The following is a 140,594-nucleotide window of genomic DNA, read 5'->3' on the forward strand; positions in this document are numbered from 1 at the left end:
CCTGGCAGTTGCAGACAGTGAATTACTGATAGCTAGTCTGAAATCTGTCTCTTTCTCTGAGTGACTCCATAGCTACCTTGTCTGGCTGCACTTATAAGCCATGAGAGACTTATATAAAAAAAAAGAAATTAGGTCTAACCCCAGGTCTCTAGATTCCTATGGGACTCTGAAAGGAAGCTAACTGGAAACCATTTGCTCCCTTTTCCTATTTCTTTCTTGACCTTATCCGAAAACAGCCTGCATATCTGTAAGTGGCAACTGTGGAAAATGTGCTCTGGCCACTTGGTGTGAAAGATAGGCAAGACTCCTAAAAAATCTTCTCCGCGGCTTATCACCTTTCTGCTGGCTCCACAGCAGGCTAGTGCCCCAGTGCCGAAGGAAACTGCTTGTCTGTAAGACTGGACAGGGCCTCATCAACAACTGATAAGATCCTCTGTGAACATACAGGCTCTTCAGGGCTTACTATCCTTTCAAATACCACAGAAGCTATTGCATGACACATACATACATATACACACACATATAGGACTACAGTTTTTTAAAATATTCTGGACCTCATTTTCCTTTCATACACATCAGTGTCCTTCCTCTGTCTTCAATGAAGTTACTCCTGATTTACACTACTGTAAATATATGGTCCTATAGATTGCCAATTATAAAACACTGTAGGCTAATTCAAAGGGCAATGCTTCTGCCACCATGTTACCAAAAAATAATAATAATTATTCACCTCTCCACTAAAATAATATTAAATGGAATAGATGAGAAGGAAGAATGCATCTTGGAAAAATTTTACATTACATTAAAAATTGATCTGCCAGCACAAATAAATAAATAAATAAATGTCAAGTTCTCTTAGATGAGGCTAGCAAGAGAATTGCTAAATCCTTGGCCCTGTCTCTCTTACAGTCAACACTTGTAAATACACAGATAAGCAGCACTATGGAGGATTGGTCACCAAATGGAATGTTCTCACTTTATTTGGGATTTTGTAAACGTATGACAAATTCAAAAAGAACAGATTAAAATACCTTTTATTACAATTCTAGGGAGCAGAGTGGTTGGAGCAGGAGGAAGGGGAAACAAACTATCTGGCTCCCATGCTACAGCTCAATTTATTTTATTTTTAGTACTGTAAGTAATGGATTGATTTTTTAATAATAAGAAACTCTTAAGTTCAGAAGAAAAAGGTAGCCATTGATTTGATACCACATTATATACAATATCTTTCAAGCCAGCAGTCTCATACCATGGCCCTGATCATGCAAATACTTACACAAGTGACAGAGTAGCAGCCGTGTTAGTCTGTATTCGCAAAAAGAAAAGGAGGACTTGTGTGCCACAAGTCCTCCTTTTCTTTTTACACAAGTGAGTAACTTTACATGTGAGAGTAGTCACATTGAACTCACGTGTGTGTTCGTGGGATCAGGTCCCAAGATAATTTCCAAGTATTGTATGGGATATTTAGACACACCACTCCCATTCAAAGTAAATGGAGAATGGAATGCTTAGTGCCTTCCTCTCTGGAACTTGCTTTCCCCTTCCTCTCTCTAGGATGGTGTGAAAAAGCTCAGACTCGTTTACCTTAAGAGCAAGCTGCAAGGGCCATCAACTCTCCCTGCCTTTCAAAGAAGAGGTTAATTGAAGACCGTCTGGGGGCTGGAAATTGCCAGTGCTAGTGAGTTGGGTGGGTAAAGAAGGAATATAATTGTTACTTTAATTTGTAATTGCTGTATCATAGCTGCACATTTCACATGTGCCCTAGCACAGGAACATTTTGTATATTAGTTAGAAGATAAATGGGGCTTTTATAAAGGATAAAGTGAAAATACATAGTCAGATTGACATGCTGAAAAATATTTCCAGGATTTGCAGTTTGAAGAAATTAGCTTTCATGAGGGATATAAATAGAAAGAGGCTGAGGGGAGACAAAACAGAGAATGAGCCTTTATTTATTGTTTCAGACCATGAGATGCAAATTAATGTAGGAAGAAAAATATTTTCTATTTGATTTGGAGTAATTTTTCATGGAATTTTTTTTCCCTTTAAAGTTTCAAATGATTTTCCAGCCTCCAGAAGGTGACATTCCAAATCTAATTCTAAAGATTAAAACTTTCTCCAGATTATCCCATTTCCAGCAGGTAACAAACAAAAGGCTAACAGTTCGTGACAAAGAATAGAGGTGATACAGAATGATGTGGGTAATTAGATACTGAAGAGTAAGCAACCTTGATGTCCTAATACTCACATACTACTATATATCTTGGTGGGAAACTGAAATCAAAGATTTGTTAGCCCAGATTAATTGTTGGTCTTTTCGCCTCTGCCCTTGACCATCAACATGTAACTACCTTATGATCAGGGTTAATAGATGTCTGTAAGAAACATTTGGGGAAATTTGGGACGATGGTGAAAATATGAAGGCAGGAAGGATCATTGGGTTAGAAGTCAGGAGACCTGTGTTTGTTTACCAGCTCTACCAATGATTTCCTGTGTGACCGTGGTCAAATCACATTAGGGCCTGATTTTTGCAGTGGTACAGGGCTCTGGCAGGTCCGACTGACTTCAGCTGGAGTTGTGGGTGCTCAGCACTTCTGTAAAAACAGAACCTGAATCTCTCTGTGCCTCAGTTTCTCATCTGTAAAATGAGGATAATACTACTATTGTTGTTCAACATTTGTATTAATGTCTGTGAAGCCCTCAGATAACATGTTGATGGGAGCCTTAACTCTGCCATTTTATAAACAGGTTTTCCTACTTCTCTCTTTCTTTTCTCCCATTTGGCTCCAACTCCCATCCCAATGGTCTGCTCTCTGCATGCTGAAATTATAATTGAAAGAAATATTTGGGTCAGCTGGGCAGCTTAGGGGTTATTTATTTACATATCTATTTATAACTGGACTTACTGCAGAGGTAGCTGAGTGCATTAAAAACAAACAAACACATCTGAGTCATTGTTAGAAATGGCTCAATAAAATCAATCCCTGTTAAGGGCTTGCCTGCTCTGATGGCAACTAAATCGAAATAAAACTTAATCAAAAAGTGATTAAGCCAAAAAGCCTTATAATACCGCTTGTAGGTTGCCAAACTTGGATTCTGGCAGATCGTCATGGGCAGTGAGTTTCCAGGGCAAAGGTTCTCGGCTGAGAACACTTTGCCACCAGTCCTGGAAAGCAGATCGATCTTACATGCTTTGACCAGATATAGGGAGAGAAATAGCATCTCAAATAATGTGCTGTTGCATCATGCAGGGGATCCCACCTTCATTTTAAGTACTACAGCATTCTAGGCTAATGGTTACCACTCCACTTTTTCCTTCCCAGCCTATGGCCAGGTTATGGGGATACTGGTAGAACTGTGCATATAACTGATTTTTTTGATTCACTGGCTGTACCAAAAAATTGGTGGAAAAAAAATGGTTTCGGGTATGCGCAAACCAAAAATGATGTGACATTTTTGACAAATCGAAAAGAAATTGGAAATCAAAATTATTTGGAGTTAAACAAAATATACCGTTTCTGTGGTTTTTAAACCTCCTTTTAAAAAAAAAAGAAGAAATCAAAGTACAATTCAAAACAAAAAGTCATTTTGAACTGAAAAATTGAAATATTTCAAAAATACCAAGCCAAAAAAATTTGATTTGGGGGGTGGGGGGAATTTTGTTGGTTTTTTTTTTGACCAAAACAATTTGGTGAATTCAACACAAATTCACAAAATATTTTGCTTGACCCAAACTGCATTTTTTTGGTGAAAAAAGTTTGGGCTGAAGAATTTTATCCTGCTTTAGATGCTGGGAATCTCTCCCATGGCTGCTAGTCCAGACTACTCACCACTCTGGACCAATGTTGAGTTTTGCAAAATGTTTGAAAATGGCGCTTTATATGTGGAAACTGTCCTACACCTTTAACTAGAATCATGGCTGCTGTTGCTGTTTAACAGACAATATCTTAAAGTATAATTATGTACATGGATCTGTATGTGGACAAGAAAATAGAAGGTAAGCCTATGGATAAACCATCCAACTCTGTTATAGTGCTTCACGCAGAACTACTGGAAAAGATTCCAGAAAGGAGCTGTTCTTTCTGAGAGAAGGAAATTGCTGAACCCTGATCAGTCTCTTAGCACAGAAAGTATGTATGTACACTGCTCACATAGGGTCTTAACCATCATCCACTGAAATCAAAGGAAATATTCCCATTGACTTCAGTAGTCTCTATGTCCATAGGGCCTTATCTAATGTTCATTGAAGTAAATGATTCTTTACTGCTGACTTCAGTCAGAATATCTGTGACATTCCTCTGAGGTAATAATATGTTTTCGTGGTACAAATCAAGGTGAAAAAGGAGTGCAGACCTCAATTACACCTTAACTAACACCTATAATAGCTACAGTTGGATCAGGAGAACCCAAAGAGAAAGAACAAGTGATAAGGAGCAGTGTTGATTTCTAGGCCCTGTTTATATTATTAGACTCCTCAGATGGTAAACTATTTGGAGCAGAGACCATCTTTTTATTCTGTCTATACAGTCCCTAGCACAATGGGACCTGGTCCATGACTGGGGCTCCTGGGCACCACTGCCGTACAAAGAAATAATTAATAGTAGGCTCTCCCAGGGGCATGTGGGTGCCTTGTCTCAATCTGAAGAAGAAAAGCAAAATGCAGATTCTCAGTGCTTTCCTCCTCCCCACTCCTCAGCTTTCCCTTGTTCTCTGTTCATTATCCCACTAACAAGCAGCTTAGTTATATAAACCCAGGGACTTTGACTGCTGCACATTTTCCATTTTCAGTGTTATGTGAGCATGTTTACTGATTAGCGGTTGATATTTTCCCCACCCCTTGTGGAAAAGCAGAGCTTTAAAGATAAGAAAACAAAAACCGAAGGACAGTTCTGTTAAGCTGAAGGCTTCAGTAGGCCGGGTAATGTCCGATTGCCATCTATTAATATCTCCTGTCTCTGGGAGAGGGCAGGAAGGGGTGATATAATATCACCTGGCTTTGTTTAATCACAGTGGCGTCTCTGTGATATTTGTTGGGTCGAATGATGAGTTTGGAAGGAGACCGTCGCTTTTAAGGGTGATACTGGAAATAAAAAATAAAATAAATAAATAAAAAGCAGCTGAGAGTCCTTTGCTGACAGAGGAGTGAAAGCAGCTGATTGTGGTAACTGGTATATCCTCATTTGCACATCAACACCTTTTTAAAATGGGCACTGAAGGGTAGGGAGCTGATTTTAGACTAGGATAGTGTAATGGAGACTCTGGACAGACAATCTCTTTCCCGCCCAGTAATGGTTTGCCAATACTTCCTCGGCTGTGACAAACCTCTTGTTCTAGGGTGCATGTGCTCACAGAGAGGAGGGGTAACCGACTGGGGAATCTATTCATTTGTTTTCCCCATTCAACAAACAAACATCAGGACATGCAGGTGAATGAATGACGGACACAGAGATGGATCTAAACAGCAGGCCACAACTTTATTAATTTAAACACTGTGGGGGTGTTACTGTGTTCCCCATCCCCTGCTCTCGCATACCAAGTATATAATGGTTCCCATGTGGGGTTATAGGGCTCCCACCATACAAACAATAGCTTTGGGTAGACCTGCCAAGGCCTACCCCTAGGACTTAGTTTGGTTCTGAATCCTCTCTGCTTTCCTCTGCGTGAAGGGGGAGGGGTGGACAGAGGTTACCAAGGGGCGACCTTAGTCCCTGAAAACTTCAGGACTCTCTCTCTTGTGTAGGTACAAGTTCCATCAGTGAAATCCCAGGTTCTCATTTACCGGTGGGAGCTGGCCCTTTTAGTCTTTATCCCCACTGGACAATGACCACAAGTTGCAATGAGCTAAAGTCTTACCATTTCTAATGTTAAACGTTCAAGTCCTATTGCTTACAACCCAACTGTGCTTCCATGATGCTGTGAGGAAGGCCAGAAAACCCAGCAGACTTCTGCTAATTTGGTCCACTGGGAAAAATACCTTCTTGATCCAAAACTGGCAATCGTTCAGACCTACAAACACTTTTGCTATGCTACCACAAAGGAGAAGGAAGATGGGACAGCTAGCAGGAACCAAGAGGCTTTTGAAAAGCCTGGGGGAGTTTAAATAAGCTGGGAGGGGGACCACATAGCTAGACTAGATATAGCTATACCAGTAAACCGTCCAAGGGAGATACAGCTTATACCGGCAGAAGAATTCTTTTGCTGGTATAGCTTATACCAGTTCCCCAAATGAAATAAGCTACACTGGCAAAAGGACTTGTCTACCAGTATAACAGCATCTGTTTTAGAGTTTTTGCCAGTATAGCTATGTCGGGGTCTGATCCCCCCACCATACTTAACTGACATAGTACTGCCAGCAAAACTTTTAAGTGAAGACCAGGCCTCTCTTGTATATTTAGATTGTAAGATCTACAGGACATGGACTGTTTCTTGATATCCATTTGCACAATGACTGGCACAACAGAGCCCTGCTCTCATTTGAGGCTTCTTGGCGTTTCTGTAACACAAATGATAGTTGGCACAGGGTTCAGCTTGTGTCATTTAAAGCATGTGTGTGAAGACTTTGTGAGTAGGGGTTGGGTGGGGGAGATATTGTCCTTTAAAATACTTCTTTTTAAAATAACTGACAGTTGGTGGAATCTGATGCATTCCATTTTGCTCTTCCAAAGTATTTTTATGAGGTCCGGAGATAAATCATCTCTGGAAAATGAGTCGGCCATATTCAGAGCGGGAAGTGAGCTCTATCAAGGCCAGGGTATCACCCCAATCTTCAGTTTGGTGGCAGAATAATAACAAGGTCCCTTCTGACATGTCACTATTTTTCTTCACCTCCCTTGTAGAGAAGACAAAGTGCTTGACTGTGGCATTACTGAATCTGGGGGAACATTGGGTCATCAGAATATGAATGCTGGTAATGCTGCTTAATGAGCTGCAGAGAATGTATATTTTCTTTGTTGAGCAAGAAGACACCAGTTGCTCTTGTTTTCAAACTGCTGAGTTAATCGTTAGCATGTGCACAGTGCTAGCAAACAGTTGCTGCTGTATGAGCTATTAGGGGAGTAGTAGGGATCAAATGGGGGTGGGAGGAAGGTTCCAAGTTCTTCCCACAAAACAAGTTCTGCTTACTTGACTCACCAGCACAAGATATCACTCACAGTAGACCAGGCAGATATTCAAAATAAGATTGTGTTCTCTGGGCTTTGCTGGACTCCTGGAATTTGGATTATCCTCAGTGGGGTTGAATATGCACATGGGTTCTGCTAGATTCCTTGGCCCCAATTTGGTATCTAGGCATCGCTGCACTCAGTGTTGCAAATTCTAAGTCACTGAGATCGTTTAATCACATTTTCAAAGCAAAAGCAGTCCCTTTGGTTTATATTTGTAAAATGCCAGCAGATATGCACTTCTGCTGTGTAGCCAGGGACTTCCATTAGCAGTTTCTGACTGCATCATAAGGGTGAGTGTATAATGGTAGGGGCAGCTGGGAAAGAAGCCTGTGATAGTAAAGTGTGTAAACCATTTTGGGAATGAAAGGCACGCTGGAGAGATTAGATATCTAATCTATCTAAATTTCTATACTGAGCACATCACCATGGTCTCTAGGCACTTTGCAACTTAAAAGTATAACAGGTGTCTTAATCTATCTCAAGTTTCTCCCCTTTTCTGTACCCATACAAGTTTTTTTTAATTATTTTATTTTGTCACTTACGTGAAAGCTAAGCCAAATAAGTGAGTTTTTTATATACATGTGCTCTTGCACCAGATCATGTAAATTGGCATCTCTCCATTGATTTACATCGACTGAGGATCTGGACCATTATTTAGCAGATTTTATATGAGAATATAATTTGGGAGGGATGATACCTTTGACCTTTTCCCTTTGATAGTTCTGTTGCCTGAACATGTTACAAAGCAAAATTTCTCTGGTCATTGTAGTAGAAGTTGGGATTTTTTTTTGCTGTTGTTAACCTTAGAGCTAAAAGAAAAGGAGTACTTGTGGCACCTTAGAGACTAACCAATTTATTTGAGTATAAGCTTTCGTGAGCATGAGCTGTAGCTCACGAAAGCTTATGCTCAAATAAATTAGTTAGTCTCTAAGGTGCCACAAGTACTCCTGTTCTTTTTGCGAATACAGACTAACACGGCTGCTACTCTGAAACCTTAGAGCTGTGTTCTTTCTCATATAGTATAAAATACATCTGCATCCTTTTAATTTTGGAGCAAATGGAGCCTTTATCAGACACAGTAACATGGGCTTTCCCCCTTCCTTATGTAACATACGTTTTGACATTTAAGAATTGCAAATTATATCAGTTTTGGAGAAATATGAGGCAGAATCAGTGACTGGAAGTGGAGAGTGATAGTAATAAGGAAAAGGTCTGGAACCCAACAAGATACTGTAGCTAGATAGATAGCATAATGGGATACATAAAGGTTCCCTAATGGGATATGGAATTCATGTGGGAGAAGAGCTGATAACTGAGTGTTGGAGCCACAACTGACTTGTTAATGTATGCATGAGTATTGCAGGGATACACATGCCTGTTTTGTTTTTGCTCAACAGTGAATTTTAACTTCTGACATTTTTAGTGTTCTCTAAGGCCCCATTGGCCGGGAACGGTGAACTGCGGCCACTGGGAGCCATGCCTGTGGATGGTTAACGTCAGCAAAATGTCTCGTGGCCCGCAATCAGATTACCCGGAGGGGCCGCATGCGGCCCACGGGGCGCAGGTTGCCCACCACTGCTTTAGACTGCAAATTTATCAGCTAGGGTGTCTATCTTTATCTTATGTGCAAAAGCACCATACACATATGGCACTGATTAACAATATTTATACATTTAACTTATATGAAAATATGCCCCCAAATGATACTATAACCTCAGTTATGATTTCCTCAAGTCTCCTGACTGAATTTCCTTGACTTTAGCTTGCTAACAATAATGACACACCAGAGTGTTTCTTACATACATTTAAAATTTATGCTTTTTACATTTTAAAAAAGGCAGTTTTGTCTAGTTTTACAAAAGGCACAGTTTGGTGGTTATTCCAAGAGTATAGAGAGAGCCCATGTGTTGCATATTAGGTCTCATTAGGTTAGGTCACGTCAATGCTGTTGATTCTTAAAGAGAATTCTGACATGGTGCACACTTGCTTCCAGCGTCAACCCTACCTCAAACTATACTCTGCTTCAGACTGTCACAAATATCATGAGGAAAAAGTGCTCCAGTGTGTTGAATGCTGGAGAGCTGTATATTCTAATAATGGGTGAGCTAAAATACCTAGAAACTTAGTATTCTATACTTCTCAAAACTGCTCTTGGGGTCACGACCCGTTAGTCATGCACTTTTTGTTGTTGTTGCTTGTTTGAAATGATTGATTTTTGCTGTTTGGGTTATCAGTAATGCTACATTTCTGAGACTGTATGTCTCAGGAAATGGTCTGCAGTAGCCTATCCTTAGAAAGTTGAGCAGAAAGCACAGTAAATGTAACTAGAGGGGATGGTATTTGAGGCCCTTATTCAGCAAAGCATATGCTTAATTTTAAGATCATGCTTAAGTCCATCTCCATTCAGCAAAGTGCATAAGTATAGGCTTAAACTTAACTATGTACTTATATGTTTTGTTGAATTGCCTAAACCAATAAGGACCTATCCTGCAATCACTTTATGCTCAAACCTTGATTTCAGTAATAATTTTCAATGATCTCTCACTAATGTTACTAACAGTTTTTGGCCTGTTCCTGTGAAATTATGAATCCCCTCAACTCCCATTGAAGCCAATGGGAGCTGAGGGAGTTCAACACCACTGAGGGGGCAGATGGCACCTTTTAAAATCAGGCCCTTTATTTCTAAAGGGGTCCTAACAAGTTGCAGAAGATTCTGAACAGCAATTCTTAAAGTACAGTCTAGATATCACCAAAAAAGCATCTTCATATAAAACTAGGACAAGGAACGAGAGTGGGGAAAATGGAAAGGTTATAAACAAGGAGCCAACAATGATCATGCTCTTTGAAAGAAAGCTTTAAGGTGTTTAAAAGCGTGTCTGGGTAAAATGACATGAATGTCAAGAGGGAACAAGTTTCAGAGTAACAGCCGTGTTAGTCTGTATTCGCAAAAAGAAAAGGAGTACTTGTGGCACCTTAGAGACTAACCAATTTATTTGAGCATGAGCTTTCGTGAGCTACAGCTCACTTCATTGGATGCAACAAGAGGGAACAAGTTGCCTATTGCCAAGGCACAGTTGCCTGCTGATCTAAAAGGCAACGATGAGAGCCCTTAAAAGCAGGTGGCATGAGTAAGCAATGCGTAAGCACTGCTGGTGGCCCTGCGAGCAGGGACTGACATTAATCCAAAGGCATGTTTGGATAGAAGTGCATGGTCAGAGTGATGCCAAGACTCTTCGCTTGGCTCAGCGGATGAGACTCTGTCCTGTGCCCCTTACAGGCACAGTGCAGAACTCGCAGCCCAGGGGGAGAGGTTTTAAACCACCTTTGCACCCTCCTGGGCTGCTCTGGGGGCTAGATTGGCCCCTGGAATAATTTACACAATTCTGGGAGTATGTATAAATCATGGCAGCCTCCCCAGCCTACTCTATGGGGGATAGCGCTGCTTGGAATGTCAACAGTGCCTGCTCTGATCCTGCCTCTGACAACCTTTCCACCCTGGCACACCCCAGGGCTTCCAAGGGGGTCCTTAGAAGGCACGCTTATGGCTGTCTTCCACAGGGTTTGTGCCAGAGGAATCATCCTTCAACCAGCTACAGAGCTTTCAGAGCTCCCTTATACTGGTTCTGCCCTTTTACCTGAAGTAAAGGGGCCAGAGTGGGGGCGAGAATCTCTCACTCTGCATCCAAATCCACCTCCTTATGAGACTGACACATCAAGGAGGAACAAGACTCCTTATAATACTGGACTGTACCCAGCAGAAAGATTTCTGTCTTCCCAGGGCCCTTGACAATCTTTCCAAAAATACTAAATACATAAATGAGCCTGTCCATTCCCCAGTTCAAATCAAATAACCCCATGACAATGTAAATATAATAGACATTAATCAACTCCCATGCACAATCCATACCCATCCCTGGTGCTACCCACACCCATCTCTTCATAGGCCAGAGGGAAAGGTGGTCCTGGCAGCAAGCTCTAAAAGCCAACAAACTTGGACTGTTACAGAGCTGGGACAGAAGTGTGCTCCAAAAGTCCGGGTCCCTCATGGAGGTTGCCCTGCCATCTGAACCCTTCTTTTTTTATACTGGTGTGGCTTCAGCTGAGGATCTTTGGTTGACCTACAGTGGTGGCAGTATGTCATGAGGAGAAAGGCTGTCTCCTAGATAGGTAGGTCCCAGGCCATTTCAGGGTTTATAGGTTAAAACGATCATTAAGTGAGCAGTGACTGTAGATTCAAACACTACCTTGCCTGCTTTACAATTCTATGGCATCGATTCAGAAAAGCACTGATACATGTGTAACTCTAAGCTTATGAGTAATCCCATTCACTTCAGTGGGTCTGCTCACATGCCTAAAGTTACATGCATGCTTAAGTGCTTGATGAATCTGAGTGTAAAGCTTCCAAGCGTGCAGGTAAGCAAAAGCAATCCAGTATAGGGAATCCATTTTAATTATTGTGCCATTCCTGGACTCACTACAACAAAAGGACTTTAAAAAGTTGGGGAGGACAGAGAAATGAAATGAAATGAAAGAGTTTCTTTAAGAAAAAAGAACTGTCTCAATTTTGGAATATTTTTAAAGGATTTAAGAAAGTCATCAAGGGCCAAATCCTGGCACAGGTGAAATGAATGGGAGTTTTTCTCTTGACTTCAGTGGGACCAGGATTGTGCCATAAATAAGGAAAGAAATGGTGTTCAACTCTTTAGGCAGTGAATTGATGGGACTTTGGCTGTTGCTAAAGTGCCAACAATTGTTGACTCACTTTAGAGCTTCCCCCCCATGTCTATACACCTATCTTTAATGTAATTATTTAAAATAAGTAAAAGAAAGTTTAGCTTTTTCTGTTGAGATTATTACTTCTAAATCTGTGTTAACATAATCTCACAGCTGACTGAACACTACCCTCTGACCTTTCCTTCCTTGGGGACAAACTCAGGTTTAATTGACATTTGTGTCTGCAAGCTCTGCTGAGGGGAGATTAGCAGTGGCTTAGCTAATTAGTATTTAAATGTTCACTAATGTTCCAATGGGTTTGTCAATTAAAATCTTATTAAAAATTGACTCAAAGTTTTCACAATTTAGGAAAAAGAAAAGATGTCAGAGCTGATTCAATTTCTCAGACAGATTAAAGAAAGAATCAGATCTGCTACTATGATCCTCAGTCATATTACCATGCAAGAAAAATATTTTGAATTGTAAATGGCTCACATATTTCCTTAGATGCAAATGCAGTCACACCACATTAGTTCATTGAAATATTTGCAGAAACAAAAGAACCCTAGTGTATACAAATTTTAACACTGTAATTAGTTGTATTGCTCTGCAGCCCCAGTAAAATCTTTATAGTAAAAAATATGTGAAAAAAACTCTTTATCGTTAGATCAGTTTAAAACTTCTTTTCACTCTGGGATGTCAATTCTTCTTTTTGCTGGTGTCACAAATGATGACACTTCCCAGCAGCCTAGTGACTGCCAGGTAGTAGTTTTTAAACAAGCAGTTTAATTTCCAACACACTTCACACTTCATATAGTAAATGGGGAAGGCAGTTTCTGGCTGTGGAAAATCAGTGCTGATCAAAATAGGTGAGACTTTGTTATAACTTGAAACCCTCATTCTGACTTGGTGGGCAGAGGAGGGTAACATAGTAAGATAACTTTCTTTGAACTGACCCTCTTTCATCCACTTTCCGCTAATGTATTTCAGCACACACAGCAATTAGGCAAATAGCCTCTGGCCTACATTTTGAAACTTGGGAGCTTAAAGTGAGGGTCCTAAATTCATGTATGATTCCAAAATAAAACTAGTCTGATTATCAAAAGTGCGGAGTACTGCAATTCCCACTGACTTCAGTGGGAGCTGCAAGCATTCAGAGTGATTTTCAGAGGTGCTGAACATTCACAAAGTGTGGATTTAGTAACTCACCTTTAGTTTTAAAAATGTTGGCTTATGGGCAAAATATTTAGAAAGGCCTAAGTGTCTTAGGAGCCTAAGTCCCATTGACTTTCAATCAGAGGTAGGTGCCTCCATGTCTTTGAGGATCTGGGCCCTCAGTGCCTAAGTCTCTTTTGAAAATGAGACTTAAGCAGTCATTTAGGTGCTTTCAAAAATTTTTCCCAATATGTCAAATGGGCAATGTCTCTGCTTCACTGTCCAGTTCCAACTCCATTGCACAAACAAGCTGATTGTACTTGGTGACCAGTCATTAGTAAACACAATCTCATTAAGATGCATTTTTTGGAGTATTAAAAACCTGAGATGGACCTAGAACTGAACAGTGGATCAGATCCAAACATTGCACACAATCCAACAGATTGTGATCCTGTTACTCACCCCAGGGAGCAGTTCCACACATGAGTAACCCCATTGCAGTTAGCTGGACTACTCGTGTGACTAACTGCTTTCCAGTGTGAGTAAGGGCATCACTTTCTGGCCCATCATGATTTGGGTCCATCTCTATTAATGACTGGAGGTTATTTTTTCAAACCCCAAGGGCAATAGTTTCCCAGATAAACTAAATGCACACAAATAGTGTAATAAATTGGTTAGACTAGAGTGCATGTGTACCACTGCCCTCTTCTGGATGGAATGAGAACTTCTACCCATCTAATCTAACTTCTACCCATCTAATCTTCTTTAGCTCAAGATGTACAAGCCTTTGTTTTTAGAACAGGAGGGTTTGAATTCTATTTTGAAGGTTTCATTTTATCTCAGATTTGTTACAGTACTGTTACAGTGGAAGAAATGCAACCTTTCCCTTCTGTGACAGCATCAAGCAGGCCTTCTCTGTCCCCTGCTGGAGGCATCAACACCTCAACACTCCCCTCCCAAGAAAAAGCCACTCAGACCAGGGGAGCAACAAGACAGTCCTTCAGAACCCTAGAAAGGCCAGTAGTAAATTCTGACCAATCAGGAACCAGCAGGCCCATTAAGAAGGCTTGCCTGGTTTGGCTCAGAGGTAGAGCTGGCTGAGACTGGGGCAGAAGAGCCCTTGTGCTAAGTGCTGCAACTAAACACTTGCATTTGAAGGTGTTCCCCCACACACACACACACCACACACACACACACACATACTTTATTTAAAGGCACAGACAGCTGAATCCTGAGTTGCTATTTTGTTACTTGTTTAGAGACTGATGCTAAACTTACGGCATAGGGTACCCTGATCCAAGCAAGCGGCCAAACCTTGCAACCTAAGCTGGGGAGCACCTGCAGTACCATCACAGAACAGCCCCGCCTCCCACAACATGGTGTCAGGAATCAGAGCTTGCAGCAGAGCTAGTCTCCGGGCAGTCCCACCAGCACAGCTGGCCTGCAGAAGGATGCTTGATTAGACACGCCACCTGACTGGCTGTAGGGCCCAGCAGGCTGGCTCTTAAGCTAGCAGCAGTAGCAGCTTGCTGGCTTCTTAATGCTCATGCCCACCACTGTGCCTGCTCCTGTGTTACCACTGATGACCCCAAGGTGTATCTTGCTACATTTGAATGGGTAGGCCCTGCCACTCAATGGGAGAAGACCACCAGGGCTGCATGACTGGTCCGCTTTCTGATGGGGGAAGGACAGTTGGCTTAGCAGGCCTTAGAAGATGAAGATGAAAAGGACTATGATGCCATAAAAATAGCTCTCTTCGACCGACTAGAGGTATCACCTGAGATGCTACCAATTCCAAACAGAGCCCTTCCCACTGGGGCACGATCCCAGGTTGTGGCTCAGTGGCTAAAGGACTGGCCCATCCACTGACTCTGGGTGAGATTCCGTAGTTGGTGGTACTTGAACAGTTTTGTCAACCACCATTCAAACTGGGGTACTCCAGCAGAACCCCAGCACACTGACAGGCTGAATGGCCAGGCTGAACAGCCCAGATCTTGTGAAGCTCAGCCCCAGCTTCCTGAGGAATCAACTGTGGGTACTGGAAAAGGGCCATCAGGCTCCCAGAAAAGCATTGAAATGAGGGGGAACCCAGAAGGCACCAGGCTACACCACATCAAAACCCATCACAGGGGAAATGCAGAGTCCCATGCTGGAGCAGGTTAAGCAGGTGACATGGCAGCCTCCCCTGATAGGCCAGTCATTGTTTCTGCTGTGGGAAGCCAGGGCATGTCAGCCGCTTGTGTCCCCTCATACAGTGTGACTTCATGGTGTGTGGTTTTGTAGAATGGTAGGGTCTCTCTGGCAGAACAGACAAAAGCTGTTGCTGGAAATTCGTAGGTTCAGTAGCATGCGGGGGCTGAATGGTGACACACTACTAGCCTCTGGGTGATCCCAGACCTTGGTCTGGGACACCTGGCTGGATCCAGAAGAGTTGTGAGGGGATGACCCAGTGCACATAACATGTGTCCATGGGGTTGCTCATTCCTGTCCCATGGCCTGGGTGTATTTGAATATAGTGAACCAGGCCAGAACATTTTGAGTTTGGTGTAACCTTACCTGTTGAGGGTTATCTGGTGAGCTGGAAAGGATGATTATGAAATTCACTGTCCGGACAAAAAGAAGAAACACAAGTATTTCCATGTAAATATGTTAAAACCTTGGTGAGCTCAGAAAAGTTTGTATATAGATCCCAGGGATCTCTCTGGAGACTGGGCCCCCACATACAAGAGCCAGCAGGCACTGAAGACATGCTAGTAGCAGAAAGTCTTACTCCTTGCTTACGCTGGCAAGCCAGGAACATTCTGACCCACTATGATACTGTGTTCTCCACCCAGCCAGCGTGAACACATCTAATGGAACGTCAAATCCAAACCAGCCCAGAAGTAAAGCCAGACTATGTGACTTATCACGTTCCTGAGCAGCTCTTTGAAACCATGCAGTGGGAAGTACAGGCCGTGGTGTCATGAAGGACTACAAGAACCCCTGGTGTAGCCCAGTGGTTTTGGTTCCCAAACCTCCAAAGGGACCACTCGATTTTGCATGGATCTAACATAAGAATGGCCACATTGAGTCAGACCAAAGATCCGTCTAGCCCACTATCCTGTCTTCTGATGATGGCTGGTGCCAGATATTTCAGAGGGAATGAACAGAACAGGGCAATTTATCCAGTGATCCAGCATCTGGCAATCAGAGGTTTAGGGGCACCCAGATCATGGGGTTGCATTCCTGACCATCATGGCTAATAGCCATTGATGGACCTATCCTCCATGAACTTATCTAGTTTCTTTTTAAACTCGGTTATACTTTTGGACTTCACAACATCTCCTGGCTATGAGTTCCACAGGTTGACCATGACTTTTGTGTGAAGAAGTACTTCCTTGTGTTTGTTTTAAACCTTCTGCCTAACAACTTAATTGCGTGTCCCCTGGTTTTTGTGTTCTGTGAAGTTGGTAAATAACACTTTTTTAATTCACTTTCTCAACACCACTCATGATTTTATAGACTTCTATCTTATTGCCCCTTAATCACCTTTTTTCTATGCTGAACAATCTCTCATATGGAAGCTGTTCCATTCCCCTACTCATTTTTGTAGCCCATCTCTGTACCTTTTTCATTTCTAATGTATCTTTTTTGAGACAGGGCAACCAGAACTTCATGCAGTATTCATGGTGTGGGTATACTATGGATTTATAAAGTGACATTATGATATTTTCTGTCTTATTATCTATTCCTTTCCTATTGATTCCTAACTTAGTTAGCTTTTTTGACTGTCACTGCACATCAAGCAGATGTTTTCAGAGATCTATCCATGATGACTCCAAGATATCTTTCTTGAGTGGTGACAGCTAATTAGTACGCCATCATTTTGTATGTGTAGATGGGATTATGTTTTCCAATGTACATTAATTTTCATTTATCAACACTGAATTTCATCTGCCATTTCAACACCCTGTTTAGGGAGATCCCTTTGTAACTCTTAGTTAAGACCGAAGTTGACTACAATCTTGAGTAATTTTGTATCATCTGCAATTTTGCCACCTCACTGTCCACCCCCTTTTCCAACTCACTTATGAATATGTTGAACAGCACCAGTTCCAGTACAGATCTTTGGGGAGTACCCTGCTATTTGGGGAGTACCCTGCTATTGGGGAGTACCCTGCTCTCTCCATTGTGAAAACTGACCATTAATTCTTCCCTTTGTTTCCTATCTTTTAACAGGTTACTGATCCTTCCCTCTTATCCCATGATTACCTACTTTGCTTAAGAGCTTTTGGTGTAGGTCCTTGTCAAAAGCCTTCGGAAAGTCCAAGTACGCTGTATCCACTGGATCCCCCTTGCAACACGTTTGTTGACACCCTCAAAGAATTCAAATGGATTGGTAAGTCATGATTTCCCTTTACCAAAGACATATTTGTGAAAGCACCCATGTATATCGTGTTTATCTATTTGTGTGATAATTCTGTTATGTACCATAGTTTCATCCTATTTGGTCTGGTACTGAATTTAGGCTCAATGTCTGCAATTTCCAGGATTGCCTCTAGAGCCTTTTATAAAAATTGACATTACATTAATGATCCTGCAGTCATCTGGTACAGAGGCTGATTTAAGCAATAGGTTACATACCACAGTTAGTAGTTCTGCAATTTCATATCTGAGTTCTTTCAGATCCTGGAGATTCCTTATTACTGTTTAATTTACCAGTTTGTTCCAAAATCTCCTGTATTGACACCTCAGTCTGGGGCAATTTGTCACCCACAAAGAATGACTCAGGGAATCTCTCTCACAGCCTCTGCAGAGAAGACCAATGCAAAGAATTCATTTCGCTTCTCTGGAATGGCCTTGTCTTCCCTGAGTGCTCCTTTAGCACCTTGGTCATCCAGTGATCCCACTGATTGTTTGACAGGCTTCCTGATTCTGATATACTTAATTTTTTTTTTTTGCTATTAGTTTTTGTGTGTCCAAATTATTTTTTGGCTTGCCTAATTATACTTTTACACTTGACTTGCCAGAGTTTATCGCCCTTTCTATTTTCCTCCATAGGATTTGACTTCCAACTTTTAAATGATGCCTTTTTGTCTCTAACAGCCTATTTTACTCTGTTGTTTTAGCCATGGTTTTTTGGTCATTTTACTATTTGTGTGTGTTTTTGATTTGGGGTATACCTTTAGGTTGAGCCTCTCTTTAGGTATTTTTTAAAAGTTTCCATGCAGCTTGCAGGCATTTCACTCTTGTGATTGTTTCTTTTAATTTCTGTTTAACTAGCTTCCTCATTTTTGTGTAGTTTCTCTTTTTGAAGTTAAATTCTACTGTGGTGGGTTTCTTTGGTATTTTCCCCTCTACAATGATGATAAACTTAATTACATTTAAAATGGCTATTACTGAGTGGTTCAGCTATTTTCACCTCCGAGACTGGATCCTGTGCTTCACTTAGGACTAAATCAGGAATTTCCTTTCGCCTTGTGGGTTCCAGGACTAGCTGCTCCAAGAAGTAGTCATTAATGGGGTCTAGAAATGTTATCTCAACATACTGTCCTGAGGTGTCTAGAAATATTATCTCAACATACAGTCAATATGGGGATAGTTGAAATCCTCCATTATTGTTAGGTATCATTTTTTTTGTATCCTCCCTAATCTCCCTGAGCATTTCACAATCATCGTCACCATCCTGGTCAGGTGGTCAGTAGCATATTACTACTATTATACACTTATTGTTCAAGCATGACATTTCTATCCATATCCAATTTTGGGATAGTGTAGTTTCATTTTTAAAAAGGCAGTAAAATTGGAATCAGTTTGATTTGTCATTACAATATTGAGTAATAGTGAGTCTGGTAAAAGATTGTTGGCCGGAATTTCTAATAGTCCTGGAAAAAATATTTCATTTGATTCTAAGATAGAAGGGGAAAAAAAGTGAGATTGGAGATGTGGTGTGTCACCTGACTACTTTATAAAATTGGCAAGGCCATAGGGCACGTTTTTCTTCCACTTAAAGAACAGAAACTGGAAGGGTCCCATATGGACCAAATTATTAAATGCTGTAATTACAGCTTGCAAAATGCCTTATGATTAAATGGGCTATAGAATAAGACTATATCAGACGAGGAGACTGATCATGTATCTCCTTGATCAGCTAGTTTAACTGACATTCCTCCAAGCATAGTGATTGATCCTGTACTATTGAAATCAGTGGAAGCTTTGCAATTGACTTCAGTGGGTGCAGAGTTGGGCCATGCTGCATATATCAGCTATCTATTCAAACAGCTACAAGACTTCACCAATGACATGAAATTAATACCCATTTGCCTCATTTGCAGAACTGAAATAAAAAAGTGAAACAATAAAGCTGTATCTTTCTTTCATTACTTTGATGAGTGAGTTTAATTTTTGACTAATATTGTGTTTATATATGAAGGCTTATATATCCATTATATCATGTATTGGTTTGTGAAGGTGGCAAGGAGTGACCAAGGATGATGATAGATGAAGGGTTGCAGAGGAACAGAAGGAGAAAGGAGATTCATAGATTTCAAGGTCAGAAGGGACCCTTGTGATCCTCTAGTATCGATTTCCATACTGTGCTGGGCCATTGATGGGGCTCATGTGCCCATAGTTTGCCCTCCTCAAGGAGCACATGAGCACATAAACCCCAGAGGGTATTACTCCATTGTCATGTAGGCCCTCGTGGACCACAGAGGCCGATTTATGAATGTCAATGCAGGCTGCACTGGAAAAATTCATGATGGCAGGTTTTCTCGCTGATCAGGAGTCTACCTTCGTGGACAGGCTGAGACACAATTCCCACCAAATGACATTGTCCTAAACAGAGTTACTGTCCCCACCATTATTTTGGGGGACACTGAGTACCCCCTTTTGCCTGGGCTTTTGAAACTGTACCCTGATCTCAGAGGCCTTGGTAAAAGAAGGTTTAATTACCGGATTGAAGGTCTACAGGCCTGTTTGGATTCCAGCATCATCAGTGCTGTGCCGCATTACTGTGGCTGTTTGTGCTCTTCACAATCTTTGTGGAGCTAAAGGTAAGCCATTTCCCCCTGAATGGACTTATGACAGCAAGGGGCTGCTGAACCGGTGCACTCAGCCAGGAAGTGCCCCTCCCACAGCTGGAGCTGGATGCACCTGGGCAACAGAAGTCAGGGATGTTTTGTGCTCCCACATTATGAATTCTCCCAATGGAAGTGGGAGAATAGTACTTCTGTGAATGTGCTTGTGTAGAGGAAGGTGTCCCAGAGCCCAGGCTCCAGCCTGAGTCTGAACAGCTAGACTGCAATTTTATAGACCCGCAGCCCAAGTGCGAGTCAGCTGACAGAGGCCAGCCATTGGTGTTTTATTGTGGTGTAGGCATTCCCTTAGTTCCCCAGCTGTAAAATTCAGAAAGTAGTATTTCAGTGGGGTGCTGGGAATAAACACACTGAAGATTGTGAAGTGCTCCTTTACCTTGCTAATAGGAGCCAGATAAGTCCCTAGATAGATATAGTTTGAATGTGTCCCTAAAGGGCTTTGCGCCCCTGAGCCATCCTGCTAGTGCAGGAGCACACTGCTTAGAGTGGAAAAAGCACTTGTTCTGTAGCACATCTGACTCTTACTGAGGTATAATTCATTGTTAAGGAAGCTCACTCCCACCATAGCTGTTATCCTGCTGTGCAGAACTTCAGGACAGGAACTCTAGAGAAAGGATGACACTGTTAGGGTTTGTCTAGATGGGGAAATCCACCTCTGGAATCATACTGCTATAGTTACATTGGTATAACTCCCCAGGGGGGTATATAGAGTGCCTTTTTCTGGTTTGGCTTATATCACTTTCAAAGTGCCAAAAGCTAAACCAGAAAAAGACGCTCTTATTCCAGAATAAGTGTATCTACCTGGAGAGTTTTATCAGTACAACTATAGCGGTATCATTATACCAGTATAATTATACTGGTAAAATTCCCCATGTAGACAAGCCCGTAGATGTTTGCTTATTTGTTGTCCGACAAGCCAACGCTGTGAGAGAGTGAGTTAGTAATATGTCATTTCTTATTATAGGTGTCTATTTGTTTTGGGCCACATCCTGCTCTTGTTTATACTGGTGTCAATCCAGAGCCTTTCGATTAATGTTGCTGGAGTTGATTCAGATTTCCAGTGGAGTAAATAGCAGCCCAATGTGGCTCATATAACTACATGAAATGTATTCATACATGTGCCACTTCAAAGAAAACATTATTTCCAGAATCTGATCTCAGGCACTATAAATAGAACATTGCTTACCTGGCTGTTGGTTGACAAGTGCCCTGTGTGCTCTGCGTCATGAACTAATTGCTGTTTACATTATCAAAGAGTAGGGACCTTATCCGATGTGGAGTTCCATTGAAACCAATGGGACTCCACACATGAGAGGGGGTGCAGGATAAGCCCTCCAGTAACCTTGGGTAAGCCAGTTCCCATCTCTGTTTTCCCCTCCCACCCTTTCTCTGTTTTATTTAAATTAGAAGCATGTTGAGGTAGGGACAGTCTCTCACTATGTTTCAGTGCCACTTTTAATGCAGTGGGCCCTGATCTTTGGTTGGGACCTGTAGGCACTACTATGTTACAAACAATAACACTGTAACTCATTAGGCAGAAAAGATAAGTGCCACTTAAGAAAACCACTGACAGATGACCGTGAAGCTCTGCACAGAATGCTATGAGCACAGAGAGAGAGGGTGTACGTGGGCCACTTCTGCTGCTCCACCTCCACGTGCTGCGTTGAGAATAAAGCTTCATGGCATAATGATGGTAGTGATGACAAGGGTAGTAATGCTCATGGTAATAAGGACAAGCAGGGATTCCATTTCCATTACAGGAATCAATCGATGCTTTTTTCTTTTTCCCTTTTTTTAAAGTAGGTCCTGCAAGGGCCAAGAGCTAGAACTCCGCAAAGGCCGTTAGAAATGAATTTGGAAGCAGCATGGAATTTTAAAATCTAATCTGTAATTTTAAAAATGAAAACTAATGTGATTTGTGTACAATACATTTCCATTAAAACTCAGAGACCACTCAGTCATTTCATCTCCGGGTAGTCAAGATTAAAAGTACAGATGCACTCCTCCCCCTACCCCTTCCACCCTCAAGGAATTTGTGTTTGAAAGAAACCGGATGTGGCTTTTGGCATGTTATAGGCTTTTCTCTGGATGGAGCATGAGATGAGCAAAAACAAAGACACCATTCAACCAAATTTAAAAAAAAAATGTTTTTAATTGATGTGTTTTAAACCACTGTTTGAATTCAATGCTTGTGAAAGGTTCTGGCTTCAGAGCCAGACAGCCAGAAGTCTTCTACTTCTCCCAGGAGGAAGATCAGCATGGGCAGCAGCAGTTCAGGCTTCCTATAACTCCCCATCAATGCACACAATTCAGATCTGGAAGTACCATCTCTATAGATTAGTTCCGTCTCTGTGTTGGTTTGGTTCCCAGCCCCTATGTTGAAACTGCTAACCAAGGTGCCCCTGTGATGGGGTTGTCCTTTCTTCACACCTAGATGGCAAGGAAAGTGTTAAAAACTTGCAGAGGACTTTCCCCACCCCATAGAAACTGCCAGGGCTGCTAATCAGGGAGGGAGAGTCCTCCAGAATGGGCCTGTTAAGTTTTAGGAATAGAGAAGAGGGAGCCATGGGCTGCTTGGTACTCATGATAGAAGCAGAATTTCTCCTCCACTTGTCCAGAAGGGAAAAGGGTTTGAAAAGCTCCTGACGCCAAGGCTCAGACAACACTGCTGGGGAAGAACTGCTGCCTGGAGCAGAGACCCTTTTTTGTGGGGACTTGGCTGAAGTAAGGTACATTTACTTTAGACTGTGCCTGAGAGAAGTTCCATTTGTATGTGTTGCAATACTTGGAAGCTTGAGAATTAAGTTTGTTTTCATACCAAAATGTCTTCCCTTCATTGTACTCACCCACTGGTCTGTCATAGGCTTGCTCAGGACTGCTGGGTGACAGGGATTATGTTTTTGTGCATGTTGTGATGTATGGCTGTTTTTAGAGAAAAGAGGAGTAAGATTGCCCCATTTTCACAAGCAGCCTCTAAAGTTGTGACCTCCAAGCTGATCATTCAAGTTTCTATTCAGACAACTTTGTGTTACAAGGTATGAATAAGTTAGTGACAATTCACTTAACTTCCCCCACTCTGCACTGAGCCCATCAGATTGTAGTGGGAACACCAAATGGTACACAGACTGGAACAAAGGCTAATTATCCTACAAGCAGGGATAGCATTAAAATAACAAACTGTAGTAGACAAGAGATTAAGTTAGGGTTTGGGGTGGGGGAACAGCAAAGCCTGTATTCCAGAGAGAACTGGAAGGAAAAGAGGGTGGTTAGCAGAAAGGACTTGAGCAGGAGAAAAAGGGATGTGGAGCAGAAAAAGTTAAGGTGTGGCAGCTGAGAGAGAAATGAATCTGAGAGCGGAGGAGGAAGAAGCTGATGATACTCTGGCAGTCAAGAGTAGGAGTTTGGCCTCTAAAAAGGAAGGCCTTACAGACCGAGAGATGGCACCCAAATAGGCCCCGAGATCACAAGCATAGATACAGAACTTTGAGCCAAAGAGCGGAGGCTTCTATGCAGAAGTGAACATGGAGGTGGGGGCTTAGAAACAAGGGAGAGAAATAGAGGGGCTATATCTCTATGCTTTGTCTGTACACACACACACACACAGTTTTGTATTGCTTTCTAAATAGGTCCTTGGGGGGGAAATGGCTCAATACTTAAAACAAAAAGTATTAAGACTAGAATTTCAAAGGAACTTAAGGAAATTAGGTCCCCAGTTCACACTGAATTTAAATGGGATTTGGGTGCCTAACTCCCTTAGGCCTCTTTGAAAATTTCAGCCTAAAGTGATTTACTTTAAAACTCTAAGCAGTTCAGAACATATTTTAAAACGCCCACCACCCCAAACTTTTGACACAGGTTCTACTTCCATCTCTGCTCAGGGTAAGCTCTGTGAAACTGTGACCTAATGCATAGCAATGGCATGTCAAAGATAGTATTACAACCCCAGTCTTGAGTGCAATGCTAAATCTCCTGTCATGCATGGAATGTAATTACCATTAAGGCTGAAAAATGAGGGAGATGAACAGTAGTGGCAGTTTTTCTCAAGTTTACATAAACACTGACTACAAGACGAAGGCAGGAACATCAGAATCAAAGGGCTCCTGTCACATCAGCGCTTTAAATCTCTAAGCAGCTCCTTGAAAATCATCTGGCCTCGGTGAGCACAAACAGCCGATAAAAGCCTTAGCTAAGGTCTGCTGTTATCTGCTAATTTCAGGGCAGTCTTGCCCTGTAGCCACTGTCCCTAGGAAAGTAGCGATTTTGGCACTTTCCCACCCCCCACCCCCCTTAACAGTTACAGTTTAAAGAATTGCTAAGGAGGCAGAAATTGCTTCCTAGGTGTTTGAAAACCAAGACACTGTAACAAATAATGAAGCACCTTTAATGAAACATCTGCATGATGTTTGTGTACAAAACGCATCTTTTTTAATATGGTATTATTTAAAGACTTAGACAACGTGAAATGCCATTACTCCTCTTGTTTGCACTAGTAACTGTGTCCTTAGCAGAATGTCTAAGTGGCTTCTGGATTTTCTGTAACGTTCTTTCTATCCCATCTGTGGGACTTACTTTTGGGTTGGGACAGGAGTTGTCCAGAGCTCAGAAGCTTCCATTTCCAAAGGTTCCAACCCCCGTGAATCCAAACAAATATTCATATGAACCTGACAAACTGAAACTGCTGGGTTCTGCACTAGAGCTAGTTGGTTGAAAAATTTCCATGGGAACATTTTTCTGCTGGAAAATGGCGATCTGTCAATATCTAAATGTGCCATGGAAAAATGTCTATTTAAACAAAGTTCAGATGGAAACCAGGTCAGTTTCCTACCAACTCACCAGACCACCTCCTCTGCAGGACCATCTGGTGGACTGCAATGGAGGCAGGACTCCCAGGGTCTCTGGCTTTGAGTTTGACCTGTCAGCTGGGCAGCTGCTCCGTGAAAAATTCCAAGATTTTATTGTTGTTGTTCCCACTCCGCTGTATTCTGCACACTTCTAGAGTGTAGGAATAGTCATGCCCAATGTGGGGATAGGGGAACAAACTACCGAACCACTAGAAACCACTTGGAAATGGTTCGGAGACTCTAAATTTACCAGTGGAACTAAATGTTTTGGAGTGCAATTCAAAAATGATTTTAAAAGCCGTTCTGCTAAGGCCAGTTAGGATGAAGAGGTTTGAATTGATTAGTGACTTTCGTAGCATAGACTCAGGCCTTATGCTGTCAGTCAACCTGTTGCTCCTATAGGATGAGCTGCATGACCGTGTAGGAGGAGAAAAGGGGAGCAATCAAATGGCATTTGTTACTGTCAGAAGCATTTTGGAAATAGTCTGGTTGAGTGTTGGCATTAGTGTGGCTGAATATGCAAGCAGTGAGGTCAGGTGGTAATGGGAAAGCCTAGGGGGCTTTGGGATGGGAAGATAAGCCCTGAAGGAGAGGGTAATCAGGAGCAAAGAGGAGGATGGGAGTCTAGCCGCTAATGAATAGTTAACAAACAGATGGACTGACACAAAAGACAAAGGAAGGATGGCCTTATGGTTACGGCACTGGCTGGGATACAGATGATCAGAGTTCACTTTCAGGAGCTGCCACCATGGGCAAGTCATTAATCTCTCTGTGCTTCAGTTTCCTAACTGTAAAATAGGATGACAATGCTACTTTCTTCAGTCACATCTATATCTACTTGGAATATAAACTCTTCAGTATGTCTCTCAGTTCCACTGGCATCTGCCACTTGATGCTACCTGGAAAGGATTGTGGGCCTGTTGCCACCTTCAGCATCCTTGGTGGGGCGGGGCGCCAGGCAGAGCCACAGCTTTCTAAAATCCTGGATGCTTTCAGGAAGAAAGGATTCGTTAGTGGACTTCCTCCCCACACACTGCAATGGAGAACAATGCATCCTTGGTGATGCTACCACTGCTAGGTTTTGAGGTTTGTTAAAAAACAAAACAAAGTCTCTGAGACTCAACATGCAAACATTCCTTTTGCGTAAAAGTGGCTTCTGCTAACCAGCCTAACTATGCGGGGCAGGCTCGGCCAATCAGGAAACTAGAAAGAAAAATCATGTAGCTGATTTGCCCAGTTGCAAATGATCTAGACAAAATGCAAAAAGGTAAAAATTTACCACAATTCTGTAGCAGTTCTTGAAGATGACAGAAATTGTCTACAAAATCATCTTGAATTTTTAAATACTTTTCTTCCTTGTCACAAAAATGGCTGTGACTTCTAAAACAAACATTGTTCATTACAAAGACTTTTTTTGTTGGAAAAGGGGCTGTTTCTCTCAAGATTTCCACCACAGTTTTGCATATTCAAGGGTTTCATATAGTACAGCTCAATGTTGAATAAACTTCTGGATTCTTGTTGCTTATCTGAGCTTGGATCTCCAGACCTTCTAGAGGTTCACCCATCACTAACGTTCAGAAATGCTTTATACTACGCGAGGATAAATGCTAGAGACTGACTGGTACTTTTTCTGGACTATCCATGGCTTATTTATGATGCTATAAAACGAACCTCTAAGTCTTTGATCCTGCAAACCCCTTGTGAGTGTGTGTCTTTACTCAGGTGAGTAGTCCCATTTAGCTCAGTGGGACAACTCACATTTGCAAAGCTGCTCATGTGTGTAAGTATTTTCACGGCTGACAGAATTTATTGTCTTAGGTCCCAAACATAGAAAGACTGTCCTAATCCTATAAATGAGTCACAGGTATTCTTGTTCCAACATGGTGGTGATCGATACGAACAACTTCATTATTTTGTTTGTAAATGATGTCTGTCTTCTGACAGAGCTTCATCTAACCCTAACCCTGAGAGGAAAAAAGATTAAATGCATTGCTTGACAGTACCTATTAAATATTTATTAACATTTTCATTGGAATAAATGTATTAATGTAAAACTGCAGTACTCAAGTGGAGTTGAAACACTCCCAGAGGCAAGTATCCTTCAGTACAAGTGAGACAAAAATTGGACTCTTTAGAAATGGTGAGAATGTTCCTGAGTGTACAATCCTTTTTGCAGTGTGACACAGCTAAGCAGGACTTTTATCAAACTGGCCTGGCGATAAAAGCCTGGGATTGCGGAAGACCAAATGGAAAAACTAAAAGCGGGAGAAGATGGTAGCTGTTAATTAAGTGTAATGTGCTGATCATTAGCTTTACTCAAGTTCTGTATGTGGCTGCAATAAGGAAACATGCCTACTGCCTCCTGTTAACAGTTTGTGCTCTTATCAGAGGTCATATTTATTCATGAGGAGCTTTCTGAAATGAAAGGATTGCAGCAGGGGATAAAAGCAGAGGCTGAGTTGGAGAACCAAACATTCCTCAGAGTATTCATCCTCCCCAGAACTCATTTTGCCTTTCATTCCACATGTGAATAGTGTGTGAAAATAAAACACCGCTCTGCTATTCCCTACAGTATCAGGGCCCAAAATGGGTTTGACCCCACTGAAAATAATGGAGTGAGATCATTCACATTTTTTCACTTCCTCTTCCAGTACCTTCTTCACTTAGCTTTTCCCTGGTTAGTTTTCTCCTCCGTTTAATGTGATCAAAACTTCAAGAACCAAATCATTTGTCTGTCTATCTCTTTAAACTCCCCACTCTTCATTTAGATCATTTTCAATACCTTTAGGGGGATATTATCAGATATAGACAGTCATCTTTTTTTAATTAATACAGAGAACCAAAATTCTGAATGACATAATAGAAGGTGCCTAAGGAAGAACTATGAGGTAAAATAACCACAACTTTTAATGGTTATTGAGACAAAAGGCCCAATGATTTGATTTCAGTGGGAATTTTCCCTAAGTAATATCTGGAGGATTGGGCCTGTATGTTAACATTTATGTTCTGTCAAATGGAATGCAAACACTTATGTGGACCACAAGGATGCATATCACTGACAGGTTCAAACTGATACAAATATTCAAAATAAGAGGGGGTCACTACGCTAGGAATACTTGTGCAGTCTTCAATATAGTAGCTCAGAAGAGTTCCATTTAGTATCTCTGACATGTAGCTTTGCTGTTTCTAGCACATGGTGAGAGAGTTCAAGAAAGCCTGTAAACATTCCCATGAAGTTTTTGAATGAATTCTCTTCTGTCATATTAAATTCCCTTCTGTGTTTGCTTTCTGTGAACACTCAGTTAATCAGATTTTACTGATACATATCTTCATAGGAAATCAAAATCATTCATATATGTATTCGTAGAAACCAATTTTTACTTGCACATTGCATGAGCCTTTGTGCCAGAACAGCTTGCATGCTTATCCAGTCAGGGAGCAGAAACAACGCCATGTGGCTTACCTGACCAAACTAACCAATACAGCTCAAATATTGAGTATCATTTTATCTCAGAGAACTGTTTGTGATCAACTCGCAGAGATAAAATCTTGGGGGGGGGGAAAGTCTGCAAATACTTTGGAATAAGAGCTATGCTGGAGGAAATTGCCAATTGCTGACAAAGACGCTAAATTTATCACATTATTTGTGATGGGTGGATGGATCTACTGTTTTCTTTTCCTCTACTAATCTGTGAGCAACTTTAACCAAAGAGTAGCCAAGGTGTGCTTGTCTATGTCACCCATGGACACAGCATCATTCTCTAAATGCCCTACCTCTCTGTAGTCCAGAATATTGCATGGCATATGTGTAACGTGGCATTTAGCACATGACCACCAGTGGGATGTTGTTTAACCAGCAGCAATCATTTCTTATAACCTATTTCCTGATGTTCTTTTTTCAAGCTAAGGTATAACATTGCATGAATGACTCCATGTTTCACACAACCAGCCGAGGACTATGATCAAGAGGTTTTACCAATGTGTATTGGGTGTGATATTTAATCTGGAAGGGATTAAAACATAAATTATATAGAAACTTGGCATGATTCCCCTCTCACACCTAGTTTACTCCAGTGTATCTCCACTGATTTCACTGGAGTTTCTCCTGGTTCTCACCAGACTGAGGAGAGAATTGGGCTCCAAACCTTTAGAAATGAGACCTAAAGCAAGCTTTTTTTGATCAACAGGCCAACAGTATTTTCAATTGACACTGTGAATTATTTAATTTTATTTAAAAGTGCCTTATTTTAAAACATGATTCTTATCTCCCCCCTACAGGAAGCACTAAGTCTATCTTCTAGAGTCATCAAGCAATGGGCATTTGGGGAACTTGGTAACACTTCCTTTCGCAGACACCTGAGCTTCATTAGCAGAATATAGATTTTAACAGATATGGCCGAAGCATCTGTCTTTTAAAAAATCAAATAAAATTGGGCAGAGGGAATTGGGAACAAGGGCCTGATCCAAAGCCCACTGAAGTCAACAGGGAGACTCTGATTTCAATGGGCCTTAGATTCAGCCCTGAAAGAATAAAGGAGTTTGCACAACATAAAATATGAAGTTAAAGGGATACTGTATGTTAATTAAGGTCATGATTTTGACCTGTACTAAAATTCCTTCTTCATTCCACAGGAGCTATCCACCCCAGGGGGATGGACAGTAAGTGAGGCAATGGCAGATGGGAGTCTAATGCTGGCCCTACCTAAGGGGATGTGCAGTAGACATGCTCCCTTTGTCTTCCAGGGCATTTCAGAGGATAAAATGCCTCCCAGAGCTAACCCATGATCAGGACAGCTTTATATCACCCCCAATCCTGGCATGTTGTTTAGCTGTGCAATCTGCCACATAATGTTAAATCTACAGCTGTCAACATATTTCATCAAAAGTTTATTTACAAAAATGGTTTTTCAAAGGAAAGGATTTTTTGGTGAAAACTTTCATTTTTTTCAAAATTTGGATTTTTTTTTTTGAGATATATAAAGAGAACTCTCATTTCCAAACAAAAACAATATTTCATTTAAGTAGAAAAAATAAATAAATCAGTGGTTTAGTTTTTCAATGAAAAACCACATATTTTCATTGAAAATTTAGGGGGAGGAGAGAAATTATCTTTTCCAACCAACTCTGGAATTTGATGTAATTTTAAAAGATGTCATTTGATTAAGTGGAACCCACCAGTGCTAAACTGGTTGCTAAGAAGGTGTCATGTATGGGTTATGTAACCTCTTTGTGTTTGATGATTACAAAATATCTTCTAATGTTAGCAAATATAAACCCTGTGGCCTGAAGCTTTAGAGGTTAAGGAGCTCTCTGCTCCCATCTGTTGGTGAACAGATGGAAGAACATCCATCTACACCAGCTATTTACCCAGAAGTCCAGATGGACAAAAGCTCCAGAAGGGGAGGAGCTCTCTTCTACATCTATTGGTGGAAGAGAGGGGGGAAGTATAGCTACAGAGAGATTCCTTTGCATAAACTCTCTACCCCAGAATTCTTCCAGTGACACTTTTTGAGAGCCACCACAACTCTACCCAAACTCAGAACTGGTTGGGAAGTGACAGTGAACTAAAAAAGTGAGAAAGTCAAGGTTAATCTGTGCAAAGGAATGCATCACCAATGGCAAGGAGTTTGCTCAGGAGCTTTATATGCTACTGGTTCTCCTCTTCTGAGAACCCTGTGTTGTTGGAACAACTCTTCAACAGAATAGGATGCAGAAAACAGTAGAGTGACAGAACTGACTAAGCCACTAAGTGAAGCTGAAATCACTACAGCTGGGTTAAGTGGTGAGTTTCAAGACAAGACCAAGTAACCCTTCCTAAGGGATTGCAGACAGGCCTGCCCAAGAGCACCTCAGGATTCTGGGACTATAATACTGGCTGATACCAAAGCATGAAGGAGTTTAGGAAATGGAGATGGGGGAAGTGATACTTACAGAGAAATTAACCTATTAGACATTCACATGGGGGAAGGGAGGAGAGAAGAGAGTTAACAATCTACTGCCAAAGTTACTGTTTTACTTATCATTCATTTAAATGTATTGTTGCGGTGTTTTCCCAAGTTGATGCTATATATATCACACAGCTGGGGAAACCATTTAAAAAATATTGCACTTAGTTTTAGTCTCATTGTAGCTACTAACTTTGGATTTAAAAGTTAAACAGAATTGTTGACAAGGCAACAAAAACATTTCTTGCATAAGTATTAAAAGAGAGGGTGACCAATATAAAAGGTAAGAGAACACGGCTGAGTTGATATATTATAGGGTTATAGAGGGTACACTGTTGTTGCTTTTTTAAAAAAAAACCCTATATTTTAAAAATCAGTTTATCCCTGTATTTTTGCCTATATTTACTCAAATAGTTTAGTTAATAATGTAATTCAGGCAGTATGCACTCTGACACTATGGACTTCAGTTTTATAGGACGACTTTTAAGCAGGCAGAAAGGGGCAATGAAGTGAAAAATTGTATATGTAGATGGATAGGGGGCATAAAGGTTTTCCTGATTCTCCTAAGCTTAAATGTTGTTTTACATTTCTACAGAAGTATACTATACCTTACCCAAGAAAATCATTTGCTCCACATACACATCTCAGGTGCGTGTGTTTGAAAGCTGAGCCTTACATGTTTACGTATGCTCAGAGTTGCAAGCCAGATTTCTGCACCTTGACTATATTATATGACTACTGATTTATATTTGGCTCCACCATGCAATGTTGTTTTTGACCTATTTTGCTGGTGATATTGGGTACTTTTATTTGTTGCTTTTAAACTATGTTTTTTTAAAAAAATTAAAAATATATAACTACAGTTTTACATTCATAAAGAAAAAGACTGTGTTGTGTTTGGAAGCAGGGGTGGCAGTGGCTGCAGGAAGGACTTGTCATTTGCTCTCGGAGTCTATGTTACCATATTATGAGGCGGGATTCTGTTCCCAATTAAATGGATGACTAAACTACCATTGTCCTTCACAGGAGATGGATTTAGGGTTGCCAACTTTCTAATGCCAGAAACCTGAACACCCTTGCCCCGCCCACTGCCCTGCCCCTTCCTGAGGCCCTGCCCCTGCTCACTCCATCCCCTTCCCTCCATCACTTAGAATCATAGAATCATAGAATATCAGGGTTGGAAGGGACCTCAGGAGGTCATCTAGTCCAACCCGCTGCTCAAAGCAGGACCAATCCCCAACTAAATCATCCCAGCCAGGGCTTTGTCAAGCCTGGCCTTAAAAATATCTAAGGAAGGAGATTCCACCACCTCCCTAGGCAACGCATTCCAGTGTTTCACCACCCTCCTAGTGAAAAAGTTTTTCCTAATATCCAACCTAAACCTCCCCCACTGCAACTTGAGACCATTACTCCTTGTTCTGTCATCAGCTACCACTGAGAACAATCTAGATCCATCCTCTTTGGAACCCCCTTTCAGGTAGTTGAAAGCAGCTATCAAATCCCCCCTCATTTTTCTCTTCTGCAGACTAAACAATCCCAGTTCCCTCAGCCTCTCCTCATAAGTCATGTGTTCCAGACCCCTAATCATTTTTGTTGCCCTCCGCTGGACATTTTCCAATTTTTCCACATCCTTCTTGTAGTGTGGGGCCCAAAACTGGACACAGTACTCCAGATGAGGCCTCACCAATGTTGAATAGAGGAGAACGATCACGTCCCTCAATCTGCTGGCAATGCCCCTACGTATACATCCCAAAATGCCATTGGCCTTCTTGGCAACAAGGGCACACTGTTGACTCATATCCAGCTTCTCGTCCACTGTAACCCCTAGGTCCTTTTCTGCAGAACTGCTGCTGAGCCATTCGGTCCCTAGTCTGTAGCGGTGCATGGGGTTCTTCTGTCCTAAGTGCAGGACTCTGCACTTGTCCTTGTTGAACCTCATCAGATTTCTTTTGGCCCAATCCTCTAATTTGTCTAGGTCCCTCTATATCCTATCCCTACCCTCCAGCGTATCTACCTCTCCTCCCAGTTTAGTGTCATCTGCAAACTTGCTGAGGGTGCAATCCACACCATCCTCCAGATCATTTATGAAGATATTGAACAAAACCGGCCTGAGGACCGACCCTTGGGGCACTCCACTTGATACCGGCTGCCAACTAGACATGGAGCCATTGATCACTACCCGTTGAGCCCGACAATTTAGCCAACTTTCTATCCACCTTATAGTCCATTCACTTGCTCTCCCCCATCCTCGCTCACATGCTCATTTTCACTGAAATGCCCAAACAGGTATATTTATTGTTCTGACAGATGTATTATGCTAATTTCAGGTTTTATTTGTTACAGGACGCTAGAGCTGGCAGCAAAATAGTCAAAAAGGGTAATTTTGGAAAAAATGAAATTTCACAAAGGTTTTCATGATTCTTTCCCTCCCCTCTTCCCATTTTTCATAACCAGCTCCATGTTTTTTGTTCACTGAAGTTATTGTAATTTTATGTGTGGAATTAGGACCACACATTATCACAGCTGCAGTGGGTCCATTAAAAGCCCACTCCTGAAGCCCAAATATAAATCCATAGAGCACAACCACAGAAATGCAAGGGTGTAAACTTGAGAATCAGTTGACAGCCCAAACATCATAGAATTTCTAGTTATCTGCTTTCTTTTTTGCTTAGAACACAAGAATCATCTCCTATTAAAATGTATATCCTGGCCTCATCTTATCTCAAAATTGTAATCCAATGTTATTTGAACTGTTTTATCCCACTTGTGCATTTCAGTATCTCAAAGAAATGGGAATGTGTCTCTCAAAGTATATATTTAAATCAATGTTCAAATACACACCAAGATCTATGAATGAATCCAAAAGGAAATTAGAACAATTTAAAATTATACACATTTCAGAATTCTGAATTTGGCCTGTTGGACAATGTATACTGGTGGTATGGGAAGACATGTTGTAATCAGACACAAATTTATGTTAACGTCTGAATATCTGAAATCTTAGGCTAAACTTTATAGGTTTTCTAGAAATGTCATGAGTATATTTGGGACTACACAATCTTCTTTTCTTTTCTTTTTTTGGAAAATACAGAGCCAAATTCTACTCTGTTACATCCATGCAAGGAGTTCCAATGACAGAATTGTTTACTTATTTTCCATCACTATAACCTTTGACCAAAATTCTCAAGTATTTCCTCTGTTGTCTGTTGAACCAACCCTAAAAGAGTTTCTAGTCTTTTTTCCCTCTACAGTGATGACCTGTATCTGTACACAAGGGACCACTTTTTCAGAAATGTTCAAGCCCCCTCAGCTGTTCTTAATGGGAGCTATTGGATGCTGAGCACTTCTGAAAAATCTGGCCCAATTGAGCCTAATTATAGTTAACAAGGGAAAATGGTAGAAACTACTTCCAAATAGGAAGAGGGGTGTGGGTGTCTGTCTGTCTGTCTCTGGCAAAAGCAGAATTAATGAGCACCGATTTCCCTTGCACAATTGAGGCTTTGCACAAAATGTGAAATATCATCTAATGTTTAGTCTAAGTCCAGCATTTTATGCAATGAAAGGAATAGTGTCTTTTGGTTTCAGGTGACCCTGTAGCCCATTTATTGAACCTGCCATGCACTCTGCCATTTTATCTCTGAACAATGAGGTTGAAGGAGAGAACTTCAGGTTGGAGATTCTACCACCCAGGTGCTCACTTCTATTGGCATGATTAAGTTAATTACTGTAGTATGGTTGCTACTACGTCAGCAAACCAAGCACTGGATTGATGTTCTCTGCAATATGAAGATCACTGTTTTCATGGGACTTGCTTCAGTAGATGTTGGAGAATGACCTTTAATCACAGCAAGGACTTCATGCTGTTCTTTTGTATTCCACATGACCTGGGTCGCACATGGATAATGCAGAACAAATTCCTTGTGTAATGATCTTGGCAAAATCTTTGATGAATGTGCATTCGAATGATGCCCCAACAACATGAACTAAGCAGTTTCTCTGAAATATTCTACTGCAATGCTTTCCTCGCATTTTGTATTTTCACATGTGAGAGATGGGGAATAAAATATCCACCTTTCATCTATCTTCATGTGGTTGTTCAATCACATTGATTACACTGAGCTCTGCTGCTTACATGCCTTTTCCTACATGTCTATAAAATAGTTTAGTCCTATTCTGTAACTATATATTAAATGGTATGATATGTGAGCAAGGTCAGAAATACAGATAAGGACATGTGGGAACAGGTTGTAAGTAAAGTTCTTTAACAGATATATAGGACATCATAGATGCCCCAGGGAAACAACAAAACCTTTTATTAAAGACAGCATTTGAGGGAGTTACAGTGACATGTAGGTCGTGATCCCAAACTCACTGAAGTCAATGGGAGTCTTTCCATTGACTTAATAGGTTTTAGATCATGTCCTTATCTTGAATAGGTTCCTGCCTTCTGGCATACTGCAAGTCTCCTGTTTATTTGTTGGCATTTGGTGAGGGAGGTGGGTAAGGGATGTGATGGCTAGATAGGGTAGGCTGGTGTTCTGGTTTGAAGGGTTATATGGTGTCAGGGAGTTGATATCAGGCATGACATTTTATACCTTTCCATTTCTGCATACTAATTTTTTAACCAGTTTCCCAATACACATTTTCCATGTAAGCCACCCCATAGGGATGTTATGTGATCACAAATGGGAGAAGAGGTAATTTGTGCCACTATGAATGGGAGGGCAGGTGTCCGTGAAACCAAAGCCCTCTATGAACATATGGTCCAGACCATATTAAAAATGGGAATTTTTTTAATTTAAATTTTAAATTTATTTAAATTATTTTATTTAAATTAAAAGCTGTCAGGATCAGTGACAACAAGGCTGTTCTGCTACTTCCATGCCAATCTCATGCCCGAAAGGTGCCGGGGGATGGTGGGTAGTGTCTATTTATGCTTGCATTGTTCTTTGCAGTTACAAGCTTGGCAGCCTGCTCCAACTAGCCATGGGATGGAATGGAATGGGGATTGTCTCATAGATTTTTATGAGAGCCCTGAAACTGCATGTTCCTTCCCTAATCTAAGAGATATTATATCTGTATGAACAGTGCCAGTACATTAAATAGTCCTGATTTCAGCCTCCATCAGGAATAACTGTGTAAGGGCAGTTACTCCAAGCATGAGTGTGAAGTAAATTCTAGACTGACAATACAACAGACAGTTTAACTTAGAGTCAGTCATACAGTGTGTTTCCATCCTGACCCTGAAAGTTCTCTCCATCCACCACATGCTCCATTTTCTGTTTTGCAGGAAATAGAAGGAAAGAGCAATCTATTTAGACTGGAAACCCCTTGGACAGGCCCTTCCTGGCCAACCCCCAACCTACCTTTCATCACTCATTCAGTGTCAAAATGTACTCCTGCGTCCAATTGGCCAATCATGCCAGCCTATATCCCCCACTTGTTAAAGAACCTCCTTCATGCTTTCTCCCATGCTGCCTCTCAGGCTTGGAAGGAGCTCCCTCTAAACATCCACAAAGATACTTCCTTATCCTCCTTCAAATCCCTCCTAAAAACTCTCCTCTGCTGTGTGGCCTGCAAAAAAACTTGACAACAGTTAGGACTTGTGTATGCCTCAGGAGCTGCAGCAGCATAGGAATGGTGCCACAGCTATGCCGCCATAACCCCATAGTGTAGACGCACACTAGAGCAACGGAAGAGGGTTGTCCATTGCCATAGTAACTCCATCTCCCCGAGTGAAGCTAGCTAGGTTGGCAGAAGCATTCTTCCATCGACCTAGTGGCGTCTGCACCATAGCTATGTCGACCTAACTTTTAAGTGTAGACTGGGCCTTATGTTGTGCTGCACCAATACCACGGCCAGTCATGCTGACCAATTCATTGTTTCCTTGTACAATCCATTGGTCTGCCTGTATCCAGACTTTCTTTTTGTTCTGTGTTTGTACAGCACCTAATACAGCGGGGTCTTGGTCCATGTCCAGGGCTCCTAGATGCTATGATAATACAAATAATATATAAAAAGAAGACAGAAACAATCTATTAGGATGACAAGCTCTTTGGCACAGTCATTGTGTCCCCCTCTGGATTTAGTTTTCATTGGCAAATGTTTGGGGGGGTTTTGTTCCTGTGAAAAAATGTCAGCGAAAAGGAAAATGTTCATTTTCACAGAAACATTTCTTCAAAAGCTTTTGGGTTTATATTGAAAATCAGAATTTTTTATTTTTTTTGCATTTTGGGCAACTGAAAAATTACAACTGAAAACTGACTTGGGGTAGTTTCACTAAAAAATCAAAAACCCCTCCATTTTTAGGGCTTGGTAAAAATTTCATCAAGTAGATGCTTCCTGTGGAAATTTCTGTTTTGACAAAAAAAACAGGGGTGCAGGCTCCAAGTGGCATTTATGTCAAGTGGCTCCCAGAAGCAGTGGCATGTCTCTTCTCCAGCTCCTATGCATGAAGTGGCCCCTGACCTGCGCCCCGGAGCAGGGCCATGCCGTGGTTTCTGAGCCGCGTGGTGCGGCCCCTGCCGAGCTGTGTGGTGTGGCCCCCAACCCGGTGTCCCGGCTGGAGCGCTGGAGTGGGGCAAGCCCCAGACCTCGCTCTCCAATGGAAGCTTGTGGGCTGGCTTAAAACGGCTCTTGGGCCGAATCCGGACTGCGGGCTGTAGTTTGCCCACCCCTGTGCTAGATATTGTACAAACATATAGTGAGAGCCACTGTCTTGAAGACCTTACTGTTTGAAGAGACAAGTAAAATAAGGGGTGGGAGAGGAACTAGAGGCTCAAAGAGGTGAAATGACTTACCCAACATCACAGGGCAGGGTAGTTGCAAAGCCAGGAATAGAACCCAAGTTTCCTTATGGTTCCCTGTACACTGAGCCACTGAATAAGCACCTTATTCTGCAAACTTTGTGCAACTCTGAGTAGTCCCACTGACTTTTGTTCTCCCTCACTATGGTGGCCACAGGAAACATATCTGCTGGCAATTTGATTAAAATGAAACTCTGAATTTTTGTTTTTGGGTTTTGGCAATAGGCTTTTTAGCTAGTTGACAGATTTCTTTTTGCACTTGGTTTTCATTTTTTTAAAAAGCCTTGGCGTAGGTCAGTGTGACTGCCCTCTTTGGGAAAGTTATTCATTTTAAAACAGTGGATAATCATGAGCAAAGGACCAAACTTCTGGGCTGAAAGCAAATTTGCTACATGTTCCAAAGATTTTTACTCAAAATCTGAGCTAGCCACAAAAATGTATGCTAGGGCTAATGAGGATGAGTGCTCTTTTGAATGGAATCCACACCCTTTAGATTGGTGTATTGCGAAAGGGTAAAAATACGTGGTCAGATTGGCTCTTTCAGTGGAAAAAAATCATGCCAGTTGGTCAGAGAGGAAGAAAACAGCAAGGTTCACTTTGTGGGATCATCCCCTCCGAGAGGGGTTTGGTGGCCCAGTGATTCAGGACACACCTCCTCTGCAACCCTGCATGGAGATGCAGAGAAGAGAAACTCATCTACACAAGGATCTCCTTTCTATACAGCAAGGCACTTTTAGGGTGAGCAGCTGTTTCACTGCACCCCCACCACCTCCTACAGGATTTCTGCATGAAAAGCTCTAGGCTCTGCAAGAGGATGCTGCTGTGGAGAGTGCCACCTTCCCATGTTAAATTTTCCAAGGTTTGAGGTCCTCTTCTATCAAACAAGTAAATGCAGCACAAAGCAGCAGCAACCCAGTGCTGCCCCCCTGCTTCAACCCTGACCCGGAGGGAGTGCCAACAGGTAATACTTGGAGGTTTGCTGTGTCTCAGGGTGCCTATATTTCCCAAGGAGAAAATGGGACACCCCCAGACACTCACCCAACAGGCCCCCCATGCTGTTGCTGGTTGTTGGAACCCTGCCCCCTTCATCACCATGCAAGAGGCTGTTGCAAGGTCGCTGGAACCCTGTGGCATCTCCGCTCGCCCCCTCCGCACTGCACCCCACTTTTTTGACAAAAATGGGATCAAGTGCAAACAGGACAAATGCCTCCTTTTGGAAAAAAAAGTCAGGACAGCCGGGACAGGGCTTAAAAAAGGGACTGTCCTGGTCAAAATGGGACGTACAGTCAGCCTACTGAGTCTCCCTGTTTATTCAGTTCTTAGCCTTACTCTTGTTGTCCGTTGCACCACGCTCAACTTATTCTGAGGCTGAGTCTTTTGTCTACATCCTCCTTCTCCTCCCATGCATTTTTCCATGCAGTAATGCAGACAGATGTACTAATTGTGCCATATCCAGAAATAAAAATATTCCACGTAATTTACTATGTAGTGGAATCAAACTGAGGCTTGGTGGACCAAGACGGTACATGTTTAAAATAGGGGCATTCCTCCTGTAGAACTATGTATAGAGAACTATGCAGCACTTAATTTGTAATGAAAGAGGTGCCGGGGTTCAAGCAATTAGGTGCTGGGGCTCAAGCGATTTTTTTTAACATTCATAATTGATGTGATAAGCCTAGAGGTGCCAGGGCTATGAACTGCCAAGCCTAGAGGTGCCAGGGCTCAGCTCTGGCATGCCCTGGCATAAATTATGCACTGGAACTGTGCAAATCTTAATGTCCACTGTGTTTGAGATTTTTCTGCTTGTTTTTAAAAATAATAAATTCAGGTCTTGTTTACCCTGTTTTACCTGGAAGGTGCAATGGGCAACTGGAAAGCTAGTAGGAGGATTCTCGAGCAAGTAAAACCCAGTTGAGAGGGTAAATGATTTTTATTCACTCTGTTTAAAAACCCTTCTGTTCTTTGTTAACACCTATTTAACTCAAATGCACTATAAACAGTGGGGCAGCAGGTCTGTTTGTCAAAGCGTCAATATGCCTACTTTTTCAGTTAGAAGCTGGGAAAGCTCAAAACACTCTTTGTCATAATGAGAGAATCCGCCATCAAAACAGGAAAGGCAAGACTTCATTTTTCCCTTTGAGATAAAAACAGGGAAGGAATTAATGTAGACCTTGGATATTCATCATAAAGAAGCAAAAAAAGGACACAGTCCCCAGGAAATATTTTGACAGCATCATGCCTTAATTATAATTTAGGTTTTAGGCATTTAGGCAAGGAAGAAGTGATTGTTTACATTAGGTTTGATGTCTCATTTATGCTTTTTTAAAGTGAATCAGATAAGAAACAGGTAATTCAGGATTGAGCCCATAGAAAGGTCCTTAACCCTCTGAAAGAGCTGTCCATTCTGGTCCTTATCTATCAAAGTACCTAGGCATGTGCTTAACTTTAAGCATCTGAGTAGTCCCATTGAAGTCGCTTAAGGTGTTTTGCTGAGCTGAGACCAGAGTGCTCAGTGTTATGTAAAATTGAGCCCTATATGTCTGATTTGATTACACTCAATCCAACTCACACACCATGAAAGCCTGTGCAAAGCCAAAAAAGCCCTATAAAATTGGTTGGTGGGCAGAGGGTAAAGGTTTGAGGGGATCTAGTTTGGAAGTTCAGTTGTAGTTTATGGACTCTGGTCCTAGATTGCCTGCAAGTTTAATGGAGAAGAAAAATAACCCAGCAACTAACTTCTGTGTGTGTTATATTCTGGTTTTTGCTCTGCTGTTTAAAAAAAAAATGTATTCACGGAAATCCAGTTAAGAAAATAAGAATTTACACTATTCTAAAAAAGAATTACAATATCTAAAATACTGCCAGTGTCAAAGTTCATTATATAAATACACCTACGTGGTTGCCCACTGAGACACACTCCTCCTGGAATTGCTCATCCGGTTGCTGCAGGAATACAAATGGCTACTTTATCTAAGTGATAACTGCAGCCTATGAAAGTGTGTTAATTGTGTTCCTGTTTTTCTATGAATAAACTCTAAAATGTGCACTCTAAGTGGAATGAACCTCTCCCTCTCTCAGTCTGTTCCTTGTCAATTCACATCAGTAGAAGGTCAGGAAAGCTAATAGGGAACAAGGCACTGCAGCATTTGAACTCAACCTTGCTTTCCTGAGGAATAAACTGACAATTAGTACAGGGATCAGCATCAAAAAAGAGCAACCCAGCATGAAGTCTGTCTAATTAGTCATATGAACTGAGGGCTTCCCCTCCACTTCCTCAAGAACACATGCCTGTCAGATCTTGTACAAAAAGACTTCTCTAACATAATACTGAAATTAGGTTGAGAACAGGTAGCCCCATTTGAATAGCTTGATTAAACAACAGCATCTATTTCTGTGCAAACACGTTTGTTTGCAAGATAATTTCCAGACACTTGTTTTGCAACTAAATTGCAGGGCATTTCCTTCTTCTCCAAATAAATTAAAAATTGGCCCTGTTCTTTTCGCTAATCTTCTCGTTTTAATAACTTTTCTTATTTAGATGGAAAAATGAGCACGATGGAAAAATTGGAGATGAAAGCTGGAGGAAATCCTTCTAATCCCAGAGAACTGTGTTCTTTCAGTGGCAGTATATTTCTACCCTCATTCTTTCTGGTTTTCTTTCTTTAATGTTACATTGGTAGCCTTTCAGACCAAAGCCTCTTATTTATCCCTACAATATGGAAAACAAGGGACATAGCAGTGAAAGCTTCCCTATTATCATTAGTATTATTATTTATTTGTTAACTTGACATCACAGTCGTGCCTAGCAACCACAGCTGAGATTGGGGCCCCATTGTGCTAGATACTGTGCAAATGCATAATAAGAGACAGTCCCTGACCCAATCTTGCAATCTAGGGCCCCAATCCTGCAATAAGGGCTTGCCCAAAACAAATGATCTGCTACTTTAACGATGGTGGTATAGTTAAAGAGAGACACCGTCCCCACACACACACACTAGTATATATGCAGTTATATTGATGATAATAAGGCATCTTCTCTACAGATACAATTTATTCTTGTAAGGGAAAAAGCTATTCCAGTATAAGGCACCTTTATACTGATATAACTGTATCCATGTTAGGAGTTGTACTGGAGAAAAAAAAAATCACACACCCAACCTGAAATAGTTCTATCAGTACAAATACTGCACGTAGATCAGGCCTCAGATCCACGCAAGCAGACTCCTGCGTCTGCCACAGAGCCCCATTGGCTTCGAAGGGGCTCCATGTGGGTTTTGGGGTCTACCTTCACCAATCTCATTAAAGAGCAGAGCCTGGAATTCACTGATCTCTCTGAGACTGCAGCCATGTTGCCCCTTGTGTTGGTTTCTATGATGCAGCTACACTACCAGACTGAGACTACTAGTTTCCTCCACACAGGCTACTAAACAACTATCAGATAACTTTTGGTCGCTCGTATCAACTTGAGATTGATTTAGTTGCATCTTTAAATGCTATCTCAGCATGTTCTGAGAATATTTATATAAATCTAAGTGTTTGTATCCTGTGAGATACATCAACTGTATACTGAGGTCCCCCTCCCCCCCCCCATCCTTGTCTAGGAGAGGTTAAAGCTTTAGCCACAGTAGCATATTAAATTTACTGCATCAGAGAAGACAACTGAGCTAAAACCTGACTGCCTTCAAAATGTGATGCTGGAATTTTTGGCTGGCATATATCCTCCTCAGCTGTGATCGGCCTTTCAAGGAGCAGTCTCTCCCTCCTCATAGTTACAAGGTGTGTGTCTCACCAGCAGCAGCATCACATACTCTGAGTGTAGGTGTGCTGATGGAAAACGCATTCTTCTATAAACTAAAGCCTAGAAATCGAATTAAAGAACTGTGACAGGCTCTGGCAGCCTCCACTGCCACCTCCGCCTCCTCATCACTATTCAGGGTGTCGCCTCCCTGATCTCCCCAGAGCTGATTCTGCCTGAGCAGCAGTCCCAGCACACTTGGCTCTATTCGGCTGGGCTTTTTCTTGTTGCAGTTTTGCCTATCAAATACTGGGGAGAGAGACAAAGGTAGAAACAATTCTTATGCATTGAGTGACACTAAGGCCATATCTACACTACAAAGTAGGGCTGTCAAGTGATTAAAAAAATTAATTGCATGATTAATCGTGCTGTTAAACAATAATGGAATACCATTTATTTAAATATTTTTGAACGTTTTCCTCATTTTCAAATATATTGGTTTCAATTACAACACAGAATACAAAGTGCTCACTTTATATTTATTTTTTATTACAAATATTTGCACTGTAAAAAACAAAAGAAATAGCATTTTTCAATTCACCTCATATGAGTACTGTAGTACAATCTCTTTATCATGAAAGTTGAATTTACAAATATAGAATTATGTACAAAAAATAACTGCATTCAAAAATGAAACAATGTAAAACTTTAGAGCCTACAAATCCACTCAGTCCTATTTCTTGTTCAGCCAGTGGCTCAGACAAACAAATTTGTTTACATTTTCAGGAGATAATGCTGCCTGCTTCTTGTTCACAACGTCACCTGAAAGTCAGAACAGGTGTTCTCATGGTACTGTTGTAGCTGGCGTTGCCAGATATTTACATGCCAAATGCACTAAAGATTCATATGTCCCTTCATGCTTCAACCATCATTCCAGGGGACATGCGTCCATGCTGATGACGGGTTCTGCTTGATAACGATTCAAAGCAGCGCAGGCTGATGCATGTTCATTTTCATCATCTGAGTCAAATGCCACTAGCAGAAGGTTGATTTTCTTTTTTGGTGGTTCGAGTTCTGTAGTTTCCGCATCGGAGTGTTGCTCTTTTAAGATTTCTGAAAGCATGCTCCGCACCTTGTCCCTCTCAGATTTTGGAAGGCACTTCAGATTCTTAAACCTTGGGTCGAGAGCTGTAGCTATCTTTAGAAATCTCACATTGGTACCTTCTTTGTGTTTTGTCAAATCTGCTGTGAAAGTGTTCTTATAATGAAGAACATGTGCTGGGTCATCATCCAAGACTACGATAACATGATATGGCAAAATGCAGGTAAAACAGAGCCAGAGACATACAATTCTCCCCCAAGGAGTTCAGTCACAAATTTAATTTATGCATTTTTTTAAAGAGCATCATCAGCATGGAAGCATGTCCTCTGGAATGGTGGCCGAAGCATGAAGGGACTTGTAAATGTTTAGCATGTCTGGCATGTAGATACCTTGCAATGACGGCTACAAAAGTCCCATGCGAATGCCTGTTCTCACGTTCTGGTGACATTGTAAATAAGAAGTGGGCAGCAGTATCTCCTGTAAATGTAAACAAAACTGTTTGTCTTAGCAATTGGCTGAATGAGAAGTAGGACTGAGTGGACTTGTAGGCTCTAAAGTTGTGCACTGTTTTGTTTTTGAGTGCAGTTATGTAACAAAAAAAATCTACATTTGTAAGTTACACATTTCCAATAAAGACATTGCATTATGGTACTTGTATGAGGTGAATTGAAAAATACTGTTTCTTTTTATAATTTTACAGTGTAAATATTTGTAATCAAAAATAATAATGTGACCAGTGTACACTTTGTATTCTCTGTTGTAATTGAAATCAATATATTTGAATATGTAGAAAAGCATCCAAAAATATGTAACACATTTCAATTGGTATTCTATTGTTTAACAGTGTGATTAATCGCAATTAATCACTGTTTTAATTTTTAAAATCACAATTAATTTTGTTGTTAATCGCGTGAATTAACTGCAATTAATTGACAGCCCTTCTACAAAGTTAAGTCGACTTTATGTAAGTTGACATTGAGCCTCTGATTTAAGCAAGTCGATCTTGCGTGTCCACACTACTCTCATTGTGTCGGTGGAGTGCATCCTCACTAGCAGGGCTTGCATTGACCCATGGAGCACTGCACTGCGGGTAGCTATCCTACAGTGCACATAGCCGAGTGGAATTTTGGGATGGGCTTGCAATGGCTTATGGCACCAAAACTTTGGCATGGGTGGTTATTGGAACATGACGTTAGCCTTCCATAATGCACCTACCCACTCCTTCCCTCCTTCCCTGAAATCAACGGCAAACAAAGCAAGCCTTTTTCATGCCCTTTTTTGTAAGCCTGGGTTACCCTCGCAGACGCCATAGCATGATAAGTATGGACCCCGCTCAGCTGTACACTGTTGTTGTTAGCATTACAAACACCTCACGCCTTATCCTTCAGTATTTACACAGCTGATACAGGAGCCACTGCACAGAACAATGTGATGCCATGCAAGCAGCCCTGCTGGAAGACATAGAGTGGAGCAATTCGCAGTTGCTGGTGACAGTCACACACCACCTTGACACGGTTAAGTGCCATTTCTGGGCCCAGGAAACAAGCACTGACTGGTGCGACCGGATCGTTATGCAGCTATGGGGTGACAAGCAATGGCTGCAGAACTTTTGAATGTGTAAGGCCACTTTCCAGGAACTGTGTGAGGAGCTTTCCCTAGCCCTGAAGTGCAGCAATACTAAAGTGGTGATAGCCGTGTGGAAGCTTGCAATGCCAGACTGCTACCGGTCAGTGGGGCATCAGTTTGGAGTGGGTAAATCTACCCTGGGATCTGTTGTGATCCAAGTTTTCAGGGCCGTTAACAGACTTCTGCTAAGAAGGGTAGTGACGCTGGGCAACATGCAGGACATAGTGGATGGTTTTGCCATGCTGGGGTTCCCTAACTGCGCTGGGGCAATAGACAGAATGTGTATCCCTATCTCGGCACCAGACCACCTTGCCAAAGAGTACATAAACTGAACAGGGTATGGCTCAATAGTGTTGCAAGCGCCGGTGGATCACAGGGGCCATTTCACCAACATCAGCGTGGGATGGTCAGGAAAGGTGCATGACGTGTGCATCTTTTGGAACACAGATCTGTTCAGAAAGCTGCAAGCAGGGACTTTCTTTCCAGACTGCAAAATAACCATTGGTGATATTGAAATGCCATTTGTGATCCCAGGAGACTCAGCCTACCCCTTGCTCCTACGGCTCATGAAGCTGTACGCTGGCAGCCTGGACAGCAGTAAGGAACAGTTCAACTGGCGGGGGGATAGCTCAGTGGTTTGAGCATTGGCCTGCTAAACCCAGGGCTGTGAGTTCAATCCTTGAGGGGGCCATTTAGGGATCTGACAAAAATTGGGGATTGGTCCTGTCTTTGAGCAGGGGGTTGGACTAGATGACCTCCTGAGGTCCCTTCCAATCCTGATATTCTGTGATTCATAGGCTGAGCAAGTGCAGAATGGTGGTTGAATGTGCCTTTGCACATTTAAAATTTCACTGGCATTGTTTGCTTGCTAGGTTAGACCTCAGTGAAAGCAAAAGTGTCCATTGTTATTGCTGGCTGCTGTGTGCTCTATTATATCTGTGAAACAAAGGGAGAAAAGTTTCCTCCAGGGTGGGAGGGTGAATGAATAAGGAGCCTTTTCTCCTCAATCTGGTAAATTTTATTATGCACACAAACACACAGAGACAGCAAAGACAAGTAAGATAACCTGGGCCAAAAGGGCTGATAACACTGCGGGGGGGAGAAACAAGGAAAGCTTGCTTACAGATGCACTGCCATAACAATCAAAGGTGTGGGAATGGGCGCCTTCTGGTTTTTATACCCTCACCTGGTGTTGAGTGCGAGGGATACCAAACTCCTCCCCGCTCCCCGCCCGCAGGATGTTTGGGGGAGGAGGATGTAGAAATGGGTGATGATGGCAGCCGGTTCAGCATAGGCTGTAGAGGGACTTTAGCGTCCAGCTGCCTTTCTTGAACCTCAGCCAGATACCTCAACATGTCTGATTGCTCCTTCATACTCCGCAGCATCTCCTCCTGTGTGACGCGCTCTTTTTCCCTGCATGCTGTCCTGTCCAGGTCCAGGTTCTCGGACAGTGTGATCCTCCATGCTCTGAGCTCCATCTTGTCACTCTTGGAGGAGTGCATTAACTCATTGAACATGTCCTCCAGAGTCTTCTTTTTCCACCTTCTAATCTGTCCCGGTGTTGAGAATGTGCCGACGGACAAGGTTTCAGCTGCAAGGAATGCAAAGCACAAGGGTAGCATTGACAGTGCATACATTGTTTCTGGTGCAAGGTTCATTTTTTTAAATAAAAAAACCATCCCTCAATACACTTCACTGCAAGCCACAATGTAATCACAACCGCAAGAGGCTGTTTACTGCTCCAGCTTGGTGAGTAAGGCCACGAGGCATGGGCAAGAGGTCTTGTGCTGCTGTTTTTGTGAAGACATTAGGGGGATCACAAGTTGGAACTTGAGAAAAGCCCCATTTCTCCTAGCAACCTGGGTGGTGTTTGAGGACAGGCACCAGGGTAGAGCCTCCCGAATAGTTTGCTTTTTACAAAAGCGGCACCAGGATGGGGGGAAGGGAGACAAACAGGAAGCAGCCACCACCCCCCTTTCTTTCAATGCTGCTTGCAATATATGGTGATCCCTTCCAACCACAACAACAGCATGTTTGGGAAGCGTGGTTGTGTGACCCAGATTTCACCAAATGGGGAACAGATTACTTGTTGAATTGTTTGCTGTTTAAGGGCTAGTACTGAAGACTTCCCCTGTTTCCCCTAGGTGACTCTATGCGATATCGCTCTCCTGAGGGTAACAGAGGCAGCAAGGGAGCAGATGCTGCGAGCGTCTGGGTACAGACCTGGTCCTTATGCTGCAATGCTGTGTGCTGCAACGATGCTAGCAGAGTTAATACTGGAGTGGCGCGGGAAAGTGTCCACCATGGTGGATGGAATAAGGAAGCCCTTCCCAGAAACCTGCAAAGGATTGTGGAGTATCTCTATGAAAGCTTCCTAGAGATCTCCCTGAAGGATTCCCGGTCCCTCCCCGTGCACATAAAGAGTCTTTTCTGAGAGCACCCTCTGCGTAGCTGGAGTGGCCACCAATACTCACTACGCCTACTTTTTTGTTCAGATTAAACATAAAAAATAATAGCATGTAACCCCTACAGTTTGATTAGAAATGTGGACTCACCAGAGGTGCCTTCCCCGGCATCACGCTCCGCCTCCAACTGGTCCTGTGAAGGGGTGGGCTCCAGGGTTAAAAACAGTTCTTGGCTGTCGGGGAGAATGGATCCTCCGCTTGCCTGCCTCACATTCTCCTCCTCCTCAGCAATGTCCTCCTCCTCATTGTTGCTCAGGGTTGCCTGGGGCTCCTGGGAAGTATCCCCGGAGGGTTTTGGGGTAGTGGTGGGGTCGCCGCCGAGAATCGCATGCAGCTCCTCATAAAAACAGCACGTCTGTGGGGCAGAACCAGAATGACGGTTCGCCTCCCTTGTCTTCTGGTACACGTGCTGAAGCTCGTTTATTTTCACACGGCACTGCTGCGTGTCCCTGGTGTAGCCCTTCTCCCCCATGCCCTATACAAGGTTGGCATAGATGTCAGCATTTTTTCTGCTGGATCGAAGCTCTTACTCTGCAGTTAGGCCCAAGAAACCCACAGTGCTTTAAAGACTGGGGTTAATATCTGTAGTCACAATAGCCTATTCTTCTTGATGTACTTCTCTGAGGTGGCAGCTAACCTCTCCCACAGGTGCAGCATTTTTCCTGTCACTGTTGCACTTGTGGATCACCTTCCTTGCTGTATTGCTCAAGCATACAGCTTACATTTTATTCCAGCAGGTAATTCAATGACATGACCTGGCTAATACAAGCAAGTCTCCTCCCCACTGAAAAAAACCTCATGGCATCATCCAAAGACCTGAGGGTATTGCCCAGAGGTTTTATCAGGGGCCAGTCTGGCAGTGCATAGTGCAGGCTGCTGCCTTCCTGCGCCTGGCTGAAGGAATGTAGGTTGAAACATTAAATCGTGCCTCCTGCACATAAAGCCTGTCCTACTTGTGGAGAGCCACAGCACCACCTCTTGCTTCATGTGGTGACTGGGGCTTTAACTGAAGCTCTGGGAACACAGTGCCCTGTGCAACACTGCATGATGTGGCTACGGATCTTAGGCCTTGTCTACACTACCGGGGTAAGTCGACCTAAGTTACTCTGTTCCTGTTACTCTCTTCCAGTTATGTGAATAACGTAGCTGGAGTCGACGTAGCTGAGGTCGACTTACTGTGGTGTCTACACTGCACTATGTTGACAGGACGCTCTGCCATCAACATACCTTACTTTTCTCATTCCGGTGGAGTACCAGAGTCGACCGGAGAGCGCTCTGCTATCAATTTAGCAGGTCTTCGATCCCCGGTAAGTGCAGACATGGCCTTAGAGGCAGCGATGAGGCGCACCACTTGCTGTCGCATTCCCTTTCTGTTAGGATCAGGCATTGCACAAAGTGAGCCTTGTGGGAAACAGCCATCATGCACTGCCTTCCTCACATCTCACCCACTGTCTGGGGCCAGGAACCTGGGCTGGGAGAGAAAGGAGAGAGTGAGCCATTCTTCTATCCCAACATGCAGTTTATCAAATATATCAATGGCAGTGTGTTGCTGCTCTAATCCGCACATGCATACAGTGATGCCTTGGTGGTTTGATCTTGGTGCTCTTGATGAGGCTGACACGATCTCGTAATCAGTTGTTCGATCAATAGGCCATTTGTCCAAGATCAGCTGTACCTTCCCTCTCACTCTCTGCTTGCTATATTGCACACATTACTTCTTGGCCATGTGCAGATCTCTAACTATGCCTTTTGGGGCGGGGAAGATAAAGAACAGCATCAGCCATTGGTTCCCAAAAGCCCTGACCCTCCCCCTGGAAGTAACAGTAAGTTAGGCACTGGCATGTTTTGCACAGCAATATTCAAGAATAAGGCTTCAACCTATATACAAGCATATTTTTTAGCCCTTAAAACTCTTGTCCAGGGTTGTTTTACACTAAATCTCCTATGGAATACTTGGGGCACACTGGTGATATTGCTGTTACTCTGACTCGCACAAGGCTTTCTTGACACACCGCACTGATCATGAGGAAAGCCATGCTGCTGCTCAACCTGGTTCTCGTTACGTATATCCCTATCTCTGTGCTTCTGCATAGATGTGGTACCCACCCAGCCGGGGTCAAGTCTGTTGCTAACCATCTGCTGACATATTAGACAAGTTGCAAGGATTTCATCACTGCTGTCAAGAGAAAAATATTCCCACACGTACAATTTCAGTGTCCGGTTTTTTTCTTGGCTGTTGGTAGAGTTAGCTGACTATATGAAGCATGACAGCCTATACCCTGGGCAGCTCCGGCACCTCTGCTGCTTCCTGTGATCTTATCCCACAAGTTGTATGGGCCTCTTCTTTCTCTCTAACTTTGAGACAATGGGAAAGTAACATGTCAGCATCCTATTTTGGACAGCTTCTTCACCAGCCTTCAGGTGCTCCATAGAGAGACCCTCATGTTTATCATGGCCCTCAGGACTCAACCGGCCTAGCACAGGGCCAGTTATCAACATCCTCCTCAACGACTCTCTCATTAGGGGGAAGTCTGCTATGAGGAGTCATCGACAGAGGGATCTTTCTCTTCAACACTGAATGCCCCTGCTAACTGCTGGTGCTGTGGATGGACAAGAACCTGTAACCCAACCCCTTTATTCTTATCCCTTCCACAGCCCCTGACTTCCTGCTTTTTCCAGTCAGTCTGTACAAACATAGACTGCTGTGTCTTTGCTTCACATAATGCAAAGCACTAGCAGAGGCGCTTGGTGGTTGTGATATTGCCATGCTGGTACTAGCCATTGTTGGACTGACCCTGTCTTCTCTGGTGAGTTTGGTTTCTTGGGGGGTGATTTTTGGGGGTGATTTTGCTCTGAGTAGACTGTATGCATATGTGTGCGTGCCAACCAGCAATGGCAGTTACACACAGGAGTGGCACATTGCTAAGCAAACACCTCATGGGGAAGACTTATGATGATTGTTTCCTAAACCCCTAAACTGAGTTTGGTTCCCCAACACAGAGATTGTTCCTGAGATCTGACCTGCCTTTCCTAGCACACTGGGCCTGATTATGTGAATATGACATTAGTGATAGGCTGTTTCAAAAAGTGAAATTCAAGTGATGCCCTAGCCCCAATAAATTAAATTGTGCTGTGTTGAATGTCCTATCATCCTACATCCAATGTGCCAATCCTTTCACTCTTCCTCCAGTCCCTGGCACTCAGACAATTAAATAGGCCAGTTGAGGGACTGGCCACAACCTTTCAAATAGGACCACATGTGTGTATGTATGCACAGTTATTTGGTATCAGTGTGGCAGATAAGTGAATGTAAAGTCTGCTAAACAGCCAATAAGTCTGGCTTCTGTCTCTCATCTTCAGTGAGAAGAGAACGCAGCTATTTTTAAATCTGGGGTCCATATGCAGAGCCCGCTATGATGTCTTTTCTTTTGTACAAAAAAGGACAGGAAAAGCTTTTAAATGTCCTAAAGTTTCTCTAGCGTCGTAATCTCTCTCTTCCCCCACTGCCTCCCCCCCGCCCCCGATCACTAGTGCTTTGGTCAGGCATGCCTCCTCTTTACAAGGAACAGACACAATAGTATATGGCTAACGTGACCCCCTAAACATTAACAAACATACTGTCTGATATGACAGTGAGAGGCATGTTATAAGAAACTAAAAAGACAGAATAACTAATAATCAAACACCCAATATAGGGATAATACCAAGAATGTCATTTGTTCAGCCACATAATTCATTAAATTAGCAGATAAAGAACAAATTTGGGGAAATCATGAATGTCTTGTGGCTAGCTTGCAAGCAGAAAAAAATGAATTGGATAGATGGCTGGTTGCATGTATTTCTTCCAGCTCTCGCTCTAATTTTTATAAGAGATTTTATTTTATGACAGTTGGAAGATAATTCAGAAAAATATTGAGTCACTTATTAAAAGTGACATTTACTTTGGTGCTGGATCCTACCTGTCCCAGCAACGTTTCCATTAGAGAGCTCATTTGAGAAGTTAAACTAAAAAAATGTAACCTTCATTAGAAAACCTCTAACAGAACCATCAGTTCAGTTGGCCCCCCCAACAAGGAAAATGTTGCAAAACGAGAGCTGTGTGAGTGCTACCGTCTCCACGACTGCTCTGGATCTGTGCTTGAGAGGGACGACGATCCTGCTGTATCTAACGCCCATGTGGTTTGGGAGACACTGGTGTTTTTAAAAAGCAGACATCAGCTTTTAGTTAGCAATGCAAAGTGAGTTATAGATGTTGAGAGCTGCAGCAGCACTTGTGAGACCAAAAGTTCTTGACTAAAAGAAAGGTCTTCTCAGTTTAAAAACATGCTTCTTGAAATGATCAATCCTCCCCTTCTCTGCCTTTGCTGCTCTGCTACATTTTATTTATGCTGCATACCCAGCCACAAGCTTGTTCGTCTCACCCACTAATCCAGCTTCAAGCCCCTTCCGTAAGCCACTGTGCCTGGTCCACCAGCCTCTAGTGACTGCACACCCTAATATTAAGAACGCATACTACAATCAACAAAAAGGTATGCCCAATTAGAACAAGCTGCAGGAATTTGCACTGACACTTCCACTACACACACATACAACCCCTCGGGTATAGGGTTTACTTCACATCTTTAAGAAACTCTCATGGACCCTCTTTTTAACTCAGATTTGGCCTACCCATCCTTGAGATTCTGCATCCCATCCCACAGCTTTCTTCATGAGTGAACAGGCCTCTGAGCAGAGACTTCTATAGCCACTTCTTTAGGGCTTCATCCTGCACCATCAAATCAAATAGTAGTTAGGCCATTATCTTCAATTAGAAGGGGGCATGCTGCTGAGTAATACACAGACCACTCCCATGATCCCATCCTCCCCAGCAGTGAGAATGCCACTCCCATAGCAGACCTACTCCTGCTGGCCAACAGAGCAAGAACCAGTAAACTAACCTGGGTCCTAGCCTAGTAGTAAAGAGGCCATTCTCGGACACATTTGATACTGTCTGTTCATGTCGTTAGTGAGGAAAATCAGTAAGAGCAAGAACCAAGACTGTTGGTCTCGCTCTTTTGACTTTAGCAGTCTGCATCCCTTCAATCCTCCTGTGTTTGGGTCAGACATTAGAGGGGAATAAGTCCCTAAAGTTTTATCTATGTGACCTAAATTAATGGTAGCGGCACTAAAGAAATACTCTTTCTCCTGCAGCGGTCAGTGGCTATTCTAAATCCATTTCCAAATTCAGTTGTTGCTTAGTTAATTCTCATTCTCTTACGGCATATTGTAGTACTGGACTGCTGCCTCAGCTGGTCTTTGAATCCTCTGTAGTGAAGAGGTCAGAAAAACTTCTTCAGTCTTCAGCAGAAATCTACTGAAAACATCAGTTGTAGAAAGCTGATGGCAAGTTGTTTGACAGATACTAAGTAGTGAGCCATATTATGCTACTGGGCATGGTTATTTGTGGGCATAATCTACATTGACAAATTGAAGAAAAGGATGCCATGCAAATATTAAGTGACAGATTTCAGATGGCCTTGATTATTGTTGGAAATACCATAGGTATTGTTCTCTGGTGTACATATAGCCTTTCCTCTCACTCCTTAGAAACAACTGAGGGTAAAGGGCTCAGGCCACTTTACAAACAGAGTTTAAGAAAAGGCTGAAGGAGGGGAGCTTTGATTAGACATATTAAAAAATATGATTAATCTTTTAAATTAGGTATAAATGAATGTGTTGGACTCTTCAGCCCTTAATGAGTGGCAACACCAGATTTAAGAACAGAAGTGTGGCTGTTTTGTTTACCACAAACCAGGCAAAGTCTACAGCTTGGTATATTTTCCAAACTTCCTGTTTTGCAAGTATTATCATAATAATAAATGCCTAGCTCTTATCATCAATACATTTCAAAATGCTTTACAAAGAAGGTCAATATCATCAGCCCCATTTTACAGACGGGAAATCGGAGGCACTGGAAGGTGAAATAACTTGCCCAAGGTCACCCAGATGCAGGAATAGAATCCAGGTTTCCTGAGTCCCAGTCTAGTGTTCTCTTCACTAGTCCCTGCTGACTCAAAGCAAATGTGGGGTTCCTACAGAAGGAATGACGATTCGGTAATTACAGTTATAATTTTTCATCTCACTGAAACTATTTTGCCCTGCTAACACGCAGTCCTATTGCTGAGATTTAGCATCAAATCCTATTGGCTCTCTTACAGTCCCTTTGTCTTCAATGTTTAGCTTTTGTTCTCACTTTTCTTTCCATTATTGGGGACGTGTCAAATATCCCTGTTTCTGTGGTCAAAAATAACAGTGTGTTTCTGTTTTTGCTGTAAAATAGTTGCTGTAAAATGCTCGCTAATTGGGTGCATGCCTCCCCATCGTAGAGTCTGGTTAAAACTGTTTTCTTTCTTTCTTTTAAAATGCCAGCCTCACTTTTACTATGTGCTTAGTAAATCCACATAATTTATTCTAGTAGGGCTAAATGGATTTTCATTTTCAATTCTCATTTCCTCTGGGCCCTTTTAAGCTAGTAGTGCTGATCATGGGGAACATTTAGTATTTGGTGAAACATACAGGCTAATGTCACTTTCCATAGGACTATTTATGCTTCCCACAATATTTTAGGGTAAATGGTTATTTTGGAAAGCACCAGCCCCATAGTATTATTTATAGTCTATAAAAAGCTTCAGTATTAGAAAAATATCCCACATATACATCAGTTGGCTTTAGAAATAAAAGATGTGGGGCAAAAATCTGCTGTCCGTGGTCACACAAGGAGTCCCAAGGAAGCTTACGAAAAACCTCAAACAGCATAAAGAAAACGAGGACTAGTGGCACCTTAGAGACTAACCAATTTATCTGAGCATAAGCTTTCGTGAGCTACAGCTCACTTCATCGGATGCATTCCTACGCACTTCATCGGATGCATTCCTATGCACTTCTAAGGTGCCACTAGTCCTCCTTTCCTTTTGGGGATACAGACTAACACGGCTGCTACTCTGAAACCTCAAACAGCATGATGCTCTTGATAAAATTGTGAGACCAGGTCACCCTGAAGAAACTGCTTCTGTGTGGGGGTGGGCAACAACTGAAGGCGGTTACGTACTGGGGTGCCGCCTGAGAGTAGGAATACAGCTGGTTGAAATACTTTTGACAAAACTGTTTCCGGTCTAATCCAAAACGTTTTGCAGAAACATAGCAGTCCCAGGAACAATTTCCTCAGGAAGCATTCCTGAGCTAGACTGTAGACTGTAGCCTAGTGGTTCGGGTGCTAGCTTAGGAAGCAGAGGATCCAGGTTGAAGGCCCTGACTTGGGCACACACTAGGCCAGTGCCCTAACCAGCAGGCTATAGAGTCTTTGGATATGTCTTCAAAGCAAAAAAAAAAAAAAAAAAATCCCCTGCATGCTCCCAATTTAGGTTAAAATAGTAGCTGACAGCAAGGTAACGAGTTAGCAGCTTGAATTGGAACCTGGGGTTGAACCTGAACTGGTAACCTGACATAAAGCCTTAGTTGCCTTGTTTTCATTATGGTTTAACCCGAGTTAAGAACAGGATTTGGGGGTTTGGTTTGTTTTTTTCCCAGCGAAGACCTCCACTCCCCATTTTGCAAAATCTTTCAAAAAGGCATTTTGGTTCCGCATCAGAACAAAAACATATTTCAAAACCTCAAATGGTTTCATGAAATGGAATGGTTGCTTTCCATTAGGTGGAAGACTCCTGAGAACTGCTGCTTTAAAAATTCTGCCCCAAAATGGAAGCGTTGGGGTGACTTTTCTGTCTCTGGAGTTCATTCCCTCTCTGGGTACTTCCAACTCCTCTCTTCTACTGAGGACTAATCCCTGTGGCTCATAAAGTACTTCTGAAGAGCAAATATTTTTGCCCTTGGAATGGTTAAGCTTTACAGGTACATCATCTATTTAATTTGCTTCATTGCCCAATGTATAAATATGAGAACTGACTTTTTATTATACGTTTTGTTCGTTTGGAAATGACAGTGGACAGGAAGTACATAGCATGTACGGTTGTCTTCAGACCACTGAAATGAAAGCACTGTTTTTGCAGTGCCGATCTGCCTTATCCCAAATGTTATTTATGAGCAAGCTATTTAAAATAAGCCTTTTTTCCTCCTTAAGTGCTTAGAAATTTGCCAGATAAGTCAACAATACATTGTGTTAAGGGTATTGAAACATGTTCATGTAGACCTAAATCTGAATACTTTCAAAATCTTAAGCCTTAACGCCACATATGGGGAAAAATCCTCTTCATGGCAGTAATCGCCAACCCTTTCCCTCATCCTGTTAAAATAAGCAAAAGCTGATGCCTCTCTTCGTACCCTGGTGTGGGAATGCTGCTTATTGAGTGCCCATGCTGAGGGAACGAGCTGGGGGGCTGTGGGACTCCTCCATGCCATGTCCAATTGGTCCTCCAACTCACCTCTGTATTGTGCTCATCACTGTAACACTTCAGACAGTGGAAGGCTGCTGGGGTAGTTTCCTGGTGGCAGCAGCAGTGACTTTCCTAGACCATATAACATACTTAATTACAAAGTGTTCTGTATGATCAGGGAAAGTTGTAAATCATAATGCTTTTTTTCACTCTATTGTCTCTAGGCCAGGAACTCCTTCATTCTGAGTTCGTATAATGGTTCTCTGGTTTTTAATTAATATATGTTCATCCCGGAAAACTATCATTTTCCTTTCCCTCTACCAGGAGAGATTGTGGAAGGCAGGGGAGAGTGGGGGAAAGAGGTATGAAAACAGAACAGAACCTTTTCTCTCAATCCCTTAGGAAAAATTAAAAGATTAGATGTCATTGAAGCTCCTCAAAACTGGCTGGTTGTTTTATGTAATACTTTCTACAGCTGCCTTCAAAGCAAAATAAACTGCACTGTCTTTGGGACTTGTCCTGCTGCATCATACTTATGGGGAGGGAAACACTGGCCAAGGAACCTTGGAACTTTCAAGGGATCTCTAATTTTAGGTGTTCAGTTTGAGACATTTGGGGACAGATTTTCAGAAGTGCTGAGCACCCATCATTCCATCATCACTGAAAATCAGAGGTATCTCAAGTTAGACACCCAAAATCAGAGGCCCCTTTTGAACATCTGTTTTAGTGCGTGTCCAGGGAGTATTTCTTTAGCTTTCTGGCAATTGCGGGCCCTTGTTTTAAAAAGGCTGATGATTGAATCCTTGGGGAGGGACACCAGCCCGCCAGCATCATCCTATTTCTAATACCCTCATTAGTCATCATTGTATCTTTTTTGCAGGGGCAGCACAAACTTCTATTGGGTCTGCCCCAAGGCCCACTGAAGTCAACAGGAAGACCTCTGACATAGACTTCAGTGGGCACAAGCTCAGACCCTACACAAGTGTGCTGGATGAAACTTTAAGAACAATTTTACAATCAAATACCACTTGATTTTTTTTAAAGGTTTTCTGAACTAACTTTGAAAAATTTCTCAATTTGTGGTTTGTCACTTATTTTTATATAAAGAATTGCAAACATCATTTTTAAAATTTTGAAATACTTTTTTAAAATCCCACAATATGCCCAAACTAGCAAAATTGTACTTTGAAAATGGAAAATGATGAAAACTAAATAAGTGACAAATTTCAAGAAACCTTGAGGGGAAAATTCAACTAAAACAATTCCACACAAAGAAATCAAACATTTCTAATATAAAAATATATGAAAATCATTCCAAAATTGTTTACACATTTTCTAACCAGCCCTACTGTGCAACGCTATGACCCAGTAGCAGAGATTTACTTCAACCACCTGATAGTCCCAGGGGCAGCTCTTCTGGCAGCTGCTTAAACAAACTCCTAGAAATGCCCAGGAATCTGATCAGAGAAGGAAAGAACATAACCCTGCAAAAAGGAGCTGCTTTTCTGACTTATTGTGTTAAAAAACAATTGGTAGCCCAATCCTGAAAAACACGGTGAGAAGGGGCATACACATATGCCTGCCCAGACATGAGAGAGTGAGCCCTCCAAAACTCATAAATGAGATGAGATTTTTAAGTCTCATTGAAATACTCCAGCAAACAGCTTCTGCACCAGAGACAAGTACTTTAAAATTTATCCAAACATAAATACGTATCCTTTTCTCAGATGAATGAGATTTGGTAGAGCGCCAAGCTAGACTGGAGGAAATAAACCAGGAAGAGGAAAAAATCTTAAGAAAGGGACAAAACATTTACAATTAGGCCCTTTGGTTTTAATTACTCTGTCTACATTGTTATAAATCTAAAGATATAAAATAGATGCGACAATACTGAGGTCTGTTTCTAGCTGGGTACATACACATTTGAAGTTGAATTATTCTCTCACCAACACAGTAGTATACAATTGTATACCATTTTTCATCCAGGAGGATCCCAGAGTGCTTTGTAAACTGATATATAAATATTACAGAGGGATCGCTTTACCCATCACTGAAATGCAACCACCTCTAGCTATTTAACAGTATTCAAGAGTTTGGGACAGGAAGTGAACAATACTGTATCCCGCTATTTTTGTAAGGAACTTGAAAAGAGAAATAACATCCAGACCTACCTATTCCATCCAAATGCTAGCCCCTTCCTGAACAGTCCTTTCAATGTTTTTATTCTGTACCCCCAGGAGGAAGGGCTCCAGGAACCACTGTCTGCCAACCAGCCCTCTACCCAACTGAATGGGTGTGTTGGTGTGGGGGTAAAATGTGGTTAGAGCTGGTTCTGTTTTCCAAACTCAGATTACCTGACAAAACATTAGTTAAAAATACCGCTTTTATTTATTCCCCCCTTTTCTCTTTGTTGCACAATTTTCAACCAATTCTAGTGGTTACCTAACTGGGAATTTGACCAGGCCCCTATCTAACATGCCGCCAATTACAAAAAGTGCCAGGGGCTCTTTAATGAGTCCAAGGGGTCAGGCCCTTGATCCGCAAGTGCCATCCCTTAGCCTAGGCCAGGAGTTCTCAAACTTTTTTTGCTAGGACCCCCTTTAAAAATATTTCAGGCTGCCACGACCCCTCCACCCCCCGAAAAAAGTAATACCCCCCTCATACACACACACACACTGCCACCCTTATTTCTGGGCTGCTGCTGGTGGCTGGGTGCCCAGCCAACAGCCAGGGCTCTGGAGACCCCCCGATATTAGTCTTGTGCCCCCCTGTTGGGTTGGGGACCCCCCCCACACACACACACTTCGAGAAGCACTGGCCTAGGCTCTGGTGGCCTTGCGGTGTTAGGAACAGCGCAGTCTTGATCTCTAGCGCCCCCTGTATCCCTCGCTCGTGGGAGAGGCCCATGTGCCATAGAAGCCCCACGGCTCCTGGCGCATGGCCCCGCCGTGCCGTGCCGTGCCGTGCCGTGGGGGGTTCTCCTGCCACCGGGCAGGGGACGGAAGGACACCGCAGCGCTCCTAACCTGCTCGGGCAGCAGGAGGCGAGCGGTGGCTGGTTGGCGGTGGACGGCGCTGGGCCGGCGGCTGGGTTCTTCCTCCGCCCGCGAGCTCGGCTAAGGGGCGGGGCGGGGCGGGACGGGACGGGGAGGGCCGCCCGGAGGTGCCTGCTGCCGCAGCCGCTTTCCTGCCGCCAGGGCGGCCGGGGGAGGGGGCCACCCGCCGCTGGGCACATCAAAGGCGGCGGGGCTGGGAGCATGAGCTGCCAAAGAGGCTTCCCCCGCGCAAGCCGGGTGGTCGCCGCAGCGGCTCGGCTGCAGAGAGGGAAGCCAAGGCTGGTGCATGGCACATCCCTGGGCCGCAGGAGAAGCGGGGGCGGGCGGGGGCCTGGCACGGATTTGCTAATCCCGGGCCGGGTTTGCCTGTCAGAAACGCAGGGGCCGAGGCGGCCGCACGCCAGGGGCGCTTGGTTGTAACCCGGGGAATTAGGATCCGCTCACGGGGGCTGCTCGTGGTGACATCCCATCGGTGTTACAACGTAGCAGGCCCGATCCGTCTGTCCTCAGCCTGGCAAAGCTCCCCCGGAAGTCAATGGGAATGTTGCTGGAGTGGAAAAAAAACAAACAAACAAAACCGGGCGGTATTGGGCCTTGTGTTAGCATCCTCCATCCTCTTACCTAGCTCTGCTTTCGTGCTCTTAGGCCTGGTTACCGAGACCGGGGGTTCATGGATGTTGTAAATTACAAGGAGAGCAGGGAATTGAAACGACAGCCCAAGTCTAAACCAGTTTGGGTGGTGACGTTAATGGCTTTGTTGCTTCGCTTGTCGCTTTCTTTCTGTTGTAGCCTCAATATAAGAGTTAGGCAGAGGAAAGTCACGTTATATAATAAAACTTGGCTTGGTCGTGCATGCTGGTAATGCACTTCTCCGACGAGTCTAATGGACACACCACACGCACGCTTTCTTTCGCAACACTTTGTAGCACACATAAAAGCAACGGTTTAAGTGCTGTGACTTTTTGACAGAAAGGTAAATTGCTGGGGGGGATTTTAAAACGTGGCATGTAACTTACCTTTCATTTTGAGCGAGTTGACTGATCGGAGATATCCGAAACTGGTAGATGAACAGACAGATTATTAAACACCTGTCAAACCTAGTCTTGCCACAAAATGGACACAAGATACACAAGACTCACTTGTTTAACTAACTTAAGGACATGATTATCAGTCATACAATATTACTCAGTCCAAAGTTATCTAAAATGAAGAAAGAGATTTTTATTTAAATGTGTATTATAAAAAGCCTTAAAACTGTCTATACTTCAAACAGTTAATAATAATATTAATTCATGGTCATATTCCTTTGAAGCTCTCACTATATTTAGGCACCTTATCCTGCAGTCCTTGTTCAGCGGAATCTCCCCTTGAAGTAGTCGAGAGTAAAATGTACTCTATTCAAGGTCTTGCATTTGTTCCTGACAAATTCATTAATCTTAGGAAAAATGCTCTATTATTTAATTAAGAATATTCTGTAGTTGTGGGACATTTCACGATGAATTTCAGATGCCATTTTTGAACATGTGATTCCTACCAAACCAAGTTAGCCAAACTCAAATTTGAAGTTTAAATTATGTTAATGGCTTTCTCTTATCAGTCAGCAATACCGTCCTCTAGCTGAAATAAGTACTAACGGGGTGGATGTGACTACATTTTAACTCTGATGTAAAAAGGTATATTTCGGTATGATCAGTTATTTAGTATTGTAATGTTTTTTTAAACCAGCAAATCTCCAAAAGTTTTAATTGTTAGTATCTGTGATTAAATCTTGGATTTTGCTTTATTTCTAGTGTTGTCTAACACAGCCCTTACAGACAGAAACATTGTAATCCTAATGCTATTTTGGTTGTATAGCGTGTATTCATTGATTGCGTTATATAAAACACATATCACTGGCGATCGTACAGTTTATATTTTGCAGAGCTGTCAATGCTTTCAAAAAAACATTTCAACTGTTTAAAAATTTGTAGAAAGGGAAAACAACTTCCTCTAGGTAAAAAAACTGTACCTATAGTCTGTACTTAGTAAGATCATATTTTATAGGTCCTTCGCAGCCTTTCAAATAATTACTCTTAAACCAAAACAAAAATCCTAATATTTATATTAAACTTTCACTCGAAATCTTAGCACGTTTAATTATATAGTGAAACAGAGAAATCCAAGAACACGGCTTTGATATATATTGAATCATCTGCAGTGACTGTTTCAAAACAGAGCCGATTTTATAGTGGCAAAAGCTGGATTGTATTTAAATAGCTTTATAAAAATGTCATCGCTTCAATGTTAGATGTAAACCTTATATAAAATATACAAACAATGGAGCTACACAAGAAGGAGCATTAAACCGTACATTATCCATTCTGTCTCCATGTGTGTACACATATACTGTATACGTGTTTGAGCACACATGAGCATATACATATTTATATATGTGTATGTGTATAGATACAAATAATTATAAGTACATGCACAGCGCATGTGGATGTATATACATATATGATTATAGACAAACATACATCATATATACATTTGCTTTATTGCTTTTTGGTATATGTTTAATGAATTGTGTGTGTGTGAGAGAGAGAGAGAGAGACTATGATGGTTGGCTGTCCACGGTCTCCATAGACAAAGACGTCTCCTGTGTAGGAGTGCAGTAGCCTGCAAAGTGTGAATAATTTTCAGTAAGGAGTTACACTAAGCGGGAAAGCTTTTAGCACATTATCCACTGGCAATTGGGCTATAATCTAATTGTCAACCCTCGGGTCTTAATAGAGCCTTTCTCTTTCCACCATTAGATTTGCATCTGGGAGATACCTAATGGGTTTAAAACGCCTAGCATTTTGCTCCAATAAGCCACCTTCTCGGTGTAGGTGACATTGAGGTGTTTTTGTTGTGAAATTGGATATAGGTTTGCTGGGTTTCTGAAGAGCTGGCGCAGCCCTTTCTGCTACACGATGTGTGATCGGTGGACTGGAAATGCTGTGTCAATTTCAGAAACAGATTTCAGCCTGGTTTTGTTTCGAAACCCAACAATCTAGTAGGATGATAAATCCGGAAGACAGAGCTGTATATATAATTAAGAACATCGAGGGGGAAAAGATGAGGCTTGAGTCGAGAGCGAGCTGACGAGATTAGATTACTCCAGATACGGAAGAACAGAGTTGTAGCGATTTACGATGTCTTCTCGTGACATTTTTATTCTAAAGTGGCAATCCATGTAGCAGACACGAACGTTCTCCATTGTGTCCGTGTCAGGACACATCAAAACCAGGGTTTCGGTTATAACCCATCAAACGATACATTATTTTGATCTTGAAAAATACGCTTGTCTCCCATCTCTGCCTATGAACACCTCACAAAAAAGCGGCAGACACAGGATACTTTGCAGCTGATAATATAGACTGGACCTGAAAACCAGAGAAGTGTAATTCCAGCTCATGGGAAGATTTTGGGACTTGGAATTATGATCGGCAGGTTTAACAGACAAGATTTCACAAGTCAATGGCACCCGAATTCTGCAGCAGTAGTTTTGGCAGGCAGGCTATAGTGTATCACACTAATGGGTGATTATTCTGTCTGTAGGCACATGCTAATCGCTTAAAGGCGACCAGAAAACACAAGCAAAGCAGGGCGGGGGAGGGATCAGACTCAAATCCCAAGTTATCTCGGGGGTAGGTTGAGGGAGAATATCATGTTAGCACAACTGTATGATTTCAAGGGAAATGACAGATGTTGCTTGTTTCGACGTATGTCGTGTTGGAAACTCATTGGCCGAGTAAGGACAAATTTGCCTCTGCGTAACTGACAATGAACTATGAGTGGCAACATTACTTTCAAAAGTAAGAAGAAAAAATATTTTGACTGTGTCTTAAAATAATAAAACAATTTCTTAAATGGTAAGTGTCCCTAGCGTGCAGCGGAGAAGTCATCAACTAAGCGCCCGATCCTGCAAACCCAGACGACTAGTGGTAGGGACTACTCACATCAGCCTTTGTAGAATCGGGCCCTAAATCTAAGAAAAGCAAAACTAACCCTTTTAAGAAACATTCTTATTGTATTGTAGGATTCCAGTTTTCTTCCTAGATTTTATTGTATTGCAGAGCCAATTTAAATGTTGTAACATTCGCAAGTTAGGAGCTAATTAATATTTTTCCCCACTGGGATTATAACTAGTGTAGAAAATTATTGCGATAAACTAGATAAAGTAAGTATATAAATTATTCAAAGTCACAGGGTGGAATCCTGGCTTCATTGAAATCAATGGGAGTTTTGTTACTAACTGCAAGGAGACCCGGCTTTCACCCACAGTCTTCCCTGATGAGAGAATTTACGATTGGGAACAAAGGCTTCTGATTTTAAATTGCACAGGGAAAACTGGTCCCTGAAGCGAACAGGTCCATGGAGTATGCACCATTTTGCCACTTCGCTTTTGGAATCGCAAAAGACTTGTAACTGGTCTTGTAACTACAGAGGAGAAATGAAGCTATATTGCAAAGTCAGAGAAAGCTCCGGGACAGCTGCACCGTGCACGGATCTGACTAAAATGCCAGTCCTAAAACTATCGTTAGTAACAAACGTCTGCATGTGCTTGGATAGCCAGGAAAGCTTCAGGGGCCAAACTGAGATCGGGGGTGGGGGAATTTTCCACTCCCAATCCCTCTCCGTCACCGCTCCGCAGATTGCTGGGAAATGCACATTCTGTGTGCAGGGCGCAGGGCAGCAGATGAAGGATTTGATTAAGCAGGGTAATAAAAGGCCAAGCTCCTGCGCTCGGCCAGCACATTTCTAACGTGTCCATTAGAGAGAGGGACGTTGGCTTTTCATTCTGCACTAGTCCTAGATTGGCGGGGAGGGTGGGGGGAATATTTTATATAAGAAATAGCAGAGAAAGCACGAAGGAGCAATGCAGTGCCCAAGAGGATGGGTTTCCAACGAGGTGTCTGTCTGCAAAATGACCAGCCTTGTAGTGATAGCTTGAAGGAGGGGGAGGTGGACTCTTTCTTCTCATGATCCACCCTGGGAGAAGCTTCCATAATGGCTGGCAGATCCTCTCTGATTCGCACTAGCAATTCAATGAAACGCACGCACTGAGGTCACGGATAAACTTCCTTGCAAATTCCACTATGGGGGTACAAACCCGTAATGTATGAATACTACGGGTCAAGTCCTGGAGTCCTTACTCTGGCAAAAGCCCGGCGCTGGGCTTCAGTGGGCCTTGTGCCTGAGTGAGGACTGCAGGAATTGGCCTGACGGTAGTTTCCTGGCTCTGGCTCTCTTCCTTTCAGGGGAAACCGAAATCGAGGAAACCGGGGTTGGCTTTGAGAGGGGAATTCCCCCAAGGGATAGGATCGGATCGAGACAAGGATAGGGCAACAGTTTAAACGCCTATCTTCAGCCCTCAGAGTACACCCCCGAGTTTACCCCGCCCGTTCAGACGGCCAGCGGGCCCCGTGTGCACTGCTGCAGGCTGGGCTGAGACGGGACCGAAGCCTGATCAAACTCAGCTCCGCTCTCTTCGTTTGCTGCCCGCCTTGGCAGTGGGGTTCCCCGAATCGTGTGTCTCCAGGACCCTGCCTTTGTCTGGGAGCTCGCCGAAGGAAGCCATAGTGAGAAATTGGCCGCTGGAGCCGAAACTCATTAATTACACAAGGCCCAAAGCTCGGGGGGAGGAGGGGAGAGTGCTCGAGGTGTCTAGACAAGACTCATTTCCTTATCGGAGGCGGAGCGAGCCGCAAAACTAAGAAAAATAAAGATTCTGGTGGGATATAACGAAAGCGCAGCTGATTAAATATAGCAAACAAGCCTCGGTTTATCTCGCATGTGTGCAGCTGTTTCTTTAACTGTGCCCCTGGCTTTCCCCTACCAAGTTTCCAGCCAGATTTAGATGTTGGGTCCCATTTTTATTTCCAGATCTTTACCAGGCTGGCTGGTGGCTTGCCCATAGTGTTAATAGCCTCCAAAGTATCCCTGCAACAATTTATAGTGTGAGGGGGGCCACTTGAAAGACAGTCACTATTAGGCACACGAGCTACGTTCCCGGTGGAATCAAGTCACTTTTTTTTTTTTTTTTTTAAAGAAAAGCTTAGAAGCTAACTGTTGAGGAAGGGAAATGTGCTTAACATCTCTTCCTCACCTCCGAAAACGTGCTCGGTTGTGATCCGAAGGATCTTTCTCCAGGCAAGTCAGAAGGCGCATACAGAACAGCCCCGCCAGCCTCCCCCAGTCTAGAGATAGGTCACACCATTGCCAGTGAGTCCTGGTTGGTATTTTTGCCCTGCAAGGAAGACGACTGAAGTAAAAAATCCCACCGCTTTAGATTTATTTGAGCATAAGCTTTCGTGAGCTACAGCTCATTTCATCCGATGAAGTGAGCTGTAGCCCACGAAAGCTCATGCTCAAATAAATTGGTTAGTCTCTAAGGTGCCACAAGTCCTCCTTTTCTTTTTGCGGATCCAGACTAACACGGCTGCTACTCCGAAACCCACCGCTATAGAGCTTCACTTTGGGAACCCCTGCTTTACCGGAGTCGCACTAAATCGAAGCAAAACGTTAACCACAGACAGTTACAGCGGAAAGCGAGGAAAGGTTTGAGGGACGCAGCAGCGCGCGTTGAAATCCGCTGTTTAAGTGGGCGGAGGGGATCCGCATTCTTCGAAAAGACACATTGGTCAAAATAATACCCGCTGTCAGTCGTCCCCGTCCACCCATCCGATGAGCGTCCCCAGAATCGAGTGCAAGAGCGCTACTGGACCGGACACCCCGAACCAGCATCAATTACAAACTGGAAGAGCCACCAAGTCCTGTCCAAAGCAGGGAGTGTCTGACCCCACCCCAAAGTCCGACCACTTCCTCCCAGTTCCCGAGACTGGCTGGACTCAGAGCGAATCCAGCGACACCACTGCTGAGGCCGGCCGGCCACCCCCCCGCCGCCCGAGTGACTGTCCGGCTACCTGGGCGCGGTTGTTTCCCGGGGCAGGTATGTTACCGCCCCGCTGGCTGCATGGTCGTGGATCGAAACATGCCGATTTTGAAAAGCGCTTCGAGCTTACTTCTGCCAGTGGTTTCTGTTCAGAAATAATAATAATAATAATAATTAATAATAATTAATAATAATTAATAACAACAACAAAGAGCAAGGCATTTAGGGTATGAGGCTAATTATTGTTCAAGTTGTCTTTATCCGCCTAGGTCTTTTACAGGTCAGAATATAGTTGCTTATATGTAAAATTTTACAAGCACTGCAACTCATGTAGTGGTCCACCCTGAAAACGTCCTCGCTGCTCCACAAAGGCCCGGTTCTGTTTCCACTGAAGTCAGGGTGAATTCAGCCGCTGATTTCAGTGGGAAAAGGCTAGTCTCCCTTTAATACTTTAGGTATAGTGTGGTCTAGCACAGGTAAGAGGCATTTAAACACAATTAACTGCTTTCCTTCTGTCACCGAAGGAAGACATGTAAAGCCAAAATGTAGCAAAGAGGGATATGCTAAAGGCAAACCAAAGAGTTGAAAAGCAGGGAGCTCGGACAGGAGTTGTCTACAATTTATGTTGTAAGATTTGCTTAGCTCATTTTGTACGTCCTGAAAGAAAAATATTAATTAAGGAACCGATCTTGCACTCCTGGCTCAGGCTAAACTCCCATTGGACAAGACTGGGTCCCAAATTGTTGATGAACCACACTAAAATCCTCAATAAAGATTACTAAACTTAACGGGCGGCCTGAAATATTTGTTATATTCAAATTAATTAACTAAAAGGGCATTTAATCTTAGACGATTGTTTTAGGTGAATGTAAATTGAAATGATGACACCAAGAAATAAATGACGACACGAATAGCTGTCGCTCATTGCAAAGCCCTAAGGCACTAGTTTTTGTAGTTTTATTGCATTAAAAATGATACTGCGATTGTTTCAACAGTGTCGAGATGGTGCATAATTGTGGTGGGACCCAAGAAATATTCATGGATAATACCACCAGCAACATCTCTCTAATTACACTATTGCAGAGCCCCTGTGATTCTGTTCACTTTTTATGTAGAAATTAGCCATAGTTGCCTCTTTAGCTATAACTCCTTCTCTGTGTTTCAGTGTACATTTACCTATGTGGATAGATCATAGTTAAAAGAATAATATTTAAGAATAGTATTTAACAGCTTTATTTGCCTATATTTAAACAATGTCTCTTACAAAAGTTTGTGATTAGGTCATCAAGATGATAATAAAACACAGCAGATGTTCTCTGCTTGATTCACCTGATCAACATCAACTTGTTTTAGTGGAGTTAATGAATCCAGGTTAGTTGAAATGATTATAGGCATGATTCTGTCATTCTTATTGGGGCGATGACTTCAATCGGAGTTTGTCTGAGTCAGAAATACAGCAGGATGGGACTATGGTCCCAACTTACTAGAACTCATGGGAGTGAGTACACCTGATTCTGATATCCTCCAATCAAATAATATTTTGGGACTAGTGTAGAAAGACCGGGACCAATAGCATGTCTAAACTGAACTAACCAATCCCATCCATACATATAAACAATCAACAAAGAGGACAAAATGACAAAGCAGCTGCTCCATGAAGTTAGAATGACAGTGGACCAAATCCTGCTCGCTTTATTCCCACAAATATTCTGTTCACTGGGGTTTTTATTGGGGCGTGGGTAATAAAAATACATAAATAAATGAGAAAATATTCTATATAGTGTAACGTACACGAGGGTGTATGTGTGATAACTCGCAGCTGCACCACTCATGAAATACATATCTAAATGGCATATCAAACTCACGCCGTGTGTGTGTGTGTTTGCATAGAGCTATCTTTGATATAAAATCAAAGAGCTGAAGGGTGGTGGCAGTTCAGGAAATCCAGCGTGAAGATTGTCATTCACTCTCCATCCGTGGCTGGAGAAAAGAAACCACAGAGCTCAGGATGGATGTCAGGCTTAACACGGATTTTCTCTGCTTTTGTAAATTTCTGTAATAAATGTAACACTATCTGATCAATTCTTCGAGTTTTTAATTTCTTACCAGGACTTCCAGTTTTTAGGAAAAAATAAAGCAAAAGAATGTACTAATTTGTGAAACTAATTTGTCTTATTTATAGAAGACACTATTCCATTGTTTAAATTACAAACCAAGACACCTAGGGAACCATTTTTCATGGTATTTAGGAATTTTTAAAAAAATATTGTATATGCACACTAAATCAAAGAGGCTCTTTTGAAACTTTTCAGTAGAGTAAACACACACACACACACACACTACTGTGTATGTATATACACTAGCCTAGCACTCGTTTTTGTTTTCTTATGATCTGCCATGTAAACCATATGTTTAACCTTCGTATCACAACACCACATGAAAAAAAATCTTATAAATAAGAATCTTATGAAAAGTAAATGTTGAGTTGGAAAAGCCACCTTTATTTTTATCACCTTTATTTCCAAAATGAAAACAAAGTTTGGTATGGATTAGGTCCTCTCCAAATGAATGAATGAATTTTCAGGTAGGTGCATTTGTCAGCTGTTGGAAATGGTTGTGTATTGTAGCTATCATTTTGAAAGAACCAAGCTCCTTGTCTATTTGTATCTGGTACAGAAAAGTGTGTAGTGCATTGCAATTGGGCATGACAAGTTTCAGGCTGGAATCTGTTCCCAGGTAATTAATGAATCCCATCCGGGTATAAGAACGCCTTTCTTACGTTTTCGGCTGGAGAGTGCAATGTAGCGAAAGTAAAACCGGGCCAGGAGGCCACTACAGTATATGCAGGGTCAGGGGTATCTGAAACATACAGTCTTCCACAGACTGGTGAGCGACCATCCCAGCTGTGGAAAATGCATCTCTGCCCATGGGCAAAGCCTGGGCTGGATCGCGCGGCGGTCCCCTGAAATCCACCCTCCCTGGTTGTCCTTCCAAGCTGCGGTTGCTCGGAATAGCTCGTGTGTGTGACCCGCTGCAGTCTATCGGCTCGCCCTGCGCCGCTCCTGCCTTTCCTCTTGGCTAGAGACATAAGGAAGGCAGGGAGGGGAGTTTAAAGAGCTCAGCGCTCCCTCCTCCCACGTCCTATCAAGAGGATCAGAAAGCCCTTGACGTGGCCCGGAGCCGATTGGCCAGCAGCCGATAGGATCTCTGCGGCCAGCAAATTAAGGCGGAGGAAAGTGTGCGACTGATCGCAGTGTCCACCCTTCTGCCCTCTGAGCCACTCCGGGCTCCGGCTCCCACCAGCAGAGAGTCGCCGCCGGAGCCAACTCGCTTCTCTCACACGCAGCGAGCCATCTAGCGCAGCGCCCGGGAGAGGATGGTGACAGTTTAACCTAATCCTGTCCGGGGCCTTAGATCCGACCCCGCGGGCGTTGTGAAATCCTAGTTATTCTCCACACACACAAAGTGGTGGGCCCCGCAGTGTCTCCTTGCCTCCCCCGGCCCCGCAAGCTCTCCTAAGTTTGGTTCCCGGGCCGAGTAGCCGGCTCTGTGTTCTCTCGGGTGGCTCCGCTGCTTAGTTTTGTAGGATTTTTATTTGTTATTGGCTGGAAGCTGGGGATCAATTTAAGACCTTCTTGCTTGGTGTGTGTAGGATTTACTCTGTGATCATGGAGTACACAGCATCCCCCAAACCTCAGCTCTCCTCCAGAGCCAACGCGTTCTCCATTGCTGCTCTCATGTCAAGTGGAAGCTCGAAAGAAAAGGAAAGTGCAGAGAGCACCATCAAACCGCTGGGTAAGTTGTATTCCTGGGCCGTGCTGTCTCAGCCGCGGGACTGGATCCTGTGTCGGTCCTGCCCAAACGGATCTCTGGTCCGTTCCAGGAAGCAGGTAGCTAGAGAGGAATGAAGTCAAATATCTGTTGGGAGGGAGGGGCGTTGCGTGTCACTTAATGCTTTGAAAGTCAGAACACAGTGTCGCGAAGCCAACAGATACGAAGCAAAGAAAGTAAAGGAAATTGTTTAAATGCTACGCGGCAGATGTGTGAGGAATCCAGGCTGAGTTTGGTCCATGTTCTGGCTTTCTCTGTGTGTTCTTTTTAGTCTGGTCAAAGAAATACTAACGCATTTGAGTATTGTCTGTCCATTTTCCTGTATTTTAAATTGGTTCCTTGTGGCATTGATTACTGTTTTAAGGCGAGGCTTTCCCTCAGAATAACACCAAAACTCAACGCAACCAGTCCAGATGTCGCTGAAACCTGAGGTTTGGAGGCAGTAATAGTTGCAAAGGGTATACATAAAAGGGCAAGTTAGCCAAGCTGGGATCCAATTTTAGCAAATTATAAAGCTAGATTGCATGATATACACGTTCATATTTTCATTCGCGTACTTGCATTTAATGGGAGAACATGAGTAATTTTAATAAATAACTAGCACCAGCAAGAGAATTTTAAAATTGCTGTTTAATTGCGAAATTCGCTAGACTGCGGCACAAGTCACAGAATAACTTTTGTATCTTCTGTTTTAAGTTCTTATATTTATTTTCCTTACGGAAGCTAAAACTTTATCACAAAGCCATCTTTTTTTTATTCCTGCCGTCATTTTCAGTCGAGGTAGTTTAGAACATTAACCAGTAACCGTTTTCCAAATTAGTCCACTTTTAGTGACACTGTTTATTTAACAACCTTTACCATTTATAGAAAATTTCAGTCTGTGAGGAAGAAGGCAGATACGTTTCTCTCCACTCATGTGAATGATGCAAGAGACACTACTTTAAATTGTTATGTAAATTACCTGTACTTTAAGAAGTACAACAAACAAAACCCGAAAACAATTATTACGCTATTGTTTGCAGGTTAACAAGCGCTAATGAAATTATGTAAACCGTTCTGAAAGTTTTTGTTTCTTACCCTTTGATTACTTAGCCTATGCACCCTGTGAGAAGCAAAAATCAAATTATTTATGTTTAATACATAATCATTCTGAATAATAAGTCATTGTGAGTTTCAACAAATGCGTTCGCTTACAATTATTTAAACCCTTTAGTGAATGTGATTCAAGACTACCGAGTTGAACGTCCAGATTTTTTTATGCCTATATCCAGAAACTCGCAGAAAATTACCAAAAATAAAAGACAAAAAAAAAAAAAAAAAGACTTTCTCCAGAATGGTAGGGTCTAGATTAATAGTATTAAACCAAAATTGGACGGAGTAAGTATTGCCAGATCGCTTGATATCTGCTACATCTAATAAAGTTATACACTGGCTGATCTACAAAATCTTTCTTCTGTTTTAAATATTCTTTTTGTTTTCTAATTTTTGGTTTATGATGGGATGTAGGCCGGATACGTTATAAAATGTATGCTTGACACAGAATGCAGTATTTAACTTCCCTTTTGGATTATTTACTGCTTTTGTCTATGTCTACTGGAAACACTTCTTCAAGTCATATTCGATTTCTTCTCATGTTCCAAAACACATTAAAAATAATCTAGTACACCAAATATCCTAATTCGATATTTGTATTTTGAGGATGTGGGGGAGAAATCGCTGCTTTGTGATTTTAACAGCCTATTTGTTCAAGTAAAGTTCGCTTGAGTCTGGAGATTCAAATAATATGACAAGCATATTGCTGTATTTTTGATCCAAGATCGTATAAAATGAAACCAGGACAGTGGAATTCGTTAACGTTCTAACATAACACGGAAGAGATTATTCTAATAATAATCTCTCTTTGAATTGGTTTCGTTTCAGATGAAAATTAAGTTAAACTATTAAATGTACTTTACAAAACTTGTATGTTTCTTTGAAGTAAGAAAATAATAGTCTGAAGTGTTTGCACATACATTTATCCTAGACAAAATATTAATAGCATTGTCTCTGTATTATCCATAATTTACTGATGGGCAAAATATCCCAACGCCAGATATAGATTATTTTTAAAACCTCTTTTGAGGACGCCAGTTTCCAAACAACACATGTACATCCTTTGTTTAATAATCATGTATTCTGGTAAATATACTGACTGCTTTCAAAATGTGTTAGCTGTATTTTTCTTCTCTTTCATTTACTGTAAGCGCAGTCGTTTAAAAGATTTAAGGCGAAGTGTTTGGTCAACCTTGTTAGGATACCTGCAAAACTGTAATTATAACAAAGGGGAGAGGGGAAAGAACAAGAATGAGTCTCTGCAAAGACTTCAGAATCGCCTCTTACTGTGTTGGCTTCTGTTTTATAGTTATATCCACGCCGCCCACAAAACACTTTCTACCCACAAAATATATCTCCTGCATCACACTCAAGAAGTTTCTTTTTAAGGGTTATGATAATGGAAACAATTAGAAAACTCTCCTGCATTCAATCACACTGACTTGCGCAGTCTGCCCTTATCAAAACTGGAGCCGAATGCTCCTGTTTTAATGAGAATTAGTCATCCTGTGGTCAGTGGCAAAGTGACCTTTCCACTGAAATCCCCTATTAGCAGGAGATATTGGACAATCAGCTTTCCTGTGTGTTTGAAGTGCCCTCCGCACAAGGATCTCTGGTCACACGAGGGTAGAAAACCAGTGCAAATATACAGTCAAGTCTCTTCCCCTGTTGATCATTTTCTTCTGAAACTTTTAACTTAATCCGGTTCTGTTGATTTCTTCGGAAGCACCAGGCACCAAGACAGTATACTGGGCTAGATGGACCATTGGTCTGACCCTATGTGGCCGTTCTTATGTTCTTCTCTGAACACTCAGTTCTGGAAATGCTTTCTGGGTTCGGGGAAGTGGGGGAAACGTCACTGTATATAAATGATCGACATTCTTGAGATTCAGATGTAGGGAAAGCCGGGGGTTTCTCTCCTCCGGTCCTGAGTCCCTTTGAGGGAGAAATTTCCCAGCTTCCTATTTTTGCGACCTCCTGTCATTTGAGATGCGAGAATGTCCATGATCCTGAAAGGGCTGCATTTGTTCCTCCATTGGAAATACTACAGCAGAAAGCAGTTCATGTCCAGTCTCTCCAGTAGGTAATATTCCCAGGGACCAAGCTTCCCCCCCCTACCCCCCCACCCCCAAGCTAGTTTAAGGGATTCAGTGTCCGTGTGACACCTGGATAGCAGTCCCTTTAAGAGGGACTCTGAGAATCAGGCCCATTTTAAGGCGTCTCAAGTTACACTCCCAAAAATCTTTAGTGACTTTGGAAAGACTTGGCCCTGTACAGTGGTTTAGATTTAGACAGGAGCCCATTGCACTACTGGCTCCTGATGGAGTCCTTGTCTACACGGCTCAGAACCTAAATGCCTTATATTTCAGAGCAAGGATCGTCTCTCCTCATTGTCATCTCCCTCTCTCTCTCTCTCCTCTTTCAGAACAATTTGTTGAGAAATCCTCCTGCGCTCAGCCCCTGAGTGACTTGTCCAGCCTGGATCCCCACGGGGAGTTCAGCGCCAGCCCGGCCGCCCTCTGCACCGAGCCCCTCATCCCCACCACCCCCATCATCCCTAGTGAGGAAATGGCTAAGATCTCCTGCAGCCTGGAGACCAAGGAGCTGTGGGACAAGTTCCACGAGCTGGGCACCGAGATGATCATCACCAAGTCTGGCAGGTAAGGCTGGAGAGCAGCATGGGGAGCGGGGGAATGAATGGGGGGGGCGGTGTACTCGCCCCGTTTTCTGTGCTGCCGGCCTGTTACAAGGGACTTGTAAAGAAAACCCCAGGGAATTACAAAAAAAAAAAAAAAAAAAAAAAAAATGCGGCCAGCTGCTGTAGGGCTGGGTGGGACTCGCCCTACACCCGGCAAGGTGGAGGGGAGGCAGAACAGCTGCGAGCGCTGGCTCATCGGTGATGGAGGGGAGCAGCCCGCAGGCGCCGAAGGGCCCTGGGACTCGCTGGGGCCACCAGGCAGCGCCCGGTGCTAAGGGGGGGGGGGCGGGCGTGGGCTCTGCTTGCAAAGCACAAGCTTATTCTTATCCCCCTGTGCGTCTGAGCTGGGAAGAGAGGTGTCCAGCCCGCGGGATGGGTCGCTTCCCCGGGCCTCTGAGCAATGCTCACCCCCAGGATCATCCTCCCAAGTTGCACCGTCTGCACCCCGTGCTAAACTATTGCATGCATTTCCCGCTCCCAACCGCTACATGGTTTAAAACACTATTCTACATTCGCTTTTAGAATGACAAGTTTGACCCCGAACTCCCAAAAGAAACAAGTATTTTTTTTTAAAATCCCATTTATTTTAAAATTGTTTGCCCTGGGTTTACTATAGAGTCCCTTAGCGCCCCCTGCAGGCCCTATGCCAGCACTATGCCTGTCATGGTCAGAGAGAGAGAGGTCCAGCTGGTTCTTTGTCACACAGACACCATGGAGCTTCCTGGAGAGGAAAGCTCCTGGTGCAATCCGCTGACCAATCAACATCTGCTGGTGTTACCAGATTGTGCTGGAGGTGCTGCAAGTATCCTACTCAGAGCTCCTGGGAAGCGGAGTAGCTGTTGGGAAGGGTGCATCATTCAGTTTCCTCCCACCCACTGATCCTCTTAGCTCTTGTACAGGAGAGTCTGGCCTTTCAACTTTGGAGAGGCATGCTTCCCATGCCATTAGCATTGAGCGCTTGTTGGTTCTGACCCTTTGAGTAGAGGTTGCTCCCAAACATTGACCCAGATAGACAGGCTCAAAAGCACTGAGAGAGGTACAATGAATTAGATCCTAATAGGCAATTTGTAAATGCAGGAAAGAACTTCAGATGCATTTGGATTCTTGTGGAGACCTTAAAAGCCTGAGCTTCCAATGTCCCTTTTGCAGATTTAAGGAAGATGCTTTTCACTTTGCTTTGTCTCCTTTCCTTTATAATTTAAGAAGTAACCCCCTCCAGCCCCATCAAAGGCTTCTAGAGATTTCACTGGGTTTTGGATTTGGGGCCCTACTGATTTAGGGGACATCTCTCTGCTTGGGAAAGTGCCTGTAGAGTGTAGACTATGCACATCACAGAGTCTGTTCTATGGTTGTGCTGCTCCTGATCCCACTGAAATTAATTGCATGACTTCCCAATGATTCAGTGGCTAGGTTCAAACCCTTTGTTGACAATTGGGCAGGATCTAGGCAAAAGCTTCTGAAATAACAAGAGATAAGCCATAATGACCATAGACTTCAGTGGAAGCAGAATTGGGCCCTTTATTAGTTGTAAACCAGAGCAACATAGACAGGTGATCTTTGTGAATTTATATAGTTTTTATATAGTTTTGTGACATTATGTTATATAGTTTTTTAAAATTTTTACTTTGTGTTATAACTTTGTAGCTGTGTATTTGTGCACACACAGAGAGAGTCCTGGAGAAATAAATCATAATATAAATTTGACAAATGTCTCCTTTTTAGGGTCACAACTCATGTGCAACTCCCCCATACTTATTTTAAGTTACTCATAAATTCCTCCAGTAAAAATCTGTTGGTTTTTAGGTCAGTCAAAAACAGTTTTGAAAATTCACAATTTGTGTTATGTTTGGTAGCTGTGTAAGTCACTTAGTAGTAGTTTAATTCCCTGATTATATGATTTTTGTAAGTATCAAATAGCAATGCATGTTTTGTGTTGTAACATCAGGTGTAACATTTGCAATTGGAAGTGCTCGTTTTTATTACTTAAGCAATTTGAAATGCCATTTTTGGTAAATATTGGAGTGTTTAGTCTTAACATTAATTTTTCACCAAAGTTCTTGTAAAGAAAGCGCATTTGCTGGAATACTTCTGGAAAACATTAACAGAGTAAAAGAAAATAAGTTCAACATTTGCAGAAATACTAATGAAAATAGTTTTTGCAATATTTTCTCAGCTCCAATATATATATGTATATTTGTGAAAAAAATCACACTGTGTCTATACGAATGAAACTCTGAAATTAGAATAATTATACTTTAACTCCTAGGCAGAAAATATATACCATATAAAAATTTATATTTCCTCCTATTTCAAAAAATTACTCTAATATCAGGGTATCCATTCTATGTGTATTTTATAGGGGTACAGATGGTTTAAATGCCCATCAAATTGAAATATAAATATTTTGAAATTTTTTTCTTCCTGGTGACTTGAATGTAATTTTTTTTTTTTTAAATTTGGAGCAACATTTCAAAAGCTCCTTTTTCTGCTGCCTTTTCATATGTTTATTTTCTAATTTCCTTCTATTTCAGGAGGATGTTTCCTACTATTAGGGTTTCCTTTTCGGGAGTGGATCCTGAGGCCAGGTACATAGTGCTAATGGATATAGTTCCAGTGGACAATAAGAGATATAGATACGCTTACCACAGATCTTCCTGGTTGGTAGCTGGAAAAGCTGACCCTCCGCTTCCTGCAAGGTTTGTTCATTTCATAGTTGATCTCTCTCTCTCTCTCTCTTTTTTTTTTTTTAAAGAAAATGCTGAAAAAGTACCTTTGAATGATCGTTCAAAGCTGTTTGCAAACAGTGCTCTAAGAGCCTTAGTCTTTGTCCACTGGAGCTGATGGCAACGCTCCCATTAATTTCAGTGGTGCACTGTCAAGTCCTGTATCCATACATGAGCCAAATATTTGACTTATGCTAGAGGTTCCAAAGGCAAGCAGGATTTGGCCTGAGGATCAGTTACAAAAAATGGTTCTGACAATCAAAAGAGAAGGAAACTTTAAAAAAGACATTTATTTTCCTCTTGTTATGACTTTTTTCCTTTGGGCCTCCTTTTTAAAGCAATCCAGGTGCCTTCAGCTCAATGCCAGTAGAAATATTAAATTACAGCTTTGATACCATTTAAAGTAGAATTTCCAGATTATTTACTAACCACTGACCAATGTTTTCCAATTAATGAGTTTACTACTATACTATACTCATCTCTTATGTCACCTAGTGTGCATGTATCAAATATAAAAACACACACACAAGGGTCATTTTTTCAGGAAATGTAGGATTTCTGAAACTTTGGAATAATAAATAAAGTTAAACAAGTTAACCCCTTTTTCACAATGACCAAAACAGACAGTTCACTTCTAAAACGATTGCCTCACAGCAATTGGTGCGACATGGTTGTGAACTCATTGTGGAACATGTGGGCAGGCAGGTTGCCTCAGCTTCGGTACAGAGCTAGCTAAGCTTCAGCACGTAGGTCTCAATTTATCAGAACATGTAAGCGTGTCCTTACGTCTGTGCTGAACAAGGTTGGAGTTAAGGACCTACTCAAGCACCACCGACTTAATTAAGACTTAAGCAGATGCCTTGCTGATTTTTCTGAATTGGAGCGTTAGGCTTCTGTCGCGTTTTGGGCTGCAGCCCAGGCCAGTGAGTGGTTGTGTCATTGCTTGTCCTGTAACCCTGCGTGTCTTAAAAGGAGCTGCTGCTGTAGCTTCCTGTCTGGATGTTCTCAGCCAGCATACAAGCATGCACTGAGTATCTGTGTGGTAAGCCCTGGTTCAGCAACTCTGACTCCAGCAGCCTGCTTGTTACACCACAGCCACACTCTGATCTCCACCAGTCTTGGTTATCTCTAAGCCAAGAGACCCCAACATATCCCCAGTCCCGAATTTCCCCCAAACCATCTGCCCTGAAATGTCCAGCCCTCTCCTGGACCACTCAGAGACATAATAAGGTTTGTTTGCTCCCTTAAAGAATCCGTACCCAGCACCTTGCCACATTAACTGGAGTAAGCAACTACTTCACTTCAAACACAGTACTGGGTTAGTTTAGATTAAAATAAAACAAGTTTATTAACAACTTGACATAGGTTAAATGATGCCAAATAAAAGAAATAAAGGCAGATATGGTACAAGCAAATAAAAGTGAAAATGCATCTAAAAGTCTAAAACTTAATCTAGCAAGGTACAGTCTTTGTTTAAGATGGTTTCTCTCACCAATTATTTGTTGTCCTGCACGGCCGACTGTCTCTCTGTCAGGACCTTTCTCATTCCCAAAGAATTGTCTTTGTTCTCAAACTCAGGAAGGCCTTCTGGGGATTCAGTCTCCTGTGTCTGCCTGGGGGGCAGGAGTCATGTCAGTTCTCTGTCTCTCAAGTTCAGGCTCAAGACAACCCCACTGGTTTAGCTTGATAGCTTTGTTTATGGTTAGTATGTAAATTGAGGTAAACCAATGTTCCTTCTAGGACATACCTGTTTATCACCTTTACTTAGGCTACTCTCTTTGTCTTAAACATGCTCTAGTAACATTATACAGAGGGAATACATAACTTCACTTGTAAGGTTAACCCATGCATTTTACAATGACATTAATGACCAGTGTGTTATTAGTTTTGAAATGATACCTTACAAGGCATATTTTGTACAAACATCATTGCAACCATGTGTAGAGTCTGAATACAGGGGTGCTTAGGGTCACAGTCCCAATCCTGCACTGAGAACCATATGGGCGGACTCCTGTGTCCACAAGGAACCTCTTTGAATTCAATGGGGCTCTGCGTGTGCACTGGGGCCCACCTGCAGAGTTCTAAATGCAGAGCCAGGGCCTTGGACGCTATAAAGACAGGCACATGAGAAATACCTAAGATAGGTAGGAAAAAATGGAAGCATTTTCTTGTGTGCAAATATGGGGCCAAATGCGAGCAATCCTACAGAACACATGACATCTCACAGACTGCTGATCTCTGGTAGGCAGTTCAGGTTTTGTATCAGTGAAAAAATGTCTATGCTCAGATGACAAAGGTACATCAGATTCAGCAAGTTAGCAGTTGTGTTTGCTTTCAGGGAAAACAATAATTTACTTTTCCCTTTCCCTTTTCTTTTTCTTTTCTTCTTTATTCATTAATTTGTATGTGGTAGCACATAAGAGCTTCAGTTGGATCAGGATCCCATTTTGCTAGGTGCTGTACAAACACAGACCAAAAAAGATGGTTCCTGCCCCAAAGAGTTTACAGTCAAAATAACATCAATAATAATAATAATTCAGGAAAGTACACAAATGGCCTTAGGATGGGATTCTTGGTTTCTTGCATCCAGTGCATTTTGGATCCCTTTAGATATGCTAATAATCCATATGTTGGTTTTGTAGCTAGCTAATATAGATCATCTCAATAAAAAAATTCAGAGTAATATATTATGTGGACATGAAGAGGCTGATCTCACGCCAGCTGAACTCGTACTGACTTTGACGGGACCACGGTCAAGCTCTATATGATTTTATTAGTAGTATTGTTTAAAGTTTGTATTGTGGCAGTACTTAGAGGTCCCAATCAGGTACAGTATCTGTACAAACATATGGCAAATGACAGTCCCTGCTTCATTTTCACCATGTTTAACCAAAACAATATGGATCATAAACCAGGCTATAGGTTGTTCTTTTAGCCCTTCTGTTAACATAATAATTTGCTGCTTACTCACAGTTTTATTTCTTATTGAAAAATATAATATTTCCTTGTGGAAGAAGGAAGGTAATATCTGTAAAGGATGGCAGGATTTGGGGAGCTCTGGTGTATTTGTGTTACACTGATCTGTTGCTGGTTTTGGCATGTCAGTGCTAACATTTTATCAAATAAGATCTGTTTAAATGTATTGCTGCAAGTAAGTAATTGATAACTGCTATTTTTTTAAAGTGGTGTTTACCTATCTGTGTCTTTTTTGATTTCTTGCACCCTTCTCTTTGCTCTCTTAAATCTGAATAATCTGACTGCAGTGTTGTGAGCTAAAAACTGCTGAATCCCTTGGGTACTTTCTGAGATGCTGTGGGGTCTTGCAGGATTTTATGATAACTGTATATCAACTGTACACAACACTTTGTAGATGTGTAGTGGGAATTCCCACAACTTGGGTAGGTTTGTCATAAATCTCGGCTGCTGACAACAGAGATAAACAAATGACCCTTTCTTTTTTATATTTTTGTGCTGGGTGCATATGATATAAAATTATTTTTAAAACCAATATTTTAATACTGTTTTATTTATTTATTTTAATAAAGTTTCAGGGCCTGATCCTGCTCAAATTGAAATTAAAGGTAAAACTCCTATTGACTTAAATTTGAGTTCAGTTCTGCTCCCAGTATCAGGTCAGTGGTTACATTTTCACCTAAATGATTTCTAAGATCCTAAGCCTGCAAACACACCTGGGCTTTAACTTTAGTAACATGAGACATATAATTGGGGCTACTCCATGTGCTTAAGTGTTTGCAGGATCAGACAGAACCTATGGCATTAAGATGCTGATCCTTCAAAGATATACGTACATGTATAACTCTACCAATATGAATAGTCTCAGTGATGTCAATGAGATTATTCATGGGAGTACAGTTATGCAGATGTGTAAATTGCTTCAGGATTAGGGCCTTAAGGTTTTTCTTTATTTTACTATAAAAGTAGCTTTCAACACTAGAACAACAACGGTACTTGAAATTAATAAGTACTATATGATGCCACTGGGAAGATGATCCCTTCCTGGATCTTCACTATAAATAACAATTACATCCTTTTCTTCCTGCTGTCAACATTTAAATCGAGTTTATGTGACTTGAATAAAAACACTTTTCAGAAAATCCTTGTAAAGCTTTTAAAGTGCTTCCAGGGATAGATTTTTTTCTTTCTGTCTGTCTTACAAGCTACAGAGAATGTTGGAAAGAAATACCAGTCTTAAAAATTCCTGCATGTACCTTTATACTGTACCCTCCCTCTTTCCTCTCCCTTTTTGCATTGAGAAATGTTTTTGCTTCATTGACTTGGCTAGCCTAACAGACCCATAATGGTCTGGGGATTGAATGTGTATTATTTATGCATTTGTAACAGACAGTAGCAAAGAAACTTTTTTTATTACATTTTCAAACTTGAAATTTGAGCCCGATTCTGCCAACTTTCTGTCTGTACAAAGTACAAATTAAGTCAGTTAAAAGTCATAGGCCTGGAGGGCTTCCAGGATCAGGCCCAATATTAACAAACTGAACAAAAGGTAAATGTAATGAATACACTAGAAGGAACCTAAAGTAATCAGCTTAAACCTTGACTACTGTTGCAGGTAATGTAAAATAACTTACAGTAAACCATACATTTATATCAAAATGTGGCTCCTAAAATCTTTGTAAATGGAACTGAACCTCTCATAGCAAAGTGCTCACTAACTTCACTGGGAGTACTGTGTATTCCAATGGAATGCCTGTGTTTATTTCTCTAATCTATTTGTTCATCAGTTCTCTGTGCACCAGCCGCCCACTATATCTAATTTTGAATCATCCTGCGTTTGGTTTACCAGATATGGTTATGGGAGAAGTCTGTAGATCGGTACAGTTCAAACATGTGGGACCATATATTTCTGTATGATGCAAGGCACATGCAAATGTGTAAAGAGAAAATTACTTGGGACTAACCAGTGAGTTAAAATCCAAAAGAGTGGTTGAGATCTATGGTGCCACAGGCAAAATCTCTGAAGAAAAATCCTCATGGCCAACAGTGCACATTAATATGTGCAAGCAACCATGGGTAGGACACGGGGGATGACCTCCCTCTGTGACTTTCCCATCAAGGTAACTGTTAGTATTCAACCAATGTATAGGCCCCCATTGCTGTGGCAAGAGTTAACTGTGTGTGTTTGGTTTAAGGTAACTGTGCCCAGCAGGTAAACACAGAATGGTCTCTACTCACTCTCCAAACATACATCTGAAATAGTTTGGCTCTTTGATCCTAGTTAGTCATATCTTGGTAAGATTGATTCTCTGTGAAAATGGTGTGCAGTATTGCCAAACCCAACCATTCAGAATCATGAGTCAGGCTCCCAAAAATCACAAGACTGGCTTACAAATCATGAGGTTTAAAAACAATACATCTTGGGTTCTTTTTTATTTACCTTCTGGCTTTTGAGCCAGTAGGGTTAACATTTTTTATCTCTTATCCACAACCATGAGGGCTAAAGACCTTTTTTTAAAATGAAAGCTGAGGTGCTCATGAAATAACATAACTCCAAGAGCTGGGGGTTTAAGATAAACTCCATTTATTACAAGTCTCATGATAAAACCATGAGAGTCAACAACACTGAGTATGGCGCACTGTTTTTCCCATCCCACACCCTCTTTCAGATACGAGGGACCTACCGCTCAATGATGTACATCTAGCACTCTTTTTGGGGCAAAGAATCATCTGGAGAAGCAATCGTGCATTGAAAGAGATAACTTGTAATTTCTATCATGGGTCTCAGACCTGGCCACAGACGTAATGAGAGGATTCCAAGATTGGGCCAAATAAGTCAGTTGAAGAGAATGGGCCAGATCCTCAGATGGTGTTAATTGACATTGACTTAAATGGAATAACTCCAGTTTACACCAGCTGAGGATCTGGGACAACTTCCTTTCATTAAAAGTCACAAACAAATAATAGTATTAAATCATTTTCAGTTACATACAAGTTATATATGCTAAAGAGCCCAGCACTTGTAATTGTTCTGGTCACAACATAAGCGTCTCACACATCCTCTGTGCTTCCTTTCATCCTGCCAGCTTTCCCAAGTAGCAGCTTGTTAACTACATAGAGGCAATGATTTTTTTTTTCATGTCAAACCACTGTATCTGACTGCAACCTTTATCTTCTTATTAATGTTATCACAACTAAAGTGACCCAGTGCAGGTGAATATAATTACCAAGCTTCACGTTAATAATAAGAAAAAATACAACTTATCTGGGTTCCCTGACTAGTTCTCTCACTGCAGTATGCCTTTTTCTTTGAGCTGGAGTCATTGTCATTTTAAGCGCTTATTAGTACAGCTGCTGGAAGACATGATCATTTTTTCTTTTGGAAAAAAGACATAACAGTGAAATAATGTCTCTATTTTAGATTATTTTTATCCACTGCTTAGTTTTAGAATTAGAATTAGTTATGCTTATAAAAGAATAATATGCTTAGTGAATGAGAAAGTCTTTAAAAAGATGGATTCTTCATTATATTCCAGTGGGTGAAGAACTCAGTCATGTCTTCTATAATTTTTCATTAGTAGTTATGGTATTTCATGGATGCAGCTTAAGGGAATCCTATATTTCTTGCTTTGCTGGTAGATCAGTGTGGTTCTAAGATTTGAGAAAATACATCTTGGTGAGGCCATTGGATATCGTGAAGGCATAAGACTTATTTTAATTTTGTGTGGATACATGTTTATAAAGTCAGTACCATTTACACAAATCTGACTGTAAGACCTCTATGTTTGTTTGTTTTTTTAGGTTGTATGTGCACCCTGATTCTCCATTTACAGGGGAACAATTATTAAAGCAGATGGTGTCCTTTGAAAAAGTGAAACTGACGAACAATGAACTGGATCAACATGGGCATGTGAGTAACCTACTCTGTGGTAAGGAGTGGAAAAAAAAAACCAGCACAAATTAGCTATGAGTCTGTTACAGTATGACATTAATTGGCACACTTCTTGGCACTCTGATCCCAATGGCAAAAGTTCAAATGGGCTTTGAGACTGACCTACCCTTCCACCTTTACAAGTGGTCCCTTCATGTCAGTGGCAGTGCAATGGCAGAGGCTTGTGGGAAAGTTTGTACTCATCGGTTTGCCCTCTGCTGGAGATGATCAGATGACTTCAGACTCCCTGGCTTGTCAATTCAACACTTTTCATCAGTGTCACATTTACCTTTTGTGGGAGATGTGTGGCATTACCCATTGCAGTCCAGGGCCATAGACAGCTTGTAAAAAAAGAACTATCTTTAGCTTCCATGATTTATCATTTGTATATTAATTTATTAACGGGATGGATGGGGTAAAGCCCAGATCATCATAGTGTTCTGATCCCATTTCCACTGCTATCAAAGGGGCAGAATCCAGACCTAAATCAGGGGCAACATCCAGTGTCAAAGAGAAGAGAAAAGAGACACACATGGTTTTGTCTAATATGTTTCCATCTCTCTTTTGCTTTGACTTGCCCCACTGGATAGTGCTCTGATCTCTTAGACGCTACCAAGTGCCTTGTCATGTATACTTGCAAATCCTGCTCTGTTGAATTTGGTGTCAGTGCACTAAGCAATCTACATGGGAGGGGTTCAACAGGGGCATGTCTTTTACTTGCTGACCCAAAGTGGACTGGGCTTGGTGTCAGTAATGTAGTCCTGACACACCAGGAAGGGTTAATCCAACACTGAAACAAAGGATGTAAAATTAAAAAGACAAAGTTGCTCCAAAGTCAATTGTGTTGGCTATAGAAACACTCAACCTTTACATAAATTAAACACAGGGCGTCATGGGGTGAACTCGGGCCTTTAAGGGGTTTAAGTCCCCACTGTGATCTGTGCCAGGTTTTCCTCCTAAGTTAACGGGCTTGGAAAAGAGAAAGCAGGTGGCTGGGAGCAGGTGGCTGGGAGCCTGACCTGGTGGGGGAGGATCAGCAGTGGCTCTCTGCTGGGAAACCTTTTCATGGGAAGGCTCAAGACCTTGTGAATTGTCTAACTTGGTGGGAAGAAGTCCTGAGGGAACCCAAGCCTGAAGAGTAGGCTCCGGATGGGAGGGTTTCCTGTACAAGATTTAGACTATGTAAATTAGTGTTAATAAGTGAGACCCCAGGAAGGGAGAGCTGGTTTTGAAAGATAAATTATGGAGGGAGGAGGCATGTAAGATACGAACTAAGGAAACTGAGGCATGGGGATATCAGACATTGGAGACCCCCTCCTCCTACAGTGGGTTATTTACTGCTTTTTCAGAGTGTTTGATAAAGCAGGTTGCTGTTTGAATTGTCCAGTAGGAATATTTCCAGTATGAATGAGAGTTTTAAGGACAGCAGTGTTGAGCCAAAGCATTTTCATGGGCAATACCTCCTGAAAGCAAAAAAAGAAAAGAACAGATGCCAACACACTATTCTTTTCTAAAGAGCTGTAGGTATATTTTTCTTAAATCCTCTCCCCACACACTTTTCTGGCTAGCATGTTTTTGTTTTTGTTTTTTGCTCTTGTTCCATAAGAGATCTCTAGAAGCAAAGCCGGTTTTTTGTTTTTGTTTTGTTTCAATGAGCGTAGGATCATGCCCTAAGATCTTGATGCAATGAGATCTGTGTGGCTGAATGTTGTGCATGCAAAGGCCACTGACATCAGTGAGGCTCCAGGTGGGTAAAGGGATGCCCTTGTGTAGAATTCATTGTAGGAGTGAAGCATTTATTTTCTTAAACGATCTAAGACATTTTTATATATGTATATAAAATCTGACAGTCTACATGCTGTAACAAATATATTTTTTGTAAACGCAAGGCAGTTCATTTTAAAAAAATCACTTTCCTGAGCTAATGCTGCAAACGATCACTTTATAGTGAAACCCACTTCTGTGAATACCACACAAGGGGACAATCCTGCACAAAGAACACACACTGGCGTAGCAAATAGTCCGATAGAATGGCTACGAGTGCTGCTGATGTCATCTCCTTATGCAATTATTAAGGGCCAGATTGCGACTTTCAAAGCAACAGCAACATGTTTGGGAGGGGCGTGGATGTGCCCTGAATTTGGCTTTGTCTCCACTAGCACTTTTGTCCATCAGGTGTGTGGGAGAAAAACCCCACACCACTGACTGACATAAGTTTCATTACTGCTGCTTGTTGAGCGTGGTTTAATTATGCCACCAGGAGACTCTCTCCCGTTGGCATAGACCAGCTACACGGGACATGTTACAGCGGCAGAGTAGTGTGGACATAGCCTTAGTGGAAGTGGCTGCAGCCACTCTACCTGAGGAGAGTCAGGCAGTGAGAATGCCTCTGGTGGTGTTGGAGACAGCACCTCCACCTCCTTTTTGGAGGTGCAGTCTATGTTCTCCCCCTCATTTGGTTAACTAAAGCATGTAGCAGGATGGAAGGGCCTGTCCATACCCTCACCCACGCCTACCCTTTTTGCGGTATGTGGTAACACGGCTAGTACTATGACTCCCTCAAATCTTGCATCAAGGAATACAACCACTTGGATCATGACTACCCCCTGCACAGGTGGAGAATCAGAGAAACAAGGCAGAGAACTTTCCTCTTTTCTTGCTCACGTGTGCAGGGAGCCATTAGAGTCTGATCCTAAATCTGCTGGGCACCAATGTACCATAAGATGATGGCATTTCCATAAAGGAAGATCTCACCAAAGACAAAGGACCTGACAGTGCATCCCGGTTGCATGCAACACTCCTGTTTACATCCAGTGCCACACAAGGACTATAGTACCAGGTCCAAACGCTGTGGGAAGAACATATTGGTCTATGTATTTATTTTAGAACACTCTCCATTTAATTTTTGTGTCCTTTTATGTTGGAGTAGTTGTCAATATGTAAATACCATCACCAGATACTGTATAGACCTATGAAACAAATTCATTCTATGAAGCCTTTGAAACAGATGGTTCTTTGAATTATGGCAATGATATTTTTGAGTTAAGCAGCTTTGATTTTTAGGCCTTCTGAAATGGCACCTTTGAATTTAAAAAGCTCCTTTTCTCTGACTGGTTCTCTTATTTGGCCTATTAAAATGTTCATTGCATTTGACGAGCCATATTGGCTCATGAGGGAGTCTTAATGGCCTTAAAATGCCTTAATATTTTCGGTTTTCAGATACAAAAGTTGAAACTATGCTAACCCCTGTTTTTTATGGTCACTTGTTCTTTCCATCCCCTGAAAGACACTTCTGGTTGTTGTTACAGGATGTAAAGTGGTGAGGTGTTCTATTTATAGAAGGGTTCTTTTTCTGAAACAAAATCCACCTGAAGTGAAGAAATGTTCTTTTTTAATTTTAAGCTTAGCATTTGTTTTTCTTCTCTTATTCTGAGACTTCTGGACTTGTATCCTTAATATACATAACAACAGTGATGGCACTATTTGTATTCAGTCTATGCACTGGGCAGTAGTCTTTTCATTGTGTGCATGACATAAAGTTTGTTGCAAGGAAACACACAGTAAAACTCTGCATTTGTATGTGTCTCTGGTTTACATCTTAGAACTAAGAGTAATTATAGAAATAATATGTTGAACACTTTTGTCTTTCTTTCTATTTATGGAACATTTGTGAATGATTTTTCTCAAATGTATTTTAAAAGGCTGGTAAAATTTTTCACAAATTTCATATACTTTATGGCTTGCTACTTATGCCTTGCTGTGATTGGTTACATATATCACATGGTATTATTTCCATTCCCTGATTAGACCAGCTCTGAGTATAACTCTTGCATGGCATTTGTGCTAGAGAAACTTGATTGCATGCGTGTTCCCAGAAAATGCACACACAGGGTATCAACATGGCTTATGAGTAATCATTCCATCTGGGATTTTCAAAGTAGCCTATGGGAGTTAGACACTAACTTTCTTCAATGGACAATGGGTGCCTAAATCACTTAAGCTACGTTGAAAATCTCAACCTATAAATGTGAATAAATATTAGTGGACACTTATTTGCAGTATTCACCCAGCTCTAATATTTACGAGCCTTGCCACATTCACTGTTCATCTAATACATACATGAGTAGACTTATCTCTGTCTGGCATACACAGAGTAGTATACATGTGCACCTAAGGTATATGCACTTGTGTGGTGGCAGTACGGGGGAGGAGGGGAAGAGGTGTAAACAACTACAGACACAAAGAAGGGGGGTGAGATCAAATAAACTTGAGAACTACTGACTTAAACTATCATTCATATAACTTTTGAATTGGGCGCAGAGTACAGCGTTTCTTTATGGCTGATGCGCTTCATGAACCAGGTTGTTTATGAAAGTTTTGTATGCAAGAAGAGAAAGGGGCACTGAAATGCACTATCTGGAGGGCTAAGAGTGACACACAGTTGGGAGTGGATAAAGAAGACAAAAGAGCAGTGAGGTGAAAAACTCTGGAGCAGCCTAGGGGATGGAAGGGGAAGTGGGAGAAGGGCAGAGAAGTAGATGAGGTGATGTTTTGTGCAGTGTCTTGAAGGTGAGAGCAAGGAGCTTGAAATCAATGCAGAAATAGAGTGCAAGCCAGAGTCAGGAAGAATACTGAAATGGTAAACGTTTGCTTACTACACAAAGCACTAAAACGATGTCTCATTCTCATGATGATTGTAATGCACTGAATTCTGCTCTCCATTGCACATGTGCATCCCCACTGAAATCAGAGTACAAGTCAGAGCAGTACTTGGCCCAATGGGAGGAGAAAAAGGTACAGTAGGAATCGACTGATGTAACAAAGCTGATGCAAGAGCACAGCTGTAATGCAATAGGTAACCTGCATTATTTACTGAGTTATCAAGAAAGACTGTGTTTCTCCTGTTGACTTTCAGTTTAACACTTTTCTTTGAATGTAGATCGGCTATTCCAGATGATGTACTGAATTTCCTGTGAGCTCCTTGCAGCCCTGTAAAATGGAACTACCTACCCAATCCCACTGCCAGTTTAGTCTCAAAGCTGTGATTATATCTAGAATGAAAAATGGTGCAAACCTAACTCTACATTTCATTTTTATATTCTAGTATTGTGATTAGAAACTGGGCAAATAGAACTCAGCCCGATGCCAACGGAAGTGAATGGGTGTCTTTCCTATGGTTTCAGTGGGCACTGAAGTCAGTTAATTGGAGGATTAGACAAGAATGGATTTTTTTCCACAAGCAAATGTTAATGAAGAAAAACGGCAAAATTTGCAACAAATATTCCCTTTGATGCGTTACTCATGGTCCTCCTCTGCTTTTTGATTTCTGTTAGTTTAGCAGTCAGATTTGAGTATATAGGACAAGCTGCTTTAAAAGCCAGGTTTGCACCATAAGCACCTGATTTATTTTTCCAAAGGAGCCACAAGCTGGCATCATTTTGTATGTGTTCACAACTTTGTAGTTGCCCACTCCTGTGTGTACACTTTTCAAGCACTCAAACTTGCCTAGGCAGTTAATAACTTCAAACACCTTTGCACATAAGTGATAGAATGTGCACATGTCAAACCTAGCTCCTGGATGAACAAGTGTTAATTCTTGGAGAGAGTGTGCTCAGGAATTTTGTGCACGCATAAAAGGAGGCCATTTTCTGAAATTTATGCCTTAATGGCCTGGTTATCAGAAGTGAGCACCCATTGAAGTCAAAGGAAGCGGAGGTGCTCAGCATCTCTGACAGTCAGCTCCTATGTATCTACATTACTGCTGCCATGGTGTAGCCCTGTAACTTTAATGTGCGCTGGCTTTTTACAGTCATGTTCTGTTCAAGTTGTCTTAATCTTAAACTCAGGACAACCTTTTGTAACTCTTTGCTTCAGATCATTTTGAACTCCATGCACAAGTACCAGCCCAGGGTGCACATCATTAAGAAGAAAGATCACACTGCCTCCTTGCTAAATCTGAAATCTGAAGAGTTCAGGACGTTTATCTTTCCAGAAACAGTTTTCACAGCAGTCACTGCCTACCAGAATCAGTTGGTGAGTGTGATGCTAGATCATTTTTAGAACTCTCATTAACTTGTCTAAAGTTCTCTGTGTTAATAAATTCCCCCTTTTAATTCAGCATAGACGTCTCTCTGATGTTAGAGAGCTCGCAAGGACTTTTTTCCTCTCTTTGGGCCTGATCCTGCTCGCTTTCCATTCAAGAGTAATTCGTATATACATGTGTACTTCTAATAACCACAGGTGCTGGAAGTAGGGGTGCGGCCCAGCTTGACGTGGTTTCCATTAAATCCAGTTTGATTCAATGGCTCTCAGCACCTCCACTATACAAACGGTTCCAGCACCCCTGTTAATAACGTCAATGGATTAATAGAACAACAGCTACTCAGAGAACAATAAGAATTATTCACAGGTAAAGGTTACAGAAACAAGCCTTTTAGTTTGAATCTTTATTTCTACGTGGATAAAGCTGTGGCCCATTATTGTTTAGTACTTTTCAAATTAACCCTATCAGTTCACCTTGGGGCTGTTCCAACTTCCAATGATCCTATGTCAGAGAGCTTTTGGCTGAGCTATATCCTGGCTTGGATATATTGACTGACTGGACTTTAAAAATTGACTAATTAAGCTACAAGGGTAACATGTAAGGGAAACAACCCAGAAATAGGCCTTTCTCACTCTGGCTAAATAATACCAGTTATACATTTGAATATCAAACTGGTACGCCAATGAATAACATCCACAAAATGGACTAGGATCATAACAATGGAACCTGCTTTTAACATTGGATGTAATAAGTAAATTTAGAAAGGTTGTAAACAATGGAATGAAAACACTTCAGTGGGAATTGGATAAGGCCTTTAATATTGAAGTCAATAGAAAGACTCCTACTGACTTCTCTGGGCGTTGGATCACATCCTAAAAGAGAATAGCTAACGCACTAGCTAACTTTCTTGCCTACATTAAAAACGTTTAGATTAGTAATGTGCCAAATACCTTCCCAGATGTTCGGACTGTATGATCACAGACTCAGAGTACTCTGTCTAAAATGTACAACATTTCCTAACAGAAAACAAAGCTTCCAGTTGCGGTAAATGGAATGAAGCTACTGTGTGTTGTAGAGAATAAGCAATGTAAATAAATATTGTACTGTACCTTAGGCACCTCTTTAGATCATATTCATAGAGTGTAAGGCCAGAAGGGATCACTAGCTCATGTAGTCTGACCTACTATTTTAAAAATTCTTTCTCTAAGGATATGACTTGGAGTTCCTACAGTTATGACATACACCAAACCTAGCTTAATATCTGCCCCAGAGCTCAAAATGTTTCCATTTAAACTCACATTTATAACTGAATGCAAAAGAAAATTAGTCATGCAGTAATCTAGATAGTACACCAGCAAGAAATTTGTTTAGAAAAGGGCGTTCAGTTGACTTTCTGTAGAAATCAGCCAAATTTTAAAAATCCAATTTAAAACTGGAATTTACTTCTGTACAATAGATTGGTGCTTATCGCTGACATTTAGATCATGGCCATTTCTAAACAAAACTTCCCTAAGTACATACAATGAATACTACAAAATTTCTCAATGGAACATCTCTGGAACCCCTAGAGATTGATGCTGTCATTCTATTTATGACTAATGAAAATGGAACATTTTTTCATTTCTGCCATTTCTTTCCTTGCTGTTTTAAGGGGGGCTGATTACATTTCTGCAGGTTATTAGATAAAAGCTAAATACATTACACTTTCAACAAACTATCTCATATTTTAAGATTTAAAGGGCATACATTTGTTTAACAGTCAAACCACTGCTACAGAGTTGAATTGTAGGTCAAATTTCATTTTTAAATGCTTTCTAGCAGATGTTCTTCTGATTGTTTGTGAGACAGTCTCTGAGGATAAATGTTATTTCTATGTGAGATCAGAAATGGTTGTGAGTCTCATGTGGAATGGTTTCAGAGTAACAGCCGTGTTAGTCTGTATCCGCAAAAAGAAAAGGAGGACTTGTGGCACCTTAGAGACTAACCAATTTATTTGAGCATAAGCTTTTGTGAGCTACAGCTCACTTCATCGGATAGGACAAGTTTCACTCGGGGGATGTCATACCAAGTCATTAGTATTAGAGAAATGGCAATCTGATTAGCACAAAAATAGATTTAAGTCGGTTTCCCTCAAGATTCCTGGATTCATAGATTCCAAAGCCAGAAGGGACCACTGTGATCCTCAAGCTGCCCTTCTGTAGAACACAGGCCATAGAACTTCCCCCGAAGAATTCCTTTAGCAGATCTTTTAGACAAACATCCAATCTTGATTTAAAAATTGTCAGTGATGGAGAATCCACCGCGATCCTGAGGAAGTTGTTCCTATGGTTGACATGATTTGCCCAAACCTACACAATGTGTCAGTGTCAGAACTAGTGGTTTCGGGAGGAGTCCTATCCCAAATCGGTCTGAAAAATCTAAATCTCAAAATTTTTCATGAGCCTGGTTTGGATTAATTGAAACATGTTGTTCTGATTTTGACCTTTTTAAAAAAAATATAACCTCCCCCCTAAAATTTCAAAACAAAAAGTAGCTTTGAACCAAATTATTAAACTTTTCATATCAGAAATGTCAAAACGGGACATTTTGACAAATTTGAACTTTATTGCAAACCTGTTTTTGAATTGGGAGATTTGTCGAGATCAACCCTTTTCTATGCACCGTTTCAGTTTTGAAAATCAGCATTTTCCAAAGGGAAAAAACATCAGAACATTCCCAACCAGCACTAGTGATGAACATTTATTTGCATTATGGGAATGCCTAATAGCCCCAGCTGAGATTGGGGCCCCATTGTGCTTGAATAATCCATACTAACACACTATAACTCCTGGTCCTCATAAACCCGCATAGTAAGAGTCAGTCCCTGCCCCCAAAAGCTTGAACTCTAAATAGACAAGGCAAGGAGTAAGAGAGGAAACAACAGCACAGAGAGTTGAAGTGACTTGCTCAAGGTCACACAGCAGGTCAGTGACAGAGGGTGAAATCCAGACCACACTGAAGTCAATGGGAGTTTTGCCATGGCCATCAATGGAGCCAAGATTTCACCCCAAGTCTCCTGACTGCAGTCCAGTGCACTATCTACTAGACGAGGCTGCCTATATATTTGTAGTTCCTAGTTCCCAGACTTGTTGTAGTCAGATCACTAGACCACACCTTGCATTTGTATAATATAGATAGCAACTTGAAAAAAACCCATCAGTCCTCCTTTGCTTTCCCTAGTTTTCATAAACCTTCCCTCCCACTCCTCGGACTTCCTGCCCGGAAGAGTGGTCTCTCAGAATGAAGAGTCAGATTTGGCTGTAATCTTCTCTGGTTTCAGATGGGTCACCCAGCACTAATATATCCTTGCTCTATGAAAGCATGTGAACATTCAGGGAGTTGGAATTGCTTGTTTTAATTTCTGAATCTTCAAGGCCCATTTTTAAGCAACGTGGTGACCAATATACCACAGGCCTTTTACGGGGAGGCCAGGATGAAATTGGTGATGATTCTTCAGTGGTGCTAATCTCTGTTAACACAGGAGATTCTGAGTTCCCTGGACTCTCATTGGCTTCAACTGGAGCTGATGGCACTCACAGCTTTGTGAGAGATGATCAGGCTTCAAACCCTTGCTTCCAGTAGCCTTTTAATTCCATCAGGGCAAAATATATTTGGCAAACCTAATTTTTGTTGCATCCTTCCAAATTTTAAGCACAGAATCTGCCTATTGAAAGCAAAAGTACAGATTTGATCAATTTTATCACAAAACCAATTGAAACCACCAATGACAATTTTGGGTAGATGGGTACACAAAGAATTCTTTACAATGACTCAACAGGCAGTATGACAGCAGGGGACAAAATTTACTGGACAGTATAACTCAAATAAATCACAGGAAGGCAAATCCATCCCCGGTGTAAGCCAAAGCAACTCTATTGGTTTCTCAGGATGACTGCAGTTTTTCCTTTAAAGTTTTGAAGAGCCAGGGATATCTTGGCCAAAAGAGCATCTCTCCTTATCCTGTTCCTCCCCCTTACCACACTCTTACACCCATATGTTACACGACTATATAAATGGATTTGGATGGAGCATTATTGGCAGAAAATGGCACCTGCATCTGCTTGCATAACATAATTTTGCTATAAGATCAATACATATTTAAAGAGCTCCTAGACAAGTTTTAATCACATTAAATGGCAACGAACACAAATTCTATCTTTTTTCCCCACAGTTGCTTCTGGAACAAAGCTCCTGCCTATTATGTTCTGTTGGTTGCATTTTCTGGTTTCTCTGTCTTCTCTGATAATGCCTATAAGGTCCATAGGGGTGTTTATGTTTTATACATATACAGGGCCCAATCCTGAGAGGTGTGGAAGACATTCAGCAGCTCTGAGGATCAGGCCAGGAAGGCTTGGGGTTCTCAAAGGAAGCTTTCTTGCACATCTCTTTTGAAAATGAGAGGCTGTTGCTGTTTAAGCCAATAGCTGAATTTGAAGAAGGGGAGAAAGTTTTTGGTTAAGATAGCCAATCTCGTAAGACTGTAATTGTTTTAGTAGGGTCACTCTTTTAACTCAGCCTTACCAAATCTGGTTTTAACTGTGACATTTTCCCCCGCCTCTGTACAAAACAGTGCCAGTGTCTCTGTGTGTGGTTTATTAGGCTCAGCTTGGACCAGTTATATTAAAGTCAAAATTGTCGGGGCTGCTTGAGACAATGCTTTAAAATCAGCAGGGCCAGCAGATTGTGGGCCCCTCCCCCTCCAAAGTAGGTTGCAATACCAATGTAGTGTTTACTGCTCTTGTTTCAGTGCTGCATGTATGACCTGTTTTGGGCTGATGGAGATTGTTTTGGAGACAATAGCTTGAGACTCCTGTAGAATCAAAATATTTCCCTCTTTACCATAGCCACATATGGGGCACCTCACAGGCTTCCCCTGCTTCTGTTTAAATCTACTATTCCCCTAACTTCCTCCATCAATACACACAACTCTTTTGGACCCATGACCTAGCCCTGCCTTGTCAGTTATCATGACACTGGACTTTGGGACAGATGCCAGAAAGGAAGCCTGATTTGTCCTCTCACTTACATCAGTTTTACACCAGTGTAATGCCATTGACTTCAGTGGAGCGACTCCTGATTTATCCTGGTATGAGAGGAGACTCAACCTTTGAATCCTGAGCTTTGATGCTGGTGGTGCCAATTCAGTGGCTTCACAGAAGCCCCCATGTTTGCTTGATCCAGTCCAGAGAGTAGTCATAAAAGAAATGGGAATGTGGATACACGTAGCTGTGAGGTCATGAGGATGGATTGGTAAAAACTTTGAACACTGCAATACCTTGGTCCCACAATCATGTTGTGTTGCTCTTTTCTGTGTTTCCAGATAACCAAGCTGAAAATTGACAGCAACCCTTTTGCTAAAGGATTCCGGGACTCTTCCAGACTCACTGATATCGAGAGGTAATGGGGACTTTCTGTTTACTTTCTATGCAGATAAGATAAAGAGAAGAGAGAGTTTGTAGGAAAAAGCATCCTTTCAACTCCTGAGAAGCTGTGCATTTTAACGTTATCTTGTTGCATATAGTAAGTCTCCTCCACCTCCTTTAAAAATGCTTATAAAACTTATGAAGACAGAGCTGTTTTGAGCCTTGACAGCTGCTCCAGCTGAGTCTGATCTATTCCTCTCTCTGATGCTGCTTCTTAAAGGGGTCACTTTTATGGCTTCCATTTTTCTTAAACTGCAGAATGCAAAGCATCCTTCTTATCATGCCATTCAGTCCTATTGAAGGTGATGAGCTGGGCCTCCGGGAAATGTGATCTATGGTACTGTAAAAAAAAAAGCCCTTGTATTGTCCACTGTTCCCCAAAAGGAAAAAGAAAATGAGTGCTTTCCAAAATATACTGTTAAAACTGCATTAACATTTCTGCCCCTTTGGTCCTAGCACTTGGTGTAGCTTTCATGTGACCCGTTTTAGAAGTTCCAGATACGGAAGTCAGCAAGTGCTGCTGTCCGGACAAATCCATAACCCTCATTTTGATGGCAGAGATACCACTTTTGTTTAATTTGAGATTGTAATGCAAGCTTCATTCTGGGGGAGAATGTGTCTGGAGACTGCTATGAAGTTTGTGTCTATGAGTTGCCTCTAGTCAGTGGATACTTAGCCTTGTCATGTGATGAGGGCATTAATACAGACCCATGTTGGGTGCGAAGGACTAGGAAATAAAGATCAGTTCCTTATCAGTGCTCCTTTAGGTCATGCCTTTACTAGACAGAGCCATATGTAAACTAAAATTTTGGCAAAAATGGATCAAATTAAGCCACCAGACTCCTTCAGTCTGGAAGAGGATCTTACCGAGAACTGAAGGAGGTGGTTACAGCACTTTCAAAATTTCCTAGTAGCAAGTGATACTGGGAAAAGACTGAGAGAATGAAATCCTCTAGAGTCTACACTCCTATGTGTGGCTGGCCCAGAAGCACTGATGATCTACAGCAGTGTTTTCCAACGACTGGTCCATGGACCGCCGTCGGTCCCTAAGATCTCCCTGATGCAGTTTAGGAAGGCAGCAACCTGGTATCAAAAAGATTGAGTAACATTGATCTATAGTTCATCCCTGTGTGAGCCTGAAGGGGATTGCAAAGTGCTGTCTGAAATCATTACAAAATGTCAGGAATGCTTTGATCCCAGCAAGAATATTACTTGGGGAAAGGCACATGTATTGTCTAAGAAACTGGCTGTCAGGCAAGATCATTGACTAGTAGCTTTATTACATAGGTATGTAATGTAAGTTATGTGACTTTAAACAGTTAGACGGGTGAATTAGAGGTTGAATTATGTGTGGTATAATGGATAATTAGGGCAAAGAACAGTTACTGTGATAAATGGTATTTGCATAACACAGGAAATATGTGCAGGGCTAGTGAAAACTGCTTTCCAAATGAAAGTCTTAGTAAGCAGTGAACAAACTGAAGTGCATCTAATTAAAAAAGCATACCGTGGCATAATGACAGCAGACTAGGGTAAACAAATTGCAGTGACCGGATTTGTTTGACAAGTGATAGTAGGAAGAGCAGAGGACTACCACATGATCCCTTTCCAACACGAAATGTGATCCTCTCAAACAGGGAACCCAAAAGGCCCAACAAGAGCATGAGAGAGTAATTCTGAATAGGCAGCCAACAGAGAATGCTTAGGCGCCTCCAGGCATATAAACGGATTGGGACTATAGTGAGGAAATTGCTGGCTGTGATGGGAGTTTTTACAAAGGACATCCAAAAATAACAGCACATGGCATGTAGTCAGGGAAGTCAAGCATAATCCACGGTGCCATTTTGATTATTGAGAAGTGTGAGAACAGAGCCCGAGACAGCCTATCCTGGTCAGGCATGAATGCTGCCATCAAAGATAAGGTATCCAATTGTAATACCACGTGTAATACAAGAAATGGATTGTGAAAACCTTGAAGCCACAGGAGATTCCTGATTTTCCTTTAGTCCATGGCAGGCTCACATCTATTTTTCAATTAAATGGGAAAGAGTCCATCTTATTAGTGGTCTATGGCATTTTAAAAATTACACTGTTGCACAACACATCAAGTAGCAAAGTAGTAAAAGTGTGACACACAAGAGTGCTGATAAAAGACTGGTTGAGGTTTTTTATTTATTTCCTATCCTTATTCTAATAGATCAGAACTGTAAAAGGTTTTTTTCTGTTCATAGACATTAAAATACCCCAGCATGTTACAATAGGAAATGTAATGTCTATAAGTGTTACTTCTGTAAGCTGCACATCTGCAATCATAGTATAGTATGTTTTTATAAGAGCCAATGATAGCACCATCAAAAGCAGGGGTAGTCTATTTTTTGTCAAGGTCCAACTTTCTTGGTCAAGGTATAGTCAATGTCCAGACTCCAGGGAAAATAATAATGATAAAATACTAAGTAAATAAAAAGATTTTGGGGTCTGTTCAAAAGCACCTGGTGGTCCGGATTTGGCCTCTGGTCCACCTATTGACTACCCCTGGCCTAAAATGACAGCTAAATAAGCTAGACAGAAAGAAAAAGAAATAGGAAAAATAAGATCTAGCGATCCCATGCGATGGAGAATAAGGCAGTATAATTTTTTTCATATTTGACACCCATTAAAAGTCATGCATTACAATATTTTAGGCAATAGATTGAATGATGCAATTTGAGTTTTGTCTTGCTATAATAATAAATAGCTTCAACACGGCCACCACTTGAAATAAACAATATTGTTATTGTATTTCTATGTCCGGGAGAAGAATATGCAAGATAAATACACATTCACACATCTCTTTATAGTTGAAAATTTGACTAGATGTTGCAAGTAGATTTTCCAGTCAATGCATGGGCTTCCCAAAGCAGATATGCATACAGTGCATGCATGAATAAATTGAAATGTTGCACAGTGATCTTAATGATCTCCAATCTGTGAAGCATCCCATGATGTAAGGGCCAAAAGAGCACTCATTCATCATCAGCTGCAAGATTTTAGGATGACCTAAGTAGTGTGAAAGTGGACAAAGCTTTGGATTTCATTTCCAGGTATTTAAGTCTGCTTTTTCCTAAACAGCCTGTGGGGAGGGACACAAATCAGATCAATTGATCTTTAGAGACCTGAAGAAATTAAATTAGTCTGGAGTCAGTTACTGCACTAAACCATCTAGTAATTGGATTGCTCCTTGTTACTGATTGAAAACAGCCCCTATCTGTAACAATATAGGGAGCTTTTCTTTATAGTAGATCTGAGAAAAAAACACATCTTTTTATGACATGATGACAGAAATTGCACTTTTCTAACCTAATTGAATACGATTTTATAAATATGTGACTTTAACGATTTGAAGTTTCCTGTTCCAGATTTACGATCACTATGTAGGAAATCCAAACTGAAAATGCCTTTAGGATTGAATCTGTTTGCATTGTACATATTGAAGTTACAACAATATAAATAAGGACAATGGAGTGTGCAAAATGGTATAGACTTTGGGCACCTGTAACTATTGATATTAGTATACTTGCTCTCATTTCTATTCAAATAACTGAACATAGTCTTCTTTTCCTGGTAGCTTTCCATTCATAACTTTTATCGAGTAAAAATGTTCGGTGGCTGGGGTATATTTCAAATTTACACATTTAGGTTGTGAGATTCCTTTGTAATCATTAGAAGTGAACAAAGAGACTCTATTCTCTTTCCACAAATTACTTTTTCTGGCAATCTATCTACGCTCACTCTGGGCAGACTTTATCCAGAGGCACTGTGTCTTAGAAAAATCACTGACTCACCCACGGACACTGGCCCTTTTTATTTATTTTTTTGTCTTCAATACTTGCTCTGTTGTAGGTTGGTTCCTTCAGCCAGTGCCTTTAAAAAGTTAAATTTAACGACAAGTATCACACTGTGGTATATGACATACCATGGTGTCAACCATAGTATATCAGGCACTGTGGTGTGGTCACGGTTGGTGAATGCCAGGGGTCAAAGTAACTTAACGGACTTACTGGTACACAGGGTAGCTGGGGTCCTGGGCAAGGGCGGGGGGAGGGCGGGGGAGGCTCTGGGCCCCCGGAAGGTGCGGAAGGGGTGGGGCTGGGGCCAGACTCCCCCAGCCAGCCCTGCAGCGCTGCTGGCTCGTGCCACCTGGGGCTCTGGTGGCGATTTAAAGGGCCCAGGGCGCCAGCTGCTGGCACGGTAGCGGTAGCAGTGGCTGGGAACTTCAGGCTCTTTAAATCACCGTCAGAGCCCTGGGCCCTTTAAATCGCCCCTGGAGCCCCCTGGTAGAGGCGGCGGCCGGGAGCCCCAGGGCTCCGGCAGTGATTTAAAGGGCCAGGGGCTCTGGCCGCTGCCGGGAGCCCCGGGGCCTTTTAAATTGCCAGACCCTTTTGCCCTGCCCCCCTGCATTAGCGGCCCTCCCGGTACGGTCGGCTGTATACCAGCTTTCTGACTGGTACGCCGGACCGGACCAAACCAGCTTACTTTCACCTCTGATGAATGCTGATTTTTTTAAAATAACTATTGTTAAAAAGGCTATTAAATAGCTTGAGAATAAGCAAACGTCACTGGCAACATGTATGACGTGAGCCTCTTTATACTTCTGCCGAACAAGAGCCCAAAGGCTATAAGAACTGTCAAATCGCAAGGCCAGTAGGTTCACTTTTTGCTGTGTGTGTGTCTGAAGGCCTCCTTGGGGCTTGTGGTGAAGAATTAGCCTTGGGAATAATATCATGTACACCAGCCAGCAAGAAATTCAATCCCTTTAAAGTATGGGAGTCAACAGAACTACTGAACCATAAACTAATGTTCAGAGTGCGATCGACGGATCATACTTTTATTCTGGACTTTTTTTTTGTTTTAGTGCATGTGAGGAAAGCTCAGGAATGGACTGGTGACTGTATTAAAGGGAACTGAGCGGGTGTCCTCTCTTGCATACCTCTAATAAACACTCGCTGAAGTCAGAGAGATGCATCAAGAGGAGATAGCTCTTAATGCAGAAGTGTGGCCTGACCACCAAAACAATACTTAGCATCAGAGAGAGAGAGAGAGTAAAAAGGAGATGTGCGGGGAAGCCCCAACTCAGCATTTCATATTGGTTTCCTTGGTAATCAGGGTCAACATTTTCCTACATTGGGCAGTCTCTGCCTAAAATACAGAAGTATATTGTATAAAGGCATAAACAGAATGTGAAATGTGCTTGAACTCTCAAATATGGGCATAGCCCCATCTACATTGCAGTCACACCGTGAGCTTAGTTAGGTGATATCAGTGGTAAACTTGACTGGGGTCAGTACCTCTTTTGCTTTCCAACCCAATGCAGGACCCCTTCCTTTTACCTAGCATCTATCAAAAGAGACCTCTTCCTATCCCCTTTTAGCCCCCTCCAGGGGCCAGAAAGCACGCATGCCCTCTAAACTGGCAGAGAGGCATATGCTGCTTGATAGTGCCACTGGCCCCCACAGGCACCAACTCCGTCGGTGCTCTGGGGCTGGAGCACCCATGGGGGGAAAATGGTGGGTGCTGAGCAGCCACTGCAGCCCCATTATCAGTTCCCACCCAGCGCCTCCCACCTGCCCGCAGACCTCATGGATCAGAGCCTCCCCCTCCCTCCCCACGCCTCCTGCCTGCTGTGATCAGCTGTTTTGCGGCATGCAGGAGGCTCTGGGGGGAAGGGGGGAGGAGCAAGGACATGGTCGCTGGGAGGAGGGGGCGAAACTGGGCAGGAACAGGCAGGGTGGGGGTGGAGCAGGGATGGGAAGAGGCGGGTAGGGGTGGGGCCTTGGGGAAAGGGGTGAAGTGGGGACAGAGCCTGGGGCAGAGCTGGGGGTCGAGCACCCTCTGGCACTTTGGACAGTCGGCACCTGTGCTGGTCCCACCCCCATTTCCAAAGCAATTTATAACTCTGTGCTAATTCTTCTCCAATATGGATCAAAGACCCACCTCCCCTGCTTGTTTTTCCTCTGGAGGAGTTGTCAGAAACCAGCATTGGGAAGAGATAAGTCCTATCAGAAGCACAGGTTGGGGGCTGGACAAGGGTGCTAGGCATAGGGGAGCCCCCAGTCTGGTTTCTTACAAGCTTTCCTTCCCAACCCTGCCTCCTGGTGGCCAGGAGCCAACCTTTCCTCCTTTCCAGCCCAGCAATAGCCCAGCTGAAACCTTGGAATCTGTCTACTTCCCAATATTTTAAACACCTGGAACCCAGATTAGTCTCCTAATGGGCCTGATTTGCTGTTGCCCTGCCCCATGTGTAGTCAATTGCACTAGTGCAAAGTGGGTACAAAACACTAACATGCTGATTTGGTAGCCTCTTGCTCACTTTTCCACTCACTGTGCACTGGTGTGAATGACTACAGAAGGGGCAGAGTAATTTAGAATCAAGCACATCATTTCCACTGCTAAGGAGATTCTCTATGTGGATTTCTCTTATCCTGCATGAGAGTGAACATCAGTCACCTCCAGGACACTGCTCTCATCTCACTTCCCTGACCTTAAAAAAAAAAAAAAAAAAAAAAGCTCTCTGCTCCCCCGGGGTTAAATCTGACCCAATGGAGTAAAGCTAGGGATGAGCATAATCCCATATGTCATTAGTTTAAGAAACAAATCACATAAATACCTCTAGTGAACTTTCACGTGAGTTTGCGACTTGACAAATCAGGGGAGAGGAATATAAAGTAAACATTTTACTTTTCTGATTTGCTGCATATCGCCCTTTTCCCTTTTTTGGGGTGGGGGTGTATATGAGGTGGAAGGGGGAAGGGCTATTTAATATCCTCGTGCTTTAATTCCATATTTTCTACTATTTTTTTCCATATAGTGGTCTAAATCTTGCTATTTTACCTTAATGCAAAGTATAAGGCTTATCACAGCTCTTCCAAAGTTAAAATTAGTGGCTGGTATGTGTGTTGTGATATGCCATCATCTCAGGAAGTGTCATTTCTGAGATAAACCCTGCCTGTACCCTACTGTTTTCCAAACCCAGGTTTTTCCAAATACCAGCAAATATTTTATTTTGATTTGTCTTCTTTTAAAGACTCTTTGCTTTTTGTGTGTTGTATTTATCCAGGTCTAGCATGTTAGTTTTGAATTCTGTGGCTAATTTTGGCTCCCTAGCACACTTTGGGCCAGATTCTATTTTCACTTTAACCCATTCAACGCCATTTAATTTGATGGGCCCAAAACCTCAGCTGGTGTCGACTGGCCTAGCTCTGCCAAACTATGTCAATTTTAACAAGATGAGGATTTGGCCTGATGAGTGTAACTAAGAGCTGGATTATGTTCAGAAAGCCAGCATGCAATATCAGCATATCAGCATAATTTGTTGGAAGTGCTATATATGTTGTTAATCGTGTGTTGTGTGTATGCAGTAAGCATTGTGGCTGGACGATTCCTGAACAGGTTTGCAGATAAATGTTTGTTATTCACTTCACTCTGTTCCCCCTTCAGTAAAAGGGCACTTGTTCCTCCCCTGCTTTTTTTTTAAAAGGACTCCTTTTCACCACTTGAGTCATGGACAAATTAGTCGTCTTTTCCTTTAAAAAAAAAAAGTTCTACTAGAGTGAGACTTCCAGCAAGTTTTTTGTTTTTTTTTTTTTTTTGCCTTCTGAACCCATTTATTCTGTCTGTCTTCACATCACCTCACTTCTGATGTCTTCTGTTATCTGGGCTCTCTTCCAAATGTACTAACCGGCAGCTACAAAAAAGGGAAACCTTTGAAATCCAGAACTAAAGAAGTTATTCAATCTGTAAACTGATAATTCATACACTCTGTATCCTGTTTGGTATTTTTCTTTGTGTTGCACTGAATGGCCAAGCAAAACACAGTTGTCAGCTTTATTATTTTCCTCCTATTAATCCATTGTACATTGCATTTTCTTAAAAAAGGAAAGCAGCAAAAGACGTGGGGAGTGGATTAGGATGGATCCTTATTGTTTTGCTTATCCCCCAGATTGATAGTGAGGGAGCTCCTGAAAAATGGAGAAAACATGGACAGGTTGGTCTGCGTGGCTCATAATGTCTGTAGCTATTTTAGGTATTCCTGACAGCATCTCCTCAAGGAACTACAGGTGCAGAGGGTTTTTCTCTGAAGCAAAAGATGGTGAATAGTGGAATTTCTCTCTGCACTTTGTCTTCAATAGAATCAGACCAGGCCCATAGTGGAATGGTTGGATGAGCAGTATGTAGGAATCTCTGATTTTTGTATGTGTCTAAGATGGGTGCTAACCTGCACCTGCCACTGCCAGGGTGGTCCAGTTATGCATTAGCTTTGTCTGTTGCCTTGGGCTAAGACTAAAAATGTTGCCTAAAGCCTGCTCCATCCAAAGGAAGAAGGTAGAAATCTTGTCCCCATCCCATGTACACTCGCTCTCTAGCACTGATACCAACTGCAGAAAAAGACACAACTTCAAATATATGCAAGAATAGAGTGGACTTGGCATCCATGGTCCTAACCATACACTGTATTGTGCGCAGATAGGCCCCACTGACCTGATGGTGACTCCGTGGGAATTGTATGTGCCCATGCATAATACATTGCGGCATCAAAGCCCAGGTGATCAGAACACGCTATCCTGTAGGCTGCAGTGAGAGCACCACAAACAGCAAATGAGAGATTTGATGAAAAGTCTTCAAAGGAATGCCTTCTTTTGCCTACAAGGCAGCATAGCCCCTTTCATCTTGATTGAGGATCTGGCCATAGTGATCCTTGCCTTTATCATCTCCAGAGTGAATTTCTATAATTCACTTGGGTTTGACGATGGAAGGAAACAGATGTTCCAGCTTATGCAAGATATTGCCCCACTCCTCAGTTGCAAAGAACACTTAAGAGTGCTTTGTATTTTTTTTTAAAAAGGAGGACTTGTGGCACCTTAGAGACTAACCAATTTATTTGAGCATAAGCTTATATATATGCTCAAATAAATTGGTTAGTCTCTAAGGTGCCACAAGTCCTCCTTTTCTTTTTGCGAATACAGACTAACACGGCTGCTACTCTGAAACCTTGTATTTTTTACTGACTCTCAGGTCACTGCCAGTGGCATTTAAGGCCTTGGTCTGAATCTGTTAGTGGATCAGGTCCCAGCTACATCAGAGACTGCCTGTCAATTCATGGTCCTCTGAGACAGCTCTGCTGTTCCAGGACAGTGCCGCTAACAAGGCCTAAGATTGTCCTAGTGAAAACTGGAGGTAAAGCATTGTCAGTCAAGAGACCTCAGCTTTGGAATGAGTTACCATAGGAGGTAAGACTGAGCCATCCATCCCATAGGTCAATACATCACTGGAATTGGTGGCTTGATGTTGCAACCAAGGTGTGGAAGCTCTGATGATCCCCTGAGAGAAAAATTTTCCATGATCCGTCATTAGGTGTCACTACCCTTGATATGCAGCACGCAATGAGTGCTGCAATCACCCATGCATCATTGAAATGCTACGTCCTGTCCAGATTATTGGATTCATGGTTCAAAACCACTATGGCTTCTTTCTGATGTGGAGAAGAGAGGGACTTTATTCAATATAAATGAAGGTTGACTGACCAGTCTTGTCTCACCATGTGCTTCTATCACTCTACAGTTCTTTGAGATCCTCGTAAGTTCCCTTCCCACATTACCATTTATCCTGTTCATCCTGCCTCTTCCACCACTGCCATTATGTGTCCTCCTATTCCATGCTGGCCAACAGCAACTCAGTTTCCTGCTTGCCATCTGGTACACAGTTACTCCCCTGTTCAGACAGCTCCAGCTCCTATCTTCTCTGACCTCTTCCTCGTCTCCAGCCCATTCCATGCTGTTATTTTACACTTGTATACTTAGCAGAATTTGATCATGATATTTTATAGTACTAATGTGCGGATTTCATTCATATTAGTTTAAAAGGGGAGCTTGAAGGGTGACAAAATGTTGGGAGAGCATGCAAAATAAATTGGCCGTAAAATAACATCTTCACCTCCACTTCTCTGACAGCTCCAACCCCCTCAGTATTCAGTTACCCTAACTTTACTGCTGAATAGAAGGTGACATGGAAATCTAAGTAACTGCATAAAGTAAAAATCAGTTGAGTTAAGCATTAGGCAATAACGATCTGCAAACTGAAGACCAAAAGCTTTTCTTGGATTAAACTGAAATTACTTCATTTTTCACAAGATGCTCAGCTGATTATAGATCAAGTCTGAACATTTTCAAGGAATGCTTCTAAAAACACCAACAATCTGATTCTCAGTCTCCAGTTTTCATTTATTAAGTATTTTTATTGAACCAAATCATAATATGGCAAATATTGATTTATCGTTCAGTGATTTATAAAATTAGCTGCATACATCTTTTAAGCAATGTTGTGAGATGATCAGCCTAGTTATTAATTCCTTTCATTTGCTTAAGACCTTTTGCCCACACAAATATAAAACTATACATTTTAAATAAATGAATATTGTTCCCATTAAGTTCATTTCTATGTTTGGGGTGGGTTTTTTGAGTATTTCTCTCCCCCACCCCCAATCTCCGTATACAGATTGTCATGCTATAGGTATCCTAGATAGTGCACTTTTGTATAATCCAAATTTCAGGTAATCTGTGTCGGGGTTCGCCGGTGGGAGGGCTTACTCTTTTACTCCACCACACAGACACGTCGTGTGAATCAAAATCTAGACCTTTAAAATTAAAAATCATGAGTTGTTTTTTAATAAAACCATAAACCAGCAATGCAGTCAGACGAGATTATTTTATGTAAAATTTTGAATGTTAAACGTCAGGTGCTGAGAACAGGGCCTTGTCTGCAGGACCGGCTCTAGGCACCAGCAAAGCAAGCACGTGCTTAGGGCAGCACAATTCCAGGTGTGGCATTCTGGCCACCCTTTCTTTTTTTTTGGCTTGGGCAGTTGCGCCCTCGGAGCTTGGGATGGCAAATTTTTTGCTTGGGGTGGCAAAAATCCTAGAGCTGGCCCTGCTGGTCTGTACTCGAAAGGGTTTGCCGTTACAGCTCTAAAAGCAAATCGTCCTAGTGCAAATGCAGCTTACGCCAGCAAAAGAGTTCTTTTGTCCGTACAACTCATCCCATTTCCCCAATGAAATAAGCTATAATGAAATAACTTTTTTGCTAGTATATCAGTATCTACACTATGGTTTTTGCTGGTATAAAAATGTTGTAAAAAAATCACAGCCCTACGCGACATTTCAGTCCCGGCAGAAAAATTTGTGTAGACCTGGCCCATGGTTACAGCTCAGAACGAACACTTTTGTGTCACGAGCTGCTTTTCCTAATCTTAATTTCCTCATTCTTAATTTTTTCCTGTTTTTTAAAATACTTTTTCTTTTCACAATGAATCTGATGATTTTTGGCACAATGTCTGCAAAATAATAGTAATAATAATTCATAAAAAATCCAAACGTACTGTGCCCCACTTCCAAACTTTTCACATTCAGGGTTCACGTAAAAGTCATACCTCTTTTCCCTTTAAAAAAGACAACCACATAAGATAATACAGTTTTCTGTCTAGCAAAGTGACCCATCTGGAAAGAATTTAGTATGCAATAATTGTGGGTATTTGATTTAGTTTTAAATTCCCAAAGGGCAATTCAAAGGTAAATTTATTGGGCCAAATTTATCTGTAATGTACCTCCATTGAACCTCATAAGGTTACAGATGAATTTGGCCCATTGAACTAGAACTGGAGCCTGCATTGTTTCTGCCGTTTCACAACATTATTACATACCGTACATCAGAGTATATCATTACAAGCGGACATTTACTACTAATAAAGTCAATACAGACATATCACCTGAACGTGATTTATTTTTTTCAGAGCTTTTAAGGTTAGTTGCTGTATATCTGGCCTTCAAATGTGAAAGTGCTTACTGCTTGGCATCTACCCCACTTTGCCAAGGCAATCCCAATTCATTATTCTATGCTGGTCTCCTATTCTCCATGTTTCTTTCTTTCTTTCTTTCTTTCTTGGTAAGCAACATTTCCCAGTCTGTTTGAAAAAGAAAAGACCTAAGAGGCATTAAATACATAACATAAACAATGCCGTCTGTCTTTTTCTTTGTAAAATCTTCTTGGAGATAGCCCTGATATGCCCACTGTTTTCAATCACTTAAAAGGCAATAATTCAATTATATCATCCTCTACGTAGGAACTGCCATTGCTTTCAGTCCACTTCCAATCCTGACACAAGTAAATCACTTAGATAAGATCCCCTTTTTATTTTTTTTTTCCAGGAGACTAGCATAAGTAATGATACCAGCGATAGACCAAGGACAAAATGACTATAATAGCCTTTTTGTAGGAAAGGAAAACATGTGCCACAGTGATTTATTGTGCTATTTGGAAAATGTTTTTCCTTGGAATTTTTGCAACAGCTGAATTGCCATAATAAAATACACGTAGCAACATTATCAGATGGTAAGGCCGAAAGAAACCTGTGCCCAACAAATGTATTACCTGTGTGAAGGTATAAGGGATACCATGTCTCTGGGGTCAGAGACCTGCAGCTGGCTGGCTAGCTAATTAGCCCTGCCCTCTGCACCTGAGAAAAGAGCTGGACCTTAATGGCTGATCCATATAAAAGAGGGTAACAGGAAATGGAGAGGGGAGGCTGCAACACCCACCAGAAAGTTGAGGGGCCAGGGGCTGTGCTCCTAATGAACTGCTACTGGTGCTACTGCAGAGAGGAATTGCTCCAGAAATCAAAATGGACAGAAAGGAGATTGTGTGAAGTCCTTTATTTCTGAGGCAAGAGCCAGGAAATTTTGGGTTGCTGAAGTTACTGGTGTGAGGGGCAGAGTTGGGGAAGGGACTACTTGGCCTGTGCCGGCTTTGAGGAAGGAGTTTGTGAGGTTTGGATTTCTTTTTGTTAAGAAGCCTTAAATGAAAAACATCTACCTCTGCTGGAAAGTGCTTGCCTGGATTCTGTGAGAGAGCTCAGCCAGAATTACCCCAGGAAGTGAGCTGGCTCAGCAAAATCAAAACCTGGTTTGGTAGGAGGAAAGTTCTGTAAGATAGGCCCCAATCCTTTATAGACTGGATTTCCTGGATGAGAACAGGAATATAAAGCCACACTGGAAATGTATTAGATTCATTCTTGGTGTAATGCAACTGATTTAAATGGAAATATACCAGGGATTTGGTATATTTGGTCCTCTCCATAAATTGGCTTACTCCTCATGTAGTTATGACTTTCTTCTATTTAAAAACTGTTTGTGTGAATTCAGTGCCTGTTCAAGGTGCCAGGCTGAGAGATCTAGGCCTACCAGACTCTGCTAGTCCATAGAATAGGTACCTCATGAGAGGGAGCACAGCAGATTTCCCATACTGTATTGTTAATATGCCTACACCCTGACTGTGAGGGACTGTCCTTGCAGGTGAGCTGTGTCCATGGCCATGTCCTGATCTTGCTGACAGTTTCTGCAAGAATGGGGGCGTGCCAGCTGTGATGGTAGGATCTGTGAAGTGGACACTTGTTCATTGGGAATTGGATTGTGACCATCACTCCTGACCCAGACTTAGTTTTACTCGCACAAATGTTCACAGAACATGAATTAAAGCTTGCAATCTTCAAATACTTGGTGAGGCTGGTTTTATATTGACTGTGAAAACCCACATGCGAAACTTGGTGGTAAATTTGCTCTCATTCATTCCAGAACCAGACACAACACAATGTAAGACGTGGCCAACAATGAGTAAACAATATTTATTGAATTTGGGATTTTTAGCACAAGCCACAGAGTAACTGAAATGCATGAAACATCTTGTTTTAATGATTTTGAGAATTTGAGAAAAATATGATCTGTTGGTGTGTACTTCATGAACAGAGACAATCTGTTCATCATTTTCCCCCCTAATTTAATTATTCATTCAGCTATAGTGTCTGAGCTGATGTCAGCCATACGTCTGGTTTAGTTACAGCATAGAATGGGTTACGGGATTTATATGCTAAACAGAAGTGGTAATGCTTAGGATGCTACTGACGTACAATATTGCTTTCTTCCATAGAGAGAGTGTGGAGAGCCTTATTCAAAAGCATTCCTATGCACGCTCCCCCATCAGAACCTATGGAGGAGAAGATGATCTGGGAGATGAGAGCCAGGCAACACAAAGCAGAGGTAGGAAAATACATTAACGAGAACACATTAAGGACTAAATTCTCCACTGCATCTCAACTCTCTGCAGTGCCGGGGAGAAGGGGGACACGTCCAGTGCTGCCCAGCTCTGCAGAGTTGCTTTAACTTATGCCACCGAAGTAAGACCCCTAACTGATCCTATAGCAGTGGAGTTTAGCCTCCACCCCGTCTTTGGCATGCTTTGTATGCTGGTGGTGTGTTGAGAGGTGGTTGGTTCAGGAGAGAGTTATGCTGCCTTCATCAGCTTGATGCCACATAACATTCCTTTACACAAGAAGAACTCTCTGCTGGCCATCTCCAGCTGGAATATGGCTATGCTGCATTGCCTGAGCAGTGCCAAGGGATATGGCAGGCTGGAGAATTGGCCTTAAACTTGTAATGACCTGGGTGACTAAAGCCCCATACCTTCCTGTCATTTCACCCCCAAAGGACTTAGTTTTGTTTGTTTTACCAATTGCAAAACCAATTGCTACTCTGAATTGCCTTCCAAATGGATGCTTGCTGCACAGGTTAGATTGCCAGTCACTATGCTAGTCAAAATAGACCTATACTGCTATGGCTATAGCTTCCTGACCTTAATGTGGTGTTCCCTGCCTGGCGACTTCATGACCTGCTTCATCTGCAATAGCCACTTGAGGTAAAACAGTTCTGTCTTCCTGTAGGCTGGCAGGGCCCTTGTCTTATCCTCTGACTTCATGCAGTGTTGCTAAGACAGGAGCATTGTTCCTGTTCATAAGCTCTTTGGACATAGGGGAAAACTGTACTCGCTTTGAACCATGAGTTTCTCTTCAGCAAAGGTGTTCATTTGCACTTGCTCATGCATTTCTGTCCCTAAGAACAATGCCTTAATTTCTGGAGTTGCTGGGCCAGATCCTCAGCTGGTACGTTTGAAGTCCTTCAGTGGAGTCAGCTAGTTTACATCAGTTGAGTATATCCTTGGTGCCACTGTTATTTCCCCCCCACCCCATTACAATACATGGTGGTGTACAACTTACTGCTTCTCCAAATGAGTAATATACATCCCCGCTGCCCTCCAAAAGCATAGGACTAGCAATCTGTGACAGTCTTACTAAGGGAGACTCCCAAAAAGTATGAGGGGAAATGTAAAAATATCTCTGAAATTCTCAGCAAAATCTTTTGATAACCTCTTTAAAAACTGTCTTAAAATGGATGCATAATAAAGGAGTTGAATGAGACTTGGCAGGTGAGCAAGTGCTGCTGGCTTCAGCATATGGCAAGAGGTCTGTGGGTCCTGACCATACCTGGAATCAGCAGACCATGTCCCCAGCAGGTATTATATTTGGGACTCACTGGAGCACTGGTTGTAATCCTTCTCTGCTTCTGTACGGATGGGAAGAGGCACCCGCTTCCCCATCAAGTGCTCTCATTGTAAGGGGCACGATTTTTTTCCATGATGTATAGAAAGTGAAGAGTTTGCAATACTCATAATTTACTTCAAAACCCATTCAGTGCATTCGTTTTCAAAGTATTTGGGCACTTTGTTCTGGTCCCACTAGCCCCTAGAAGTACAGAGGCATGTAAAAATGAAGAAAAAATTGGGGGAGAAGAAAGGAGAAATGACAAACTATTTCAGGATCTCCAAAAGTTTGTTTGGGGTTTAATTCTTGCAACAGGCAAAGGTTTGCAAGGGTCCTCCCCCTACCCCTTATTGGTTTGAGCATTCTGTTTAGGCAGTCTTAGGGAGTCTCAAAGTACAATAATCAAATCTAAAATGTGATCACAAAGGCCAGCAGCTTATGCTGGTGTTTCTGAGAATCCCAGAGAACCTGGCACTTTTTCTGGAACACAAAATACCAAGCTCAAGATAACCTGAGTGTTATTGAATGTTCACTATAACATGAAGTCTGGTTACCAAAGTTATTAACAAATAGGAGGGATTTATATCCTTGCACAAAACATAACCCTCTACAATTAAAAATATACTGTATGTGTACACACAAACTCATACATGACACAGCTCAGGGTTGATAATAGAGATAGGGCCAAGCGTAAAATTCAGATTCTAATCCAGATTTGGACACAAACTTCCCCACAACTCAGATATTCAGATTCAGGGTTTATAGAAGATTTTGTTTTGGTCTATTGTAGAGAGAAGCATCTTTGCAGTTTGGGTCTAGATTCAAACTTCCCCCATGTTCAGGGATGTTCAGATTTGGTTCAAGTCCATCTCTGCTATGGATTTGACATAACTTTTATTCGAGAGCAATTCACTCTTACTGAATCACTTTTCCTGTCTAGTTATGCAGGGGAAGCATTTATCATGAATAACTTATCCAATGAATTTTGCTGTTTTTTCTGCTTTGAGGATTTGTCCATGATCAGACTGATTTTTTTTTTTAAATGTGTGACAGGGTGTGACCCCACCCAGTGTGCAGTCTGGCAGCTGTTGGAACTGCTGTGCCCCCTAACCATTCAGCTGGGCTGGCCTCTCTCACACTGGTGATTCAGCCAGTATCTCCAGGCCCTGTTATCACCCAACACAACACAGGGGGCGCCACACACCTAACTGACTTACCTGAGTGTTTTACCTAAGCCACTCATGGAGAAACAGGAGACCCCCAGCCAACTTCCCAGCTCCCCAGCCTTGTACCCCTACTGGAGTATAAACCCAGAATTATGCCGTCTTGCACTGAACAGGGATCTGTATGATGCAAACTCATTCATTAATTCACTCCCTCCTCGATGTGGGGAAGAACTGCAACAGCCTTTGTTTACAGAGCTAGGATTCCCAAACACTTCGCCCAATAGCTCACGGGTTAAGATAAAACGTAAAACAAGTTTATTAACTACAGAAAAATAGATATTAAGGGATTAGAAGTAACAGTAAACAGATCAAAGCAGGTTACCTAGCAAATAAACAAATAGGATTTGAATTAGCAATGTCTCACCCTGACTGATGATACAAGCAGTCCACCAAGTTTCCATATACAAGCTAGAAATCTCTTTAGCCTGGGACCAGCACTCCCTGCCCCCGCCCTGTTCAGTCTTTTTTCCTCAGGTGTTCTCTTGTGTGTGGAGTGAGGTTCAGTCATGTCACTTCCCCCTTATATCTTCTTCCAACTTGCTGGAAGCTCTTACTGTTACCAGGGTCAAACAGTTCCCATTGTGCAGTGCTATCTCGGAGAGGTTTCTATTGTACACAGTTCCTGGGGTAATGCTTGTGTGTATTTCCTCAATAAGCCATCAACATTGTTTGGCCCTTTTATTGTACCTGAAAGGCTGCTTGTGGATATTCTTAACTCTCAACATGTTTCAGTAGCATATACACAGCCAAACTTCATAACTTCACGTACAATGATAGCACATACCATCCAACAAGGTATTAAATGTTTAACAGAACAAGACTTTTAGAATGATGCCTCACAAGGCATACTTTGTGCGAAATGTATTATAATTATATGGCAGTGGTGAATATGGGGTGCAGAGTGTCACCAAATATATTTGTTTGAAATTCTTCTGCAAAAAATTGTTTGCCTACATGTTGCTCATGAGCTGTTTGTTATGAATGGTCAGTATTTGACATTCAAAGTGTTTTTCTTTGTCATATAGGTGTTTTCATATTTCTTTTTCATGACTGGCTAAGCATATCTCTTCCAGTCAGATTTGACGCAAATGCTACCTATTATAAATTTAAAATTCTTTCCCCATGAATATTCTGCAATATTGGCTTAAGATTGTGCATTGCCAAACCTTCTTGCCAGTGAGCTTATTTCCTAAAATATCGAGTTAGGGTGAAATTCTGGCCAATGTGAGTCTCACCATTGATTGCTTTTCTGTCCAAACCCCATCCCATTGAAAACACAAAAGACATGAATGAAGAAATAATAACCATTAATATTTTTTGCAGTATTTACACAGCTCAAAAACCCAGACAGGTGACAATTAGATGTGTATGAATAACAGTGACTGAGTGCATCATTTGCATCAGACTTTGAGAGTGAGTGACTTTCAAAAGTGAAAAACCTCTTCTGTAGTTGTAGTCCTCATCTACATGAGATTGTTAGAGGCATACCTAGGGCATTGTAACGCAGCTGCTGTAGTGTAGACGTTGCTCTAGTGTAGTTATCAAAGCAAATTATCCACAGGCATGCCAAAAAGATTGCTATCAAGTGGGCTAATTAAAACATGTTTAAATTACAAATTAGAAAAAGTCTTACTTTTTTTTCTAATTCTAAAATCCTCAAAGGAAAGACCTAGCAAATAATTGCTCTAGGGTCTGAGGTTTCAGAAAACAGCAATTTTTGGAAGTTAACAAATAATAAACCCTTTTTAGCTTAGAAAATTCCTCTTAGAGCACATGTTTAATAGAACTGCATCCAATATTCCAATATATTTTGAGAGATTTCAGTAACCAGGCAAGTCTGTCAATCCTACCACTTACGGTTACTATCTGACCACTAGAGCTCACTGAAAACTGATTAAAAAATAGGATCTTTTTGCAAATGTTTTATTTTCTTCCCTGACCCCCCCCCAAAAAGCCAATTTTGCCAAACTTTCACTGGAAAAAATCCTTTTTAAAATCAATTTTTGATGAAATTTTTATCAAACTCAAATTTTGGAAAATTTTAACCAGCCCTGGTGACCAGCTGAAATCTTAGCACAGTGTTGCAGTGAAATGAGACTTTACCTCTGTGAGCCAGATGTTTCAGTTTTGGGCACCAGTATTAACAGTGGATAGCATTTTTATATCCATCTATAGACTGACAAACTGCAGAATAAAATTCTAGGTGTATTCCTTGAGGTGCTATGTAAAATAAATGAGCAATGCTGATTTTGCTCTCCAAACAACTTCAACCCGTTTCTTAAAATGAAACTTCATCCAAGGTCTAGGTATAAAAAGAAGCAACCCTGGAATAATAACCTAAAATATTAGGGAATTCTTCTAGAGGATTTAATTTCCAGTGGCATCCCCTCTTAACATAAAAATGGCCATACTGAGTCAGATCATTGGTCCATCCAGTCTAATATCTTGTCTTCCAACAGTGGCCAATGTCAGGTCTTCAGAGTGAATGAACAGAACAGGGCAATTATCAAGTGATCCATCCCCTGTTGTCCAGTCTGAACATCTGGCAGTCAGAGCCTGAGGGACACGCAGATCGTAGGGTTGCATCCCTACCCATTTTAGCTAATAGCCATTGATGGACCTATCCTCCATACGTGCCTGAGCTAGAGATGCAGGGGGTGCTGCCGCACCCTCTGGCTTGAAGCGGTTTCAATCATATGCAGGGTTTACAGTTTGGTTCAATGGTTCTCAATATTCCCACTATAAAAATTGTTCCAGCATCTCTGCTATCCTCCATGAACTTATCTAATTCTTTTTTTAACCCAGTTATAGTCTTGGCCTTCACAACATCCCCTGGCAATGAAGTGCATAGTCAATCTGTGGAATGTCTTCCATATCAACTTTGCTGTAAAAGATTCCCTTTCCTTTTATATCATTTTGCTATTTTAGCTACCTTAGGCTTCAGCCATTTATTTTCTTTGCAGGATCAGCTTTTACAACATCCGATAACTTATCCCTCAGCTCCTGGGTTTCCTCTTCAACCAGTTTTCCTGGATTTCAACACCCACAGTCCTTGACTGCCCTTGGTACCAGCACTGCATCCATAGCTACACCCATCCCTCATCCAATCCAAGGATCTCTGCCTCCATACAGCCGCCTGGGAATGCCTCTTACACCTTCTGCCATAGCCAGCTCGATGCAAGGTAGTGGCCCAACATTCCCATCATTCCACATGCCCAGATACCACCATTACTTTCAGCAGGGGCCTTATGCAGCTATTCAAGGACTGCGTCATTCCTCTGCAGTGATGACCCCATTTGTATGACTGACATAAGACAAGAGAAATCAGTTTTTTAAATGTGCAAATTTGGTATGAAAATACAGGGGACCTTCCCAAAAGACCTATGGAGAAAGAGCTGAACTCATAAGACCAGCTAACATAATGCATTATGGATACAGATTCCTCCATCGAGGAGTCACAGCAAGAGAGTGAAGCTTGGAGTTGCAAAAGGATCTATGTGCTACAGCCAAATGGATCACAAAGTTCACAGGACTTTTAGCCAAGTGCAGGTTGATCCAAAGGTGCATTATGCCTAGCAGAGTAAGAAGGTGCGTTTACGTAGCAATGTACAAATTAATTGTGTATACAGTAGTTTTTTTCCCCACGTGCTAAAAGAATCCCGAAAGAGGCAATACTTACTTGACTCTATCCTTCCTTCTAAATAATGAGAGCCAATATGGAAAGATTTATTGCTATAGCTTTGAGCATGTTTAGGCTATCTCAGCATTAGTTTGCTGGGAGAAGAGGGGGGAAAGATTATCCTTCTTTTAAAGACTGGCTTATCTTCGATAACAGTTTATTAGTTCCAATGGGGAAATAGCAAGAAAATATGATCACAACCCAAGTCTTGAATTCTTTATTTTCTTTGAGTTCACAAAGTTATCAGTTCAGAGAAGACTGTTTTAATATAAAGATGTTATAATCTTTGCTTGGTCTAAAAATGAGCTGCTCACATATCCCAGAAGGGGGCAATTTAAGCATCTGTCAGGAGTGATGGAAGGAAATATTTATTCTGTAGGATCTGTTACTTTTAATCTAAAAATGAAAGATCTCAAATCTTCCCCCTGAATCACTTATCTGCCACTGATACTAAAGGACCCCTCTCTCCAGATGTGCGCTTGTATGAGATAAAGGAACAGAGCCAAATTCTTCGACTATAAAGGTCTGCCCATCCAACTTGCAAACGTCAGTGGATCCTGGTGCATGACCAGCACACACAAAATTTACTAGCTTCTCCTTTGATTTTCATGGTGATAGGTAATGTTGCCAGCTATGTTGTCCTGCCAGGCAGACCAGAGCCAAATTCCGTGCTTATGTATGTCCCAGTTTGATCAGGGGAATGGCCTGGGGTATAAATCAGCATGTAATTTGGCCCACAATATTTTACTCATATTTATCTTGAGTTGGGTTTCTAATTAAACATGGCTGTGTAAACAATGGGTCTCATTCTGGCTGCAATCGAGACTTTCTAGTTTTTTGTCTGTAATATAATAATGTAATTAGCATAATGGGTCAGATTTGGTCCTGTGCAGAGAGCCAACTTGAGGCCTGTGCACCACTGAAGTCTTAAGAGGTGTAGATGCCTTGTGCTGGCTCTCTGTACAGGGTGAATTTCAACATCTGTGAAGAATAAACAACTCTCAGATGAAAGAGCAGGGTCCAATCAGCTCAGCTAATGTATAGTTTCTGTATATAGGTAAGAAATACCATATGCTTATTGACCCCAGTTCTTACACCCTAGTCATGAGTTCTATAAAGAGAACTTACAAGGGGCTGTAGGGGCTGATCAGAAGTGAGGCTCAGAGTGGAAGGCCAGTCTTCATTGCATTATTCTGTTCTATACCTGACCAATGTGTGTTACAACACTACAAGTAATAGAGACCGCAACATTTTATGCCATGTGCCATACATCTGGGTGAAGTGAAAGGCATGTCATATGAGAGTCTTTTGGCTGTAGCCCACTGACTTGCCTTTTGCTGTCCTGCCACAAAACACTGTAATACCATCTCGCACTTTGCCTAATTCTTATGTTATGTTCCATGGCAGCTGAGTAAAACAAAGGAGGATATTTGTCTCACAGATGAGAACTGTACTGATAAATCAAAAACAGTTGGTTGCCTTTAAAATCTTGCCAATTTTCCCCTTGAACAAATAGGTACCATTACCTCAGTAATTGCAGTATTATTTTGCCTTCACCCAGGTTTGCATAGGGAATGCTGCAAAGACTGCTGTAAAATTATTCGAGGCAACCGAGGTTTTGTTTTGTTTTTTTGAATGGGTGAACATGGTGATCCATTCATGATTTCTGGACTCTGAAGCGCTCTGCAGAATGTCACAAATCAATATACTGGACTAAGCCTTCTGTCTGCTTGCATGGGTTGTAAATAGATGTTGAATTTGGCCTGATATACCTACATCCTGGAGTTTGCACTTGGCTGTCAGATTTAGCTGCAAGGTATTTGTACTGAAGACCCACTTTTGGCTAATCCTGCCCTGTTTTGATAAGTAGAACCCTACTTTTGCAGAAATCTGAGAATATTGGTGAACAGATACTTATGCTGCAAAAGTTACAGTTAACCCCTCAAATATATAGATAATGCCACATTTAAAAAAAAAATATTTTCAGTGCAGATTTGGTGGGACAATTGACAGTTTTCCCTTCCCTTTCAATTGTTTGGCTTACATAGCATAAATGTCATTCATTTTTTAACAAGGTGCTTATCCTATGATAGTTAATGTCACACTTTGCCCCACAGCTTTTGCACTCATACATCCTGTGCAACTTCAATAACTTATCTGGGGTTGCATGCAGTGTTACTGTGTGAAGAATTCAGCCCAGTTGCTTTAAAACTCTTTTGTGTGTGTGCATAATAGAAAATGCTCAAGCAAGTACAGTGGCTCTCTGTTTCAGCTGATTCAAAAAGTAAATTTGAAACAGGTAGGCTGATGGAACCTTTATAATCTGAGACCGATCTTCTCATGTTGACCTGCTGTTCCTCTATAAAGCAAAGTTTAAGCAATAAATTCGTTAACCTCTTTAGTCATTTTCATGAGTCCATCCTATTAGCGTCAATATTCTCCATATAAAATTTCTGTTAACAGAGTATGAAAATATTTCAAAGAAAGCTCTTTCTTCCTATGGTACAAGTATAGTATCAAAAGAAAGCTAAAATATCCAATGAAAGGCAAATCCTTCTTCACTAGGAATAAAATGTGAAATGTATATGAAAAATATGGCACTAGCCCTCTCCTCATGTAGAGAACATGCATGGGAGTGGGACGTTCTCTCAAACTCATGGACTATTCCCCACAGCGGGGGGGAGGCGGGGGTTGCCATCCTATCAGTCAGGAAGGGAACCTTAGTGACTGAGGATCCACAGGCTGATTCCACGCTCCTTAGGGTCTCTGAGTAGTCAACCCCTCTGTTGTGCTGTCTGACTAGTTCCTCCCCACAGCAGCATAATCCCTTTTGAACCAACGCACCTATTGGATTGCCCACCAATGCAGGCTGAGAAAACAAACCGTTCTAATGTAGTGTGGCCATGGAGCTCCCAGCAGCATTAATCCAGGGGTTTCCAATCTCATGGATCTTGTGGAAGGGTTTCAGTTCGTGGCAGAGGAGAGCAATGTTACTGAATCAGAGCACCCACCCCAGTATTGGCATAGCTGTGGGGAATTTCTGACCTATATTATTGTGCTTTGCTCCCCTCCTTGCCTTCCAGCAGAAGGCAGCATCCGAGTGTAAATTCTGACTGTTCTGTAAATCCTTGCCCCACTAAAGTCAGTCGCAAAATTGTAACGACTTTAATGGGAACAAAAAGAAAAGGAGGACTTGTGGCACCTTAGAGACTAACCAATTTATTAGAGCATAAGATTTCGTGAGCTACAGCTCACTTCCTCAGATGCATATCGTGGAAACTCCACGATATGCATCTGAGGAAGTGAGCTGTAGCTCACGAAAGCTTATGCTCTAATAAATTGGTTAGTCTCTAAGGTGCCACAAGTCCTCCTTTTCTTTTTGCGAATACAGACTAACACGGCCGTTACTCTGAAACCTGTCCTTAATGGGAACAAGATTTCACCAAGCTTTTCCAATCTCACTAATGGCATCCAGCTAGCTGGACAGTGACATTAGTGATGATGCCAGTGTAGAAACTCATCAGAGGAGACTAGTAACCAATTTTCAGGCTGCTCTATACTGATTTTAATGAGTAGATACATTTAGAAATGTAATTCAGATTTTAACTGCTTAAACACTGAATTTTTTATGATTGCTTAAAAAAAGAATCCCTGTACTGCTTTGCTGGCTCAGTAATCTCTTCCAGGGGCTCCTGAATTGCTAAAATCCCAGTCACTTCACTTTGAGGAAAAATGTCTGCCACTGGTAGATGGCTTAGCAATGCCAAATATAATTTAAACTGTTATATTTCTATGTATTTCACATTTTATGCCTGATATGAAACACTCCTCATTTTTCTGAGCTTTCTTGGCTAAGCAGAAAATGGGTAATCTTACCATTCTGTTTGAAAAGCAAATTTGGGCATGTCCAGCCTTTCTTAAAAGAGAAGATCATCTTCAGTCCATTGTTGTATTGCCTGGCTCAGTGTTATGAATAGATTTGGATGTTTTTTTAATTACTCTGTTACGCAATGATATTCACATCTTGTACCAATCAAAGGAATCGCAGACTAAGGCAAATGACTTAGATGCCTTTATCCAATTTCCTTTTTATTTCTGGAACACTGAAAGAAGTAAGATATAAAACACATCTTCAGTTTAGCTGTTCAGTTTTCAGAAGTGCCCTAGTTGGTCTGTTGCCTATTCTGCAGGACAGTCATGGGTACAAATTCAGAGCCATTGATTGTAGTGGACATACAGAACATATTAATTGACTTAACCCATTTGGTCTATACTGCTTAAGTTACAAAACTAAGGAGAGAGTGCTTTCATTTTAGATAAAAATGGCCCTTGCTAGGTCCAAGGAAAACATTAGGTCTTCTCTACACTGGGAAACGTTGGAGCCATTTTTCAGCACAGGTGTAGTCCCACCTATGGGTGAGGTCTAGTGGAGACAGCCTGCAGGTTGTCATTGGCAGTATGACCTGTGCATAGTCTGCACTAGCTCTTACATCTTTGGCGGCACGAGTGGAACTGCACCAGTGCTGAAAAGTCTACAACATGTCCTAGAAAACTCCCACCCTTAAGGCCTTGAGAGTAACAATAGATGCCAAGTGCTTTTAAAAGTCTGGCCATTAATTTGGCCACTAACTTTTCATGTCCTGCAATGGAGCATGGTGTGGGGTGGGAACAACCTCCCAAGAGTCAGCAAATATTAGACATTTAAAAATCAACTTGTTTTTAAAAACAAAAAGGTGATTTGATGACTCGTTTAGATCCCGCGAGATCTTTGTGTGTATTGTGGGAAATCAGAAGTCTTAATGAAAAACGTTTGTTTTTAAAAACTTTTGGGAAGTGTCCTAAACTGAAAGCTTACACCAATTGGGTGAAATTCACCCCTGTGTAGAGAGCCAGCATTCAGGCCTAAGCATCGCTTATGTCTCATTATTTGAAGAGGCTCTGCGGCAAGAGCCATTCTGTTGGTTCTCTGCACAGGGTGAATTTTACTCATTGAAACGTATGCTTCTTTGGTGAGGCCTGATTCCTACCACTCCTTACGGTCCCTTTCTGCAGCAGAAAATGTGGTTTCGCTACTTACAACTTCTTTCCTGCAGTGAGGTGGCATTTTGGACTCTGGTAAACTGTCATTGAATATGGTTTCTGGTCTGTAAAATAAGAGACAATCTTTCGAGCTTACACAGAGCTCTTCTTCAAGTCTGGGAAACGTATTCCGAGTGTCACAGCTAAATACAAGATGAAACAGATGGTTTAGCCAGAATAGTTAACACATTTCATGGGACCATTCAAGGTGAAGTGGCCTATTAACTATTTTTGCTAAACCATCTGTTCCACCTTGTATTTAGCTGTGACTTTCTGAATATGTTTCCCAGATCTGAAGAAGAGCTCTATGTAAGCTCGAAAGCTTGTCTTTCTCACCAACAGAAGTTGGTCCAATACAAGATATTCTCACCTACCTTGTCAGTCCCAGGATAGTAGAGACATGGCTACAACAACACTGCATACAAGTTTTTATTACATTATTTTCCCTTTTGAAATTGAGCAGTGATCTAAATGAACACTCTTTGACGTAACTTCTTATCATAGTATATGGACAAGAAATACAGTTTGCTGTATTTTACCTCTGGCACATTTTAAATAGTCTTTTATTTTCTTCTTGTACCTTCAGAAATGAAGGAAGATTTCTTTTTTAAAACAGGGAAGGTAAAAACTGGATGTGTAGCCCCTTTAACAGAATGTACCACAGTCCTGCTGTTTGCTGTGTTTAATTTGTTGTTTATAATGCCTTGAGTGAGCACATTCACCATGTAATGAAAGTGTGTGTTTGGGGACGGGGGGCAGGGAGGGGGTGATAGAGGGGAAATCTTTTTATGGAAAAAAGTTATGAACATAACAAACTATGAAGCAACATCTAATGAAAAGTTTCTTTTAAAGTGCAATATATTTATTTCTGCTAGAAATATAATATCAATATTATGTAATATTTGAAGCATTAAATGTTTGTAAACAGCTTAAAATTATATATATCACAAAATTGTACATAAGTGCAAATGTGTGGATATCCATTTTCTTTCATTAAAATATTGGGTGTTTTGATATAATCCTTATTTATACAAAACTTCCTCCTTCTGGTGGTCTCCAGTTAATCACTGATGCACTTCTGTGATGGCATGCAAAATTCACACATCAGCCGCCATGCCTATCTTCTGATTGAAGCCACAGTCCTCATAGAGTGGTAACTCTGCTATAGTTAAGTGTAGTTGAGACTTGACTACTGTTCAGTAGAAATGTTGCTATAATGTCTGAAATCCACCCGCTTGCTTCAACTGTCTGAAACATTGCTGTGCCTCATAAGGGCCCAGGAGAGGGTTAGTAGCTGATATTTGGGGTGGTTTGAGCAAGGGGTTCCCTAGATTAAAAACCCCTTTGAAAGCCTTGTGACAATCCTCTAATCCTTCTAATGTCTTTGTGCACACACCTGTGGCTCAGGCTAAGGTTCTGATCCTCCCCAAACTGATATCAGCCATGTGGGATTTCTCAGCTAGAGCACAGCACCCGCTGGCCCCTGGGGAAAGCAGTACTGGAAAAGTTATTGAGGATCAAAAGATTATTCCAGGTTTGCAAAGAACTCCCTTGTTGGGTCAGACCAGTAGTCTGTCTAGCCTAGTATCCTGTCTCTAACAGTGGCTAATAACAGAGCTTCAGGAAGCATGTACAGAACAGGGCAGTTAGAGGTCTTCCCTATCTGTCAGTCAGAGGTTTAAGGTTGCCCCAAGCATAGGGTTGCAACCCTGACCATCTTAGCCATTGATGGACCTATTAGCAATCTTCCATGAACTTACCAAGTGCATTTTTGAACTTGGTTGCACTTTTGGCCATCCTAACATCACATCATAAACTTTAAGGTCAGAAGGACCCATTATGATCGTCTAGTCTGACCTCCTGCACAATGCAGGCCATGGAATCTCACCCACCAACTCCTGTAACAAACCCCTAAATTATGTCAGAGCTATTGAAGTCCTCAAATCGTGGTTTAAAGACTTCAAGTTGCAGAGAATCCTCCAGCAAGTGACCCATGCCCCACGCTGCAGAGGAAGGCAAAAACAAAAATGAGTTCCACAGTTTGTGTGTTGTATGAAAAAATATTTCTCTTGTATTAAATCTGCTGCCCATTTAATTGGGTGACCCCTTGTTTTTGTATTGTGGGAAAAGGTAAGTAACACTTTTCTTCACACTATTCGTGATTTTATAGACCTTTATCATATCCCCCTTAGTCATCAGTTTTAAACGGAACAATCCTAATCTTTTTAGTCTCTCCTCATATGGAAGCCGTTCCATATCCTTGATCATCTTTGTGGCCCTTCTCTAAAACTTTTCCAGTTCTACTATACCCTTTTTGAGATGGGGCAATAAGAACTGCATGCAGCATTCAAGGTGTGGACACACCATGGATTTATATAATGTGATATTTTCTCTCCCTTTCCTAATAGTTCCTAACCTTCCGTTTGCCTTTTTGACTGTTGCTGTGCATTGAACTGCAGTTTTCAGAGAACTATCGACAGTGACTCCAAATCTTTCTTGAGTGGTAACAGCTAATTAAGAATCTATCATTATATAGGTGTAGCTGGGATTATTTTTTCCAATGTGCATCACTTTGCACTATCAAAGTTGATTTTTCACCTGCCATTTTGTTGCCCAGTCTCCCAATTTGGTGAGATGCCCCTGTAACTCGTTGCAGTCAGCTTTAGAGTTACAAAAACATTCAAGATAGTTATTGTGGACCATGCCTGGTGTGGGTCACAGTTGAGAATGCCAAATTCAGGACAAGCTGATAAAAACCAGAACAGGTACACCCCAGAATTGGTGAGTTCACCAAGCCAGTAACAAAAGTGAGCTCCTGTATCACTACACTGATTAACAAGAAGCTAAAACTACAATCTCCTTAAGCAATCCATCCCCTATCACCACCCAGACATCTGGTCTTTATGATGAGAAGTTACTGAAAACCAGATTCATCATACATAAGGTTCTTCTAGTCCCAGAGGATCAGCCACTCCCCCAGCCAATATGTACACTTGAGATCTTACCAAATATCACGCTGTTGCCAATTCCTTTAGTAACTAAAAACAAAAGGTTTATTAATTTAAAAAGAAAAGAGTTATTAAATGGTTGAGTCCTACACATTACAATTGATTTCAGAGTTTGCAGTCAGGATAATAGCAGTGATGTTAAATCTGCTAGCTTGTAATAAATCACCCAAGCAGATTGGGGGTCATTCAGTCCTTTGTTCAAAGCTTCCTTAGAAAATCAGAGTCCAGAGATGAAAAAAAGCAAGAATGAAGATAAAACAGTGATGTTACAGTTGCAATTTATAGCTCAGCCCAAGTGCAATGGAAAGTTATTGGCCAATATGGGATCCAGGGTCACATGAGCATGGAAAGTCTTATCACATGTCTTGTTGAGTTATGAGACATTCATTGAGTACATGCTTCTTGAGCAATTTTCAGGAGGCTCCCTAGAATAGTTGATTGTCCTTAATGGGCCATCAAGCAGGCTGGCTAGGGTTGATGCAGATCTGTCTGGGGGCAGGTGTCACGCAGGAATACAACACATGTTTTAGACACAAATACATAGCAAATATTCATAACTTGAGATACAAAAATGGTATATGCATATAAACAGGATTATCATACTTAACAATCTAACTTTTCCATTGATACCTGACATGACATACTTCGTAAAAGATTTTTTGCAACTTTGTGACAGTGGTGACTGTATCAGTGTAACTAGTTAACTGTGATGCTGTACAAAAAGGAAGATATCTGCAAACTTTGCCACTTCACTGTTCACTCCCCTTATCCAGATTATTTATGAATATGTTGAACAGCACAGGTCCCAGTACAGATCCTTGGGGGAGCCTGAGGTTTACTGCTCTCCACTGTGAAAACCAGACCACTTATTCCTACCCTTTGTTTCCTATTTTTTAACCCGTTCTTAATCCACAAAAGAACCTTCACTTTTATCCCAAAATTTCAGAGACTTTGAGGGGTCTTTTCAAAGGATTTCTGAAAATCCAAGTATACTAGCTCAACTGGATAACCCTTATCCACATGCTTGTTCACTTCCTCAAAGAATTCTAATAGACTGGTGAGGCATGACTTCCCTTGACAAAAGCTGTGTTGACTCTTCCACAACAAATCATGTTAATCTATGTGTCGGATAATTCTATTCTTTACTATAGTTTCAACTAATGCTCTCAGTACTGAAGTTAGGCTCACCTGCCTGCAATTGCCAAGATTGTCTCTGGGGCTGTTTTTAAAAATCAGCATTACAGGTTGGTGCAGAGGCTTGTTTCAGAAATAGGTTACATATTACTGTTAGTAGTTCTGCAAGTTCATATTGAAGTTCCTTCAGAACTCTTGGATGAATACCATCTGGTTCTGGTGACTTATTACTGTTCAATTCTCACTTTGTTCTAAAACCTCTTCTGTTGACAGAGCAATGTGGGACAGTACTTCAGATCTGTCACCCAAAAAGAATAGCTCTGACGCGGGTATCTCCCCCACATCTTCTGCATTGAAGACAAAGCAAAGAATTCATTTAGCTTCTTTGCAATGGCCTTCTCTGTCTTGAGTGCTCCTTTAACACCATGGTTGTCTATTGGCCCAGTTTCCTGTTTGGCAGGTTTCCTGCTTTTGGTATACTTACAAACGCTAACAGTAAGATTTCTTTTATCTTTAACAAGTTGCTTCTAAAATTATTTTTTGGCCTGCCTTATACTTAACCTTCCTGAGTTTGTGCACCTTTCTATTAGCCTCACTAGGATTTAACTTCCAAATTTTAAAGCATATCTTTTTTTGCCTCTAATGGTCTCTGGTACTCTACTGTTTAGCCATTCTTTTGGTCCTCTCACTGTCTCTTCTGATTTGGGGTATACATTTAGTCTGAGCCTCTATCACGGTATTTTGAAATAGATCCCATGCTCATAACAAGCATGTTCATTCTCATGTAGTTCCCCTTTTTAAAGTTAAATGTTACCATGGTGGGATTTGGGCATCATCCCCTCTATAAGGATGTTAAATTTAGATATATTATGGCTGTTATTACCGAGCAGTTCAGCTATATTCACCTCTTGGACCAGGTCCTGTGCGCCACTTAGAGATAGATCAGGAATTGCCTTTCCCCTTTTGGGTTCCAGGACAAGGTGCTCCAAGAAGCAGTCATTTATGGTGTCTAGAAATTTCCTCTCTGTATCACACCCTAAGATGACATTTACCCAGTCAATGTGACATTTACTCATCACCGTCACCATCCTGGTCAGGAGGTTGATAGTATATTCCTGATGCTATACTCTTTTTATTCAAGCATGGAATTTCATAAAGATTCAATGGTAGTGTGTTTCATGTAAGATTTTTACCTTATTTGACTCTGTGCTTTCTTCAACATATAATGCCACTTCTCCACCAGCACAATCTACTTTGTCATTCCTATATATTTTAAACCCTAGTATTACCATGTCCCATTGATTATCCTCATTCTACCAAGTTTCCATGATGTATATTATACCAATATCCTCATTTAATGGCAGGCACTCTAGTTCACCCATCTAGTAGTTAAGCTTTTGGCATTTGTAACATAAGCATTTGTTACTTGTCCATTTTGTCAATATTCAGTTGCTTGCCTTCATGGGTTATATTTAAATAGGACTCTGTTTGGTTTAACTGTTTCTCACTAGCTCCTACCTGCATTTTACCAACTTTCTCCCATTCTCTTTATTCAGGTGTAGCATTCCCCCTTTAATAAATTCATCCCTAATGGGCATCTCCATCTGAACCATGTGCTCCACTGCATCTGTTGGCTTTCCCCCAGGCATTAGATTAAAAATGAGCTAAACTGATGCACCAGAGAGTCCATTATGGTTGGTTGGGATGGAGAAAATCATGTAGAAGCATATTTAATGTCAGTCATAGAGTAGGTAAGGGTAACATGCTGTAGTCACTGAATCTCAGCCCTCTTCATTGTCTGTGAATTGAATTCCTTCCATGAGCAAATAGCTCAGAGTCACTACAAGGCATGGTGCTACAAGCCTGTGGGAAAGGGGCTTTAAATTTTTTTGGGGGGGAGAACTTTGACTCAAGTAGCACAGATCCTTAGGAAGGGTCTATAATTACTTTATTACTGCCTAATACATATGTATAACGTATCATTTTTTGAATTTGGCTTGAGTAGCACAGTTCCTTTCTTAACATTTCAATATGTATCACTGCTCATAAGTCCATATTTATGGACAAAAAATCCATAGAGTTCAGATTACCTAATCATGCCTCATGTCCTTCTAGAACATTGCATTCAGCTACGCTCCTCTCTAAAAACCAGGAAATGAAGAGTTATAGTAACACAAATGTAAACTTTTGAAAACCAGGCAATATAAAGTTAAGGGTCACCCGCACAACACAGCCTTACCTCTGCCCCCTGGAGCTGACAATAGTCCTGGGAATGGTTCAATAAGAGTGAGTATTAGTACATAATTACATAAGTACATGAACAGCAGCTAAGTGAACATGACATCGTTTGTGTTGTGCTCCACAGATTTGGATCCCAGCACTTACCTGCATGTACTCTAGCTGCGTTCTCTGTTAGGTGTAACTGTATTGAATGGTGGCAGGATTAGTTGGAGCAGGATGGCAGAACTATTACTGTGCTATGAGGAGGGGTGGGTGCATGCGTATGTGCCATGAGGGATCCAGTCTGACTCATTTTAGCCCTGAGTTATATCGGTTTTGTCCACAGCTGCGCCCAGGGGTCTTCTTACCATGGGGATTGTCAGGACTTTCATGGCATCCAGGGCAGTAGTCTCCAGGGCTTAGTAAGGGGTCAGTGAAAACAATGTCTCAGCAGGAATCCTCAGGGCAAAGGTGAAGATAACATTTAGCAAGTCTGGGGTGGTTTGTGTAGAGTCAGTGTTTGAGTGTAGGCCAGGTGAAGGTAGGTAGCTGCTGTTTGCTACACCTCACTTACACCAGTTTTACCTTATGAAAGAGAAAGTGTTAGTTCTACAGAGCTCAGCTCTGTTCCCAGAGTGTTCTGGAGCAGCTTTAAAGACAGAATGCTGATATGTGTCATGTTGGAATGGTGGGGCATCACATAAAAGGGCAGAGTTAAGGTTGCAGTGTGGGATGGTGTGTACCTAAACTCTTCCATTTCTAGTTTTCAGAGGCTTGAGTGTAGCTGAACTCAGCATTCTGGAAGGACATGAGGTACTACCAGGCAACCTGAACTCTACATTAACAAATATTTTTGTCCATAAATTTAAATGAGAAGAACAGCATGAAATCCACTACACCAGTTGCATGAAGTAATTCAAATACACTTTTGGTTGCTTTTCAGAAGACAAGATATCTTAGAGAGCTGGCAACGGCATGCAGCATCTTTCACATCTGTTGCATTTTTTAATCCTGCATGGATCATTAGTAATAAAACATCTAATTAACAGCTATCAAATATTCAGTGGCCTCCGATTCTTAGGCCCCACTTTCATCAAAGCCTGTGAGCACATACTTAACTTTAATCATGTGCTTGAGGGCTTTTCTGAATATAGATAGACTTAAGTGTCTGCTTCAGTGATTTGCTAAATCAGGGTCAGTGCTATTACTAAGCACTATGTCCCTGAGCCAATGAAGAACATGGTCAACTTTAAGCATGAGTAGCCACACTGAAGTCAGTAGTGCTGCTTACCTGTTTAAAATTAAGCACATGCTTAAGTGCTTAGTATCTTGTAGGATCAAGTCCTTAGTAAGTAGATGTCCATACAATACACTATTGCAGTTGGTACCTTTGTTTTCAGTCTCAGTAGAGAAGCCAAGAATTAAATCAAATATTGATCACTGATCACTGTCTTCAATGAGAATAGGATCACTCTAATTTACATTGGGTACGTGGGTCAGCGTATAAATAGCTCCACTGGAAGGATACAGTTATGGAGGAGATAAATGCTCTGGATAGTGGCATACTGAGTTTCTAAACTAATATGTATACAGTGAACACATTTTAATACTATATGTTAAGAATGCTGAGCAATACAAAAATGCAATGCTGAAATATCAATAAATGTATTGAAATATTAGATTCTACAGCATTAGTTCAATAATTTTATTAATAATAATAAACAATGACAACATTCTATCTAAAAACAGGAAGTTAATTTCTCAGTGGCTTTTACTGTCTAATTTCCTGATCTGCCCCTACTGAAGTGAATCATGAAGTGATAGTCAGTGTTGCTCAATGAGGCTCTAGAGGTCCTTGGAGAACTGTAGGCTATAATATGCAAGCCGGTCTATGTCAATGCAGTGAGGGTACAATGAGTCTGTAACAGGATGGAGGAGTTTGCTAGTGCTGCTTTTCATCTCTCAATGAAGCAGTTATTAGATACTGGCTCGCTAAGCTTTCTCTTGACATTGATAATATTATTCCCCAGTCTCTAACATTCCTTTTAGAGGAAGGTTTAGAGAAGATCATTTCAATGCAACTCTGGCAGTAGCTGAGGCCTCTAGGCTTCTTTATGTTGGAAAATCCATTTGTAGAATGGAGACTGCGCTGGATTTCTTAGTTAATCTCCTCCTTCTAGTTATGAAAGAAAATCAAGTATCCATGCTGATCCTTTTAGCTCTATTAGTTGACTTTGATATGATGAGCTGTTTCTTTTCTGAAAATCTCTCAACAGCTTGATGATGCCTTTCTAGAGGCCTTTGAGAACTTACACATTGGTAGCCCTGTGGGGGGTAAATCTATCACGAATCAGCTGTTTTTGCTCATGCCTGAGACACAGATCTCAAGAGGACAATTCCAGATAAGAACAAACTGGCAGAATGAATCAGCTTAGACCACCAAATGGTAGGGGTTACAGCATAGCTGCTGGAGCTAGGTGTGCTGGGGGTGCTGCTGCACCCCCTGTCTTGAGGTGGTTTCCATCATATACAGGGTTTACAATTTGGTTCAATGACTCTCAGAATCCCCACTATACAAATTGTTCCAGCACCCATGGGTCACAGCATCGATTTTTCCATAGACGGCTGTAAAAGGGTGTGTTAAATGAGGTGATTAATAAAAGTTGTTTAAATTTGTCAATGTGAATGTGGCCTCCCCATACTTGTGTTAGTAAAAGACATTACAACTACAAGCACGTCTACACAGACGGCTCTGTTAAAGAAAATATATTACACCCTGGGAAGTTGGGAGCTTCGGAGGAGCAAACCTTCTTTTTCAAGAAGCCAAAAAGCATAGTAATACTTTGAATAGAAGACTGGTAACAGCCTGACTTTCCGACCAGGATGCTTACGCTTGACACAAACCAGTTCGGATACTTTTTAAAAGAAACAAGACTTGTTTCAGATATGGATGCAGAAAGGCAGGCAGATTTGGTGGATATGCACCAGTTCTCCAAGCACGACAGTGGTTTTAACTATATCTAAACAGTGATAGATATTGTTTCTAAATATGACTGGGCCTCAGACTTAAAATACCAAGACAGGCAGTGAAGTATCCAATGCCCCTAAAGCTATTTTCAGTGAAAGTCACATGCCTCAAAAATTACAAACCAATTGGGGGAAAAAGAATTTTTAAACAAACCTTTAAGCAGATTGTTAAAACAGCATGCTGTCACCATTTTTGGCACCTTAAAGACTAACCAATTTATTTGAGCATGAGCTTTCATGAGCTACAGTATGCATCCGATGAAGTGAGCTGTAGCTCACGAAAGCTCATGCTCAAATAAATTGGTTAGTCTCTAAGGTGCCACAAGTCCTCCTTTTCTTTTTGCGGATACAGACTAACACGGCTGCTACTCTGAAACTTGTCACCATTTTGTTACTACTAATGAAGTCAAAGCAGGAGTTCTGGAGCAATTTAAAAGAACTTTAAAATCTAGAACGTGGAGATATTTTACATCCCACAACACCTGTCACTACATCGACATGTTACCTGAAGTACAAACAGAATTTTCACAGAACTATACATACCAGACCCACTGATGTTAACCCCTCAGATTCTCTGAATGTATGGAAAAAAGTTTGCCCACCCCTGCACTAGACAATTACAAGATCCCTGTTCTGTCACCTGTGGCTATCACTGCATGTTTTTCTTACATCACTGTAGCAAAGATTTATCTTTTGACCAGTTTTTAAAATTGTATTGTAATGACTGTGATGCTGTTTTGGAATCTGGGGGACACTTGAGGATATTATGAATATTAATATTATAAAATTGCAATGAGTTATGCCAACTATGCCATGTAAGGTATCTGCAAAAATGTTATAATTTGCCAGATATGATAACTCATTCATGTGTTGGGAATCATCTTACTATTATGAGTTATAGCTATGTGTAAAAAGAAAAGGAGGACTTGTGGCACCTTAGAGACTAACCAATTTATTTGAGCATAAGCTTTCGTGAGCTACAGCTCACTTCATCGGATGCATACCGTGGAAACTGCAGCAGACTTTATATATACACAGAGAATATGAACCAATACCTCCTCCCACCCCACTGTCCTGCTGGTAATAGCTTATCTAAAGTGATCATCAGGTGGGCCATTTCCAGCACAAATCCAGGTTTTCTCACCCTCCACCCCCCCCACACAAATTCACTCTCCTGCTGGTGATAGCCCATCCAAAGTGACAACTCTTTACACAATGTGCATGACAATCAAGTTGGGCTATTTCCTGCACAAATCCAGGTTTTCTCACATCCCCCCCATCCCCATACACACACAAACTCACTCTCCTGCTGGTAATAGCTCATCCAAACTGACCACTCTCCAAGTTTAAATCCAAGTTAAACCAGAACATCTGGGGGGGGGGGTAGGAAAAAACAAGAGGACACAGGCTACCTTGCATAATGACTTAGCCACTCCCAGTCTCTATTTAAGCCTAAATTAATAGTATCCAATTACCAGCAGGACAGTGGGGTGGGAGGAGGTATTGTTTCATATTCTCTGTGTATATATAAAGTCTGCTGCAGTTTCCACGGTATGCATCCGATGAAGTGAGCTGTAGCTCACGAAAGCTTATGCTCAAATAAATTGGTTAGTCTCTAAGGTGCCACAAGTACTCCTTTTCTTTTTGCGAATACAGACTAACACGGCTGTTACTCTGAAACATAGCTATGTGTGTATGTCAGTATTTCAAACTTGGGCTATGCTTCTGGGGGACACCCCCAGACAGTTTGGGCGTCAGCTCTTCCTAGCCTACTTGATGGCCCATTAAGGACCATCAGATACACAATTGACCCATTGAGAGAAGGCAGATACACCTTACGACTCAGCAAGGCATGCAGGGACATGCCTATGGACAGAACTCTAAGGCCTCCAAACCATGTGCTGGGCAGCTTTTTGTTTGAAATAAAGGAAGCACAGGCTGCATGGCAAAAGACTATAAAAGGCAGCTGTATCTTCTCCATTTTGTCTTCAGCTTCTGGAGGAACTTTGCTTCAAACCTGAAGCTCTGAACAAATGACTGAATGACCCATCCAAGCTGTGGGTGTATTCCAGAGGGACTTTCAAGCCAGCAAACTCACCAATACTGCTAGGAACCTGATATATGGACTCTGAAGTCTTTGTATGTATGTGACTGTTTTACCATTTAACATCTCTCTTCTTCTTTTTTCTTTATAATAAACCTTTAGTTTTAGACTGTAAAGGATTGGCTGGCAGCGTGGTATTTTGGGTAAGATCCAACCCCATACTGACCCGGTGACGTGGATGACCCTTTGGGGTCAGATGAACATTTTGTATATGTGAGCAGAGTTTTAAAGTAACTTCTAACTGTACTGGGTGCTAAATGGGAGCCAAAGAACTGGAATGCAATAAGTGGGCTGTGTGATTTCTTTTCCTGCTTCTTGATAATCAGCGTGGGGAATCAGAAGCACAGTTGGTGACTGGTTGGGGAGTCTAGCTTCAGTGTTACCCACCAGTCTTGGGAGTATCTGCTCTCCCTTTTGCAGCCTGCCCTGACCTTGGCATTTCAAGTGAGGGCTGCCATGGGTCACAATGACAATGCAAACTGACCAGATGATGATGAATTTTGTAACAAAAATAAACAATGTAAAATCCCTAGTGTGTCTAGGCATGCCCAAAATGTGTTTCAACAAGCCCAGATATATATATCTTGCAATGACTTTCATAACCGTGTTAGAAATAAAGCCCCCCAAGTGACGGCTCTAAAGACAATAGATGTTTGGTGGGAGTTTTTTGTTTGAAATTTTTACAATGACCAATTCAGAGACAGTACACATAGATAGTTAATGTTTTTTGAAAAGTATAGAAGTGTTTTATTTAAAGCAAAGCATTACCATTTTTAGAATTATTTTTTAAAAGCATGAATAACATTAAGCATTGAGCCATTTGGGTCTTTTAGCCAATCTTTGCTTTTTTCGGAGGCAAAAAGTGGGATGGTAGTGTTGTTTCTTGATCACCCCTGGTGTCGGCAGTCAAGGCCTTAGGGGTTTCAAAATATTTCTGTTGGCTGTGTTGCCCATAATGAAGATGGTATGTTCAGCTCCACCGTGGCGTTCAGAAACACGTCCCATACATTAGGTGCACATCTAATGGGAACTGTGGGTGACACTGACAACCCTAAGTAGAGCATGTTAGAACCATTAACCACCAAGCCTTTGTACACAAAAGCCCCTTTATCTTTCCATGAAGAGGTATTTTTATCCTGGCCCAGTTTATTTAGCAATACTAACTTATTTTTGCATAGCGCCTAGTCATGGTATCCGACGTCTCCTGAGCAACAGAGGCAGAGTTCTTTGGTGTTTCTGGGAGTTTTGCAGTCATGCTCTATTCATGTTCCGGTAGAAACAGACTTATCTTCCCTTTATTCACATCACCCTGTCTCATGTGGATTAGTTATCTCTGAAGCATGGCGGAGTAAAGTTTAGCCTTTTCATATTCAGCTAAATCAGTCCTTTGAAGCGTAGACTTCATTTCAGTGTCCAGTGAGTTGCAGTCATTCTGATGTTTTCCTCTGATGGAGGAGAAGCCCTTAACTGCTCCAACCTGCTGGATGCCAGGTACATTTTTAATGCATGCCTCATTATTGATTAGTTAAAAGTCCTTTTATCAGAGGGATAGCAAACTTTAACAGTGGTCCGATAAACCCCCTAGTCTGCTTCATCAGATGCTTCTTTCTTTTAAGTGAGACCCTTTTATTACACAGAGTTCTTATAAATTTTCATATTTTTCAGCACACACACTTGATTCTGTGTCAAAAGTATGTTTCCTTTTAAGGTATTGAGTGCTATTTCTGAGATGGCTGCTACTAAATTGTCAGAGGCCCAAACACAGTGTAGCCTTCCTTTGCTGTGGGGGTGATTTGCTAAGTAATTTTAAAAGGACCAGATTTCTCTTCACACAGCTAGACATATTTTTGGTTGGATATTAAAAAGGAGCTGCTGATAATTCATCTCTTTTTATATTCAGCTGTTGTTTATACTTTGAAAAGAACTGCCGGCCAGTCTGTAGGAAAAAGACCAGTTCTTAATCTATAAGCCTCTGGTGCAGTAGCATATAAATCCACCACTATGTACCTATAAGATCTTTTGGTGGCATCCTCAAAAGCTTCCAGGAAGAATTATGTCTTGTTTGGGTACATTTGCAGAGCAAGCGTAGCGATTTGTAATTTATCCCTGGAGTTTGTGAACAGAACCAGATACTTTGTGTTTAGGTTAACTGTATGACTTTTTCCCCAGACAAAATAAGTTCTGAACTATTTACATAATTTTCAGGTTCCTGTGATGCACATACTTGATTCTCCTCTACATCACTTTCACAAGTGGAGTTCATCAAATCGTCTGCAATAATCATATTTACTTTATTGGTAGGAAACAAACCATCATTGTTAAAAGCATCAGGCTACCCATCCACAAAACTGATAGAAGGGTGTTTACAAAGCAATTCTTTATACAAAGGCTGCCAGCAACTGCAACACAACATACTATTCTTAGGCGTAGCAGGCAATGGTCACTCCACATTATCCAACACATTTTTTATAAAGTAACTTTTCCCACAGGTGCTAGGCCCTGCAAGAATTACTGGAAAAGGGGTGTTTTCACCACGTATCCATTTACAAAAGCCGTAGGATTTTAAAGCCTTCTCTGGTGATCCTCTTGTTGTAAACTACTTTCTGTGTTTTCTTAAGGGTCTTTGTCGCTATTTGTCACTTATTTTTGTTCCTTACAATATAGGGCTGCTGCACCCCTAACTTTTTTTTTTTTTAAGTTCTCTCATGGGGTCTACATTATAGTCCAGGACTAGATCTTTCAAACTGTCACAGCTGATCTTTTCACAGTTTGCTATGTTCACGGTAATCCCTTTGACTTTCACGCAGGCCTTTCCTCCTGATAGCTTGTACCCGTATGTTTTTGAACCGGTGACACAAACTCTAATGTGTTGATATGGTGGGATCTTGCTTGTGAGGTTCCCTTAAATAATCCTCCAAAGGGGGAGTTCCAGTCACTCTGCCTTTTCACATATAGCACCTAACCTGTGTCAGGATAGAGTTCATGATTCGAAGGAATGGTAGGAGGGAAAACAGCACAATAAAGAAAATGGATTTCAAAAAGGCAGGTTTTAGCAAACTCAGGGAGATGGTAGCTAAGATCCCTTAGGAAGCAAGTCTAAGGGGAAAAACAGTTCAAGAGTGTTGGTAGTTTTTCAAAGAGACATTATTAAGGGCACAAGAACAAACTATCCCACTGCATAGGAAAGATAGGAAGTATGGCAAGAGATCATGCTGGCTTAACAAGGAGATCTTCAATATCTGAAACTCAAAAAAGAATCCTACAAAAAGTGGAAACTAGGTCAAATTACAAAGGATGAACATAAACAAATAACACAAATATGTTGGAACAGAATTAGAAAGGCCAAGGCACAAAATGAGATTAAACTAGCTAGAGACGTAAAGGGTAACAAGAAAACATTCTACAAATACATTAGAAACAAGAAGAAGACCAAAGACAGGGTAGGGCTGTTACTCTCTGATGGGGGGGAAATAGAAAATGTGGAAATGGCAGAAATGCTAAATGACTTTTTTGTTTCAGTTTTCACTAAAAAGTTTAGTAGCAATTGGATATCTAACTTAATGAATGCCAGTGAAAATGAGGTAGGATCATCACCTCCCACTCATGCTCCTAGACATACCCATGTCTTTACAGATAATCAGTCTTGAGTTGTGTCTTATAATAAAGAAACCTGAAAGTTGTCCCTGTCATAGGGTTCTGTGCTTTTTCATGATAACAGGTGACACAGCTGTGGAAAAAAACCCGTTAAACTCAAAGGCCATTTGTTCCCAGTCAACAAAAGCAGAACAGTCTAGAAAGTAGTGTCCTACCTGTAATTCCGCACCCTTCTGTAATGCATGCCATATCTGTATATTTTCTTTGTGAGCCATATCCAATAGTCACTGAATAGCCAGGGTCAAACATCTCTTCTTCTGCCTGTGATAATTGTCTGGAGGGAGAAGAGCTACGGTGTTAGACTCTAAAAACATAAACCTGTACATAGCCATGCAGACGTGCCAGTGTTATGTCCTGGAAAGGAGCTATATGCAATTTTACCTCTATGAATTTATTAGGACCATTCTCTACAATATCTCTCATTCTCTGTCATTTGCAGGATCTCTTCTCTGTACAGGATACAGGCCTGTCTCAAAATTTTGACATCCTGCTGACAATAATACGTGAGCTCTTTCTGCAAGTCAAATGTCTTATATGGGTATCCCAATACCAGTCTAGAAATTCTGCTTTCTCACCAAGCATTATACTGTCAATGCCATAGTGCTCCACCCTGCGCATAGGCCCCACATAATTTTGTTTTCCTAAAGTGTTAAAAAATGTGGTAAATAAATACCTTTTATGACCTTTAAATCCCATTGCCTGTGGGAGCTTGTTAAGCTTCGAAGGCAAGAAATTTAGAGAGTCTATAAAACGAATGCCCAGGGCCCTAACTTCCACATACATTAGTTTACTACCCTGAGTTATCAGTTCTATGCACATCTTTTCCTTCAGTAACTGTGGAATTGCTATGAATGTGTAGTCCTGGAACTTTTTGCCAATAAAGGTCTTAACAATGGTAGAAAGACACTTTTCATCCTTAAATTCCCAGGATTTTTCTGGCTTTAGAGACATAGCAAAAAATGTAATTTGGCACATACATGCCCTCCGGCATGCAGTCAAAATGGTAAAAAATATGCTTTTCTGATGATTCAAGCTTTCTAATGTTGTCCATACAACACAGATGATTGTCTACAGCACCAGTGAGCAAACCCTGCTTAAAGACATGCTTAAAGTGCTTCCTTTTGCATTTGTGCCCCTTGTCCACATAAAAGCACATAAAGTTTTAGACAGATATTCAACTTTTTTTTTAATGAAAAATCTGCATGTCTGACGAAACACTCTTTCTGGAGCAGCAATACAGCCTACAGCTAGGACATCTCAGCTGCACCGCCATACTGTGCACAAGCTCAAGCAGAAACAGCAACACTATCGGCAAGAGTGGTTGTGGCAAAACTCACTGTACGGCAAAACTCACAATAATTTCTCACACCAAACAATTTTTTTTTCACATCCAGAACCCCATAGTAGTGTTCACTGTGCAGCAGGGTGACAAAGTTTTCGGGTACACTGGGTTCCCTGTTTAAAAAAAATACCCCCATTTTGCCACATAAAGCCACCTGTATGTTGACTTGTAAATGCTGTTCAAACACTGCTATGTCACTGAGCATAATCTTTTTTTGATCTGACCATCCCAGTTTCTCATGCAGCTTTCTCGCCCCGTCTAACAATTCTGTGTCTGTAAGTTTAGAGTCGGACATGACAGCCAAGAGTCCGCCTGCAAAATACAGATTAGTACTGGTGTAAGGCAGGTCTACTAAATACTGTCTCTTTTTATGGACATTTTGACGATTGAGGATGCAATTTAAAACTTTATGGCTACCCCTGCCCATGTATTTTTACAACTGTCACAACAAGGCGTAATATCCCATTAACTTGTACCTCTCTATTACTCTAACAGTTTAGAGACCTGATTTAAAAAATCTTCAGCAGACAGCTCATCCCTAGTTCTTCTTACTAAAAACAAAGGATTCGTTAAATTATGACTCTCTAAACATAACTAAACATATTCATCTGAGGGCTAGCCTACCATTAATGTCATCAAGAACTAACATGCTGGGTTGAATTTATTCACTCAAGTTTGACAAAAGGAAATTCCTCACAATACTCCTCACCCCTAAATCTAGATAATTCCCATTGCCAGCTTCTCACTCACTCCATATTCACATCTGTTTGCAGGGGTCTGCATCTGCATTTCCAGGGTTGTTTGAGGGTTCCTCTACAGAACGATCAGACACTATTTGAGAGTCAGCCACCAGAAGGATCATCAGAAGTAGATAGGAACCCATCTACAGAGTCTTCTGGGGAATTTCTAAATCAGACTCTGTGTGAGAGTCACCACCTTCCCACAGAAGCCTGGCTCCAGATCCTGCCTCCCCATTCTTAGACACAACAGTCTGAGAGCCTCCACTAGGGGGCATCTCTCTGGTTCTTTTTCCTCATTACCTCTTCAGACTTTTAAAAAAAATTTATGACGATTTTGGCCCATAACTTTTTGGTAGCAGTCTGTTTATCCCCCATATGCTGACCCCCAGTTTGTTTACCCTTCAGCTGATGTGTACCCTTGAGGATGCCCCTTTTACCTGTCCCCCTTTCCACGAGTAGTCATGCCGTCTCAGAATCAGAACCATCCTCCTGCAAACTGAAATATTTTTCAAAGTCACCCACAAACGCTTCAGCATTTCTGATGTGGTTTCCAGTCATCCTTTCTTTTAGAACCTCAGAGGAAACCGTGGCCATCAGTTTTCTGAACAGTGCACTATGTTTTTCCCAAATCTTTTCAGAATACTGAAGAGCTATGCCTAGTTTATGGAGGCAGGAGAATAGGTCGTAACAATTTTCAGATACTTCATAAGGATATATCCCTGCATTGAATGAGCTTTAAGTCCTTGATTTTTTTTTTTTTTTTAGTTCACAATCCCTAAAGTGTATCCTCTGGGTTTGTGAATGTGTGTTTTCGCTCAGTTTTCTCAGGCTTGGTGTGGTGTTGATCGCTGAGGAACGAGATTTGTGTTTGTATTGGTGCTTTTTACCAGAGTCTTTTGTTTTGCCCTTTGGCTTGATATATCTGAGCTTTGGACAGTTCTGGTGCTCTGTCTGTGGATTGCTGCTGTTTTGTGTGGGCTTTGTTGTAATTAAAGGTCTCAAGAGCAGAGTCCTGGTGCTTTAGTGGTTCTGCTGGAGGTGTCTCTCTAGCTCTGACTATGGCATTGTCAGAAGAGCTGCCCAGGCCTGATTAGGAAAACAGAGATGTTCCAATTTAGCATCAAATAAACATTTTACAAAATTCATCAAAAACACAGAACTTAACTCTACAATCTTTCTCACCAAAACCCACCCACATCTATGTATTTGCTTAAAATACAAAACTGCTTAAGCTACAAAACAAAAAAATAAGCAAAATATATGTACTAGGGAGGCATTATAAAAAAGGCATTAGTATTGCTAAATAAGCTGGGCCAGTATAAAAATACATCTTCATGGAGTGATAAAGGGGCTTTTGTGTACAAAGGCTGGGTGCTTAACGGTTCTACCATGCTCGACTTAGTCAGGGCTGTCACCCAGACATGCTCTGTTCCCACTAGTCATGCAACGAAAGGATGGGATGTATTTATGAATGCGATGGAGGAGCTGAATATATCATCTTCTGCCATGGGCAATGTGGCCAATAGAAAACTTTTGGAATGCCTGAAGGCCTCATCCATTTCTGTTTAAAAGTTTTATAATGCTTCTAGGAAAGAACACGCTGTTTAGGGGGCATCCGTATGAGTCAAAAAACTCTTTGCAGTTGCTCTCCACAAGGTACAAGGCATACCTGTGTTCACACAGTTGGTTGTGTGGATGAGTGTTGACCACCAAACTTAGGGGTCTCTGCGGCGGCCTACCTCCTGGAAGCCAATCGCAAGGGAACACATCTAAGAAATTCTCTTTTGTGTAAAAGTTCGCTGTTAAGACACATGATAGTTGTGTGGTGTCCATATTCACATGTAATCATACAGAACGTTTCTCCTCTGATTTATGTTCGACAGTATCAAAAACTTTATACACAATCATACTGATGGTGACTGTCAAAGCCTTCCCAAAATGTATTTCAGCTCTGAGGTTCCCAGTTTTAATCAGGGAATAGCAATTGGTGCATTCCTGGTTGGGAGACAGGTCAAAGGCAAACAAGGTGTAACCCTGTGCAAACTCCTCATGGTTGATTAACGGAGAATGATCTTTCATGTGTTTACCAGCCATCTGTACCAGATTTATGTACTCTCTCACACAGCTCCCAACCTTGAAGTTTGGTTGCAGAGGCTTGACTGGCATCTGTTCACCATCCACTTACAAGGCCACAAAATTACTATTGCCATTCAATAAAAGTTTTTCTTGAAAAAACAAGTCTCTGTGTAGATGACCCAACAGTTCTGTCATCCCACTCTAGATTGTTAGGTTTGCCCTCCTCCCAAACCCTTGATTCTCACCATCCAGCTCATTGCTTCTTGTCTTTGTAGAGCAGGCCAGCGGAAAATTGTCTGATGAGGGTGTCATAGGGTAACTGAGCACCAAATCTATAAAGGCGCTGTAAGGGTAACAGTTGTTGCTTTGGCTTATGAGACAGTCTTCCAATGTGACATCCAACTGATTGAAAATAAAGGCCCCAAGGTAATTCACCAGGCCCACTTCAGCCCCTCCAGTGCAGGCGATTCCGTCTTCTCTTACAATCTTGCAACAAAGGTACATCAACCTGTTGTTTAAATCCATATAATCTATGCTATTCCCTGCTATAAAAAGGGTGATGGGGGCTGCCTCTGTAATGGCTGATAGATGTAGATGCTTTTCTTGATGCTGGTCTGTGTAGGGGCTATTTGGAATATGTCTAGTTTGGATCTGGTGCATTCCACAGTGAAAAAAGCCATGTTGATTAGAATATATCTCTTTTACCAGGTGGAGAGCATCCCCTCTTTCTCCTGGGCTTCCTCTTGGTCTTTCACTTATGGTCAGTTCTGTGCATCAAAACCTTCTTTTAAAGGGTTTCGGGGAACCCATGCATTGCTGGTATGAAACATTTCTCTTTGCCTTCCTCCTTTTAATGTACATCAGCCCTGATCCCTCCTATATCAATGGATTATCTACCTTCCCCAGAGCAGCTCAGGAGATGTGACCTACTATGTCTATGTTTTGAAACCTGTTTTTACTTTTAATAATCTCTAGCCCCCTCCTCAAAAGTGGTATGGCTTTTCAAAAAAGGCTATGGAATATTCCACCCACACCAGCCCCATAAATTGTGGGGGCTCCATGATATCCAGGAAGGGTGTATTCAGCCTGGGCTTTGTAATAGTTTCTGTAGATGGTGGGGGTCCCCAT

General features: G+C 41.7%; 2 protein-coding genes and 1 long non-coding RNA gene across 3 annotated transcripts; 1 reads left to right on the forward strand and 2 right to left on the reverse strand.

Annotated features, from left to right (window-relative positions):
• Window positions 1-46,176: 46,176 nt before the first annotated feature.
• LOC311515687 (uncharacterized protein) lies at window positions 46,177-48,000 on the reverse strand. Its single transcript, XM_084618934.1, has 2 exons — window positions 47,718-48,000; window positions 46,177-46,753 (listed from the first exon to the last, which is right to left on the reverse strand). The coding sequence occupies exon 2, from the start codon at window positions 46,677-46,679 to the stop codon at window positions 46,305-46,307; it is 375 nt and encodes a 124-aa protein (XP_084475060.1). The 5' UTR covers window positions 46,680-46,753; window positions 47,718-48,000; the 3' UTR covers window positions 46,177-46,304.
• Window positions 48,001-48,794: 794 nt separating this feature from the next.
• On the reverse strand, window positions 48,795-59,094 carry LOC311515688. Its single transcript, XR_014710202.1, has 3 exons — window positions 59,022-59,094; window positions 56,045-56,128; window positions 48,795-49,098 (listed from the first exon to the last, which is right to left on the reverse strand). It is a non-coding gene; the product is annotated as an uncharacterized lncRNA (long non-coding RNA).
• A 10,144-nt stretch (window positions 59,095-69,238) lies between these two features.
• On the forward strand, window positions 69,239-118,293 carry TBX20 (T-box transcription factor 20). Its single transcript, XM_084619326.1, has 9 exons — window positions 69,239-69,349; window positions 69,623-69,765; window positions 73,319-73,553; window positions 76,123-76,287; window positions 83,089-83,197; window positions 89,093-89,251; window positions 94,621-94,697; window positions 108,731-108,840; window positions 114,367-118,293. Exons 2-9 carry the CDS (start codon window positions 69,639-69,641, stop codon window positions 114,705-114,707), a joined length of 1,323 nt encoding a protein of 440 aa, XP_084475452.1. The 5' UTR covers window positions 69,239-69,349; window positions 69,623-69,638; the 3' UTR covers window positions 114,708-118,293.
• Window positions 118,294-140,594: the final 22,301 nt, after the last annotated feature.

Source organism: Lepidochelys olivacea, assembly GCF_965140295.1.
Source record: "Lepidochelys olivacea isolate rLepOli2 genome assembly, chromosome: 2".
Lineage (NCBI taxonomy): Eukaryota > Metazoa > Chordata > Testudines > Cheloniidae > Lepidochelys > Lepidochelys olivacea.

Coding starts and splice junctions, on each gene's coding strand:
- LOC311515687 (XM_084618934.1), bottom strand. CDS start 46,679: ATGTTCAATGAGTTAATGCACTCCTCCAAGAGTGACAAGATGGAGCTC.
- TBX20 (XM_084619326.1), top strand. CDS start 69,639: ATGGAGTACACAGCATCCCCCAAACCTCAGCTCTCCTCCAGAGCCAAC. Junction 73,554..76,122: donor ATCATCACCAAGTCTGGCAG/GTAAGGCTGGAG, acceptor CTTCTATTTCAG/GAGGATGTTTCCTACTATTA. Junction 89,252..94,620: donor CTGCCTACCAGAATCAGTTG/GTGAGTGTGATG, acceptor CTGTGTTTCCAG/ATAACCAAGCTGAAAATTGA.